The sequence below is a fragment of the Poecile atricapillus genome, chromosome 11 (assembly GCF_030490865.1).
Source record: "Poecile atricapillus isolate bPoeAtr1 chromosome 11, bPoeAtr1.hap1, whole genome shotgun sequence".
NCBI lineage: Eukaryota > Metazoa > Chordata > Aves > Passeriformes > Paridae > Poecile > Poecile atricapillus.
Window position 1 is genome coordinate 13,856,257 of NC_081259.1, and position 125,680 is coordinate 13,981,936.

The 125,680-nt window shown below is 40.0% G+C and overlaps 2 protein-coding genes across 4 annotated transcripts; one reads left to right on the plus strand and one right to left on the minus strand.

Annotated features, from left to right (window-relative positions):
- Nucleotides 1-31,974: 31,974 nt before the first annotated feature.
- Nucleotides 31,975-98,582, minus strand: ALDH1A2 (aldehyde dehydrogenase 1 family member A2). 2 transcript variants are annotated; one of them, XM_058846537.1, is made up of 15 exons: nt 97,668-98,582; nt 93,361-93,549; nt 92,105-92,143; nt 61,823-61,927; nt 61,463-61,603; nt 59,747-59,876; nt 54,633-54,694; nt 51,779-51,907; nt 51,529-51,642; nt 42,495-42,597; nt 39,812-39,996; nt 38,865-39,029; nt 38,269-38,426; nt 37,425-37,499; nt 31,975-32,938 (listed from the first exon to the last, which is right to left on the minus strand). In XM_058846537.1, exons 2-15 carry the CDS (start codon nt 93,388-93,390, stop codon nt 32,866-32,868), a joined length of 1,509 nt encoding a protein of 502 aa, XP_058702520.1. In that variant the 5' UTR covers nt 93,391-93,549; nt 97,668-98,582; the 3' UTR covers nt 31,975-32,865. The 2 variants fall into 2 exon arrangements, with proteins under 2 accessions (XP_058702520.1, XP_058702519.1); XM_058846536.1 differs by lacking the exons at nt 92,105-92,143; nt 93,361-93,549; nt 97,668-98,582 and adding an exon at nt 84,503-85,020.
- Nucleotides 95,830-121,037, plus strand: AQP9 (aquaporin 9). 2 transcript variants are annotated; one of them, XM_058846539.1, is made up of 6 exons: nt 95,830-96,158; nt 106,981-107,107; nt 110,704-110,841; nt 112,959-113,077; nt 114,731-114,948; nt 119,691-121,037. In XM_058846539.1, exons 1-6 carry the CDS (start codon nt 96,057-96,059, stop codon nt 119,848-119,850), a joined length of 864 nt encoding a protein of 287 aa, XP_058702522.1. In that variant the 5' UTR covers nt 95,830-96,056; the 3' UTR covers nt 119,851-121,037. The 2 variants fall into 2 exon arrangements, with proteins under 2 accessions (XP_058702522.1, XP_058702523.1); XM_058846540.1 differs by lacking the exon at nt 95,830-96,158 and adding an exon at nt 96,165-96,302.
- Nucleotides 121,038-125,680: the final 4,643 nt, after the last annotated feature.

Below are 125,680 nucleotides of genomic sequence, written 5' to 3' on the forward strand. Positions count from 1 at the left end.
CAAAGTGTTGCTTAGTGTGTCAGCCATACTTAGAATATTGAGCAATGTGGTAATGTGGTGCTATTTGACACTGTGACCTTTACTCAGCAATAAATGCACATGGCACAATGGGTATCAGCTTTTACATGCTACAATTAAGACTATTTAAATTGTTTCCCTAGGTTCTTCTATGTATAAAAACTTAATATATAAGTTATATAAGTTATATAACAGTAACTTAAATGTGGTTTCCCTCTCATTCCCTCATCTCCCAGCCACATATAATGCAGAACACAGTTTAAAAACTCCAGCTGTTTATATGGTGAAAAATGAACATCAGTCAGAAGACAGCAGGGATTTGGCATTTCCCTTTTATTAATATACCTTTTATAGGGAGGAACAGCAGCTGTAACTGGAAAAAGCCCATGTGAAAAATAAATGATAAGGAGAGGGATAGATGTCAACACTAAAGAGACAGAGGTGGAACAATTGGAGGAAGCACATGCATCCAAACACCATCCCTTTAGGTATTCTCCACTTTCACCAGGCTTTTTCTTAGTCTTCCCTACATTTCCCCAAGATTTCATCTGTATTGTTGGCATGAAGCTGACTAAGTGTTAAAAACCATCCCTATTCCCCCCAAAATAAAAGCAAATTCACAACAGGTGCAGTTACACAAAGGCACCATTCTTAATAGAAGTATCTTAAGCTTTGACTGTAAAATGTAAACATAACTGAAATAATTCTGGAATGCAATTGTGAAATGGGGTGATACTCAAGCTCATAAAATTCCTGCAAGATTCATATCCTTTAGATAATTTTTATCTATCTGGATAAGAAGAACAGAGTCAGTATGGATGTGTTCTGTTTTTAGTGCTTATTTTAGATAGGCAGTCAGTATCAATGCAGCAACAAAGATGAAAAATGCTGTAATAAATTAATTAATTAATGCTGTAAATATCTTGCATTGCAACAGAGGTCACATCTAGCCATGATGGAAACAAAACTCCAGTAAAAGGCTGTTTCATATGTATGATGTGATTATAACATCTAAAGTCTGACTGCCAGCATTCTTGGCTGGCTCATATTTTGCATTTTAACAATCATTCCAAGTCAAATCAAACTCATGTTGGAACTATTTATATCTTTATTAAGCTACTGTCAATTTCTGTCCAAAGATTTTCACATAATTCTACCTTCTTTGGCTACCTTATAGGTGAGAACACCAAAGCATGACCAGAGTTACTAGCTGTAGTCTTTCACACAGAGAGGACCTAGGTACTCTTACTACTGGAAACTGATTTTCCGCACTAGAATTTCTATGACTTTTCAAGTGTTGAAATCATCTGTAGTTAACAGAATCATTTGGGATTCAGCCATCCTTCATTTTTGTGATGCATCAGTGGCATTTAGGTTCTTGCAAATCAGTGCATTGCTGGTGCTGGTTCACTCCTGTCACAAATCTGCCTTCTACTACACAGAGGTGAGTCACATCTTTGGTATCCATTCTCTTTAGTGGCTTTATCATACCACACTACAAAGTTGTGGGTATGAAACTACTATGTTTACCTACAAAGATACATGCAGAATTTGTCCTTTTTCAGGGACTGATTCTTCTGGTAGGCTGAATTTCTTGATGCTTGGAACAGGTAAGACTCATTTCTTCTTCTCCCTTCCATCATAATAGTTTTGCACAGTTCTACCCATCCACAGATCTCAAAACAGAGCAATTTTTGCCTTTTCCTAGTTGTTTGTACCTTCTTGGATTGTCTCACTTTTCTGAGACACCAAACTCTTTTGAAATCTGACATTTTTCTTAACTCAAAAGTAGGAAAGAGGAGAAAACACCCAAGCCTTTACAGCTGTCAGTTTTGTCCCATAACAGAATTTAAACTTCCCTTCCAAACTTACACATTGGTATAGACCTTCCTCTTGTGAGCTGACTTCTGCTGGTTGTAGGGAAAAGTTAAAATCATAGTAATAGTTAACGACCAATACCTTTGGACTGTAATATTTATTCCTCTCAGTAAATTGAGGTATTATACATAAGAGCTTTCCATTAAATTATAAGAATAAAGAACATTCCATTAAATATGCTGTGTGCTTATGGTAGAGGTGAGTGCAGTGAAAAATGTAAATATGGTGATCTTTCAAACTTCAAAATTTAACAATATTTTTTGCTCATTCCTTGGATAACATGTAATGTCAGGATACATCCCCTTCACAGAATTACTTTGTCCAAACTGTTATGAGAGTTATTTCTATTTAAGTGTACAATCAGCCTATTTTGTGCAACAGGGTGTTTCAAAGACACACAGTATTCATCATTAGACCTTCTGATCTTCTTGTATGGTGTTGCTGTGCAGTAGCTCCACAATAACTGTGCTTCTGGTCCAGATGATTTCCTTAATCTCTGAATGGGACAAATCTTAATGTATGGCCCAGGTATGTAAGTCTTAAAGCAGCTAACTTTTGACCAGTGATTGGTACTCCTATTGGCCACCACTCCTATTGGATTGGTACTTAGATATGGCCACAGTGCACTGCAGCCACTGTAAAATATCCTGCAGCCATCAAGCTATTAGGTCCTATCAATGTCAAAACAATTACACACTGCAGACTGGAAGAATACTTGCTATCCTGTGATTGTCCCCTAAAGTTACTTGTTTGAAGGTTGCTTAAGGACATATTGTGCTGTCTCACTGCTAATGTTTTCAGCATATCATCATAAGGCTTCTTGTTCATACAGGGAATTATTATCACAATTTAGGTATGTTATATTTTTATCTCTTTGATCCAGACATATCATAGCCATGTTATTTTCCTTATATAGCAGCATTCTTACACCATGTATGTCTGCTGCTATTGGGATAACCACCTTGTATAAGAGAAAGAATGACTGTTACTAAATAAAGAAGAAGGTAGAAGAAATGGGACCAACAATAGAGCTGGTATAGGAATTGTTGCCATAGCAATCTCTTCAGATGAGCTAGAGAATGTTTAATTGCCCAGCCCATCATGGTATGGTTTATAACTTGATTACTCAACTCAGAGAGGGGAAGTAGTCATGGGGCATGCCTTAGAAATCTTATTCTCATCTGGGCTCCAAATGTGAATGGCCAGATTCAGCTTGATACGATTAGGAATAGCAGAGATGTTTTTGTCTAGACTGCAAACTCCGTGGGATAGGAACCAGGCTCTTTATTGTTTGTCTATAAACCACCTATTTTGGGTGGTGTCCCTGAGCATGGAGCATAAATAATGACATGGAGATAATGAAAACTAACCCAACATAAATCTGTGCATTGGTGATCAAGCAATTGAAGTTTATTGGGAGTGTTTTGCAGGCCAAGGACACTGCTGGCATACTGTCCTAACTTATTATGTGGTGGTTTCTTCCCTCTGTTTCTGTCACCCATAGTCTTGCACTGTTAGATCCACTCAGAGTGCTGCTGTGGGACTTCTTTCCTATCCTTCAGATAATCCAGGACATCCATCCATCTCAGATTTCATTTTCAAAGTCTGTTGCAGCCTAGCCTTTCTGTATCCAGAGGATTCTGTCTCTGATATCTAGATCCTGAATAGCATAACCTGTTGAATATACTCCAGTGCTGCCTTCTACACTTGGCAAGCCCATCATAACAATATATCCACAATAATGTCTCATTCCATCCTTTCTACACCCTCTCTAGTATTTTCCTTTGCTTATATGCCTACAGAGAACATGGCCATTGCAATCCTATCCAGATGATACTATGTTCTCATTTTCCAAGTGCATTTTGTCTCTTCATTTCCAGTGGATTGTCTTTCATTGTACATACTTTTGGGGCACAGATTATCCTTGTTTATACTGGTACAGATTGGTTTGACACTTAGCACAGAGAGGGCCTAAATGGTGCATGTATTTTGGGAACAGGTGTTATATAATGACAGAGAAGTGCAAATAGCATTCAGCCTTTATGTAAAATTTCAGAAAGTCTGTTCTACATGACAGTGAAGACTTAGATTTATTTAGATGCAGTCTGAAAAGTTGATTGGAATGAGGCTGGTTGGCCCAGCTTGCTGACAAAGTTGAATTAGTATTCCCATATCTTCCACAACAGAACAGTAAAGAAGAGCCTAATTCTCAAGTGTCAGGTGAATAATGTGTAGCCAAAACACGTTAATAGTGATTATCTATGTGGTGGTATGAGGCAGGAACAATCTCTGCAGCTGATGCACATTATCCACATCCCACAAAACATGAAGTACTACACCCTCCTGGGTTTCTGTATCTAAACATGCTCCATTGCTGGCCACTTTGGATTTTTGTTTCAGTTTTTAAAAAATCCCTGTTTGCTCTTCTTGTCAGATTTTCTTAAATCTCAACAATCATTGTGCACCACCAAAATGGAAACTATTTTTTATGTTTTTAATTCACTTTTTACATTACATTTCTATCTTCTGCACTCTTCTTTTGTTACGTCAGTGAGTGCAAAATTCACTGTAGCACTGGGAGCAAGTCCCACCTGTGCTAAGAGCACATCTGCTCCATACTGGTTTACTGCTTTCACCACCTGCATTCATGTTACAGCAGAACATCTGGATACTATTACAATTATAGAAGGTGCAGGTTTTATTCTTGGTGCAGGATTGGACTCTGATTTCACAACCTTCCTCGAATAGTGAAGCTCATGTAAATACATCCTGTCCCATTTATAATCAACATACAATTAACATCAGTAAAACATAATGGATCTTTATACTAATTATATCTTCATCATCATCAAACATAATTGAGGTAGTATTAATGATGTTAAAGAGTAAAGGCTGTGAATTTAGCCCTCATCATCTGGGAGAGAATTGTGCTTCTTACATCCTTTCCTCTTTTCAAGTAGCAAATTGGTTGTGGATTTCTTTATCTCACAGAGAGAGAAGAGATGGAAAGCATAAGGCTAACTGGTTCTTGCTGACTTGACATCTGTCACACAGACAGGAGCAGACACTATTTATAATCCTTCAGAATTGTTTATAGAATATATTCCTACTCTTCCCACCCAACAAACTGTAGGAAAATGCCACTGTCCTTGATTTGAATATGAGAGTGAGTGTTTGCATGTGCACCGTGGTATAAATCCGTTCCACAGCCATGGCCAGATAAGGAAACAGACCTCAAGATGAATAAGTGAAAGGGGACATGGAATGGAGAAGGGAAAATGCAAAAGTGATTTAACAAATTCCAACTGGGAAAGAATATGAAGCTGTACCTGATGCATGTGCTTCCTGCATCTTTATGGCAGTATTTTAGAAATGTGAGAGACCGTTACTTTGCCAGAATAGACAAGGAAGCATAAATGTAACCACAATGTGTAATCCTTGAGGCATTTTAGGTCGTTTACAAATGTGTTCACACCATTTTATCAGTCAGGCATTACTAAACAGGTGTGACCATTTCCTCCTGACACGTTTTGCCTGTTTCCTCCTTGTATGAGGAAACTCAGACTTTTTACTTCTGGCTATGGTTATTTTAACACATAGAGGAGACACAAGCAGTTTGTGCACTTGCTGAGTAATGGATTGCTAAACCCAGCATATTATGTGTAGGCAGAAGCTAGGTTTTATATTACTTCTTGAAAGACTGTATTTCCAAAATAGTTTATCACAGCAGATGATCAATTCAGCAATATTCTATCTGTGATGTTGTTTCACTGCAGAGGGAGAACATTTTTTGAAATAGCATTTTCTGGATATAAGGATCAAATCTTGAGCTTTCAGAGATGTTTGTACTCAGCTGGAAAAATACATTATAGTTTGGCACAGATCTTTTTATTATCTGTAATTTTCAATGAAAGATTTTGTTGGTTGGAAGATAATGGCAGTGTATATATTCTGCTTTCAAATATGTTCACCCCTCTGAACTGTTTCAGCTGTCCTTCTCCTTCCAAGGTTTTATGTACATTATCCAGACAGCTGTCTTCCCTTCTATTCTGTAAGTAATAGCAATGCTTTTTGCTAAGGTATGTACTTTTATGTAGTCTAGGCCTCTGTCTTTTCCACTATTTTCTCAGCTATCTTAACTTTAGTTATTGCAAAACATGGTTTGTATTGTATTTGTATGGAATGGGAAGAGGAAATTTTCTATTTGAAAGACTTTATTTTTAAACTACATCAATAAGGTCTACATCATTTCTATATAATAAAAGATGCTATCTTTGCATATGAACTGTGTCTTACATTATCATTGTTTTCATCCTTATCAGGTTCAACTGTAAATCTGGGCAGTGCCTTCACTAAATATCTTTTGGCTAATTCCTTTAGCTAAATATCTTGCAAAAGCAGGACAACTTCCTTCACATGACTCCATTATCATCTGCCTCCCTTCTCTGCTCAGATCTTTTGATTACTTCCCCTACCTTGAAATTCGGCCTTCTGCTTGAACACTGAATAATTCCTCCTCACCACATCAATCATACTTCTAAAGAACCAAACATGTATGGCAGGCTTTGGATTTGCTTTAGCCATAATCTTCTTTGTGGTGGGTTTTGTTTCTCCATCTTTCCTAAAGCAGTTTCTTTCTTTGTGGCATTGCATGATTTCCCTGCTCCAGGTTCTAGCTTATACAGAGCAGTGCTGTCTGCATTCTTTCATATGCAAGAGATCATAACCAAACAATCCACATCCTCAAACAACTCAAATGGTTCCCCAGTCAACTCACAGGCTGCTTCAAAAATAACATTGCTTGATTTTAAAATTGCTTGGGTTCATCTTTGTCTCCTTTCATCTCTTCAACTAATAGAGGCTCATTACCTGCTCTTACATACTTCCATATTTGCCTTTTCCTTACTTCATTTCTCTGGATCATGGATTTCCATCCATTTAAAAAAAGTCTTTCAGTGCTGATGCAAATAAAGTGGTATTAATTTGCACCATTTTTTTCCCCATCCTTGCCTCAGATTTTCTCTAGTGGTTTTACATTTCTGAAGCCTCAGTATTTTCACAGTAACACCTATTGTTGTGAAGCACCATCTGGGATACAACTCTAATGAAAAAGGAGATACAAAATAACTTGGGTTTGGAGATACGCTGGTGAGAAACATTTGTTTAACCATATGGAAATTGCATTTCTTTAGAGTGCAGACCTAAAGCTGAAACAGTAGGGATGTAAAGGCAACTCCCAAGAAAATTCTTAAGAACTCACAAAATCTCTTAAAGAGTCTGTCACTTTCCCTTTTTAATAAAGAAGTTCATTACCAAGTTAATGAGAAATGACACTTTAAACATGTTTTTCTGTGGCTTTTCTATGCTCCCATTTAAGGCCTTAGTAAACTGTCTAACTTTGAGAAGTGCAGTTGTTTTTGATAAGTCCACTTTATAAATCCAGGGTATTCATAATTAAATAACTGCTATTCTTTGTGAATTAGATGGATTATATAAATGGTGTGTATAAATGTTTCTGTGCTGGATCAAGATTTGTGAAATCCTAATCAGAGAAAGTTTGAATGAATTTTTATTAAAAAATAAAAAAGGCAGCTCTTTATTAGGTAGGATGTAGGAACGGAGTCCATTTGCTTTGATTGATTTTTGGGGTAGGAAGAGATGTGAGTTTTGTTTGTAAATAGAATTTAACCTCATGCACTGGAGGTAGAATTATGCAATTAAACTTTTAAAAAAGCCTCTGGCACAAAGATATTGTAGCACTGTAAAAAAGAGAAAGGACATTTCACACCCAGAAGTTATCCATATGGCCACTGACCACATGTTTGGTAGAGATGTGAACAATATGTCATTGGTATTTACAATTCCAGGTAGTTTTCTTGTATGCCATAAAAAGTAAATACTTAAGCAACAGTCTTTGCTGTGTAGATCTTTAATGGGTGTGGGAAATTCTCTTTATTTAGCAAGGAATGCCCATCATTTGCTGTCTTGGGAGATGTGTTGGCAACAGATGGGATCTCAAGAGCATTGTTTCACTGTTATTCTGATTGTTAAAATGCAGTTCATTTCATTCCTTTCTTTTTTTTTTTTTTCTTTCTTTCCTGCAGGGGTGAGAGGGACTGTGAAAAATAGAGGGGGAAAGTAAAGAAAGCAAGAGAGTAAAAGAGAAAAGAAAATGAAATTTGAAAGAAACAATGGGAGGAGAATCCCTGGAGAAGTGTTGAAAAGTATGGATGAATTGAGAGCACTAAGTTTGGGCGGAGAATCTTGGCAGATATTTAGCACATACAGGGCACAGCAATGGCAAAAATGGAAGAAATAAGAAAACCTTAATTGCTCTGAGTTCCAGGGTGCTTTCTCCTCCATTTTCTTCTTCTTTGAATAAAGTGCTAGGGTACAGTAGACATGCGATTGTGGGAAACATACTGTGGGACCATGTAAATGGGACAAAATGCAATAGTGCAATACATGGCACTGCCAGAAAATAGCAGCTGACTTGGCCTTCCTTGCAAATGGACAGATACAGCACCATGTGCAGCTTAGCAGAAGAAATTTTGGGTTAAAAAACTTCCATTTCATTCTTCTTTGGGAATTTTATTTAAGCATGTCCTGGGAGGATGCTTGGAGATTCTATTGTTGTTCAGAATATGGCATGCTGCCCACATCTGTGTGAGGTTTTTCAGCAGAACCTTAACACTTCCAAACAGATGTTTCAAAAAAAAAAAAACAACCCAAAAACTTTTCTGAAATGCAATATGCACAGGTCTGACTGTATTTTTGTTACAAAAGTCAAACAGATTGACATGTTGAACAAGGAAGATAATGTTTTGAACCTAACACAAGAGGTAATCAAGAGTATTAGTTTAAAATGTCAACCTCTTTTTCTTTTTTTGCCCATAAACCTTGTAGGGAGAGCCCTTACCCTCTCTTCTCTGCAGGAAAAATCATGTGTAATTTTGCATCAGACAACATGAGAAGAGATAGTACCTGAGGTAATGTGAAGGTAGCCTCAGTATTTGAAAATTGTGTCAGTTGCACAGAAAATTATGGCTGTGATTTCTCAATATGGGAAGTGATTTGAGGACATTCCCAAATGCATTCTGTCCTTCACAGCTGAATTAATTCTCTGTTTCTTAGACTCCAGATTACGATTCAAGACATGTTGATAGCTTCCCTTTTTCACTCTGCCAAACCCATTCTCTAACACAAATGTCTGACAACTGGGGCATTTGAATATGAGCATTACCAGAAGTCTGGTGATGTTCTGTCCACAGAAATGACTTCTATTCCAGATGACCAACTACAATGAAAAATGTGAAAAAACATTATGCTGAGCAAACATCCAGTCTATCTCCTTGCTCCAAGAAGTGACGCAGTCTATGTCAGTCATTCCAAATAAGGGTTTAACTATTCTTAAAGGGGTCCAGTGATGAAGACACCACAGCTTTTCTGATAATATAATCCAGTATAATATTTAACATTAAAAATGCTTTCCCTAATGCTTAATCTGAACTTTTACTGCCACAGTTTAAATTTATGGAGGTCAGACTCTTTTGTCCAGTCCTTTTTGTATAGCCTCTTACATGTTCAGAGATTGTTATTGTTCCAAACCTGCCCACACCCCATCACTTTCTAGAGTGTTTTCATGAGGTTGCATACCTCTAGGTCATTGAATCTTTCAGTGAAAATGCTGTCAGAATGCCTGGTCAGCCTCATTATTTTAACTTCACCATCTTCAACTTACAACTGTACTCTGTCTTCCCTCTTGTGCTTCTGTTTCTGTCCTCTTACATTTGCATTTTGTTGCAACAGCATGACATGGCTGACTCCTATTCAGTTTGTGAGCCATGAGAAACTGTAGATAATTTTCTGTAAGTTTTTACTTGTCTGCTGTGGCCACATCTGCTTAACTATGCCATATTTTGAACAACATATGAGGTAGCAGTTTGTCTGATATTTTCAACATTTTTTCAGAAGCTTAAAAAGCAATGATGAAGTATTTTTATAGTCAGACATATTTTAATTAATATCTGAATCCTTTTCTGACTTTCCCCCTCTATCTTTTGTGTTCTGAGACCACCAGTGCTTAATGATCACAAAGAAGTTAAAGTATTTGGAACTGAACCTCCTTATTAAGTACATTGAATCTGATCATTCTCTTTAAGGGATTTTATGCTGACATGCCTGAAGACTATTGAGAATAAAAAGGATTTCCTCTAAGTGCTTTGAATAGGCCACAGTGTTTAATCTACTCTGTGTTGTCCTAACTGTTTTCTCAGCTGATCACTGCTGAGTATTCTTGGGTTTGGATCTTTATATGCTGGTCCCAACAGTTTTGAAATAGGTCCTCAAGAATATGCCATCCTGAGAGAGGTGCACTTGATGGAAGTACCTCCCCTCACTGGTTTCTCTTAGGATTTCAGAAAACTCTCCTCATTCCCCATGTCAGCATTTTGTAATTTATAGTTTCACTTCATTTATAGTTGGCCATCTTAAACCATTCAACAGCTTTTGATAAATATGCTGCTTTGGTTTATACTTTGGAGACAGGAGTCAAATCAATGCCAGTCATTGCTGACCAGTTAATAGAATTTCAGAGGAAATCATGAGGACAAGGACTAATGTGTTCTCTGCCGTAGTCATGGGTCTTCTGCTTGGAGCTTGTGTGGTGCATGGAAGATGACTGGCACTGGAAGCTGGTCAGCTCAGGGGTTCTCTCCGATCCTGACAGGGAAAAGTGTTTTTAGTAGGCAAAGGTGTCCCTACAGATATTAGCTTGCTTACTCTTCTCTATTATTCAGAAGAGAATTCTTCTTTGATAGTAGTGACCCTTGCTGAAAGTGTTTTCAACACTTGTGAGTTTAGTGCACAGGCAACTCTCAAACATGGTACCACTGGGTCAACAGGACACAGTGAACAAACTTTATGGTTCATTATCATGAGTGTCTTGCACCATTAACAGCCACTCTGCATCCATCCTGAAGTCTTGGGAGTAGCTGCTGTTACAGGACCAGTCCTCGGTTCATTATGCATTTCTTAAAGTCAGAAGTTCTGAAAAAGATGAATGGTGGTGAGTGATAGGCAGTACTTCTTTCAAGAGCCCCATGCTGGTATGTCTGCAACTGACACACAGGGACATCTCTGCACTATCTCATGTTAGCAGGTTGTAGCAAAATGTTTCTGAAGATTTTGAAACCCTGGTTTTGAGCATTATGCTGTGCTGCTTCTATTTGGCACAATGCATTCTGGAGATGTGGCTTTCCTTTTATCAGCTACTAGCTTTAATATCTGGATTTCAGCTGGAGCTGAAATGCAGAAGGGAATGTTTTAGCAAACTCTTTGAAGTAGTATTTGGAGAATGTGAACTTGAAGCAGAGATGACCACAGAGTCCAAGGAGCTCTTTAGTCCTGCTTCAGGTCACCTGTTCTGTTAACAGCATACAATTCTGGCAGCTCCTGAAACTGTGAGAACTTAACTAAAGCCAGCGCTGAAACTGAAAGGAAGAAGGAAGAGAGCTGGACAAGACAAAGACGTTTTGTATTATCCTCGTTTCATCACCATGCACACAACCTGTAAATGGTAGTGAGTACTATGTATGTTTATCATGGGAAGATATTATGGTGGCCATGTGAAGGACCAACTGAGCAAACAGCAAACACAGTTAACTTTTATCTCCACATACAGAGGAGGCTTCCATCACTAAGGAAAGAAGACCCTGTGAATTCTTACATTTCTGAACAATAATCATAATAGTATACACAATATTCCGAATTTCTTTCTTTTCAACTCCTTGCAACTCTAAAAGATAGGATAGGGCTCTTAGACTGACCTGCTGTGACTCAGTCTGAGTAATTTCACTTCTCATTATCTCTGTTTTTCCTCAACTTGCTCATCTCATCCATTAAGCTTTAAGTTTTAAAACAGGAACTTTCTCTTCCTGTGCATATTTATCTTGTGTCTAAAGCAACAGCCTTGATCATGGTTGAGGCCTCTTGGTGATACCAGAATACAAATAACAATAGCAGGCGCAGCAGAAACAATAACAAAGCAGGTTGGTTAACCTTTGATAGTCCTTTCCTGAGACATCTCTTGGTATTAGAATACAGTCACTTATCTGCTTATTTATTTTTCTGTCTGTGGTGACTTTGAGTTGGCATATTGTCATATTCCAGTGACAAGTCACCACACTCCATGCACTGGCTAGCTTTTTCAGTCACTGATCATTTTTTATTCCATGTAATTGCCTTTTGTTCGCAGTTGTTATTTTAAAGGTGACCCCTGACCCTGCTCAGGGAAAGAAATAATGGGCAGATTGCGGTCTGAGACTTTCTTAGTGTTACTACTCAGAGCAAGTGAACATTAGCAAGGGCTGGTACTGCTGCTCATCTGCACCTGCATGAAAGAAAAACTTGAAGTCTAGGGTGTGGTGGTGGTGGGTGTATTTTTTTTCCTGCGTTTCCCTCCCACCCTACTCCAGCTGGTCCCTCATCTTGCTTCTTTCTTGTATTTCAGTTTCTCCTGTACTCATTTCTGTTGTGTGGAATTTGAGGTTTCTCAATACACATTCCCTGCCCCCAGCCTGCGCACTCCCCACGGACCCAGCTTCCTCTCGCACATTCCACACTGGAGCGTACCACTCCAGAGGCAAAGTGGGCTCAGGGAAGAGTCCATCTGAAGCCTCTCTGTCCCAGGCCCGGTCCGTCATCATCCTCATCATCTTCACCATGCTGAGAGCACTTTCACCAGTGAAAATGCAAAGATAACGGTTCTCATGGCACTGAGAATTACAAATTCCTGAAATATTTCCAACATCAGCCAGCAGAAAAGCAGGGTGATAGAAAACAAATGGTGACAGGAAGGCAACAGGGAAATAGGGAAGAGAAATTTAGGGTTGTACAGACTAAGACAAAAAAAAAGAGAGAGAGAGAGAGACAATAAAGCCAGGAGACAGGGGAAAAAAATGAAAGAGATGAAGAGCTGAGGAAATGTGAGGGCAAATCAAAGAATGAACAAATGAACCAGGCAGGCTGTAAAATGAAAGAGAATGAAATTAAGTGCATGGAACAAATATTCAGATAGTGATCAAGGATAGAGAGCAGATGCTGAATATGAGTGAGAGCCAAAACACAACAGGGATTAAAAAAATCTGTCAGAAGATTTGGGTAAATTCTCATTAAGTTTGTATTTGGTTTGATTTGAGTAACCCATCCCTCATCTTAATTTCAGCTTGTCTGCTAGGACTCTGGTATATCCACAGCAGATTATTTCAAGGGCTGTTGCTGGTGTTTCACTTTGTACTGGTTTTTTAACCAGTATTAATTTGGCCTGTCATCTGGCTAGGTCCTGCATGTAAGTGTTGTGACCTTTGTGGGAGAAGGTTTCTTCTATCACTTAATGTGTTTATGTTTGGAATACGTGCTCAAACACATGGCCATCCAAACCCGCCTGCATCTCAGAGCACTCTGTTTCGGGGAAGTCTCGTGTTGCTGCGTGTGGTACTGGCACTCCCTATATCCACCCTGGAGAGGGGAAGCCCACAGGAAGAAGGATCCGTGTGCTGATGTGGGGCTTCTGCACTAGGAACAGTTGTCATGCAGCAGTTCAGAGCAGCACAAAGAACTGCAAAAAGAATCAGGCAGAAGGGAACTGAGTCAAATATGAACATTTCTCCCGTATAAAATATTGAAGACTGGTACCATATAAAGCTTCATTTATGAGCTGCTCCCAGTTACAAACCATCTCCAGACTGGCAGCAGCACCTTTACCATACTGCTTTTAATAGAAGCTGTCTTCCTTTGGTACTGTACTTTTCCATACAAGCTTGAGGGGAAAGTAATTTAGCTTAATAGCAGCCACCCTCATTTTGAAGCAGGCCTTGATTTAAAGCCGGAAGTAATTAAATGTAATGAAGCCCTAGGCTTCTGCACCAGGATCAGAGCTGTGCTATTCACAGCCATACATACACGTCCTTGTTGCTAATGTGTCAATACTCTATTTTTTCAATGACTGTGGGCTGGGTTTTTAATTCCTGCTGGGCAGACTGTGGTACAGTATCTGTGAAGGTTAACAGCTTTACAGTAATGGTCTGAAAACAAAAGGAAAGCTCATCTCAGGTCTGGGGAGATTTCTGCTTTTCTTTATGAGATTTCTGCTTATGATCTAAATATGGCTTTTTGTGCTCTATTTCTTTTATTGCTTTATGCAGCAGTGGTTTGTCAATTCCTAACTAAAGAAAAGCCTTTAAGGCAATAATTCCCACATTTCCCTTTTGACAGCAAAATTTAAAGTAAAGCTTGCCTTTTAAAGACATTTGCATACTGCTGACTATTTTTTCTCCTTTCCCTTCTCAATAATTTGATCAGATTTCTCTGGATGTTCCCTGGATATTCTTGATCAGATTTCTCTGGATGTTCCCTGGATATTCTTAGGTGTCCCTTACTCAGCTTGGTATCTCTATGGCTCCTTCTGTTTGGCTTGTTATCACTTTGGGACAGGGAGTTTGGAAACTTCCTTAAGTCACTGGGAATTGTGCCATTGGCTCGAACAGGGGCAGACTTTTTAACCTTGTGTTAACTAACTGGTAACAGAAACCAAACAGACCTCTCAGTGTCCCTTTCAAGTTACCAAGATCCAAATATCAGATGTAATGTGTGACAGAATCCCAAAAAGAGGGTCATCAAAACAATCGAATCATACAGGAATGCTGTGGGATCCACCCGCCAGTGTAAATAACTCTGTGACCTCAGTTTCATTATTCTTACTTTCTGATGTCAATAACTTCCCACCATAAAAGCGTACCATGAAATGGAAGATATTTGAGAAGTCTGACTACCAGCATGGCTCTCATATTCAGAAGTTAAGGAAAAATATATCTTTCAGTAATATGCATGTATGCATGCGTCTGCATTTATATGCAGTGAGACTGCATAATGGTTTTTAAAACTGTTACATTTAATATGTTATATTAGTCTATTAAAAGCTGGATCATACAAAGGTTTTTAATGCAGAGGCTCAGGAGAGAAACCTCAGCTATCTCCCCCTTCTTTCACCCAACAGATTGTGAACTAGTCAGCCCTGGAAAAGGATTTTTTTTTTCCATATTGTAATCATTAATAAGGCTGAAATATAACAGTTCCACAAACTCTAATCTCATTGCTCCTCTAAATAAACTATGTTGATTAGTTTGCCTGTACCAGACTATCCTCTAAAAAGCCCTGTGATTTTCATCATGTAATTACTAGAAATATATGGTCCCAATATATTTAACAAGCAACTTCACTAAAATTACTCAACTAGATCATGGAACTGGTTTAACAACGTGTTATACTACTGGGGTGAACAGCATTTCGTGAGTGGTAAGTTTGTTATTTTGGTGTCCAAACTGGGTATTCTACAGTTAGGGGTGAAGGATGCAAGTAGATCAGAGCTAATGGCAGCAACTTTCTTCTGGCAAAGCAGCACTTCCCATTTCCTTTTGATTTCCAGATGGGCTGGCTGATGGGTGCTATGGCCATTCCTTGTGTGGTTGAACTCGGTGGAAGCTGGAAGCTGCTACTTGCCGTGGATATCTTTTTTCAGCTTTTGTAACCCCCAGCTCTCAGCTGCACACTAGGCCTCCTACAAGGTATTCATCCATATGCTGACTTTTCTTGGTGCCATGGATTACTGATCCCTGCTTTTCTTCAAGTAATTACTTTTGCATGCTAATGGGTGAACAGTGTTGTTCTAGTGTCCTTTTTGAAACAGTAAATTTTCAGAGCACTATTAATATGGGTTGACATTCATGTAGACCGTTTGTTATGCTCCAGGTTATTTTAGTAGTCTTCTTGCTACCATCCTATCTTATTCCTTTATCTAGACATCCAGCCTCTTTATTTGCCCTGCTAGAGCAAAGCTGATCAAATGGCACTTGTCTTTTTAGATGGTAAGGATAGCTAGGATCAGGCCTCTCACAGTGGCAAGGTCATAGAGTCAGTTGCAGATCAAAAAAGCTGTAATCATTGCACCGTGGGCTACACTTAAATGGGCTTTTCTCATTTACTTAGTGCACTTAGTTCCTGCTTGAGATTACAGTTCTCATATAATGTAGGACTGAAAAATAACTGCAAGGCATACATTGCTCATATTTTTATTTTTTTTGCCCCACTCTCTCTCCTGTTTTTTTTTTTTTTTTTCTTGCAGAGGCCATACACTTTAGAGTGTAAAATTTCTTTAGAAAATGTATGAAAGTGTATACAGTTAATAAGGCATTAATGAAGTAAGAGCATTCTTGATTTCCAGGTTTGGAATGATCCTTGAAAGACCTTGTTTATTTCCCAGCAGACTTATATATCTTTAGCATGTATGCAGAACAATTATGTTTCAAGGGAAGTGCTGTGTTATGGCCTTGTTACTTAACAGATCTGATTGTTTCTTCCACCTTATGCAGAGATGCCTTTCCAATTCAGTAGGTCTTGAAAGATCATTCGGAGGAATAACATCAAAGCATACCTTGCATAGCAGTGGAGACCCTTGTCTTTGAGACATAGTTTGCATCTCCTAAGTGTCAGCTCTGCTCTCCACAAGAACACAGGTAATTTCTTATCTCTAAGACCTCCTGTAAACAACACGTCACCCCAACAGGCCCTTTCTGCCCTCTCGAAATGCAGGAAGGCCCTGCCAGCCAGGCCACAGCAATGGTCCCTGGGCAGATCTGGCTGCTTGGAGCCGTGTTCTCAGCAAGGCACAGCAGGCAGCTGCATGTTCACTACACACCTGGCAGTGTTTGTGGCCTGGAAGCTCCTCCATCTTTCTGATTTCACAGTTGAGCAGTGCTGTCACTTTGTGAACAGTGTGAATGGGAATTATTACAGCAACAACTAATAGTGTCTCAGCTGCAGGGTTTAGGAACCTGCCCGAGCTATCAGGGAAAGCTCTGGTCTCTGGCCCACCTTAGCAGCCCTCAGATGGGCAGCAGCCCAGCCCCAGCCTGACGTGCAGCCTGCACACCAGAGGCATATGCCTTCACAGCTTTTAGGTTTGGGGGTAGTGTTGAGCTTTTAACACAGTGTGCAAGCTTTCACTGCTTTTATTAATTACTTCTTCTCAAGTTTCCACATTTTATTTTATTATGTTAAAATTTCTGTAAGATAGTATATTTTTTAAGCCCTTGTGGATTTTTACATATTTAAACCCCTGTGGATTACATACAATACAGCATTCATCAAGGAATAGGTCCAGTAGTATGTTCCTAAAATCTGCCCTAAGAACCATATGTTTTCATGAAGAATATATGGGTAAACATAACAGCATCATATATTGTCTCACCTGATTAAAAAAAGCCCAATGTTAATAAAAAATGGTGTTTATTCCAAAGTGATGCAAATTTTCTTGAAACTGCTTTATGCTTTTCATGAGATTAAGCCGCAATATGCACTAAGTTTCACAGCAATATCTGTGACATTATGAACTAGTTGTTATACTCATGACATTATTAGCTGCAATTTATTAAACAAAGCACTAACAAATTGCAGTTACAGTTTAGTTGGATTAAATTAACCTTACCATATATAAAACCAGTTCTTAAAAATGCATGTAGTGTCATATTTCACAGTTACCATGACCAACTCTCTACTCCTCCAAACTGGAAGGCAGACGTGCAATCCAAACTAAGTAAGGGAAGATAAAACCTGTTCTCAAAGTAGCAACACAAAACACCTAAAAATACTGTTCCATATGAGCATATTTTCTCAGTTTGGAAAAAAATCATCTTCCTCTCTTCTCATAACACATGCAGAGGTCTCTGCACTTCTCGCTTACTGCACAGCTTTCCACCGGCTGCTATAAACCGAGGGAGGTAGTTTTGGCTGCTTTATCTCAAAAAAGCAATGGATTTTGTTGAAGTCTTTCCCACAAGGGTGCCGTTCAGTGCTTGGGCAGAGCTGCTGCACAGGCCGTGAGAGGAGGGCAGGGCTGCACCGGGGGTTTGTGCTGCCAGGGTGAGGGCACAAAGATGGCTGAGGGCTCGTGCTGAGACTGATGGTGAGGCTGTGAGTGGGGAGGCTGTGAGGGGTGAGGCTGTGAGTGGGGAGACTGATGGTGAGGCTGTGAGTGGTGAGGCTGTGAGGGGTGAGGCTGTGAGGGGTGAGGCTGTGAGTGGTGAGGCTGTGAGTGGTGAGGCTGTGAGGGGGGAGGCTGTGAGTGGTGAGGCTGTGAGGGGTGAGGCTGTGAGTGGTGAGGCTGTGAGTGGTGAGGCTGTGAGTGGTGAGGCTGTGAGGGGTGAGGCTGTGAGTGGCGAGACTGATGGTGAGGCTGTGAGTGGTGAGGCTGTGAGGGGTGAGACTGTGAGTGGCGAGACTGATGGTGAGGCTGTGAGTGGTGAGGCTGTGAGTGGTGAGGCTGTGAGTGGTGAGGCTGTGAGGGGTGAGGCTGTGAGTGGTGAGGCTGTGAGGGGTGAGGCTGTGAGTGGCGAGACTGATGGTGAGGCTGTGAGTGGTGAGGCTGTGAGGGGTGAGACTGTGAGTGGCGAGACTGATGGTGAGGCTGTGAGTGGTGAGGCTGTGAGTGGTGAGGCTGTGAGGGGTGAGGCTGTGAGTGGTGAGACTGAGTGGGGAGACTGATGGTGAGGCTGTGAGTGGGGAGGCTGTGAGGGGTGAGCCTGCGGCCCACTGCGTACCCCTGTGGGCCTGGGGACAAGAGGCGGTGCCCGGCAGCATCCCAGCGTTGTGGCTGGGCCATCAGCCAGCCAGCTTGGCTTTGCAGCGCTTCTCTTCATGGGCTGTGTCCAGAGCTGGCCCAGGTGAACCTGCCTGTGACCTGTCCTGTGTCCTGCCTGTGCTGAGCATCATCCCTGCCCAGAATGCCTGCTGCGTGGGGCTCACACATGAGGTCTGACCCAGTGCTGTGGGGGCAGGAGGTGTGATGGGCAGGAGCGCAGTGAGGGCTCAGCACACCCTTTGCAGTCAGTCCCAAATGAAACAACCACTTTGCAACTCTCCAGGCCCATTAAGTGGCCTTGGGGGTGGCTGCTGTGACAGAGATTCTGCCAGGCTGGGTGCAGGTGGCTGATCTTTGTCCAGCAGCACCTGGGAAGGGTGTGGGCTGGCTACAGAGAGGAAGCTTAAACTGGAATCTGCCTTTAGGTCAGTTTGTCTTCTCCCAAAATAAGTGTGTGGGCTACAACCAGAGTGGTTTTATAGCAGGTGAGAACAGCACATGTTTGGTAACACGTTTTAGAGTGCAAGAAAAGTGGGGTGTGTATAGAGTAACAGGAGAGCAGGACAGGTTGTGTTTGCTTCAGCTGGGGAATTCTTGATTTGGAAGTGCCATGGCTGCAGCAGCATCCCAGGGCTGAGCAGGTGACCTGAGCGCTCACAGGGGCTCCAGGAGGCATACGGTGACAGCAGTGGTGATCGTTCCAGCATGTTCACACAAACCCAGTAGAACATGTGTTCTCTGACTGCATACAATTTCCGAAAGCATGAGAAATTGTCTTATACCTGGGTCTGCTTTAGCTTTTTACAGGGATGTACTGAGTGGTTAAATGCCTTAAGGGCAACTATGTGCAACCTGACAGCTGATATTTTCATGATGATACAAAGCTGTTAGACCTATTAAAAAGTCCAATAATCTAATCCCCTTAATAAGTTATATTAAAATCATGTAAGTACATAATGCAAACATTGTAGTTGTTTTCCCCCTTTATAGCAATCTTACAGCTGTTGCTTTGCTGGGATTAATTTGTCTCTAAGGGGTTTCAACACTATCCTCCCCTGTGCATTATGAGAGCCTGTAATGTCATGTAATCGGGGCCATATTATTTTTGTCGAAATCTCTGAGAGTGATGTAAGAGGAAAAAGGAAACTAGCTAACTCCCAACCATTTGACCAAAGGTTAAATTAGTCTTGGCCTTCTCCCAGCCGAACCTGAAGCTTCTCAGTCAAACATTTGTTCTACCCTGCTCAGAAAAATGTGATGTCTTTTCTTGCCTTTTCTCGTCTTTTCTCCCTCCCATGTTTGTTTTGTTTTGCTTTGTTTTTCTTTACCGATGTCACATGTTATCTTTAGTGTTATCCACATATTTGTTGAGGAACACATCACTGGGACAACAGATGTTACCTACTGGAAGGTCAAACCTTCGGTTCATGATTCTTTTAGATGCTATGGAATTCTATGGGCATGAAGACTACATTTTAGTTATCATATTTAATAATCATTACCCTGTGCAAGGAGCTTCTATTTATTGTGTATAGTATATGCACAATTTCAGTCCAATCCAGTCCAAAGTGGCCCAAGCATGGCCTTTTGTAACACTCCAGAAGCTGTTTATCTGCCTGAAAGAAGCTAGAAAATCTCACAGCAGCAGTGTTTGGTAGGTGGTATGAGATTCTCTCTGCAGACTGTTCCCCCCATGCACAGTCTGAGAACCTCCTGGTAGTACAGAGTAACAAGCATCTGTTGTGTGTTCTCCTGTCCATTCCCATGTGCAGTGACAATTTAGATTTTTTTGCTTGTTAGATATATGTGTACACATTTGAAGCAAAAGATGGTAAGTTTTTTGAGGTTCTTTCACTTGTGAGGTAAGAATATTGATTGAATTGCAAAGGGCTGATGTTGAAGTGTTCTGTTCTATGTTATGGGCTAGTAATGTCTGAAATGATTGAAAAAATACTGGTCTGGCCTTTAAGAAGTCTGGTTGCTTATCACCATTCTTTGGTGTGGAGAATGGGTTGGGCAGCCACAAGAAGAGATTTCTAATCAGAGTCAGCTGAATTGAGACTGTCATGACAAGAAAAAATTGTCTGGTGCACTGAACCATGAGAAATATTCTGAATGGGAATGAAGCAGGGGAATGAACAGGGCAACAGGGGTACTTGGGTATTAAGCCTTAGTGAGAGTTCAGAGATGTTCAACATTTTGCAAAAGTCCAAGTATTTCTTAATGCATCTGAATTTATGTCTTCTTTTATATGTTTTTCTGGTCATGTCTAGTTATATATTTGAAAAACTGCCAGAAGTCCAAATGTCAGTAGGGGCCAATTCAGAGATACATATTTTGCCTTCTTAAAGAATAAAATCATAATAAAAATGCTATTTATATTCATCAGAATAACAAATGCAGATTTTAAGTGATCAAACAGTGGTCATATAAAGAAGCCTAATTAATAACTAAAGAATTGTTATAGTACTAATCCATCAATTCCTTTGTTGCACTAAATAATATATTTTAGTGTTATCTGTTTCCACAGTGCTTTAAACAGCAAACAGTATGAAGATGCAGTCTATTTAGATTGTGTTGTTTTTCTTTTAGTTAAAACATTTCTGAAAGATAGATTTGTATGGAAATCACCAACAACTGTTATAGAAACATAAAGACCATAATTGAGGATTGTGCATTTGGAATTTATACCAGGCTTAGATGTTTCCATCTCATCTGAGCTTCTGAATAAAGTCACAGGAATTTGTTATTAGTCATGGGCCCTTCCAGGTTATTTAGGAGAATCTTTCGATCCTTGCAAGTGAAACTGCAATCAATTAGTGTTATGTATTGCTGTTTGCTAGTTCATCTACACTGTATATGAGCAAGGATAGTTCAGAGGTTAATTTTCTTTTCCCATAGCTCTGCTGGGTGGACTGTGGCCACCCCATGGGAAGGAAGGGTTCAAAAGTGACCTTGCAAATTATTCTCTTTGGGAAGAAACAAGTTGAGAGTTTGGTTGGGGAGTGCTCTCCACCCTTGGGAAGAACACAGCTTGCATTGCATCACTTGTTTGCACTGGCTTGAGCATATCATTGTAGTTGTGAAGGCAGCTGAATTGTTTGTAGTACTTGGTAGCTTCTAGAAGGGTATTGCACTGTAATTGCACTGTAAGAAGAAAATACCAGGAGCTTAGAGCAAGGAGCTACTGTGACTATATGCTGTTTGTTCAGTATCAGAAAGCAAAAAAGAGTACTGAGACTAGTAATAAAAGAGTAGAGGAAAATAACGTACAGGTCTGTATAAATAACACTATATGAATGCTTAGGTGCAAAAGGAACAAAAACAATTAAGTGGAAAGAGTTTAAGAAAAAGCATATCAATATGAATTATCCAATCAGTTTACAAAATCATGAACATTTAGAATGGTGATTGTCAAGAATTCAGAATGAACTTCTACTAGTTTCTGTTTATGTGGTTTTTCTCTATGTATGTTTTTCTAAAATTATAGGGTTTTTTACTTAAAAACATGCACTTTCTTTTTATTTTATTTTTTTTTATACATTCTCAAGGCATTAATGTGCCTGTGTTACAGAGGAGTTTTTTATTATCCCTTGATGTTTTCATTCCTCAGAATTTCACAAGAGTTTGTAAGAGGCTTTAATCTGGATTCCCTGAATGTGCTGATAACCCAGCACATTTCATACATAGTTATATAGTTCTGCTATCAGTCATCAATAGCTGTGAGTTTAAAACACACAGCATTGAATATGATTTGAATTAATCAGGGTAAGATTTAAATAAGATTCCCAAATTAGGAACCTGGACAAAATGAATCTTGCTCTAAATTGGTATGTCTGTGCTGGAGGTGCTGACACCTGCTCTGTGTGTCTGATCCCCCACTGCTGTCTCAAAGGATCCAGTCACCAGGGTCACCTCAGGGTAGAGCTCTCCCCTGAAAGCCACTGCCTGTGCTGGCTGGACCTCAGTTAGGAATGTCAAGTAGGGTTCCATCTCTAGACTCAGCTTTTCAGAGATTTTTAGTCAGGCTACAGTTAATTGGTGTTAAACACAACCAGCCCTAACTGATCTCTAATTACTTCCTTGAGTTAATACCTCACAGATACCCAAATACTTGTATATTCTAGGTTTTTATAGGTGCTGAACACTGTCAGTTCCCAGTGAACTCATCAGGGATGAACAATGCTTAGGTCCTCTGCAAAGTCACCTGTTGTGGTTAGCAACTGTAGGAATGGGGAAAAAAAAGGAATGCTGGGGATTGGATCGTGTCCATCCAAACAAAAAATCTGCAGCCTGAACACATGTACGTGTAAAAATAAACAAACAAACAAACAAATAAATCACAGGTGCATCCAAGATGGAACTTGCCACTTGGCTGTGGAGAAACAGGAACACACCAGAACTGCAGGAGACTGATACAAGTGCTGAAGAGCTCATTTGTCTCTGGTCAAGCTGTGGTGAAAGCTGATGGTACTATTCATTAGCTGAGAGATCCTGCTCTGAGTCTAAATCTGTAGAAGCAAGTGGCAGGTGTGGCTATGTGTCACAAGGAAAATCACACCCCGCTACATAAGGCCTTGGAAGATCATTAGGTCCAAAGAATTTCAAGAGCTTTCCTCAACTCACTTAGTCAGAAGTATAAATTCTACTTCCACAGATCTTTAGACAAACTGAATTCCTCTGCAAGAACCTCATCTGTATATGTGTTTGCATGTATTAATTTTTTCTTTGCAATGATATAAGTAACAAGCCAGTACCAAGTAGGTCATATTGTCCTAGGGGCCAGGAGATCCATGCTTAGTCCTAGCCTTTGCAGCAGATTGTCCTCTGTAATCTTGGGATGGGTTACTCCATTTTTTTCTCTATCACCTTCTTGTCTGTAAAATTATAATAATAATAATTTTCTTCATAGATTTAAATTTTATTTTTAAAACTTTCAAGGCCTGTACCATCTAGGATGTTTAGGACATGTGAGGACAGTGAGGCCATGGTTCTGATCAAGTGCATACAAATAATCAGGTGATTAATTAGCAACTTCTTTTTTTGTGCCATGAAGGAGGATTGACAAAGATGTTGCAAAAGAAAGCAAATATTGTTGTCCCTGCAGGCCATTGCAGCTGAAATAACTTGATTTTATTAGAACAGTTTCAAAATGGATGCTTACCTTGTAACTGGAACTCCCACAGTTCTTGTAACTTTGGTTTGTAGATCATCCAAAGCCTATTTGTGTTGTAAATGTATTCCATAGGAAGTGATGATATCTACAGTCTCATGAAGAGAGGACAAGTTTCTTTCCAGGTCTGAACTTCTTGAAAATCCCTGACATAAATAAGCAGCTGAAGCAAATGCATGGGTTTGGATTTTATATGGATTCTGGAAATTCTGAATATTGTATGAGGTTTATGTAACTAGATGTCTTATATGCAGAGGAACCTTTTTATTTGAATTTCTAAAATAATACCACTTAAAGGACAGTTGTAGAGGAGGAGCTGTGCAGAAGATGTGATCAAGTGCGTGACTGGGAGCGGGGCATGAGGCTGTACGAGGTGTGCTAAGGACTGTGGGGAAAAGAGGAAGTGAAAACCCGTTTAAGCCTCCCACTCCCCATTCCCATCTGTAAATTTTGTCCTGGTTTATCAATTTTTCTCTCTGCTCAGCAGCATCTACAGTTACTCAGATCCTAATTAGCCTGTGGTTGTAACAGTTTGCAACTCAAGCTAAAGGAATCAAGCATGTCTTCCAGAGCTTTAATAACATTCAAAGCAGGGAAAGATTTAAAACCTAGCAAGTTTACTTTTATCTTAGAGGTTATAAAACATGTTTGAACAATGAGTTCTGAACATAGACTATGTTTACTGCTGCTTAGTTGCCCAGTAAAAGTAGATTACAAAATTATTTGCTGTAAAGCTTGATAACTATAATTGTGTTGGAATGGAGAGGATGGTTAAGATAGGCTTGTGCAGATGTGACGGAGGACTTACCAAACACTGGCTGCTGTGCCTGAGCCAGCAAACTCAGAGATGTTTGCTGCCTTTGTTCTGCAGTCTGAATCACCCAGGAACACAGTCAAGTGAGAAGCTACTGCCTGGCCTTCCCAGTGTGTAAATGCACAGCTGGAAAATACCAGCAGAGACTACATGCACATTCTGGGCTTTGCCTCAGCCCAAACCTTTAGAGAGGCACCATTTACTCCAAGAGGAAAAGGAATTATGAAGGGAGAAAGAAGTCCAATAGGAAGAATAATAAAGATGAAAGGTTGCTTTTCCTGAAACTTTATGTGAAACGAAGACAAATTAGAAGAAGCCCATCAGTTTGATTTCCTTTCTCAGGCAGAATCTGCTGGTGGCTCAACACAATGCTCTGTGCAACATGGTTCTTGCTGCTGAACACAACTTCCACAATTAATGCATGAAATCTACCTTTGTTCTTCTGTGCTTTGTCAGCAAAACAGCTGAGAACAGCATTTCCAGTGGCTCTGGTTTGGTGACTGTATTACTACCCCAAAGAGACAAATAGTAAAACTGAGGAAAGCGTGGGATTTTTTCCACTCAGTTTTTTATTCTAAAATTTTTTATTCTATCAGCAAAATTCTAAAAGCATCATGAAATCTCTTGGCCAGCCCATAATCCTAGAGCTTTTAGAAACTTTCAGTAAAATGCCCTTACCCAGAGAGATTCTGCAGTTTGTATTATGAATTTTTCCTGAAAAGGAATGGGGCCCCACTCTTTTTATGTTTGAAACTGCATGCTAGAAGGTTAGATGGTAATTAGTCTTCCCAGAGAGGACATTGTAAAAACAAATCATCAAGTCATTTGTTGCTGTTCTACCTAAGAACACAGCTAGTTAAAAGAGCCTCTTTGGAAAAACCCTGAGAAAGAGCTTGGGATGCTCTATGTGTTTTTACAATAGAAAGCAACCAGCAATCCTGTCTTTTAGCAGAGCATTGCATCAGCCCTTCTATAATACACATGCAGTTCACTACAGGGAAGAAAATGGGCTTGGTATTTTCATAGGAAAGAGCTACAAGGTGATTTTGAACACTGAGAAACAGTTTCTGCAGTGAGTTGTGTCATAGTTGTTTTTATGTCTCTACAATGGAATATGAAATATGGGCATCTTTCTGTGTCTTTTTGAAAGGCATTAGCAGCTGGAGCCTACTATCATTTTTCCACTAGAGTGATCTCAAATAGTGTCATCAGAAAGGTTCACAAAAGGGAATCTAATGGGACTTGTGGAGTGTCAGATGTTCCCTAAGGAAACTCCTGTAAGAGTCTATTTTACCAGTGGTATTTCCTGGGCATTCTTCCCCAGAAATGCATCCTTGGGAGGAAAATGCTGCAAGGAGAAGACTGCTGGAGCTGTTGAGCTGCAGCAAAGACAGAGTAGGAATTGTTCTGGGTTTTGCTGCAGTCTCATTATGGGAGTAGGTGGTTCTGTATATATTGGCGTGTTCAGAGACCTGGCCAACTTAGCAGTTCCCAGGAGCGGTGTAGCAATGGCTTCCTGTGGCTTAAGGTGTGTAGTGTGCACTGTGGAGAAACATGGGAGAGATTTTCAGGAAAGGGTCTTGATCCAGTTTAGTTTCAGGCCAGGATAGAAGTGGCATGGTGCTCTCAGTAACCTCCTCCCTCACACCAGACATGGCAACCCTGGGGCAATGCAGCATCGTGATGTGGGAGCTTTCCTGGTACTGCTCAGGACTTCCAGGCTACTCAGGAACAACAGACTGGTAACTGTCTGTCAGTGCCCATTTCTTTAGCAACAGTATGTTTTTCTCCTTGATTTCACAGCCAGGTTGTATTTTAAATAAGATATGTATGCATGTGATGCTGGAGGAATAAGGCTGAAGAGTATTTGGTGACTTTTCTGGACTCCTTGGAATACTTGGTTTGAGTAAAGGCTGCCTACTTAGTCCCCATAGCTGTTCAGCCTGGGAAAGGGCATCCCACCAGCCAGCTCTGAGCGAGAGCCACAATCTTCTCTGGTGAATAAACAAGCTGTGAGTTCTGACCTAGTAGTGTCAGATGCCACTAGGCATCCCCTAGTGGGGAGTGCTTTAGCCAAAATCCCTTATCTGCAGTTTCTTGGTGGGAGCAAAGAGTGCCTTTCCATTCAGCATCCTTCCCAGAAACCTGAGTGTTTGTGATGTTCAAAATCAAAAAGTAAAAGGAGGCCTCTCTTGCCAGGCACTGACTTGTGCTTTGAGATTAGATGTCAAGTGCCAAAGACTGCAGGAGAGATTTTGGACCAATAGAAAGCAGGGAACAGCTGAAACTTCTCAGGAGATCCTGCTCTGTGTCCCATCTTGTGGTATGGTGGGAGTATGGAGAGAGAGAGAAAAGCGATGGACCATGAACTGAAGCCCTTTTGCAAGGGCAAGCAGTAGAAACACATTTTCTTTTTTGTTTGGTAGCAACAGTGAGGTGCACACAAAATCTTGCTAATTATGCTGCTCTAGGAAATGGGAACTCAGCCAGGCATACATAGAACAGGGAAAACTCCCAGAATTAAGCGAGTTAATATGAGCACCAGCCTCACCATGCAGAACCATAAGGGAGAAGGAGAGAGGCTAAGAATGGTCACAAAAAATGATGAAATTCTGTGAGAGTGCATATACACAAGAGTATGAAGACTTCGACAAAAGCTAGTGGAGGATTGTTGAGAGGCCAATGCAGTTAAGTTCCTGCTTTGCTACATAGATAAATTGCCAAAGGAAACATTATCCAAACAGTTCTACTTCAAAGGCAAAACGACAAGCTTTGGGGAACTTGTGGTACTTTCAATCTGGCCAATAACCAAGTGTAAAGTGTAAAATATACATGTTTAGGAAGTAGGACACATGCCGTTCAAGACAGGCCTTTCCCATGCTCTCAGAGCAGTGCAGCTTCATTTGATGTGCAAATGCATGATGTGTGATCTGTCCTGGCAATGTGCTGCCTGCCAGCAGCACAAACATTTCACAAGCACCCTTTTGGGTTACTCCAGCCTGCTGTAGTCACAACCTCTTTGGCAACCCCTGCAGCTGGAGCTTTTCTTACAGTCTATTGCTGTGGTGGTTGCACAATCCAGGTTTATGTAGTGTGTCTCATCAAGAGACTCCAGGCCGTTAAAAACACCTTGAAAGCATCCTGGAATTGCAGGATTTGATGTTAGATACTAGGATTAAATGACAATACAAGGAATGGTTACAATAATGTACTGGAGAACATATCAGTAATGTAGACTCAGTTGATCCTTAAGGCAGATTGTCCCAGTCAATACCCTTTGTGGTATTGGTGATTTCAGGGTATTACAGATGATGGAGACAAAGGCACTCCATAATGTATTTATAAATTTCACATGAAATCAGGTGAAAAAAGTGTTCCCTGGCATGCTTTCTGGCACTGCAGACACACTCAAAAATACATGTGCTGTGCACAGTACAAGCCAGCCTCTGTTATTTGATAAAACTCATCCTAATAACCCATGAAAAGTAACAGTGCAAATGCTCACCATAAAGAAGCCATGGATTGTAGGTGCAGTCTCTCTTCAATACTGGCTTGAGTAGATTTAAATTTATATCAGAAAAAAATAGTTGTGGTCTTTGTGATGCAACTAAGCTCTAGAATACCTGTGCTAGTGGGCTTTTAGTGAGGGCTCAGGATGTAAACTCAGCTGTTTCAGAATCAACCATTCTTAGGCACCAGGACGTGCAGATGTGCTTTTTCTCCCTCTCTAACAGTAAGCTAAGGGACTTAGGTAGGGACATTATGCAGCAGCTGTGGTGACCTACCCCAGTTGTATGAAGAGGCAAATCAGCCTTGTGCCTCTCCTTACTGTCTGTGGGACAGATTGTCAGTCCTGTGTGTACGTGCAGCCTCTAGGCCTAAGGCACAGATAAGGAGGCACTTGGTGCTGGGCACTACCCAGTGCAGCAGCTGTGACTACACAGAAAACTTAACCTGCTCTGCACCACTGAAACGCCTGAACTTGTGCTGCAGCCATCTGTAATCATCTGTTTCTTGTGTTAACCTTGGATTCCAGCATGTCAGTTCTGGTCCTCTGAGAAAAAATAGGAAAGTGCATATTGAAACCAGCATCCCAGCGCTCTACACTGTGCTGGGTGGAAGAGGGAAGTGGGACCTCAAGCCTTAGTAGTAGCATATTCTAGCCACACTTCAGTGATGTGAGATTATACCACTATTCTCACTTTAGACTAATCTATCCTTGTAAATGGCCTGACTTCATGCTCTGTGTGCTAAGCTGAAAGTCCTGCACTTGCTTCAAAAGTTCCTGAGATTTCTGGGTGAGCCACACACAGTTCCCTGATACCTGTGCACTGTCAGTGGACACAGAAGATATGGTGAAGATACAGAAAGAATTATGGACTGAGTGTTTCATGAGGACAAGGGAGGAAGATGTGTTTTATGCAGCTGTAGTCTAATGGGCTTAGAGAAATCTGTTTGAATGGGTTGGGAATGCTGATGGCATCTAATAGCCACAGAGGCTTTTCCTGCTTCCTGATAGATATAGCACTGTGAATATCAGTCATTGTGGTAAGAAGTTGTTATGAGAAAAATAACTTCCTGTGTTGATGGACTTAGCATGCAGTAAATGGAGATGTATGGATGCAAATGTAAGGTGGTAAATGTAGCTCTCCAGAGCTCTACGTGTAGCCATGCAAAGTCATAAGTAAAAAGTACAGTGTATTGCTTGTCTTTGACTTCCTCTCTAGCTCAGCTGCTGCCCTGAATTCAGTGTTATTATGGATCTCTTTTTCCAGGACAGAACTGAGAAATAACAGGGTACTGTGACACACAGTGCCACTGCATATGCAAGGTAAGATTTTTCATCCTGGCCTCTGTTGGAAGAAAGAGCATTCTCTAACAGGGCACCAATAAATGTGTGAATGATATCCAAGTAGTATCAATATCCACTGCTTTGTCTGTAGACCACAGAATTGAAACTTTCTGTCTTTCTTCATATCCTTCTCTAGAAGAAATGCACAATTATTCCAAATTCTCCCTTTACTACGCCTGTACACTTCTATTGATATATTCACTTTCTCTAGCTCCACAGAGTGCTTATTTACTGTGGATTAAACTTTGCTCATTTCACTAGAAAACACTTCTTGTTTTCAGTGGTTCCAGAACAACCTTCCTTCCTTTCTTTTGCTTTCAGAAAAGGTCTCTATTGCTTGTGCCTGTATGACTGCTTGGAGTGCTGAGACAGGTGGCAAGTGGGTCAGAGAGATGGGGAATATGGAAAGTGCTAATTGTCCACCCAAAGTCCCAGAACAGGGCTGTCCGTACCACTAACTAAATAGAAATGATACTCTGCTTAATATGCACCTGATAGTCCAGACTTCAAGGAGCAGTACTCCTCTCTAAGAATGCAATTTCCTTCCTATTATTGAGTCTTATTCTCTTTTATCCCATCTATTCTAGTCAAGTTACTTCATCGTGATTGCCTCTCAAGTGCTGACTGAACCAACAGTATTATTCTGTGACACTGAGGTACGACCATTGCTTGCCATACAATGAAGTAGCTTGGCTGTATTAACTGAGCACTTATTTTACCTAAATAGGCACCATTTCTAAAAGGAATGCAGTCCCTGGCAATGAAAGTAACCTGGAATAAAGGCATTGCTTGAGGCTGAGTTGTATAGTACCTGGTTATGTGAATTCAGTCCGTCCTTGTCCCATTTTAGCATTTTGATATCAAAGTAGACTATCTCTCCATAAAAGGTCTGAGTGTTAATTTAATAATCTCTCTGAAATGTCTACTAGAGGAAGAAAAGGCATCATTATTTTTTAAAACATTATCCAAAAATCAAGCTGTGATGCAGCAGTTTGCAAGGGCACCCCACTGGTTTTGATGATTTCAGACCTGCCCCAATAGCTAAACTTTATGACCATAAGGGTGAGGATGGACTTTGACTATGACCTAGATCTGCAATTCACAAGTGTTTTCATACAGCTGCAATAATATTCCATAAAATGTAATTGGCCTTTTACATCATTCACTTTTGCAAATGAAAATAAAGCTACTGTGAGAGCAGATCTTTTGCTAAGAAAATATTTTTTTTAATATTTTTATAGCTCTGTCAATAATAAAGGAGTCTCACAGTCTAAAGTCTTTCTCTAAACCTTTTTAATGGAAAAAACTTCATAGAAAATATCCTTTTACTTTTTTAATAACATATAACTATATACATGATTAAAAACTGTAACAAAAAGCTGCAGGGACTGGAAAAATGTTTTGTTGGATCCATGCAGATGGTACATCTAAAAAAGGATTTCACAAATCCATGTACATCAAATGGAGCTGCAGTGACAGGGTTGAAAAAAATGGCAACTCTATATTATTTACCTGAATGTATTGGGAATAAAGCACAGACATACAAAATACACAAAAAGAATACAAAAGAGTACATGGCGTAAATGCTGTAAGCACAGGAAGTTTCTTTTTTAAGTAAATAGGAGAAAAGAAGTAAAATCTCCTTTTTCACATCTTACATTGCAGTTTAAAAGATAACTAATCTCTTACTTGCTGTATTTTGTTTTTCTTCACTCTGATATACACTACAGTAGAAGTATATGGCATTTGAATTTAACAACTCAGGAATACTTTGATTTATCTCCATGTCTGTGAATGTACTATCAGTTCTGAATAACCATAATGTATGTAAAGTATTGCTTAAAAACACATACACAGTTTGACATGAGTAACAAAATATTGAGGGCCACCACACTACAAAGTGCTGGAGACTCTTGTCCTGAGCCAGCAGTATGTTGAAGGACAAATACAACTTCAAATCTAAGAGGAATTCCTCAGAGACTAGAGGAAGTTAGGAACATGCAAAATTAAGTTTCTGATCAGGGCTGGACTTTTCAACAGTTCATAGTATAGACTGTAGCTAGAAAAACTTACACCTGAGGCTGTAATTCTGTCCTTACACCCCAGATCGTGTAGCTACACTGTGTGGATGATTTACTGTACTTCTAAAATAGATTTTCTTAATTCTAAGTTAAAACATAAAATGCCTCTTTAAAAAAAAAACAACTGGGGAATTGATAAGCTCTGAAAAAAGAGAGAGATAGTGTTTAGTTTGTACTAATAGATTTGAAGAGTCTCTGTAGGCAGCAGGTAATAATGTGACAGGCTTTAAACACCTCACTTCTGAAAGGGCTTGCTCATATTTTTGTCCTGGACCAAAAGAAACCAAATAATTGAAAGCTCAGTACCAGCCACTAACGTCACCTGAGGTGCACAAGCATGGTGAGGATGGCAAGACATCATTTAGTAAAAGCTGTAACAAGTTCTTAATGATTCCCAGTGTAATCACAGACACTTTAATAGCAGACAAATAAATGGAGCCTGTGCGTGCATATATTTGTTTTTAAAAAAAAAAAACAACAAGGTGAAAGCAACAACAGTAACAACAACATCAACAACAACAAAACTAGACAAGCAGTGAAAGCTAAAGTATTCTGTGAAGCCTTGGAATCTGTTCCTGTTCTCGTTAACACCCACCCACCCTGTCTGGCCTTGCTCTTTTGGCAGGCAGGTAAATCCCTTCAAGTTCCTGGAAATGAAGGAGGACTTTTTGCTTATAGCAAGACATAAAGTAATTATGAAAATAAGCTTTGAAATCCGAATTGTTGTGAGCCCTGAAAGCCAAATCTCGCTGATAAGTATTTGGCTTTCATTGGCCATGCAGCAGATTGATTCCCTCCCCAGTCTGACCTCTTTCTGTGGGCGTGCTAATTGGAAAGTTGCCACTATGCCAGGTTTGGGGCCATTACCATTCAGAATCTTTTATTTTTTAAGAACATCAATGACACTTGTTTGTGTTGTTCACTGCTAGTGTTTTGGGTGAAATCTGGCTTGTAGAGCCCTGATTGAAACTACAATGTCAGTACAAGGCAGGTCTGTTTGAGAAGGCAGCCTGAAAGCAGTAAGACTTACTTTGTTTATTTAAGGAAGAGATAAATGTGTGTGTGCATGCATTTGCATTTAACAGTTTTATAGCTGGAACCGTTATTAAATGATGCCCAGTAGCAATTTTATCTCATTATAATTTGTTTTAAAAAGATGTAACGATTCTCAGGAGAGTTTCATGAAAACATGCAGAGTTGGTTTGCATTACGTATGCAGTTATGTGCCCAGTATATATGTTGCAACTTAATTTCTTAAATATTGTGTAACACTTTTTATTCCTGAGTGCTGGTCTCCATAAGGAATAGAGAAGGTGGCATCATGTGCTCTTCTGCACAACACGGTCCTTTGTCGTTTTAGGAGTTCTTCTGAGGGATCTTTATTGTCACAGTTTTAACTTCAGAATATTCTCTCAATCCACATTCACCCCTAAAGAACAAATTGCATCATCAGCTTATACCAGGTATTGTTTATCAAGCAAAAATCTGCAAAGAGATTTCTTGATAAAGTTAAGATATAACCCAAAATTGCAGTTCAGTTTAGGTCAGAAGAACAATGGATGGCTTCAGAATTTGATAAGGAGACACAGAACATTAAACACAGAAATACTCACTGTCTGTTGATGGAGCTTTTGGGAATGAATTGATATCCTCTGTCTTTTCTAGACCTTGAAAATGTCCAAACACCAAGACCTACTCCACTGGCCAGTGAAATTACTGTTTATATTGCGCTTGAGAAAGGGAAGATCCACACTAAGCACAATGAAAATGAACTACTCACAACTGTGGGTAAAGATTAACTTCATTTCTGATGTGCTGATCTTTTCTCCCTAGCAAAACTCCCTAGAAATCACCATTTGCACATAATGTGGAAGAGGGTTCAGCTTGCTCAGATTCCCTTCTTTGATTCCCTGTAGAATTCCTTGTTTTGTCCTGGCCCTGCACCTCCATACTGCTAGAGACCAGGCACCCACTAGGTCCCAGTCATCTGACACATGGCTCTGAGGGGGACACATTCTGCTTTGCATAGATTATGTTTAAAAAGTGGGTGTTTCTGAATGCTGTTAACATTTTGTTTTAGTCAGCTTCAGCCTGGCTCATCTCTTTGGCCCCTCTGCTGAGGTTTAGAGTGGATGTTGGCATGGCTTCATGGGACTTGCACTGGTCTTCTCTGAAGGACAGCTATTTCCATTTTCCTGTGCCTATTTTGAGTAATGGAGAAGTCTCTTTATGTCATTAGTAAAGTTATGTCTTCCAGATGCTGTGTAGGTAAAGCAAACACTGTCCCCACCTCAAAACAGGTACAGTCCAAGTCTGGAAGTAGAATACCTTTTCCTTATTAACTCAATGAGGATTTTTTGCAGGAGGTCTTATAGACATTTGTTTATTGGTTGAATTTTTATCCCCACCCCTAAGATGCACACAGTATTGCTCTATTACTTATATTAAAATGTAGAACATGCTGGCATATATATGATGTTAGAATGTTTATTTGACACTGCCTCCTCTCTGGATTCTCCTGTGCAGAACTAAATGCCAACTGAACCATAAAGAATATTTCAGAAGAATTCCTCAGAACCACCTTCTAATGAGGGTTTCAGAATGGAGTGAGAGGCCACTGTTTAAGGCAATTAAACCCTTCTGTAGGCCCCCACTGTTGCATAACTCATTTTGTATTCTACACTGCAGATTTTACACAAAATACAACACTGGGGTGAAACTCCTGTAACCTTCCTTGGAAAGTTCAATTGTGCAGAAGTATCAGTATTTACCAGCCCATGTCACTTCATCTGCAGTTTTGAATGCAGATGTGCCTGCTGGCTTGGTAAGCCTTATATGTGATACAATGGTCAGTATTTAATGGATACAGCAGACTGATTATTCTGTAGGCAGTTTTAAGATTTACCAGAGTCTATGTACCTGCAAGCAAATGTTAGTGAAGACTTTTGTGCATGTGAAAGGCTCCCATTGATCTGGACCACACCACCCCCAGCTTTCAGTTGAAAGTGGTGGATTTGTCTCCAAAGAATGACCAAAAACTTTAGCTCTTTATCAGAAGTATTCCCTTAGGGCTCAGTGGAAGCTGTCACCAGGAGCTGCCTGAAGCCCAATAACTAATGCTAGTATGTGTCTGTGTGGAAGTTTCTGGATTCAGCAGGGCTGCTTTGTAGCTCCAGACACCCATTAGACACATTTTTGCAAGCCAATAGACAACCCAGCTGACAGCAGCGAGTGATTTTATGTACATTCCAAATGCCACTTGATCTTTCATCTTGGACTGCCAAACAAAATTAGAGACATTTATTGTTTGTTTCTTCAGCTCACAGCTTCAGGGCCTTACACATTTGTTTTCTGGTCAATAGTTTGAAAAAGGACAATTGTGATGAATTCTAAGGCAAATATTTTTCAAAAGTTAAAAAGCTGCACTTGCTAAATAGGAAGATGGGTTGTGCCAGATATTCAGAGCAGAAGAGTCAGTGTGTGTTCAGTTCAAGGGCTCGATTGTCCCCACAGACTAGTACAAAATTATCCTATTCTATGGCCACTCTGGGTCTTCTGGGACGGCAGTTTGGTATCAGAGTGAGAATAAAGGTTGTGTCTGTGAAGAGGAAGGAGTCCATGTGTCAAATTTGCATGGTGATGTCCCTTGGTTGTGTAGGTATGAGGGAAGGGGAACAAAATGCTTTTTAAGAAGAAATATTATATATTCTCTTCCCTCCCTCAGTCCAGGAGGAAAAAAAATATGGGAATTACAACTCCAAGCCATTCTCCTGCTTCCACTTGTTTTTTGGAATACAGGTGTGCATTGCTGTATCTCAGAGCTATCCAGATAATAATAATTCCTATGACATTAAAGGAGAATTCTGAAGTAAAATGGCACTTCCTTCCCTTGAAGACATTTGGACAGAGGCCAGAATTTTGGGGAGCTCTAATATAAAATGGCCACGTGTGGCTATCTGGGGTGAGCCACCAAATTTTTAGTTACATGAGTTAAATTTTACATCTCCCACATAGTGATAAGAAGCTTTAAAGAAACATGAATGAAAAAAAACAAAACAAAACCATGACTTCTAGACCTCTTCAAGGACAGAAGAATATTTTAAGTAATCTTAATGTAATCAGAAATCACCTGTATTGTGTACATGAGTTCTGGTTCTCTACTGGGATGCACATATTCTGCTACATTTTGTGGGAGTGTAAAATGAGTATAACAGTTCTGAACTTTGGGTTGATTTTTGCCCATGTGTGATGAAAACCTGTGAATTTAAATGCAGGACCAAAACAAGTCCCAGATAATGCAGTGCTGGCAGAGGAAGCACAGTGGCCCAGTTATGGTCTGTCTGTAACACAGTGTCACCTTAGTAATGACACAGTAATGTATAAACAGCTTTTATTTTTTTAACTGCCCAACTCAACATTTATCCCTTAAAAACAAGAATCTAGGAAAGTGGCATTTTAATAAAAAGTATGCAGGTATTAATGCAGGGTGGAGGAGGTGAATTAGAAGGTGGTATCTGATCAAAGAGGATCTGAAGGAGTAGAATAATTATTCATAGGTAGGTTTTCAGGCATCTTTGTGAGATGGAGATTATTGCCATTCCAAACATTTATTGTTTATGATGAATACTTTCAAAGCTGTAGTGGGAATCAAGTGTGCAATTACCACAGATTTTTCCATGAGAGCTGGGGTGCTGCCTGGGTTTCCCCCCTTTTAAGAACTCTGCAGCATTGATACGTGAATATTTTGCTTGCACAGTTGAACCTCCCTGGAGTCAGTGGGGTCACCCCTGGGTGTCAAGTTACTCATGTGCTCTATCGAGCTTAGTAGTTTCAGAATATTTTCACAATGATAAGAGTTAGATGACCTGACATATTTATGCCAGTGTGAGATCACCTCATAACTCATGAATGTGAATAGCATGAATGTGTTATTCAAATACTCCCTAACAAGGGAAAATACTTCAGTCTACATAGAGCTTATTTTATAGATCAAGCTGTATACTTCAACATATTTAAAGTTTTAAAGAGTTTGACCTTACTTTATTTTTACTGCTGAGTTTACCATTAGCCATAAGCTATTTTGAAAACTTAGGTGAGACATATCTGGTACACATACCTCCTGCACAGAAATTAATTGAATCCTTGGTATGTAACCAATCTGGGACTGATGCAATTGCCAAACTTCCTTGTGATTGTAATGAGACTGAGAAACTGGTAAGACTTTAAATCTGGTACATGGGACAATATTTGAGTGTGGAGCTCCATTTCAAAATATTTGACACTTAGCGCTAAATGGAATAAGAAAGACAGAAATCTTTATAATGGCAAGTGGTTTTTTTCAAAGGGATGTTAACACATTTGTTTCCTTCTCTTTGCCTGATTTCATTGTTTAAAAATCTGCTAGCTGATAAATTTTTTGTAAAATTCTAATGTATCTGTATTAATATATACAGTGAAAACTGAAGAAAGGAAAGGAAAAACTACAAAGAGAGGCACAATACATAGCAGAACAACTCTGAAACAAGTACACCAAACCAGCCAGCAAGCACTCAGCAGCACCAAAGAGAATCTTTCTGAAAAGTCATGCTTAATATGGCTAAAAAACCTTCAAGAAAACACAGATTACAAGTTCAGAAAAATACACAGAAATTTTCAGTTCCTTTCAGAAGAAGAAAATTCTGATAAGTTAATTTGCAACATTAAAAAAAAAAACCCAAAAATAAAAACATGGTCTTACCATGCAAATCAATTGCATTTAGAACTGGCAATGATGATTAAATGTCACCTTATTTCACTTTATATTATGCCCTGATTCTCAGGTTGGAATATTTCTGGATCTTAATTTGCATGGAAACATTCTCTAATGTTTATTAAGTTGTGGAGTTGAAAACCATTTAGAAAACAGCAGTACTTACATCTCTCTCCCATTGCCAGACATTTTGAATCCTCCAAAAGGACTTTGGGCATTTAAGGCATTGTAGCAATTTATCCTGTAACAGGAAGAGGCATTAAATCCAGCTGCACTGCCAGAGAGACCTTTGGATAACTCAGAGAGAGACTGAAACTTGTGGAGCTAAGGACACTCTATACCCCTTAGTAATAACAGACTTGTTTCATGTTGAAAAGAAATGAGGGATTTATGCTACAAAAACAACAGTCTGCTTCTTACTCCTAAGGAGAATTGGATTTGACCTGTGGGGGCCAGAGGAGACCACCATACCCTTGGACACATCTTCAGTAATGAGCTGTTAATCTGCTGCCAAACCTCAGTGCCAGTTTATAACATAGAGCTGTTAGATTTGAGTTTGCCCTTTTTCTCCCTAATTTCATGCAGCTCTTTACTTTAGTCAGGTTTGACATACTAAATTGCAAGCTACTAAACTCTAGAGCTGGCATTCCCTATCCCTAAAGACTGGAGAGGAGGTGTCCTCTCAGTTCCCTAGTGTTGTAGAAAGTGCACAATCCTCTGTGCCTTTAGTGAAAGCTCCCGGGATCCCTGTGCTCCCCAGAACGGATGGTTTATCCTGTTTGTTTTCAGTAAAGCCGCTCAGTGGCTGCAGTGCTCCAGGGAAGCCAGGTGCTTTCCAGCTCCAGCAGTGAGCAGCACCTCCCCACTGCTGTTCCATGGCTTGGCCAGTGATCCACCACTAGCATGGGCTGCATAAATATTCTTAACAAAGGGTGCAAAATTGAAGTGGAATGATAATAGTGAGTCAAACTCTTTATCTTCAAGAGTGGGAGTGGGATAATTCTACTTACCAGACCGTCCCAGCCTGCATTGCTGAGGAGACTGTCAGGGCCTTGTTTATGTCATTTGTAAAGACAGCAGCTACCAGCCCAAAATCAGAATTGTTGGCTCTCTCTATAACTTCATCCATGGTTTTAAATCTCAGTATTTCTTGAACAGGCCCAAAAATCTGCAACAAAGAATAATAATTAATAAACTATCCCCCTCATAGACATTTTATTCTTGTTTTGTTCTGCTTTCTTAATTATCTTCTCTCTCCTAGTATACTGTTTAAAATTTCCCACAGCAAAATTTAGTGATAACTAGTGATAATATCTGTCTGTAAAACTGCATGAATTTCACAAAGCAGGTGTCTCAGGGGAATTTGTCCATGCTACCCATATCTCCTCCTTGATATCTGACACCTTACAGTCAAGTGACAAAAATTGAGCTTCCTTACCCAGCTGATGTAACTTGCTATGTGCATAAGGAGTTCTGAATTTTATTTTATTTTTTTAAATATAATTAAACAATTTTCCCTCTGAAGCTTTTGTCTTAGGAATTAAACAAAATTTAAAAAAAGTAATATTTAGGACATTTTAAAAGGATTTTGCCCACACATGACTACCTCCTCCTTGGCAATCCGCATGTCATCTGTTACATTGGAAAACACCGTAGGTTCAATGAAGAATCCCTTTCTTCCCAGCCCCTTTCCCCCACATTCAAGTTTTGCTCCTTCAGTGATGCCACTTTGAATCAGTTCCAAGATCTTGTTGTATTGTTTTTTATCAATCTGAAAGAGAGAAAAAGCTGTTTGGTGTGCAGACCATGTACTTGACAACTGAGTCCAAATAGGTGTTTTTAGACAAGTCATGTTCCAGTGAGTCAGTTCCTGCTTCCATCACTGCTCTTTGAGCTGCAGATGCTGAAGATCTACAAGCAGGTGCTGCCTGTAACTTTGGGCTCAGACTTCTTAAGATGTGTCACCTTATGTTTGTGGTTTAGCCCACACTCTTGCTAAACAATCTAGTTTACAAGCAGAAAAAAAGCAGATCATTAGTTTTTGTACCAGACAAAATTCCTGAAAATGTTATAAGCCCAGCTGGTTATTAGTGACAGGAACATTTTTTAAAGATTTATTTCTGATTATGCCTGTCTTCTGCTTAGAATTCTTGGATCTCCAAGCATAGGTATGGTTGAAGACAGTTCTTGATGCTGAAGTGCTCATAGAGGCTTTTAAGAGCTTCTCACAATTTACAGCTCTATTTTGGGGGCTGAAGATCCAAATCTTGGTCTTAAAACTGGGAGGCAAACATCGATATTTAAATTGAGATTTTTTTATTTAACAAGAAATGCCTCAGAGCTGCACAGCTTATCTACTCTTTTAGAACTTTAATCTTGAAAGCATGTACTGTGCATATATGTATATATGTATATGTATATATATATACTATATTGGTAGTATCAGCTACCCTGGACCTTGAATGAGTGTGCACTGACTGACCTCTGCCTTAGTGGAGTTTAAATACTTCCAGGCACCTCCTGGGCTGTAGAGCCAAAGCCCTGCTCCTTTACCTGTGGACCTTGTTCTGTAGTTGGGTCAAAAGGACTCCCCACAACTCTCCTCTTTGCACGTTCTACACTCCTTCTGACAAACTCTTCATAGATTGATTCTTCCACGTAAATCCGTGAGCCTGCAGTGCAGCACTGACCTTGATTGAAGAAGACTCCTTGGTGAGCTTGTTCCACAGCATAGTCCACTGAAAAGCAAGACAGCACATGTTGCACTGCAACACTGTGGGCAAATCTGCCTTTGCATCAGTGCTGTGTGTATTACATAGTGCCACATTCCCCAAACTTCAGCAGTAGGATTTGGTTAAATAAAATTAAATCAAGACATCCCATAGTTGAGTCAGGTCAGAAATGAGGATGATTCCCACTGGGAAAGCTAAGACAGTGATTTAGCAGTCAATAGGAGTAAGGTATGCAAGAACAACTTCACCGCTGTCTTATATCCAGCAACATGTCATTTACCAAGCAAAACCCTTAAGGGAACCTCAGAAGTGGGATGTCCTCACATAAATACATCTGACTGGGTCACTGTAGGAAAATTTGGAGAGGAAAATTTGTCTGTGATCCCAAGTTGGCACTGGGTTTAATACTTCATATGTGAGAATTACAGCAAACCAAATACATGGGAAAATTTGACTTTGATAATGGCAAGACCCGTCCTTCCCAAAAAGCCAGATTCCTTTTCTGCAACATAGAAATTTCCTCTTGGCCCATGCAGATGACTGGGTAAGGCATTAAAATTGTAAGTCTGTTATAGAACAATCAACCCTTGATTTCTACTCTAACTTCCCTGGAGGTACAACTAACACATTCTGTCCAAGCAGGAGAGAGGATCCAATCATATTTAAACATTCAAGGCCACATTCTTACTTTGGGTGTAGTAACTGACTAGACAAGAATAATGAATTTATCCCTAAACAGTGATGCCCTACAGCACTGTAATACCTCTGTTACCAGTTGTAGCACTTTGGAACATTGCTTTAAGTATAATCTTTCATGGACTAAACAAAGCAACAGTGCTTTATTTTCAGCACATTCTAGACAACTCTGCCTAACAGAAATGTCTTTTTATGCCCTCAGTGTGGTCTTCAGAAAAATTACATGGGTTGTTCCCTGGACCCCATTCAAATTTTCCCTGGCAGCTCCATGGAGATTGAAAGCACTGGTGGATAGCTGTGATTAACTAATGTTTCTTCCTCTATTGTTAACAGTTTTTCACCATGAGGAGCTCTAACCATTCTCCTCTGGTTTTTTGGTGCACTAAACCTTCAACAGTTTTATCATGCTTTCTGCTAACTTCTGGCACACAGTGTTCCTCAAGCAGAACAAACAACTCCTTTGGAACGGTGAGCCAATTGCTGGTTTTAAATAATCAGAGCTTTGAAGTTTAAATCTTAGGCCAAGTGCTGGAGGTTGTAATTGTGGGAAGACCAGAGAGCAGTTGTCCTTCCCCCGTGGAAGGTCATAACACAGGCCTGGCACAAGTCACTCTACTAAGAAATGTTTAGGTGCTGAAGTCTGAGTTAGCAGGTGAGGGACATTTGAGGTATGGTGATATCTGGTGGGAGGTGGAGATGAGTAACTGGGTAGAAGGCTGGAATATCTGTGTCTGGCTCCAGCTGACAAGAGCTTTTTTAGCTTACCAGGATGTCTGTGGCTGAAATTTCAATCCTCGACTTCGTAAAGCATTTCTACATAAGAAATGCTGCTGGAAGTTGACAAGCTTTCCATAGTTTTTCAGGTATTAGTAAGTTTTGAAAATGGATACAGGATTGTAACCATCTCTTGTAATTCATGCTATTCAAAATTATTCTATTCACTTACCCCTTTTAAATGAGAAGACCAAATCCTTATGTATCTATTTATTGGGGTTGCAAAGTTCTCAGAAAGGGCATTGAGTACAGGGTGCCTGCACCCAGCCTGAAACAAGAGCTCAGAGCGAGGTGTGAACCATCTCATTCATCTTAACGGGGTGTTAACCTCAAAACCTTCTGCTGTCAATTTAGATATCAGCATTGTAACTATTTCGTTGCTGATCATTTAAGCAGAAACTTTTAGTTTGTGTTTACATCCTATCCTAAACAGCTGTCCTGTGCCTTCTCAGGTGCCAGAAATCTCAGCTGCACAACATCATACATCTGCCAAAATTTTCAGCTCCCTGCTGACAGTGGTAGTGAGGATATTTCAATACACAATTCTTCAGTTGTGAAAATTTTAAAAATGGAATAATCTCCCTTTACAGCTACTTAACAAAGGAAGACTGCACTGACTAGATTAGCAAGTCAAGTATACAAAAAAGTCCTCCCTTTTTATAATTGCTTTGAACCAAAAAAATCACAGAATTTCCAGTTTTAAAGCACTAAATCACCTTGCTGCAGAGCATAGGATGGCAAATGTGTGTGGGACTAACTGTGAAAAACACCATATCTATATGCTTGGTTATAACGTTTCTTCTGCTCTCTTGTTGACTATGAATTTTGTAGGTTCAAAAGTTGTATTTTATAAAAGATAGCACACCTTAGGTTGCTTCTGTAAGATTGAAAAGTATCATTAGATACAGCTGTATTGCTTCACTTCACCTTATATGAAAGATGTGCCCTAATATTAGTTTATAAAACAAAAAAAAAAAAAGAAAAAGACATCATGCAGATATGTTTTTAGCAAAAATATGGAAGTGCTGACTTACAATCAGCATCTGCGAAAATAATGTTTGGGCTTTTCCCACCCAGCTCCAGTGTAACTCTCTTCAAATTACTCCTTCCAGCTGCTTCTTGGATCAGCTTCCCAACCTGAAAGGAAATGGAGACACATTTTACAGGGAATGTAGTCATACAGTTCATTTTAACAGCCAGGGTTGGCTATCAGTAGAGCAGAGCTTTAAATAATCCAGCAGGTTCTTCGTTCCAAACATATTCTCATCAGTAGTGGACAACTTCCCTTTTTTAAATTTTTTTTTTTCCCCCTGGAAATTGAGAGGGGATAAGGCACAGCACTAAGTTTGTGTAGCATTCACCCCTATGCAGCTATGCTAAAATGGATTGGGGCTTTCTTTTCGGGCATTTTAGGAGGGCTGAATTAGAAATTTGAAATGGATGTAACTACAATTACTTCCATCCAAACCACTGACATGTTCACAAGGCTTAATACATCAAATACTGATGAAGTCATCCTCCTCCTCTGCAGGATTAACAGCACAGAGCAGAATACCAAGTAGGCAAGAAGTTACAAAAGCACCATCCCAGTCCTGACCCACAGCTGCACCACAGATAATCTTGATATGGGTTGAGGAGGTCAAAATCACCTCTAAAATGTCTTTGTAGATTGTGGGGTCAGCTGCAGCAGCCACAAATTGCAGATTCACCAATGAACATGAGAGTAGATTAAATGGAGTAGCAATCTGACAGCTACAGATCTGATGTGCTTCCACATCAGTACAGTTGGAGGGGCAGCTGTGCTCCCAGGAAATTCCTCTCCCTGGATCAACAAATCTAAAATAGATCAGCTTTTGTACAGTTGCAGTGTAACTGTGACCGCTTTGCAGCTAAGGAAGTAATCATGGGTAGATTTAGTCTCCTACTTGGTAAAACACAGGATTAAAAGTACCTATAGAATATTGAGAAGCTTAAGAAACTTGGTTAGTGCTTTATTTTAACTGGGATATGTTTTAATGTCACACAGAAAGAGATGAAGTGAAATGGGAGTGAATCCAGAGCTGGGCTTTTTTCCCCATGTAGTACTCTGGTCTCTCTATCTGTTTTCTATTTCTAAGGTTATGTGAGTGAGATTCCCTGCAGCAAGGGGTTAATGGATGAGAAGCTGAACCTCTTAGAGAATTAAAGGCAGTCTGCTAGAGAAAGTTAAGTCAGCACTGGAGTAATCAGAAAGCAAATGAAACAGAAACCAGGGCCCCCAAAGAAAAAAAAACAAAGGAAAAACTCCACAGGATAATGAAGGAATTGTGAACCACTTCATGTACCTTTGTGATTAACTGTTTATCTGGTGATACCACAGTGGAGTGTGACTGAGGTTTTTTCTTTAAAAAAAAAAAAAAGAAAAAGCTTTTTTTCTTTACCCCTGTATTGATGGAATGGAGTGTTGACATTATCATGAAATTCCTTGCATATCCCCTTAATTGGAGCTGATTTTATTGCTATGTTTGACTGACAGCCAGAAGTGAACCTGAAAAAAAGGGATCCTTTTTGCCTTCCACCCCCACCACATACATCGAGCACGTCATCTGGAAATTCCAGCCTCTCAAACTGTGCTGAAAATGTACACTGGAAACCAGAGTTCTGTGTTTATAGCCCGTGCCAGCCAATGCCATTCACACCCTCACTGCCTTAAACCTCCCTCTCTCAAAGAACAAAAACCAGCTATTTCCCCTCAAAAATTCTCAAAGAGCAGGACAGACCAAGAAAGCCAGAGCAACGTGTCCAGCCCTCATCTCTCTGCCTTCCATTCTACTTTAATGTCAAAACATTCTTGTACATGTAAGTAAAGATTTCGAAAGGATTCCACGCAAACAAGTGATTGACAAGTATGCAAGTCCAAGTATAGTGTATATGGCAAATATTCAAATCCAAAGGGCTTTAAGACAGTGGTGTAAATTTGGAAAAGTGTAGTCTGAGGTATTTTTAATACAGGAAAGTTGTTGTCGTCAAGTTTCCAAGTGAAAACTTATTAGAAGGTTTCACTGTGTCTTTCCTGTTAGAGATCAGTGTAGACCTCAGGATGGTGGGGCTCATGCTGCTCAGCATTTTTGTTCACTGTGCTCCCGTTGTGCCCTGTGCACTTACAAGTTGAGCAAAGTCTTAGGGAAGGCACCAGCACCGTGGTTATTTAGTGACAAAGGCGGCCTTTTGTGACTGACCCTCTCTTTATGGAGAAAGACAGCATGAAAGGGATAAGTGATGGTGCAATCTGCACGGCCTTTCAGGACACGCTTCCCGCGGTGTCTCTCAGCTCTATCCCTGAGCTCCCAACAGGCAGCACAGCCCGGAGAGGCAGCGCTGGAAGAGAGGACTCCCCCACAGATAATGGAGCTGTGTGATTATTCAGCAGGAATGTTGGCAGAGAAAGCCCTGACTCCCCATCCTTGTTTTGAATAGGCTTCAAGATTGATATCAGGAGTATCCCCGGATAGCTTGTGAAGTACCAGAACCTCGTAAGCTGCACGGAGGGTGAGGCAGATGTAATTTGGTCCATCTCAAAGAAAACAATTTGTTATGCAGACCAACAACAACAAAGATTTAAAAAGTAGTTTGAGGCACCCCTGTGCAACAAAGCTATTTGAATGATCGTCCTGGAAGGGTCTGTTTCTGGACTGTCAGTGGTGTGACATTGGGCAGTGAGAATGTATCATGATCTAAAACATTTGATTGTTGTTTATTTATGATTTCTCTATATGGAAGTTTAATGTCTCTTTCAAGAGGAGACTTAAGCAGTTGCATTTTCAGCTTAGTGCAGAAATTAAAAAACATTCGTTGCCTTTCTTGTTCTCTTAATTTTCAGTTTTCAGACAGAACTCTGTATTTCTGAAGGGTACAGGTGGGTTTGCCTGTTACTGTTAAAGCGCTCAAAGTCTCATGAATCAAAAGCAAACCTTCAAGGTTTGTGGTACTTCCTCTTCAGCTCTGTCATTCAGAATGCCTGAGTTCTCTTTTGCTCTGAACTTCCTTTGCTCACAGATAAACAGTAAATCATTCCCTGAATACAGGGGAACTGCAGTCTAGCTGAACAGCTGGTCATTTTCTTGACACTGTCACAGACAAGACAGTGAAGGGAAGAACTGCACAGGGAGATGTATGGATTACAAGATTCCATGAACAGTGCAGTATTTGACAGAGGAGATACACATCATCAGTTAGTTAGGCATTTTAACTAATACCCTCTATACCTTTCTTGGGATATTGAGAGAATATCTGAAGAACAGTAAGTGGTTTAAGTTACAAGAGATTGATTAAGTTTTGTGGAGATGGTGTGGCTAGGCAGAAATTTACAGTGTTTTCTGAAGTACAGTTCTCTCTCTCCAGCTATTGAGACACTGGATGTCATTGTTTTGGCAAAACCCTCAAACCCATGCTACTGCTCACTCCATCTGCCTTATTTTTTACGAATTCCAGATTATATGCAAAATCTTTCCAACAAACATTTTAGAGCCTCCTGGCATGTTCAGGTTGTGTCCCATAAGGACAACCAAATATGATATAGTGGCACAAAGAGGAGCAGCTTTATTTGACTATGTGAGGAGCAGCCCTGGAAAGAGCATACTGAATAGTGCAGCACAAGTGAAAAGGCAATCCCAAACACAAATTCCTGGAGACACTCCTAAGCTATAAATGGCTCATTTGTTCCATAGGTTAAATCTTGGCCCCATGGAAGTCTGTGGCTAAACTCCTGCTAAAGTTGATAGGACTGATACACCATCTTATTTGTACTGGGTTTAAGAAGGTGATTCCTTTTGAAGTGCATCTTTTGTAGGCAGAGGCAAAACAGTTACCCAGGGACAGCTTCCTAAATGCTACCAAAGACACAAAGGAAGGAAAAGGAAAACAACTTCTTCTCATTCAGGAGGCACAAGCTGTCCTAGATGGGATCCAAAAGATTCCGCAGGAGCAGGAATGAATGCTAATGTAGCCTCCCTAAATCCTTACACAGGGCACGTGTGTGGCACCATAAGCTCACAGACTTTGCAGAATATGTCAATCACCTTTAGGATTCTTATTGCTAAAGTAGAAAATGCCAGGTTGCAATTCTTCATGAAGCCTAAAATCAGCAAGAGATTGTGTGATCCAGGAGAGCTCACACAACTCATTGCCTGTGCAGTAGGAAGACATTCTGTCTACATCATGCTTTGGGACATTCATCTCACTTTGGAAATGAAAGGAGAATCCTGCTGAGTAAATTAGAATCAGTGGTAATACAGCTGTTAGCTACAAACATTTGTTTGGCATGAATCAATCTCAACTCTCCCGTAGTTTGCTTTGATGATCTCTGTAGTATCTTGTTGACTAATGATGAGATCATGGTTTGTTAATCTAAGTGCATAAAGAAAACATTCTGCCAAGCAAAATGCAGACTCTTTTGCTGGGGTTTATTGCAGTTGTTTATAGACCTTTTGTTTACACAGGCATCCAAACCAATTTGTTGGATATTTATTTGGGTTACTCTACAGAACTGCCTGAACACAGACCTGAATCCTATCTTAAATCTGTCTGCATTTTAATGGGTCGTAGTTTGAACAAAGTGGAAACCAGCCACTTAGGATACATTTCTTGTTGGCCAGAACTTCAAATGTTTTGTGTGCTATCTATAATTCTCATCTTGAGAGCATTTAACAACTGGAGAGAGTTGTAAGCCAGTCTGATTTGGAGGTTACACATTTGGTTTTAAACAGAAGTTATTAGAACTCATTAAACTTCTGCAACAATAAAAATACAATTTTTATCCCAGGCAGGGCTTTAAATCTGCATTTTAAAAAATTTTTAACTTCTTACTCTTCATAATCATCTCTAATTTTAAACATACTGCCTTCAACCACTGCCTGTGTACCAGGAGCTTATGGGTACACCATCCCCACACCAGTTCCAGTTCAGATGGAGCACGAGCGACTTGGGCAGACAGCTCACAGCAGGAAAATGGCTGTATTTGCAAAGCTTTATCTGAGCTCACAGATTTGAATGGAAATAAAGGCAAATGAAGAGTAAACCTGCTTCTGATGGCTGCTGTTCTCTGATATTTGAAGGCCTCTCACCTTTTTTAACCGACCAAAAGTTCTTTCAGAGAATAAGAAAGTAATATGAAGAAACTCTTTGCACTTGCAGTATGCGTAGAAATTGTCCCCTCACCAGCACTTGTCTTGGAAATACATAAAGCCCACTGTTATTTCACTGGGGGAGAGACTTGTAGAACATCTCCTGTACTTCTGAGCACTGCAGCCCAACAGCAGAAATATGGGAATCTCAGACATCCTGAGTTTGGACCTGTTCTTAAACTCAGGAATCATAAAGTACTGGTTGCAATTAAATCATTGCTAATAATTTTTTAAAAGGAACTCAGACAAGAATATGTGGAACAGTGAAGAAGCTGAGGCACAGAGGGGCAGTGTAAAAGGAAAAGGCATGTGCAGTAAGCATTGGGGGTAACGGGACACAGCTGAGCTTTACCTCTCCCATGCTCCCAGGGAGTGGGAGTTTCACCCTGCAGCTCGGGACCAGAAGGGAAAAGGAGAAATTCAGTAAGATGTAATGAGATATGTAAGTTGATTATGGATTTTCAAGAAAAGGTAGGAAAAGGATAGGAGCAACTGTTAACATGGTCATGTTGGCTGGAAGAAAGTTTGGTTATGGCAGTTTAAATTTCATCTGATCATGGAAGATGAGGAAAAAATGTGTCAGTGAAGCCTGAGAGGAGATTGATGTAATTAGGGAGGATCATGGATTAGCCCTGGTTCACTAAAACCAATACAGTAAAAATAAACATTTTGGTTAAAATGCCTGTACCAAACAGGCTGCTCAAGAGTGAGCTGAAGCAGGCAGAGAAGCCAAGAAAGCTACTGGAATCTAAGGAGGCACAGTATTTTAGATGGCCTTTCATACTCAGTATGATTTTATCTCTTTCAGCATGACAGATGTCAGAGTGAAATCCATAGCCTGCCAGGAGTTTGCAGAACCCTTCCCCTTCCAAGTGAGCTGTGGAGGGAAGAGTTTTGAGATACATTTACTAGGGGATTGGGAGAGGAAGATGATCCATGGGAGGGTGTTTCATAAGCAGATAGGCTGAGGCATGAAAGAGTTGGCAGACTATTCTTTTAATGTGTGCAAGCTAACCCATAAAAGGAGGGGCAACAGGAAAGATGGGAGAGAAGTGAAATCAAACAGTAATGGCGCCAGAGAAAAAGAGCTCTTTATGCTTTTTCACACATTATTTTGTAGGGGGTGTGTGAAAAGTAAACAGCAGTACTTAAGAAAAATTCAGAGCGCCCGAGAATCTAAAATCCAGAGAAGAGAGTGCACACTGGATAGCTGTAAATTAGAAATCAGAAGCAGAAGTTGAAAGTTATTTCTGTGTTGTCATTGCATGGGCACAGGCTTGAGGCCTCTCAGTCATCAGGAGTGTCAAGAGCTGGACCAATGGATGGGTGACAAGGCCACTGGCACATGGGATACAAGTGTCCACGTGCACCTCCGGGCTCAGGAAGTGTGTAAGTCATTGATTGTCAGAAGCTGTGAGGCTGCAGCAAGGAAAGGATCACTCTACATATGCTCTCTTCTTCTGTGAGCGTCTGGTACTGGTCCTGCTGCAAGATAAAGTGCGAGGCTGGAGGGCTCTGTGGTGTGGCTGTGTCAGGTTTTATTGAGTTAAGGTTGTGAACTTGGCCTTTTTGCTCATATTTCTATGGATTGGGTTCTATAAATATTGGAACACATTAGCATCATTCAATTTTTTTTTTTTTTTTGTAGGAGGAGCAGCCTGTTTTTAAGAATACTGCAGGAAAAATATAATAATAGCCCATTTTTGTGATTTTTACAGGCAAATGGGGAGTTTTCATTAGCTATAAGTATACTCCAAAGGTAAAGAATTTCTATAAAAGGACCTCATGGTGAAAGCTTGACAAAAACTGTGCTTCAGAATCTCAATTTGAAGATATTTGCATTTGTACTGATGGGTTTTATCATTAACTTGCCCATCATGAACTGCCTTAGCTAGTACATGGATGGAATGGAGTTAATACGTGGTGTTTATACACCTAATGGCTATTAGAAATCCCCATCACTGGAGTGTACAGTTGACATGCTTCAGACAAGTACCACAGAGAAAAAATGCTTCCATTACTATTTCTCTAGAAATTGAAATCTGCTTTGGAGGAGTCAGAGACTGTAGTCCAGCTCATATCAGAACATGGTGTTTAAAATGTTACAATGTTGACTTGCTGTTACAAGAATTCAGTGTTACAGGAAATCAGAAACAATATGGAATAGTTTACACTAACTCTGCATTAAAACGATCCATCTGTTCTTGCTTTAGGTTCTTAGAGAATTGCTTTTTCATCTCTGTAATGCTTTTCACTTCCTATTAGTAAGGCTTTTAAAGGTAGGCACTGAGTTAGTATAAAACCCACAGCTTTTGAGTTTAAACGCCTATTAAAACTAAAGCTGTCTGGAACTACAATAAAATTTATTTTGGCTACAAGAGACAACTTTGAAACCTAACCCATCTGTATTTTTCTTCTTCCAAACAGTGCAACATCCTGTATAATAGAATATTTATCTTAAACAGAGACCACATATCTTTATGAAAACAATTGTTTCAACTTAATTTATGGGGGGTAATCAACTCATATTAAAATTTTCAGTATTCCAGGATGCTAATCTTAATTGGATACAGGAGACATAATGACTAGAGTAATTCCATAGAATAATCTGAAATCTAATATAGCTATTGACTTAGAATGTAACCGGTGTATGTTAGAATCTGAAGCTGTCATTAAAAAATCATGTGCAGGCGTATAATAATTGCAAAACACCTGTGTGTGCAAATTAGGCATACGACTGCAGCTACATTTTACTGGTAATTTAGGTTTGTGTGTGACTTGCAAACTCAATTACAGAATAATTCCACCAGAATAATTTATTTGAAATAACTGAGCTGGTCTCTGCAATCCTTGGGCCCACCAGGGAGATACCCACACGTATCTAGCAGGGTTGCATGGTCAGTGAACTTATCAACACAAATCAAAAAACAAATTGCCTCACTGTGAAGAGCAGTATCCCCAGGATGCATAAAGCCTTCCACTGCCACGAGTGGGAGTCAAACATATCAAAGAGAGACTGGATCCCTGGGGTTTAGCTCCCTCCATACAATAGTTTGTCAGATTTTGAATTGAAAAGGGCTGGGTTTAGCACTCTCTAAATATAACCAGCCCTGAAACTCCCACAGAGATTCCTTTCTGTCTGCCTTCAGACGATGAGATAAGGCCCCTTCTCCTGTGACTTCAGTCTGGAGTACCTCTGTCATCCCCACCCCAACCCTGATAACAGCCAGCTTGGCACATATTTGAGAGCAAGATGTGATGAGAGTTTTGGGGGTTAGTCTTGCTGTAGATTGCAGCCTGCATCTTCAGAGTGAGCCTCCTCTCAAACAACTGCAGCATAGACTCATAGCAAGACATCTTGGCATCCAGGAGACAACTGACTCCTTTTATCCTCTGGCCAGCTTCTTTCCATCATTTTGGGAACTGACACCTTGGACAATCTCCTTCTCTCCCTGCATTCCTTCCTTTTTAGGTCTCCTCCTCATCCTCAATATACTTGAATGCAGCATCAAATTTGGAGTGTGTTTGCACAACTTGCTCCCTTCCTCTCCCTTTTCCCCAAGTACAGCAGGATACACAAATTATGGATGTTAAAGCAGCACTTATGTGTGCTATGATATACACGGGATGTTCTGCCTACTTGCATGTGATTCACATCCTCATAAGCCCACAGGAAATCCCAGTAATATTTTTCCAGGCATATCTCCTGTGCTGAGGTGCCGAGCACAGCAGGGGCTGGAGGAAAGGAGCCGTTTGTGCTTGGGAAGTCCTGTGGTACATGAGTTTAGCTGGGAAGCACAGACTGCTGCTATTTAGATGTAGCTCTTTTACTCAGTGACAGTGAGAAAAGTAGCACGAGGACTGAAGTATTTATTCATGTTTTACAGTAGTGTGTGAATGCTCTTACCTCAGTGGATCCAGTAAAAGCAATTTTATCAATGCCAACATGAGAGGCTATGGCTGCACCAACAATTGGACCAAATCCTGGCAAAATATTGACAACTCCTGGTGGAAAGCCAGCCTGTCAAAATAGGAATGAATGAATGAAGGTAAGCATGACTTACGAGAACTGTTAGAGAATGTGCTGCAGCAGGGATGTGCTGGTAGTTCCCTCTCCATGAGGAGAGACAGACATCACTCCCCTCAGTTCCTCTTACCTCCTTGATGAGGGCACCCATGTAGAGAGCACTGAGTGGTGTTTGTTCTGCTGGTTTAATAACTACTGTATTGCCACAGCACAGAGCAGGAGCAATCTTCCATGCAAACATCAGCAGGGGGAAGTTCCACTGTAGGAAAAAAAAAAAGTTGATAGATGGAAAAATATTGCCCTGGTGTTTTGTTTTCAAGATGTCAAGCTGATACCTCACTTATTTCTCAGGCTGATCCTCAACATAAATCTTTCCCAGCACAAAGCAAGGATTTTTTTTTTTTTTTAAATTACTGCCATTAAGAAAGCAACAACAGCGACTTCTTAGTTCTTTCTCTCCTGTTCCAAGAAATACAACCTTTACCTGCAATCTCCATTACAAAAAATTATGTTATCTGTTAATTTTTTAAGTCACAACTTTTTATTTCATTTACTGTTTTACTATTGGCACTTTTAATAGTTCCATAAAAATTGGTCTTGCTTCTGATACATTTGGAAAGAACTGTTCGTTCATGTTGAAGCAGTTTTGGATGTAAATTTCATATCCCTGAATACATCTTAAGATATAAAATTTATACTCAAAATAATATGATCCTTAATTGATGGAATTACAATAAAAAGTCCATAAATGTCAGTGTTCAATCAAAACTTTTCATTTTCTTGAAGATTTCTTACTGAGAAATCTATGTGGGAGATGTTAAAAGGACAGTAAAAAACAATTTGAGAAACTCTTCACTGCTATAAAATGTTGTATTGTCATCCATTATAACTTCATTGAACTGCAGCAGATGATGTAGTGAATTATATTAGTCTGATGAGCAAATGTGCCTTGGATAAAAGTAACGAGCCTTTTGCACCAAGGCCTGATCCTAGCAGGTTAAGCGGATAGTCCTGCTGATTTTAGTGAAAATGTCAGAGTAATAAAATAACTGTGCTTGCACAATCACTCTTACAAATGCATACAACAGTCTCTTTTAGAAGGAGAATAGAAAGTATCAGCCACAGAGTCAGCCACTGGCCAGAACTTGTTGCTGCCTGATGCATATCAGCTGCCACTCTCAGACATCTCTCTAGCCCCTGGCTAGCTTGAAAAAATACACAACTGTCTTTCCTTCACCGAACACCCAATTTTTTACTCCCTCTGTTGTTTATAAACTCCGGAGACAAAGTGATGTTTTAATTCCATCTCCAGTACATAAACCTGGGAGGGGAGCTGTCGGGCCAGCAGTGTGCTAACAGCCTGCACTTCTAATGGCATTGCAAGGAGAGCTCGCAGCAGTTTTATAGGGCACTATATAGCCCTGTTTATGCTACAGAACTGCCAAAGAGCACATGTTTTGATGGAAGCTGGGATGTGAAAGAGGATGAGGAGTTCAGTGTTAGACTTGCTGTTTAATTTTATTTTTGAATAATGTATTTGCTCAGGCAATGGCAAAGCACATGCAGCGGCCTGGGCTGTCCTCTGGGACTGGTAGCGTGGAGGAAACACAGAACAGATCAGCAGTGGTGTTAGAATAGATGGATATGACAGGCATCTTCAGGCTTTGGAGGACAAAACTGAGGGAAGAACTAATGTGTGGTAGGTGACTGGGTACCCCAAACAAAGGTTTACACATCTTAACTAAATAAATCCTGCTTTTGGCACAATCCTCAGCCTGTGGCCAAGTTTCTTCAGCAGTTTCTGTCAGTTATGCTCAGTGAAACAAGCACAAGAGATGTCCAGCAGTGCTGGGGTTAGATGTTGGGGTCGTTGTTTAGGAAATGCTTATGTATGTGCCTGGCTGAGGAAAGGGGACAGAGCTATGGAATCTTTCATTCATAAGGACCAAGTTAGGAGAGTGTGTAGGTGTTTGCAGGATGGCTGTAGCCACAGATTCTCTGAGTCATTGCATATTTCTCTGGGTTTCTGCCAAGTGCCAAACACAAAAGCTACCCCTTAACAAAGACATTAAATAATAACAAATATAAATAGGGGAAAGGGGCTTAACATTGTTAAAGTAATCTTTTCTGGCTGCTTCTCTTGTTATAGAATTGCTTTGTGTTTCTGTTTAGTTGCTTTGTGGTAATGTGAACAAAATAAAAAATCAACATCAACAAAAATTTCAGAGAATGATCTGATTAGTCCTCCAGTGTTTTGTCAAGCCAGAAAGCTTCCTTGCAATATTTTCATAGCTATATGTGAGCCTCCCATTGAAATTTCTGCCAAAGCTGGCTAACTGGCTCTTCTGAAAAAGTTACCCTCTCAGTGCAATTCCCATACAGTATTCAACAAGATTTTATTATGAGGGTGTCTGCTGGGGTGTAGGAGGAGTATGGGATTTGATGAAATGATGTGTTTCTCTCTCACAACAAATAAAACAAACATTTCATGTCTTCTATTAGCTACGCAATGTTAATTGTAATGATATGTCTCCTGGAGTTTCCTTTTCTCTTCCAGCCTTGTAAAAGAAATAGAAGGAAAGAATGGAATTAAAATACATCACATTCTCCCAGGAACTGAGGAGCCTGTTAAATCACAGTAAAAACTAAATAAATAAAGAGACTACCACAGCAAAGCATCAATTTTCCATAAGTTGTGTGAACATCCATAACCACTGACAGCATATTAACACTGTGTTTTGCTTTGCTTGTTTTAATCATGTGAATTCTATGACTTGAGAACTTAACTCCTAATAACAGAGCCTAAACCCTATTAGCATGTTCAAATAAGCATTTGCAGGGAGGCTGTTAAAGATATGTCAACAATATGAGCTCAGCTTTTTTCGTAATGGAAAACACACATAGCTGAAGACCATGTTTTATGTGTCTTTAAAGAGAACTGGTTCAAATGAAAATAAATAGAAAGCACTAGTAGAGATACTCACAGGGATGATCTGTCCACACACTCCGATGGGTTCATGTCTTGTAAACGTAAAATAATCTCCATCTGAAACAGATGAGCATGCTTACTCTCAAGTGCAGTTTGACTTGGCAGAACAAAAAAAAAATTAAAATAGAGGGAGGGAAAAAACTCTAAGGATCAGCCTTTGATGGCAGTTAAAGAAATAAAGAAGTCATGGAAGTGTTTTTTTGTGAGCCAGCATGGGAAACCTAGGTTCAGGAGCAACCTAATTGTTCTTTCTGTAGAACAAAGGAAGCAGGCTTCCCATCAGAAAGTAACCTGCTTTGTTCCTTGGCAAAGAGCTGTTCTGCACATAAAATTGCAGTAGCATGGAAGCACTTACTGGCCTCAGCTGGTTTAAGGGTGAGAGAACTGAAGAGTCACAACACAAAGACAATTTCCTGAAAGGCATGAGTGGAACACAACAGTATTAAGGGGTATCTACAACCCAGTGTGGGGTAATAGAGTAACACTGAGCTGACTCATCTGCCACTGGGGACACAGGCAGTGGGAAGTGATGGAATGATGGACCACAATCTCTAGATGTGGAATGAAGAGGGAAAGTTGTGACTTGTGACTGAGCATCATTTACTTCCTGAGGTCTGGGAGCATGTGCTGAGGTTATATATGCAGGTTTCTTCACAGTTAACAAAGAGCCAGAAAGGGACCTGCTGTGTGGGGACCAGTTAAAGGATCAGTTAAGGTACTGTCTAACCAGTAGCTTTGTTAGTGTGCTCAGCCTGCATCTGTGCAAAGTAGATTTACTGCACCTTTGTACCTCAGTTGAGTCTCGTATCTGTATAAACTAGCCCAGAGTCAAACCACCTCTGAATTTAGGTCAGATATTTTTCAGTGTGGCTACAGCTGAGGAAAAGGCTATGCTAAAGGCATGAGTTGAATGTGCCCCTTGGCCTGTAGTGCTTGGTCATCTAGAAAAACTCAAATCTCTTAACTTGGGAAAATAATTTCAGCTAAGTATGTGAAAATGATGAGGTTACCTCGGCTTAATGGCAGGAGATGATTTACCAGGATAAGAAAAGGTTACACAGCGGAAGGGAGTAAGAGGAGGAGGAGGAGAGATTACAGGGCTTTTGCTCCCATTGTTCTGTCTCACACAGGGTATGTGCTTTCCCTCCCAGGCTGGGCTGGGAAGTGGCTGCCCCAGCCTCTCCCCTCGTTCAGTCCAAAGCTGCAGCCACTCTTATATCAATAGTGAAGATACTGTGCAATACTGGGGAAGGGCCTGACTTCACAATGGAGAGTGTGTTTTGGGAACCTGCTGCAATGTCCTCTAAGATTTATCTGGTAACAATAAACAGGTTAATCCTTAAAATTTCTTGGGTTTAAGAAGACTTCAACTTGAATTTGATTAGAAATAACTTATTGTCAGGTCTGCTTATTTCTATCCATCTGCTTTACAGGATTTGCTCAGTAGAAACCTGAGCTAGAGTAGCTAAATGTCAGCTGGGGGCCAGATACAGAATAATTATGAGAAAGGTAACAATAGTCTGCAACCAAGACAAGGGACAGAGCAGAGAAAATAAAGGAGGGAGGGAAAGAGAGAAAAGAGATTCAGGGAAAGGCAGAAGAAAATAGTTTATCAGTTGGTTTGCACTGCATTGACAAAACACTGTTGTAATATTTTGATCTCCAGATGTTTGACAACTCCCCAGTGGAGGTGAGACTATTTGTGTCACAGACTGAGATGATCAGTTTGGTTTTCCAAGTTATCTTTCACAGATGCTAGCAGTGGTTCACAGACTATAGGAAGATTCATCAGATCCGACAGAAGCAAAGTAGAAATCAAAATACAGAGAAGTACATACAAGCAAAACTGTCTAAGTGCTCAAGAGGAACACAGAGGAGTCAGCTAAAAATACCGGCTTGTACTCGGTAGTACTGTGAGAGGTGGGTTCTAAGCCAGAAGGATGGTGGCAACATAACAGTAACACAGTTACATTAGCACTGTCTGACTTTAGATTGTCACTGCATAATCACTGCCACATGTCTGCGTGCTTCATCACAGAGTTATAGATAACCTGAACCTCTTACCAAGGCAGACAAATGGTGGTTAATTCTGCCCAGCGTAGGCAGAACGTTCTTTCCGCAGAGCGGTGCCTCCCATGCAGAGCTGCTCTCCCTGCTGTCTCCCACTAGACTCTAGACAGCTGCCCTTTTTGACACCTACTTCCAAAGTTCATCATCCACAGATTTTCTGTCAAGATGGGATTTTTGAGGTTGCTTTCTAACAATATCTTTGGGAACATATGTGACTTGAAGTTCTTCAGAAGCCTTGGATGTCTCTGGACAGGCCAAAGGTGGATCTAAGAGACACCCTGTCCATAATGCAGAACAAGCTGTTACCATGACAAAATAGCTTAAGAATTAAATGAGCTTAATTTCATTATTCTAAACAGTAAGCAAGTTCCTTGTGCTTAGAAATTATACAGGAGACTTTTTAAATGTTTGAGTGTTTTAAGTCATGCTAATAACCCTTATTCTAAGATGCTGTGGCTGATGATTGTTATCTTATCCTTTACTAGCTGGCCGCCAGAGGGACCTGACACTGATCCCACATCCAATCTAAAATTTTGTGTTAAAGGGTTTTATTAAATATACTCAGCTGAAGTAAACTGACATTCTTCAGTCCTCACTGATATTAATAGAACAAGATCAATTTGCAGCTGCTTAGCACCTGGCCCAAAGACTTTCATTTTTTAATCAGAAAGCAAGTCCCATTTATCCAGGGATCTCACTTTGGGACAGCAATATCTTCCACAGATGTGTTTGCTCAGATTTCCATCAGGAGTCTCCAGCATGGATATTTTATTTGCATAACAACCATAATACAGTCCCATGTCTCATATAGCAGGACACAGCAAACAAGTGGGTGAGGAGAGCTCAATTGGCTCTTTAAACTATATCATAGCATATATTGCTTTAAAGATACATTTCTGCTTGCATTCAGTTTATTAGTTTAACAGTTTCTGGCCTAGCCTCATTCTGTTTTAATTTAAATCATCAAGGCTTTACGCATGGGAGCAAGCAAAGGGCAGTCTGAAGGCTTTGTAGCTTTGGGACCAAAAGGAATGTGACTGTAAAACACACTTCTTCTTCTACTACTTGTCTATCAATTGCCTATTTTTATTTTACAGGAAAACTTCAACAAAAACAGCAACAACAGAAGATTGGGAGGTTTCAGATTTATTAGCACACTGAGTAGAAAGACAAGATTTAATAGTAGGGGTTTTTTTTGATTTTGTTGTCTTATCTTTGGTGAGCTGATGGTAAATGAACGTAAAGAGCACCACTGTTTAACAGCGGCTTTGCCCTAAAATAGCTTCATGAGAATGACAAATCTATGGTGTGAAAGTAGAGGAATAAAGAGAAGTGTTAAACGAAGAAGAACTAATTGATACCCTGAAGATTTGTGAATGGACTTATGATTTTACACTACTGAAAACTGTGTTAGCACAAAGTTTGCACTGAGGAAGGCATGCTGAAATGTGCCTTCCTTTCACCCACCATAGCCCACCTTACCGAAAAAAAATCAGGTTTTCTCCTATAAGGTACTTGAAACCAAGAATAAGCAGAGAATATTTATTCTCCTTAATCTGGCAGTGCCTTTTGGTGGCTGACCTAATTTCTGTGTACCTGTGGGGCTAAGGACTGAGAAAGAAGCATTCACTGACCAGGGAGAAAGAGATTAGGGAACAGGAAATTTGCTGAATACATGAATTTATGGTGTGGTCTGCACTTTTGTGTGATTAAATGTGAAGTGCAAGCAGCAAAACTGGGATTTATGAATCTCAGTCTAAATGACTGTGGAAAACTTTGAGTCCTTGCAGGAATGTCTACACCTGAAATATTATTATTGTCATTTCTTTGGTAAAAATAAGATAGTGAAGATAAACACCAGTCAGTGCACACTGCAATTTTAATAAGGTGAAACACTAAGATGAGTAGCACTGCAAGAAGAGTTACAGGTTGTTTCCCTTCTGAAAATTTTGGGAGGCACATTTTCAGTTTATCTGCTTGCTTCACTTGGGTAGTTTGGTGCTTTGCTGTAGAGAGGCAAGTGAGAGTACTGCAGATACTGTGGCACACAGTGAAACACCAGGGAAATAGCTGGGCAACAGCAATGGGCCTTTATCCCTGAGGGTGCCCTCATGTGCAATGAACATGTGCACCATGAAGCCAAAAAGAATCCATGTAATGAATGTTCATTGTCCTTAATGCTTTTCCAGAGATTTGTTTTATGCAGATGAAAGATGAGTACACTTATCTTAATGACTGCACCTACATAAAATCATCTTTTGCTTTTTTGCCATGTTGTGTAATTATAGCACTTGGTACATCTAGTCCGGACTGCAAATGAATATGTTTGCATCAGACAATGCAGCCTGTATTTGTAAAACAACTGGGAGGGAGGGGCAGGAGGAAGAGAGTTGTTAAAGAAAAAATAATGGTAAGGATTTTTTTGCATCTCTTTAGGAAAAGAATAAGAACATAAAAATTTTATCACACACATGAAGGTTTATCTCATATATACAATATAAAACTCATCCCACTGAATAATTTGAAGAAGTATCTATAACAAAATATATCTCATATGTATGTAGTTCCCTATAGTAACATTAAGAATGCTCTCAAAATATAACTTAAGTTAGATCCAGTGTTAGTCCAAGGTAAAATTATTTGCATAAGCAGTAAGGAGACATATACAAACCAGATTGATACATAATGATACTGTTTCTTAAACAGGCACCCAACACTATTTTCATTAGTTCCAAGTTATTTTCTAGGCTTCTACCTCATCTATTTTTACACATGTGCCAATAATTAAATGTAGGTATTGAGCTATCTTCTTCTCAGATGGATGCATGCAAACCAAGCCCTCATCACATGTGCATGTGGGGCAGAACAAGAGCAGGGCACCCAGTCCTCCCCTTGCTGACTTTCCAACATCAGCAACACTCTACACACTGGAGGAGCAACCCGGGCTTCTCCTCTGCCTTCCATGAAGCTGTGAGCTACCAAGCTTTAGTCTGGCCATGAGAAGGTTTAGGTGCACAGCTGTGCTTTAATTCCCCTTACCTACAGGAATGGTCATTCCATGGATTTTGTCTGCCCAACCGGCATAATACCTCAGGGTTTTTATGACTCCCTGGAGATCTACATAGAAAGCTTGCAAGAATGGTTTGCCACTGTTCAGTGATTCCATGGTCTGCAGGACAAGAAAAAGTTAAGAGATGTAAGTATAGTAATATTTTTGGACTATTGTTCCTAAGTATTCACCATCTCAACAGCTCTTGAACCCTGACAAAGATTTTAATGAAGACCAAGCACCTTGATGTAATTTTAACCCAGAAGGTTCTAAACAATTATCTGATCCTCTGTGTTTCTCCTTTTTGTAAACGTGAACAGAATGTCTTTTCCTTGAAAAGCCCAAACTGGTTTCTTCTGGAGTATTCTGGAATGGCTATGATTTAAAAAACATATGTGTGTGTTTATGTGTGTTTGTCTGCCCGTCTGTCTTGTGGGTTTATGTGTGTATCCACATGCATGTACATGTGCCTTTGTGTACTTTGAACCTAATAGCCCCTGTGTTTGGTCCAGATCTATAAATGCTGAATCGCTTTAATCAGGAGCCAAGATAAAAATGCCTGTCAAACTGGGTTCTGTTATGTTAATGATAACAGCTGAGAAGGGGCTCCTTGTAACCCTGTATTAATGATCTGAATCCATAAAGAGAAGAATGGACACATCCCTCTTTATATAATTGATGTGAATATAAAAACTTCTCTATATGGTTGCCAAGACTCCTGCTGAGGTCTGAGATATCTATACTGTACAGCCAGTTTATTTATTGCCATCAAATAAACAAACTTTCCTCTAGGGAAGCTCATAAATTAACAAGCTAATGTATTTATTTTTTAGTTAATATTGCTATTTTTAAAAGTATCTTCTAAGCTATCCTCTTAGGGGTTCCTAAGATCATTTAGCAAAAAAAATCCAATAAAATATCCTAAGATGTTGAGTAGCTTAACTCATTCTCAATAGCTGTCTAATAGTAATCATTAAGAATGGGCAAAGGACGCCCATGTGTAACACACCAACCATCAAATGAGTTTCTATAGAGAAGAATGGAGGCCTAATTCTGCACTGACTTACATCCCCAAGAGCAATTAATGGCACTGCCTGCAGCGCAACTCAGTAAAGAACTTGGCTTCAGAAATAAAAATTAAATGACAGGCAGAGTAAACTTGATTTGCTGTGCACTTCCTTCTCCCCATGGCGATTTTACAGTATCTGCTGGCGGTAAGATGATTTAAGTGTTGACAAAGCTGGAATTAAGATGTTCACGGGCTTAGTTCAAAGCACTTGACATGCGGAAAACAACATTAACAATGCCACCGTTCCGATGGCTCCATCCGAGAGCGAAACGGAGCCGCGCCCGGATTTTGTGTCACCAGCTGAGTGTCCCTAAACACCTCACCTGCCCTCCCTTCCCACTGCACAAATCATCCCAAGCTGCCATTTCTTACTCTAGAAGAGTTACAGGTGTGCATGGCAGGCACGCCCGTGTGCACACCCCCGCTTTTGCGCGATGTCCAATTTAAAGCTGATCCGAGCCCACTGGAAGCCTCTCGTTGGCTTTTATGGGTTTTGCATCCCGTTGTAAGAGCCATTTCAGCCAGGAAGCTGCATGTGGTTTTCACACAATTCATATCAACCCATTCATGTAGGAATTTGCTCTCAGCATGTAAAACTATCAACTGATTTGACTAATGATTTTTATGTGCCACTTACAGCAAGAATTGCCCTGTCCCTTTCGACCAAGTCTGCTAATTTATCCAAAAGATGGCCTCTTTCCGAGGCATCCATTCTCCTCCAAACAGACCCCAGGGAAAAAGCCAGCCGAGCTGCCCTCACTGCCTTGTCTGTATCAACCTGGGAAGAAGGAAGAAGAAAATTGAAGACACAGGTAAGTAACACAAGCAGGCTTATGGAATTTGCTGTCATATGATGGGTTTTGGAATTATGATTAATAAAGAACTGTCCAAACAGTGCTATTCTGGACTGGTTGCTTTGATCTATTTATACATTTCTCTTATTTGTTATACATTTAATTTATACATTAAACATATAGTCATTCATGGGATACATTACTTTGTCAGCTTCCTGAATGTCACAGATTTGTTCTCCTGTTGCTGGATTATATACTGGGAATATTCTTCCACTTTCAGAATTCTGCCACTCATTATTGATGAAAATCTAGAAAAAGAAGAAAAGTCATCAGGTCTCCTGCATGAACAAATAGTAATGTATCTAACAACAAATTTATGAGAAAAGCTGCAGATTCTAATACAAAAGAACTGAAACTTTTTTGTGTGTGTGAAAATTACAGTTTTCAAGAGTTCAGGCTGAGGTCAGTGCCTGATGTCTTTCTGTATTCTATAGCAGTGTCATTATAGAAGCAACATCAAAGTCTAAGCATTGGTTGATGTTCAAATATGGTTCAAAAACGGTAACAAATAAACTAAAAAAAGAAATACCTGTATCAGAGAAAAAGCCTTGAAACTGCTGGAGACAAGACAAGGTTTTGGAGTAATCACTCAGTTCAGTAAGTAAACATTTAGTCACTGATATATCCCAGTCAAGGCTGAATAATCTCAAACATCACAGTTCTTCAATACACAGTCAGTTAATTATGGCTACAGTGACGGCTTGCAGCACAAAATTAACTTGCTTATCTGCTAGGAACAATGGAAATTGTTACATTCTCTCAGTGTTGATATCATTTTAATTGTCAGGGGCAAAACAAATTTAAATGGTAATGGTGTTGACAACAACTGTGTTGAGAAAGGTAATGACAAATGAGTTTATTTAAAGTAGATTTTTACTGGTAGCTGCATGCATGTCACTTTCTGCTGAATTAAGAACAGCAATTATTTATTAGCAGGTATTAAAGAAGTCACTACATGAAAATGACTGAGAGAAAAGTTTTCCAGGTATTCAGACTATTTCTGTCTTTTAAATCTTTCTAAGAATGAAAGTGTTCCAAAAGTCCAGGCACCAATTGGTTTCCTCGGAGTCCAGATATCAATGGATTTTATTGGATTCCATGAAATACAACTTTAAATGTGTAAGAGGATGTCCTGGTTTCATTGAAATACAGAGTTTTACCCCTGATTCCACTGAAAGCAGTTCACACACGGAGAGAAGGAGTGTTCACCACCCAGTTTGGGTTTTTTTGCACACATGGCTGTGTTTATAAAGACAGGGATCCTTTGAAAGCTTGAGGAGTCTCAGTTCCAATCAGAGATACACAGGTGAGAGAAACTGGCCCATCTTTATACACAGAAAAGCAAAAATACATCTGTAGAGTTTTCAGTTACCAGACATGAGCTTGCTCAAACCTATTCTCCAAGCCAAATGGAAGTCCTGTAGCTGTGTTCCTCTCAGCAGGATTTATTAGCACAGGCTCGGTGCCACAGTGACTGCAGTGTCACAGCTCCTGCTCCAGAGCTCACTCGTGTCCGGCTCACTGCGGCCATGTGTGTGTGGGAGGAACTTGTGCCTGCCTGGAAAACTACACAAAAACCAACAATTCCATGTGCTTTTGCTATTACCAATGTGTTTCTGTTGTGTTTCCTCATCTTCCCTATGCCTCAAAGTTCAGCTTTTGCTGTGTGTCCCTCCATCCATTCCAGAGCATGTCCTTTCTTTATTCCCCCTTGCTCCTTCTCTTTAGGTTTTCAGAGCTTGCTGAACTCAGGACCTACCACACCACTACCATTGCTTTCCTTGCATATCCTGTTTATCCTGAACCTGTTTGTGTCCTTGGACTGTGAGCTCCTCAAACTGTGCTGGTGTCTTCCTGCTCAGTGATGAAACTCTTCACCAAACACAAGTACTGGTCCCTGTTAGGGCGTTCTGGAGCTAACCCAAAATGAGATAAAGAATCACCAGTACGATCTCTAGTGACCAACACCATAAGCCAAAATCTTCTGGGGTATCATTGTCACTTTTAAACTATAAGTGAAGCAAAGAGACACAGATCTGTGACCTGTGTGGAAGAAGGAATTTACTTCATGCTTTCCACTGAGTATTCTCCGAGTTAACTCTGCACCCAGTGAGTGTGTTGGGGGGTGCTGAGGAGGGAGGGGAAGGGAGAAAAGCTTCCAGCTTCAAGAGCAGATGGCCAGAGAAGATGTAAGCATGTTTGTTTAAGGTGACAGGATGTACATAAACACATGGGCTTCTCATGTGAGCTGCATTGAAAGAATAAAGCAGTTTGGTTGAGTACAAGAACCTGAGAAATTGCGGCAGCCACAATTCAGTACATTTCCCTTAGAAAAGTGGTCTGTTCTTTTTTAAAATAGATTAAAAAATGTTAATTCCATTCTACTGTGATTAACACCTATCATCAGGTTTGCTAGTACAGAGGACATACATTTGTTCTTGAAATACATTTCACCATAGGAATGAGAAATAGTGCCTTGGAATTACAAAAGAGGGCTGCAATTCAAGCTGACTGGAAGGAAAAGCTGCATGATTTTATTGAATGCTCTATTTATCCCACTGACTTAGAAAAAGAACAGTAATAGTAAATATTTCAGATAGGACATGGGAAGGATCTATTTGACATAAAGTTAGAGCTGAAAGCAAGAGAAATTGCTACTGTTAATGGTTAATGTAAGTTTCTTCCTGTTCCACTTTCTATAAACAAGGTATTGCCTATACAAGCTCATTACTGTAAACTGAGCACATTTAAATTGGCAGTAAAATCAGAGTATTTACTCTAGTGCACAAATAAAGTACCTAGTCCCATGTTTTGGACCAGTTTCAAGTCTTGAAATCCAGCAGCTGGCGGCTTTACAAGCAAAGCCTTACACTTAAATAATTCACTTTTGAAAGTTTTAGGTGTTCTGTGTCAGGTAGTACCATTCAGCAGATATTCCTACCACTGAGACGCAGATTCTTTTGCAATAAATTTGCATTCACAGGGGCTTTTATAACTCTTCCAGCACTACTGACTCCAATGGCTGTTGATTAAATGTATATATCCTGTACATTTAATCTGACTTTCATTATGGCCACTTCGTAAAAATGCCATGAAATGGAGAAGCGATGACACATTGCAAGAAAAAGGAATCCCTGCAAAGCCTCAAATTGGGTTTTTTTCTCCCTTATTTATAGTGACCATGGTAAAGGCTAACTCTAAATCAGGGAGAATATTTGACAGCAAATGTTCCTATCTATGGATTATATATAGCCCATCCTAAACACCAGATAAAAAAAGGGGTAACCCTAGAAAAAGAAGGGCTTGCTTCCATGTAAATCATGCTACAAATTGGACAACACCCAGTGAGTTCATTGTTCAATCTCAATTGTGAAGGCTATTCACATTTACTATTCCCCTGGAATCAATGTTAATTAAGGCTGACTGGGGCTATAAATCAGCCTTTGGTTTTTACAACTTAATTCAGCATTAAGCATATATATGTAAATAAAAGGTAACTGATTAACCACTTGAGTTTTCCAGGAGTTACTGAGGTAATTTGTTTTTGTTTGAGTCCTAGTGCTACCTTTTGTGATATGCAGTAGGGAGAAGAAAAAGTCTATAGTGTGTCATGCATTTGCTATGTGGTATTGTGGTAGTTAAATATCTGTCAGGTTGGGTGCTATCAACAGCATTGTGCCAAAAGGCAAAGGGAAGAAGGGAGCACTTGAAAAATCTTGGAATACACATTTTGTTTGCCATTTACTCTCAGTAGAGGCTGTGATGGCAGTAATGTCAAAGCAGGAAGATAAAAGGTCAACTTTGCTGCTGTGCTGAGGTGTCCCTGTCAGTGCAGTGATTTAGCCAAGACAAAACCCAAGTGGCAAACCAACCCCCTGTAAGTGAGGAGTGTGGTTGTGGTTGGTGGAAGGAGGAAACCAATGACATTTGTATCCCAGTGATGCCAAAGGTGCCAGCAGGGCAGGGCAGCAGGGGAGCTGGGGGTGCAGGTGCTGGGGTATGTGAGATGGAGGTGGGAGGGGCTGTTCCAAACAGTGCAGTGTGACAGGCCTGGGTGGAAACTCCCAGTTGTCCCTGTGAATACGATGCCCCTTGGAGTGTCATCGTTCTCAGGAGAACTCACCACACAGGTCTCTGGGCAATTTATGTTCCTTTCCAAATGAAAGATGGAGAGGGTATGGATTTTCCTAAAGAGAACAGTCACATCCCTCCTGGTACTGGCAATAGCCTCTTGCTCATACACACATGTTCTCATAGATCTTTTGCTGGAACTTTGCAAGAGAATGCTCCCACCATGTCATCGTAGGCTCAGATCCTGCCTGTGGGTAATTTCATATGGCCTCTGTTGACAGAGTTCCACAGGGCTGATCAAGAAAACAATCTGACTCATCCTACAGGTCAAGTGACTCTTCAGAGCCTCGGTGATACCTCATCATACCGAAAAGTATACAAAGGAAAAGTAAACTCCAGAGTTACCAGTAAAAATTCCAAATTACTTTGAAACTGCTGACATGTAGTTGGAATAAAATCATACATTGCATTTTGCACAGGACCTGCATTTCACAAGCATTACACACTGAGTTCAATAGCATTTTGGATGCTCATCAGTTTTGAAATCAAGCCAAGAGTTAATGTTTTTAACATAACACAAAGCAAATTTAGCTTTGCAAATAAACAGCTACAACCTCTTGTTTCAGTATCCATCCATCCCAGCTGGCTTGGTAATGATTAGCAACTTAATGTTCATTTTAAACCATGCAGGTAATTGGAGCGATAAGTATTCAAAGAGGAAGGGATGTGTACGAACCCAGGTAGGATATTCTGTTCTACAGTGCAGCAATAGCAAAATTTAGACCAGGGAGAAAATGTATTTTGTGTTTTCGTCGCTATTTACCAGCAAGGAAGTACTAAACAACTATCTTTATGAGTGTGTGTATAAATATAATTAATTAAAATAAACAAAGAGCTAATACCTCCTTTGCAGCTCTTGGTTGAAGGAGCTTTAGTTTCATGGCATTTCAAATTCCCTCTGCTGTTGAACCAGGGGCTAGCCCCAGATTTGGGAAATGCAACTGATTTTCACATTCACTGGGGATTCCTGCATGTTCACTGCCTCTCTTTTTTTGTATTGTCTTTCCTTAAAACATACAAGGGAAAAAAATATTTTGGGCTCTCTTAATTCATGAGAGTAATCAGCACAGGTGGGAACAATGTAACTTTTCATTTCCTTTCTTGAAAATGTTCTCAAATGATGTGTGAGTGAAATGATGATCTACATTCTTAATTCGATATTGCTCAGTGATGATGTCATGAGACATTTTCTTCAGGCTCCCCAGCTGCTTAACTAAGAACTTCAGGCAGTGGACAGACAGTGGCCCAGCATTCAGCTCTTTGGAGGTGGAATTATTTTCCCATGGATTTAATAAACAAGGTTTTTGTGCTGTTGCAGCTCCAGAAATGTTCTTTGGTACAGGAAGAGGATTTTAACATCTAAATAATAATGGCTTCCCACAGGAGATTTGGTTCTGGATGAATGGAGGAAGGAATGGGAATTTCCTAACTCAATTGATTTAGTAGCTGGTTATAGTTTCATTCCATCAAAGATCTTTTTTTCATATGTGGCTTTTTCCTTAGAGAGCTTTTGACACTAAATCTGCTGGGATGGGGGAGGGGGCATCAGATGCCAAAGTACTTTATAAGAGAATCACAGCTGCTTGGCCCTCAGCATCTTCTCAGAGCTGGAGGCATTAGGAAGTACATAACGGCACTTCTTTTTTTGAGGGGGGACTGACAACAATTTTAGAGGCATGCAAAAAATCCAGCAGTAGCATTTCCCTTGGTAAATACTGCATAACATCCCAGATACCGGGCACCTGTGCCTCAGTCTGCTCAGGAAATTTCATATCCTTTCCCATCTCAGCAACTTCATTTCCTCTCCTTGGGAAACATTTCAAGAGTCCTAATGATTAGTACAATTGTAGGGGAATGAACTAGGTGGGATTGCCAATCAGAGGTGAAGCTTGTTTATTTTCACAGGCCTTGTTTTCCTTCACTTTTATGGCTGTCTTGATACAGCAAATCTCTCACATTCTAGAGTGTGTTGTGAGACACTCCTGGGAATGACTGGGAACCAACAGCTGGCTATGGAATCAGTGAAAAGCTGGTTTATAAGAAGGCACTAGGAAAGCAAAAGCCAAGGCCAGCAGTCCCCTGGCTGAATGACCTGTGATGGGTCAGCAGTGCCATTTAATTTTATTTTTAAGAGGATTGTTCAGGTAACCAGCAAGAGTCACAGCTTCTCACTGGCAGCTCACAAAAGGTGAGCAATGGGCTTCAAGACCAAGCTCCCCCAGTGCAGAATCCTGCTTCTGAGCCATGAATGAGCCTCTCTGGCCAGTGCCAGTGGCTGTGCTGCCTTCAGGGGACACCCCTGCAGAGCCAGGGCAGCCTGGCTGGCCCAGCACTCCAGCACAGGTTGTTCTCATATCATTCATTTCCCCAGAGCAGAACCATCCTCAGCAGCCACCCAGATCTGGGTTCTTTGGTGAGATGCCTTTCAGCTGTGGAGGAACTGCAATTGTATGAGAGTAACAGTGAACTGTACAGGAACAACATTGTACCAAATTTAATTTGGGCAAGCAAGCTCCTGTGGGCATAGCTGGTTTTCAGCTACAAGAGGTCCAAGAGGTCCAGAGTAGAACAAAAGGAAAAATCCAGCTGGTTTCAGTGGGAGCTGAATCAGGCCCCAGTTGAGGAAAAGGAATCAGTGGCAACAGCCTCCAGAGGGATGTTTGTACTGGGAAACAAAGCTGTTTCACTGGAAACTTGACACATGCTCTAGAGCCTGTGAGGTCTGAAAGGCCAAACAAAACCAGAATATGTTGATTTTTCTTTTTCCTTTTTGGCTGCTGGGTTGTCCTTCTCTCTCCTTACTCACACCCCCCACATCGTAAAAATAAAAAAAAAGAAAGAAAAAAATTTAAAAGGAAAAAGATCTCTGGTCTAAAGCTCTATGTGCTGTGGGGTGCTTGTTCTTTTTTAAACTCTCATTTGGACCTCAGAGCCTGATGGATAATGTCATGGCTTTTGGACATAATATACCATAAATGGGGCTTTCCTTCATAAAATCAAGCTTGTAATTGCACTGAAGAAATCTAGAGTGCAAATTTGTGAGTGTACTGAGAAGGCTGGAGAATTTTAAACCTTTACAAATATAGTACAGCAGGAGGATCAAAAAAGTGGAATTAGAAATAAAATGCCCAAGAAGTGAGTGGAGCTGCTCTGGTTTCACTGTCAGTGCAGCAGTGCAGCCAGCTCTGGTACAATTTTGTTTGTGCAAACCCAGTCCTGTGCCAAGGGTAGGTGTCTGATGAGAAGACCAGAGGATTCCCATGTTCGAGCTCTAATGGTGGCAGGAGCTGGGTCTCTTTTCAGTCCCAGAGAGGTGGGAGGAGAGGGCAAAGCAGGACCTGTCTGCCTTGTTCCGCTCACCTGGATGTTGTTCAGGTGCTTAAAGGCAGATAGGGCAAGTCCCCCACTGAGCTGACTCACTGATAGAAGAGGTTTGGGGAATGGTATGCTAGGAAAGGGGTGTGATGGGAGGAGAAACGGGAGGAATCCAGGGTCTCTGAGCAGCAAATGGAATCAGAGAAAGGACTTGAAGCCTCTCGTCAGTCTGCTGTGAAAGTGGAATGTAACATGATTTTTTCTCCCCTATGTCCTACATCCCTCACACCAAATGTTTGACCTGCCTGTCTTCCTGTCTTAATTAGTCTTCTGTCTTTCTGGGAGTTGGGTCTGTTCTTCTGCAAATGGCAGGACATCAGACAGGGGAAACCTGTCATGTTTGTTTTCTAAGCTGTAGGGGGTACCCATTTGAAAAAACTCCCGGCTTATCTAAACATTTTTGTTTGTATGATTTTGAATTAGGAAGTGTGAGTAATTAGTTAAGAAGATTAAATAAGTCTTAACAACATGCAGTAGCGTGCTTACTTTCCTCCTCCCCCCCAAGTATTTCCTGCACAAAACCCAGGCTGCCAAACTGTGATGATACCCTTTTTTATTTTAGTTTCTCACTGTGCCACATGCTGATACAGCATCCGTTATTTCAATTCAGTCTCATTAAAGGGATTATTTTGCGCCTGGTTGTTCAAGAAAATTAATCTAAAGAGAAGAAACTTCAGATTGTATTGTCTGTTGAACTATACCCACCACAAACATTTTACTCCTTTTGGCTGCCTTATTAAACCTGTGGGAAGAAACTTTCATTGCAGCACATAAAGGCTTTCCGCAAAGAAATTTTTACTTTTTTCAGTTAACGAAGAATTTGTCTGCTGTTAGAAGAACAATACAGGAGCAATAACATAGCTTAGGTAATATTTCATGTATTCCTAAGAAACTAAGCTCCCAAGCTTTACTTATCCTTTCATCAGTGGGACTCTTTCATTGCTGGAGAAGAACGTTTATTCTCTTTAACTGCATCAGAAAACATTGCTTGTGAAACCAGGGTGACTAAAAAATTAACTGTGCTTTCAATTTTCACCAGTTACAAAGACAAGCTGTCACTGGATGAGCTGGGTAAGGATGGCAATGGTTTTTATGGAGGATGATTCTTGATGTCACTTACTGCACCTTAAAAAGTGAAATAATGAAAGATTTTTAAAAATCCACTAAATCGAGAGTGGAGAGGAGGAGTATTTGTTTACATAATCAATTATTGGGCTGTCACTGTGCTTTAATGAAATTGTGGCTATTAAGAACTTGATCCTGGAAACCCTTCCACAAGCACTCATTTGAAATGGTGGGAATGAGGAGGGGTTTGTACAAACATGACTCATATTACTCTGTGTAGTTCTCCTGTGTTTTGCATTATTTGTGCATTGCAAGTCTTGTGTGCTCCTTATGTGTGACAGAAAACAGTCTGAGCTATTTATCTGTACATGGGAAACATGCTCTGCCATTTGGAAGAATTTAATCTCCCTTGTAGGTAACTGCCATTTTAAATGTTCATCACCAGGAACAAGTTCTTACTTAGAAATTAGCTGTGCTGCATAAATAAATATTCCTCCTAGGATTTCAGACATTATAGACAACACAGAAAAATACAATGAGCAAATTTATTTTGACTTAAAAGCTCTGCCTGAGAAAATTGCCTTATAACTACACATGAGAAATTGCTGGAATGTCAGCTTCATTTGCAGTGGCCCCTTATGGCCTGATCACCCTCCCTGGCACGATAAATCACTGGCAAGATCCTTACCTTAACACGTTTGATCTCAGCTCAGCAAGACTTGGTTTTGATGTGAAGAACTCCAGATCTGTTAGGTCAGAGACAAATAGCAGAGCCACTGACCTGCAAAGTGCTAAGTCTATATTAGACCCAAGTGAGCAGCCTTAAGCTCCTGAAAAGTTTGCCTTCGCTTCTACTTTGCATCCTGAAGCTTTTCAAATATTACTGTTAGCATGTTTTGTTAATGATGCCAGAGACATTTCCTTTTGTGCTGTTCTGCATGTACAGAATCCACAAAAAACATGTGGTGTGAGAAGCATTATCTTGGATAAACTGTTAGAATTATCTGCACTTTAGAGAGACATAAAATAAAACACATTATTTATCAGTTTCTTTACTTAATTTACACAAATGGCTTGCACTGGCCTTCTTCTTACTAGACCATGCCTACTGATATCATAAATAATGATATTCACCAGTACACCCATTAAGATGATGCAAAGTGCCTGTATGTACATGTCTGTACATACAGAAATTCAAACTACTCCTAGAAAGAAAAAACTCGGCTTGTGACATTTACATTCAAAGTCTGAACTTTCCCAAAGAACAGTTTTGTGGCCACTCAGTTTTGCAGCCTTGGTTTGAAAGTGTTCATTATTGTCCTGGTTAAACAGTCACTTATCTCTACGATAGTAAGCAGGAGTGTTAGTCTACCAGAAAATTGGATGTTCTTAATGGGCTTTGGGGGAGAATAGCTTTGCATCATCAGCATTAAGTTAAATCACATTAAGCAGCCACTTACAACATAGGGATTACCACTTATGACATCTTTGGTGAAAGCCTTTAAAACAAATTGTTGTGTTTGTTAGAAGAAGCTGTGAGATAACAATTCCCAGAAGTCTGATTTATAAATTTTTTTTGCTCTTCAAGAAGATGCAAAGGAACCCAACACCTCTCATTCAATTCTGTAATGAAATCTCTCAGGCTGGAAATTATTTTCAGTAAAATGTCTTGGAAAATACTAATTTATTTACTTTAGAATATTCATCTGGAGAGAAGAAACTGTTAAATTCCCTGTCCTCAGAGTTCAGTTCTGATTTCTCCTTCAGTTCTTTGTTTTTCACAATGTCTTTCACAATGCAAAGTCATTGCCTTTACATATACAAAACTAGAATAGGCCATTCTGCTTTTTATTATTCATAAGGCTGATTGGGGAGAACTCGGTTTAAACTGTCAAAGTAACCTGCTGTGCTTGGATACCTGACAGATTTACATCTCAAAGTACACTGTGGTGCTAAGGCTAAAATTGGATGTGGAGTGTTCTTGCAAGATCCAATTACAGTCTCAGTCAAATAGAACACCTGAGGATATACCAAAATAATGCCAATTTTGATAGAATTTAACATTTTTGTATATGACCGGCAAGCTATTCTGTATAGAGATGAAGGCCTTCATGAAAAATGAGCTCTTCTATTTAACTTTAAATAGAAACAGACTAATGACTTTGAGAATGTAAATGAAAAACATGGCCCTAAACTTTTGCCAAACATGCAGTATTAAGAAAGCAGATTAGGGCAAACCCAAAACCTGGTTACACTGAGCTTTCCTTAAACGAGCAAAGCATGCTATAAGTCTTGTCAATAAAGAGGCTTCCTTAAAAACTTGAATACTCATGTATGCAGTCCTGAGATCCCCTCTCCCTATTTCTTTTAAAATTCATGTTTCTTTTCCCCTTTTTAACCAAACTCCATTTTTCTCTGCTTGAACCCCTTGTAATGATGCCAGAATATGGGGAAACCTCATTAGTTTCCCTGCTGTCTACAAGACAGGATTTATCCTTGTAGTGAACACAATGAGACATGATCACTAAATGGCTAAAATCGCTATCAAGACTTTAATCTGAGAAATTTTTCACCCAGATATTGTGAGTACAATTGGTATGTAAAGGTATGGAGCCCAGTATTAATTACAGCAAACATGTCACCCAGTGCCCCACTTGTGCAAGGAGCACACCAGTGACAGCTGTTTGTGAAGGTTGATGGCACAGCCTTTGGCAGGTACCTGGTATAAGGTGTGTTCCCAATCCCATCCAGTGAGTAATAACTAAATTCCCATGGGACCTGGCTGAAGTCAGATGTTGCTATTCCTGGTTCACTGCTTTTAGTCTCTCTAAAGACCATTTAGGCAAACAGCTGGAAGAGCTGACTACAAAGGTTCCCAGTCACAGGGAACCACTCTGGGAAAGCAGGTAAAGGCTTCTAATCAGGAAACAAGTTATCAAAGGATTTGTCCTGTTGCTCCCTCAAGGAAAGAAATTAACTGAGACAGAGAGCAAGACCATAAACATATTTGTGTTACAAGCAGAATCCAGACATTAAAAGCAGTTGTCTTGGCTGATGGGAGGAAGAGCTGTGCCGCACCACTCAGTGGGCATGTTCTGCACTGGGCATCTAAATAGGAGGGCCTTCCTTCTCCCTCCATGCTAGAAACAAAACCTTTGAGATGTGAATAGAAGCAATACCAGCACTGGAGTTCCAGTACTGTCACCACTTTGCACTGATGGAATATTCCTTCTCCTGAAGAGAAGTACAGAGGGGAACAACATCACCAGCTCCAGCTTCATCTGAACTCATTATGCAGATCTTGCAGCAAGGAGGGCACTGCCTCCCTGACAACACTCAGAGGAACAACAACAGACAACTCCTGATGAAGTGACACAGAAAGAGAGCAAAGGGCACAAAGAAAGGGGTCTTTCCATCTATACCATGTTGCGTGTGCAGTGAGGACACAGAGAAGTGTGCAATTAATAACATACAGAAATGCAGACATGCATCCACAGGTAAACACCGGCTCCAAAATTCATCTCTATTGCCATTTCCCAGAATACCATGTACAAAAATAGAGGCTTGATCTTCTTGTAGTCTGGCTGGTTTAGCAAGAGATCCTGCCTCTGACACTGACCTACTGTCTGAGTTAGTCATGGTTACACTCCCACAAATTTAAACTCCCCCATCTGTGAAGGAAACCTTGTCACAGTTTTACAGTGAGGCTGAATCAATTAATGCCTTCTGAAAGATGTGATGGAGTAGAATATTAACACTTGCAGTTGAGTGATGCCAGCTAAAAACATCTTTGGTAATGTAACAAATGGATTTAAAAATCACTATCAAAGGGTTGGACCACCAAGACTCCTAAGCCAACATCAGCATAGCTACAGCACATTTAGTGTTAGTCTTATATCACTATTTCAAACGAATAGTGAAAAAAGCAGAGCTTGATTTTTCACCTTGCAGGAAAACAGCATCTAATAAACATCACGAAAGAGAAGAGGCTGTTGAGTAGGTGTGGTAAAGAAAGCATGATAAGAACAAAAAGAGGAAGACCAACAAAATGTCAGGCACTGATGGAAAAGGGGGTAAAGGCTTAGCCAGATGTCCTGAAAAACAACTGTGCTTGTTTCTCAAGGTCCATGCAGAGCATTCTGGTACAGGACTGCTGCAACAGTGTGTCACAACTGAAGCAACTGGAAAAAATAAAAAAGTCTATTGATTTGGAAGGTAGGTGGTAATTTCTTGCTAGTTTTGAACAACTCAATAATAAACTATTTCTGTTACAGCTGAAAAAAAACATAAGCAAATGTAAAATGTAGATGTTATAGTAAGCTTTGAAAATATCCAGTGGAATCAGGACAGTGCTTTTATGTCTGGTGCAAAGAAAGTTTAAAATATACTCCAAAAATGTTTCAGACAACAAAATGAAGTGGTTCCTTAAAAAAAAAAGAAATCTGTGTATCCACCTGTCAGTTATATAAATGCCTTCTCAAATCAATTTGACAATATAAAGAAGTATTAAACCCAGTTTAAAATTTAACTCTATTTTAAGGACATTTTACACTAGCAGAGTGGTAAATAAAAGTGAGATGCAGTGTCATGGGAAGTGCTTTTGTGATTGAGCTGGAAAGACTTTACAGGGATTTTCAACAAACTAGATCACAGTTTTCATCTAGGTCATCTTATAGCTGGGAAATAAAAGCACAAGTGCCTATAAACCAGCCTAAGAAAGCTGAGTGTGAAAATGGGTGATCTGGACTCTATCACAGAGAGGAAGAAACCAGCGTTTTTTGAGCATAAGGGGATGAGAATTATCAGAGGCATACCACACTTTTTACGTGTAAGCTGTGTAGGGAGGACAAGTCGGGCTGCAGAGGGGGGAGCAGTTCTGTGTGCAGTGCTTTGCGTGGGCACTGCTTGGAGGAGAGAAATAACACAAAATGCGGACCCACTGATATAGAAGCAGTGTAGATCGTGAAGGATAATAGCAGGAGTGAGGTACTGGCTTCTAAATAAGAGCAACTGAAGTGACATTGAAGTGGTACTGAAGAGGAAAAAGAGTAAGAAGGCAGTAAGGCTGGCGCCAAAATAACTCCGTATTAGTTCAGTGAAAGCTGCACTGAAATAGTGTGTAGAGAACAGAGTTTTCTGTATCCTAATGTAAACAACATTTGACATAGTCCTGTCAAGGACTAAAAATTGTGTCTGAACCCCTGAGAAATGGTTACCCTGTAAATAATTCCAGCTTCCTTGCAGGAGAGAAACACATGAAGAAGCCATACTCTCTGGGATACTAAACTTCAAGAAGCAGATTTTTTTTTAAAGAGGAAGTAACTTAGAAACTCCCTGCTTGAAGCTCGGAAATTAAAATCCATGGAATCAGCATGGAGGCTTAAGAATGTGAAAGAGTCAAAGAAGATTTGCATTCCCAAGGCTAAAAAAGGAAAGCACAAGCAAGAAAATAAATGGGGTGGCAAAGAAGGAATATATGAGAGGAAACACAAAGGCTGCAAACACAAAATAAAAATTGCTACTAAACATACAAAATATTCTGAAGAAAATTACTGGAAAGGTAACACAAAACAGCCAAGAGAAGCCTAAATTAAATAAATAAGCAGATAAAGGCTGTGTGAGTGTCACTGGATTCTGAAGACAAACTGGCTATGGAAGGGAGACTGAAGATTCTTCCAGAAGTGGCTGCTCATTTGGGGGAGATCTTTATTTGGCTACCCCAAAGTAGATTATATTTACATTCAAAAAAATCAGAAAAGCAGAGCCACTAGTTGGAAGAGTAGAAAATGACAAGAAAATACTTGTTCTGGGGAATCATCTTTATTAAATTCTAATGCCAGCAGTATACAAAAAACCTTAAAGGACCATGTCCAGGACAGTCCCAGTGCTTCACTCCCAATTGTGCTATAAGGAGTTGAAATTAAATTCCTGAAATGAAAAGAAATCCTGAATGCTAATCTGTCCTGAAATCTACTGCATCAGTCCTTCCAGTTTTCAAAAGGCATCAGGAATTGCATAAAAGCCACTGAGGGTGTACCAGGGTGATGGTGGGAGTGATGATGACGATGATGATGATGATGATGATGATGATGATGATGATACATAAAGTGGTGCTTTTCCCACTGAAGCATGAGAAAACAATGACACAGCACAGATCTGGAAGGATCTTCCAATTGGATTTATTTCAGATGAAATGTACACCTGACATTCTAACCTGCTCTAGTCACTTGGGGCCAAATTTAAGGTGTGCTGACCTATTCACAAGAGGGTAAGATCAGCCTTTATAAGACAGTCTAAAAATACTGACATTCACCCAAAATGGTAAATAGCTCTGCTTTGGAAAGAAATCAGTCTCACTTTAGAGATAAGCCCTTACCTGTGTAAATACATGTGTTTGGAATTTCTGTCTGGACTTTCTGACAGTTTCTGAGTAAAACCCAAGGGATTTAGTGTGATCGTTGCCACAGGACCAAATCATGGTAAGAGAACAGTGTCCCCCTGGCATCCTCTTTCCAAGTTCAGCAAAGGAGCTGCAGCCTGTTTTACCATGCAATGCTTCCGGTATTTTTGTGACTTTCCAAATGGATTTTTTTGTAACTCACTTATTTTAAATCAGGGCATACTATAAATCCACATGGAAATTAGCAAACATATCCTTTCTGTAACCACACCACCTGCTGTAGGCCCCTCACAGCTGTCCCACAGCATCCCCTTAGATTTTGAGTTCAATTCAGAATCTTCATTACCTCTGAATCCCTCACAGATCAAGGTCTATGTACTCTAGTGGTCAATGTGGTCCCCATGTTTTAGCCTCCAGCTGAGGCAAATTGAGATTGAGCTGACCTTAAACATTTTCACTTGGGTCACAGAATGTGATGTACATGGTTCCCTGCACTATTTTCCCACTTCAGTACAACAAAGCTGGAATGCATTATGTTTCAAGTCATCTACAAAAATATAGTTCACTAGTAAGGCACTGACTCCAAGTAATCACGGATTGGGTTCTTTCTGTCTTTTGTCATTTGGGAGACTATTGCATCAACACTTTGATGTGGCTTCATGTATCACACTTTTAGCAATGAAGTGCTCCTAAAGCTTAGTTCACCATGTGATTTAGCATCGATGTGTTGCATTCATGTCACAAAGGTAGATCGCTATTTACAGAAAAAAGTGATGAATAGAAAGATGGTTTTGGACAAATTCTGAAATTAGGAACTTGTGTTTTGGAGAAAACCAGATAGGAATATGCAGTTTGAACAGGAATTCATTTGCTAAACACAACAGTAATGAATGATTGAGCCCTTGGATGGCAATCAATGTTTAGAGTTCGTCATTCTCTGCATAATACTTGGTAGTAAATCTTCACACAGCTATTCATGCACTTACTGGGCTTTAAGCAGGGGTGCCAGCCCTTGTCTGAGGATTCCTCACTAGAGAACTGCATAGAACTGCAGCTTTCTGAAGATTTTTTAAACCTCTACACATCTGTGCTTATATTACATTTACATAGCTTCCTTATGATCTTGTCTTTGTTTAATTGCATTTCTTGTCTGTCATTTCTTTCAGCTGAACTAGATTTGATGTATTGGTTACTTGTTACAGGGAATGGGTTCTACTCCTAAAAAAACCTCCAAACAAAAAACTGTTGGGTTTTTTAGAACTGGGGAGAATGAAAGAATTTTGAAAAAATAAATAGAGAAATGTTACAGTCCAGCCTCACAAAAGATAGCTGCAAAACTGTAAAAGAAATAATATGACTTTATGCAAGACCTGACAAAGAATTTATGATATGGACCACTGAACTCATCTTCTGTCATTTATCTCTGTAAATGTGTGAGATTTCTTGGAAGATAGTTAGTCAAATGAGGAGCCGAGATGAAACAGTGGATACAATTTATTTAGACTTTAAAAAGGCTTTTGATGATAAAGTCCTTAGCAAGAGGCTATTAAGGAAAGTTAGTAACCATATGGTGAAAGATAAAGTCCTGCTATGGATTAAAAAGTGGTTAAGAGATAAGATAAAAAGACTGGAAATAAACGGATAATTCTCCCTGGAAAAAGGTTAATAGCAAGGTGCCCCTTCATTACTGTGACTGGCAATCAATATCTTGGCTCACCTGCCTTTGCAGATCATTAATAGTAAGGTACAGAGTTTGTAGATAAAAATGTTCAGGCTAATCAGAGTATTGTAGAAAATATTACTGGGGCTGAAGTTAAATGACATTTGGGCAACTCAAGGGAGATGAAATTTGCCAAAGGCAGGAAATACAAAGCCAAGCCTCTTGGAAGGAAGGGTTCAGACAACTTCTGGATGTTGATCTGTGCCCACTGATTTGCAAGGTCCATGAACAGCTCAGTGAGGGGATCTGTTCATGTGCCTTGTAAAGAAAGGAGGACAATAGGATCCAGTAGTTCCAAGTTGAGGTCCTCCCAGGCACTTTATGGCAGTGAATAACTTCAACCTGGCAGAGCCCATTGAGGTCTGCCGGGAACAATTTTGCATGGACGGGGAGACGGACAAGCTGCATCAAGAATTCTTGGACAGTGGGATTTATCAGAAAATGCAGATCTACAAGACAAAAATGTAATAGGGAAGTGCACCAGAATTGGCCAACTTTTATGGGAAACGTTTCTGAAGGACAAAATGAAACAGAATTAATGAGGGATTTTTTTTTTTTTTTTTTTGTCAGAATGAAAGAGTGTGAGATCATGTGTGTTATTCCTTGCCCTGTTCAACATCATAATTATTCTTGAAGCAAAGACCTGAATCCTATTTTTCCTTCAATAGTGTCCTGCCTACTGGGCTATCAAGCTGATGCCTGAGACCTCATAAATACTTAGAAGTAAATTATCCAATGGCAGATAACATTAAATTCTTTCCAAAGACAGCCAAAATTTTGACCTATTCCCCATCAGAAATTAGGGATCCATATTCAGGTTCTGCTCTATTTGCTTCAGAGCAGGGGTATGAATTTGTCTGCCTTTCAACTCAGGCAAGTACTCTGATTATTACTGGCCTTCTAGTTTTGATATGCAAATAAATACATGGATCTTCTGCATTTGAATACTTGAAGAGTTAAACTTTTTTTTGCTATGAGAAAAGCAATGAGTAAGTCTTTCAGCGCATCATTTGACCCTCCCAACTGGACAGAGCCAGAAATGTATTATTGTACAGCTTGATGCATTAAACCAGGGTGCATTTTCCCTAAAGATCCAGCCTCTCCCTGCAGATTTGGCACAGTAAGAGGTCGCTGCTGCCATAGTTACCCCTCAGTAACACAGCAGTCTGCCAGTTCTCTAGCTGGGGCCAGTTCAGCCCCATGCTTTCTGTGTTTTTAAGGCTCGTGGCTGTTCTGGCTGTACTGGAGTAAGCAAAGGCAGGGACCGGATACATGTAAGGCTACACTTGTTTCTTGTTCCCTCATGGAAAACTTCGGTAAATTTGGTTTGTGCAGAAGACCGTAAAGATTTGGGAGAAAAGAATAATCCCATATTTGGGCTACTAATTTGAAGGGAGTGCATAAATATTTTCCAATCACTATCTGAGTTGATGGATTGTAATACTAAACACAAAGTATGAATACACTGGAGGAGAATTCAAACTGCAGATTTAAACAACAGTAAAACTGCATACAGTATGTACACTGAAATACCATACAGAGCAACATCCCTAGTGTCAGCATCAGATACTGAGGTGTTCCACAGAGGGGTAAAGTAGCTGTTCTATTTGTCTACTCTTCATGCAAACATCTCTCATTTTCTGTGCCCCATCTTTTGTAAAAGAACTGTGCTCACCTAGGTGACCCAAAAGCCAAGCTGTCTTTTTCAGGCATTGCTTAGTGAATCTGACTTCAAAAGGCACTAAAGTAGCTCATTTAGGGAAAGACAGATGGGAAAGTGCATGTATTCCTCACTTACCTGAGTTTTGCCAAAGCTTGTCTTCTGTTCAAAAAATAACAAATATTCTGCATATTACTCTAAATAAAACAGATTTCCTGCCTCCTATTGTAATGTCAGTCTAGCATTTTATCTGAAAAACACGCGCTGGAAATTTTAATAGAAAGGGTCATGCCAAGGAAGCCCAATGGGAATGAATATACTGAAACCTAGCAATAAAATAATTCAAACCCAAATGCTTATCATATGACAATTTGAGATGCATGTGTTAGCTTTTGTCTACCCAGAAGCAGTTTGCCTACTCTTTATACAAAGTCCTTTATACAGTTCTCTGTTGCAGTGCTGGGTAGTTTACCTGGCCTGTGTGTAGAAACTGGATAGATTTTAGCCTGTGGTATAGGCAAAAGGGTAGAAGCAAACCCTCTTGTACAAGACAAAGAAGATATGGTTGTCAGCTAAATCATAGGCTGTTAATAGAGAAATGTTTCATGTACCTCCTCACTGCCACTGTGCTGTAACTTCATCCCTTTAGGGCACCTCTCTCTAAAAAGCTCTCAAAACCACAATTCTTCAGCTTTTCCTTATGCTAAAGTTGTTCAGCTTTTACTCAGATTTAAATCAATTGGCAAGCAATAAACAAAACTTCAAACATCCATCTGGATTAGTGTGTTCAACATGATGTAAACTGAGAACATTTATTCACTCAGCTACCTGATGTAGTGACACAGCTGTGACAGGACAGAGCCATGGAGCCCTCAGCCCCAGGCTGTCCTTAAAAGAGACAACATGACCACGAAGAAAATATTTCCTAAAGCAGATGTGATTATGCCACAACAAAGGAAGGACAGACACATCCTGCAGAAACACCTTTAGCTCCTCAAATGGAGACAGCAGGAGGGAAATGCTGCAAAGGGCTCAATCCACAGGGATGATTCCATACTTACTGACAGATACTTGGGAGACAGACTTGGGAGGAAAAATGGAGTTTCATAAAAGCTTAGGAGAGGCATCAGTGTAGCAGTGCAAACCCTCTGACCACCCTCAGAAGCTGTCAGGTTCTCTGGGCTGTGCTCCCTATACTAAACATGCTAATGACATGTCCTTAGCGGACATCATGCTACTGCTTCTCTCACACATCTGATATTTCTGGAACAGCCCATTCTGGGAGAGTTTCTGACACAAAGTTGACTTTTGTAGAAGCGTGACTTATTCCCAGGGGGAGAGCTGGATCCCCTTCCTACCTACGTGCCCCCTTACATATGGAGCACAGCACGCTCCTGACAAGCCTGAGGAGGGCTCACTGTGCCGCAGGGCTGTGGAACAACCTAATTCCATGCCAAGATGCCCTTTTCTGTAGATGCAAACCCTCCCCAAATGCTAATGTTAAAAAGTAAAGAGTTAAGGAGTCTGCACAGTGAAAAGAGAGATAATCCTGACTATAGCAGTTCAAGTACTTGCCAGCCACACAAAACTTAACCCTGTGTGCTTGAACACTCACCTGCATGTCTGGTTCACATCCTGCTCACCAGTTCTTATTACACACATCGGCAACACTTTATTTTTCACAGACCGTGCCAAGGTATTAAAAAACTGGGAAAAATATTTCTAATGACTGTTTTTTTAAAGCAGCAAAGGCTGACTTCCAGTACTGAAGTCCCAATAGCTACTGCTGCACATCTTACATAAAACGATGGCATCGGGTAATTTTCATCACTAAATCATACTTTTTCTGACCTATCCAAACCTGCATTGCCTCTGAGTGCTCTGTCAGGTGTACAGGTCAGAAGGACTTCACATACAGTTTTCTGCTTATTTCAATTAACTTACCAGAGTAATATTTCACAAGTTTCAATAATTCTGCTAAATAATCAAATAAATGAGAATTACACAGGTGATATTTGTTTCATCTATGTAGTTGGAAGGACCTTTCATAGCAACCTCAAGGGTACTGCAGTTATTAAAAGATTAATGAATAATTTTCTTTTTCCCAGTACATATTACAAATCTTTAACAAAACTCACTTAAGTAATCCTGGAATTTTAACATGTTATACCCTAAGGAGCTGGTCTGTTTACCAACTTTAGAATTACAGAAATAGAATTTGATTGGCAAAATATATTTAAATTTTTCTCACTAAGTTTAAGTGTTCATAGATACTTCTATTCTTCATAAAGAATTAACTCCCAAATGGTTAAGTTTCTACATTTATAGACACCTGTAATAAAGAGTTCAAGAATTCTGTGTCCTGGTTGTGTATTTAAAATTCCCAGCTAACAAGCAGGAGAGAGATTGTTAGGAATGCTCACAGATGTCTGATTTTACAAGGTCTGGGGTTGTTGTTTTCTTTTTTTCCTTGCCAAAGTGCTTTAGTCTAATGTTATTTATTGTTTATGGAAGTTGTTTGTCATTTAGGACATGAAGTGACCACTACCCCAAAAGAAAGAATCAAGTTACAATCCATTATTTCATTTTTGATTGTTTTTCTTTGTAATAGGTGGGAAAGTGGATCCTGGATAAAAGTCCTGCCCAAGACAAAACTCCAAGCTGAAGACTCCAATTATCTATAAATCACTTGAATTTCCTGCAGAGAAAGAGAAAAAGGAGGAAAGAGCGAGACAGACAGAAAAACAGAGACAGAGGATATGCCAAGTGAAACATTTGATACCTGTCCTAAACCAAAATTTTCTGAAAAGCAACCAGGAGTTACCTGATATCTCAAACCCAAGCTTAGAAGAAACACATTGCCATTGTTTTTGGCTTAATATTGAAAGGAAATAACTTTCTTTTAATTGTTCCATTAGTATAAAATGTGTAACACTGTAGATCTGAGATGATGGCACTATGTATTAATCTATTAAAGGTCACTGTATATTCTCACAGAAAGAACGCTATGATTGCTGATGACTGCTGTATTTTTCAAAGATTTCTAGAAACAATTCTCCAGTTTTAGAACAGAGAAATGCAAGTACATTTATGATGCAAACTGGCTGTGATACTACTCTCAAGTATTTCCACCAAACCCTCCTGGAGAATAGTTTACACTGAAACCAGCAATGAACAAAATTCATGCCAAATACTCTGCACAGTATGATTACTCCCGAGGTGTAGCACTACACAGCATCCAATAACTGAATTCCTCACTTATTTAACTATTTAAAAATAAATTATGAGCAAGAAACCAGACGCATTTTTAGATTTGCATACTCCAGTTTGTATTAAAATGTAATGAAATTTAAAGTCGTTGACTTTTCTCTGAAACATTCTTCTAGAAAAAGGAATTACTGTAACAAATTAGAAGACAAATTAGTTTTGGCACCCACTAAAAAAAAAAAAGATGAAAAGCTTTAAAGTGATGATATGGAGGAAAAAAATTACGCTACATCAGCCAAAATCAGTCTCCTATCAGCATTAAAGCTCCTGAAGTTGTATTTCCAGTAGATAAAAATGTTATCACCTTTTTCCAGTGCTGATGTGCTTATTTTCTTATTAAGTTACTTGGTAATTAAAGCAAAGTCTGACACATTGTAATCTGTTTATACAGTAGATCTGAAACCTCTCCAACAGAAATGAAAACATTCTTTAAAGGTACTGAAGATTCAAAGATTAAAAATATATAAACGAATTTTAAAATGCAAAATGCATTTACAAACAAATGACTGTTCTTAAAGCCCATTTTAATCAACAGAATCAATTTAGTCTCACAAGACACCACAGAAACCCAGCAGATTTTTCTACATTGACCCAGTGGGTTTGTTCTTAACCCTCTCTTTATGAAAATCGCTTTTAAAGGTTTGTAGGAAAAACATGCCCTCTCGCAATATTATTCAAGGGTGTATTCAGGAATCACGGAAGTTTGTAGAGACCTGTTCCAGTGCTGTAACAACCTGGCAGTATTAAGAGTCCTCCAGGAAATGTAAAAGAGTCCCTTGGGCACTCAGTGTAATTCAAGTAAGAAAACGTTTTTATTTTCTGATTGAGATACACAGGTATGTATAGTAATGTCCTCTGAAGTACATCAAAAGCAACCAAAAGATACCCGAGAACTACTGATTTTGCACTGAAAATAAACCCCAACAGCTCTGTAGAAAACAGTACATTTAAAGAGAAGTGGCAAAGCCAGTCCCAGCAGATCCAATTTGCTTTCTATTATCCTGTGGTTTTTCAGACGATTACAAAAATCCTTTACTTTTATTGCAGATTCAAGGCAGTCTTTTAGCAGTTGTTTTTGGTTTTTTGGTTTTTTTTATCTCTACACTCATGTTGGGTAGGGCATAATGAAACTGAATTTAAGCAAAATCCCTCCTTTGGAGAGAAAACCATGAATTTCTCTGCCAGAACAAACGAACACAACTTACCTTGGTGTATTTGATTTCAAGGTTGAGAGTGGGAGAAGGGAGCAGATGCAGAGATGCCATCAGAGCTGCAGGATCTGCCTTCACCTCCCCTGGCATCTCAATTTTACTGGAAGTCATAGTCTTGGGAGGGGGGGGTGGTTTATAATACCACCGAACCCCCCGCTCTGCCCTGATGCTGTGTTGTGTTTTGGGTTGGTCCCCCCCCTCCAAAGCCCAGCGCTGAAGATGTTGCTCTCCTCCTCTGTATATAGGCAGGTGTCAAGCCGGGTCTCTTCTTATTGGACATGGGGGCAGAGGCAGGGGGGCAGGTCCATCCTACCTAGGGCGAGAGCGGCACAGCCCCGCTCACTGAGGCGCAGCCTCCCCGGGCCCCCCGGCCCCGCGCCCGTCCCGTCCCGTCCCGGGGATTCCCGGCACCCCGTGGGAGCACGGAGCTCCCGGGGGCGGCTCGCTGCCCGCCGCCCGAGGAGCGGCACCGGGGAACGGCCGCGGGGAGCGGGCTCACCGGGACCATCGTGCTCCCCCTCGGCTCTCCGGGCGGGGAGGCGCCGCGGCCGGGAGAGGCCAGTCCCGGCTCCGGCCCCGCCCGGGGCATCCCGCGGGGAGCCCGGGCAGCCCCAGCTCGACACAGCCTGTGGCCGCGGCTGGGGTAGCGGCGTAAGGGGAGAGACCGGGCTGCACTGGGGAAGCTCTGTCGGGCCGGGGTGACCGGGGCACGGTGCCCCGCCGGCGGCGCCGCCTCGCAGCGCGGCCGCGACGGGACAGGGCGGGCGGCCCCTCGCGGGAACCGGACCGAGGCGCGGATAGGACACGGACAGGGCGCAGCCTGAGCGGCAGCGTGTCAGTGCCCGCTCCCCGTCCCGCCACCGCCGCCCGCCGCTGTCCCGGGCTGCCCGCCCTGCCGGCCGGGGGCTCCGCGCCTCACCTGGCGGCCGCGCGCCCGCCCTGTCCCGCTCCCGCCCCCGGGCGCTCCCCGAGCGTCCTCGCCAGCCGCGCCCGCAGCGCGGCCGCTGCTCCCCGGGCCGCCCCTCTCTTCCTTTGGCGGCGGTGCCGCCGGAGCGACCGCGCCCCGGCCCTCGGCGCTGCTGGCCCGCAGAGCCCCGGTGCCGAGCGGCCCCGCGCGGGCCCCACCTGCCCCGCCACAGCGCCATCGCCGGCCGCCTGCTGCCCCCTGCCGGCCGCGCCGCCGCCTCAGAGCGCGCGGCCAGCGGCGCCTCACGGCCCGAGCGGCGCCTCACGGCCCGGGCGGCCCCGCCGCAGCCGCGCTTTCCCTCAAAGTTCTCTGCAAAAGGAAGCGGCTTAAAGGGCAGGATAAGTTGTTCAATCAACAGCCACCTGATGCCGGCTATTATTTTTGGGGGGGCTCTCTTAGTGGGAGGCCACGTCGTGCAAGAGAAGAGGCCGGGCAATGCCGCACGGCAGGTTACTGGGAAGGCAGCGGCCGCACGGAGCCAGATCCACGGGCTGACAGGCATCAGAAATTTATTGTCAAAGCCCTACACTCTCCCTGCTCAAACCTAGGCAGAAAACATAGAAAGCCCAGGCCGTTTTCATTACTTTAGGCAAAATCAGTGAAGTTCTGCTTACCGATGCAAACACTCCCAATGTTTTGAGCCCGATCAGATGTCATGTTTTGAAGTTACCACATACCAGATAGATGAACAAAGAAAGGACACCAAAGTTACCGCTGTCTAAAGTTGGCAAAACAAAGCAACAAGAAATACATCACATGACCTTTTCATTGACATAGTCGAGAATAAACAATGAGATCTGGCCATGTTTTGATTTTGTTATAGTATTTGTTTGTTGATGCCCCTTATGTTCCTCACTCCATGTTTGACATGTTCACAGACAATTGAAAGGATTGTCCCAGAATCCTCTTAGTGTTTGTACAGGAGCATGGTACAAAGATTGCTTGGGCACAGACAGGCAGCACAAGGCACAGAGTACCAATTAAGTCATTTCGGGGTTAACATGCCTGTTTCTGTGAATTTCCGTCTCACTAATGAAGAAGACTGCAGATTTTGCATTCTCTCATTTTCAGTCTTTTTTTTTTTTTTTTTTTTTGACCTGACAGAGGAAATGGATTCATAATATTCTGCTGTAATGTGACATGCAGAGCTGTCAAACTGTGACACTTGGGATGAGTGAGACATTTAAACGTCAGAAATTCAATTTTTAATGGCACACTGGCAACACAGACCTAACACTTCATCACAAGGATGACACCTTCTAAAAGCCATTTTAAAATAAATCAGAGAGAGGATGTGCTCCTTCGAAAAAAGAATGCATTTAAACAAGTTTCAGGAATGAGGAAACTGTATGACAGTTTCATTATTAGATCAATAAAATTCAGGAGATTTTGGTGAGAAGGGATGTGTGTGTGGAGATGCAGCTCAAACCCACATAATCTGGAACTGCTTAAGACCTTCATCAACTTCTTGCTGTACAAACCACATTCCTCTTACATCTAAAAGCAATTCCGTTTGCAAAAGCCCTTGGAGACCTTTAGACCAAGGGCTTGTTGGCATTCCCAGATGGAGATTGGGACTGCATTTGCCATTCCACAGGCTCCTGGCATGCAGCCACCCTCGGAGGGTTCCCCAGAAGACGTGGCACACATGGCCTGTTGCTCTTCTGGACAGCAAGGGACTCACTGGAGTTCCTCTTCCATCACCTGGGAAGCCACCGATGCCTCAGCCCTTGGTGCCCAGGCCAAGGTGGGCTCTCACCAAGGACTAGAGCAGCTCTGCCAAGCAGAGTGAGGAATGAAGAGATTCTGGGGACAATGATGGACCCAGCCTGGGGAGCTGCTTCCAGGCTCCAGCACCACACTGGCTACTTTATGACAGCAGATCGAGTCGTGGCTTCAAATCATGCAAGTGAATGTTTAATGTATAATTTACTGTGGAAGGGATTGCCTTGGACATTAGGATAATAACTCAGTAAAAACAATGAATACGGAAGGAAATTAATTAATTTGTTAAAGAAAAAGTCAATCCAAAAAAAGAAAATAAACAGAAACAATACTCAGGGTTCAGTCCAATGGTCCCTAAACACCCCCATACAACAGCAGACCACTTACTGCAGTGCTGTAGTTTCTGGTTTGTTTTTTGTTTTGTTTTGGTTTTTTGGGCTTTTTTTTTTTGCAAATTTGCAAAACTTAATCAACTGTCATTTAAGTTAGACTGGCTATTTTCTCTCACATGAATGCATTTTAATTATATTTTTACTTAAACAGCAAATCAGGAAACAAATATGTTCTGTTTCAGATTGCAATGACAAAGTCTTCACACTTTGTGATGAAATGGTTGTTAATAAAATGAAGAAGAACCAAGTGATTGTTTCTTGCTTCAGTGTTAGGATTTAGGCTAGTATACAGCCAACATCAAACTCATTCCTGGAGAGTTTTGTTTTTTATATTTGAAGCAATCTGAATGTATAATTGGAAGATATACCTTTGTTACATTTAGAAGCCTCAATTTCTCTACCCACCTCCAGCACTGGTGTTATTTATACATAAGGATATAGTCCTGGTTTATACAAACCCCATCTGATGGGAGCAGGACCTGCACTAGCGAGACAGGGTGCAAAAGACAAAGTTGCAATGCTGAAGACAATACAGATGTAATTAAGGTATTTCTGGATTTCTCAGAGTACCGGTATTTTGCTGCTCTATGCTACTGTGTACCTGTTGTCTAAAGGAATTCATAAAAATAGAGGATAAGGTGAATCTCTTTGTATCTCAAAACATCTTTTGGGCAGATCACCTGTGCCAAAGCACATATGGATACACCACTGAAATGGGCAATGGATGCAGCAACTCCAACAAACCTCCAAGCAAGAGCTCTTCGTTCTCGCTACTTCTAATCTGTGAACATTTCTTATGCTCCTGCGTGAGCTCCAGAAAGCACTGTCACACACAGGAAGGAACTGAGTCACATCACTCTATCAGACACTTCCAATGATTCCTTTCAACTGCAAAATCTACCCCAAAATTATTTCAATATGACCCATAAGTTCTTTTATATATAACTTTTTCTCTCAGCTGTTCCACTACCATTTAGCAAGGATATTCCTGGTTCCTCATACAAATTCAGTATTGATTGAGAGATCCCACTCCTCTGTACCCTCTGCCTCCTGCTTCAGTAAATGTCTCTTCCTATTTCTTGTGTGCTTTATAAATTACTTTTGGAAGAAAAGTAGAGATCGAATAAAAACTTCCCCTAAGTTATTTTTCAGCTCAGACTTCCACTTAGGAAATCTGAACTTCATTTTCTGATATATACATTAAAGCTTCAACCTCAGGTGTTCTATTTTAATTGCCTGCTATTTTCATTACCAACCATGAGGGCAGCAAATGCTCTTCAGGAGATACTTGTATTTTAATTTATCTGCAAACATAAATCACACATTATAGCACTTTTTTCCTCTAGGTTAATTGAATCAATTCTCTAAATGTCTCTATGCCTGACCATTGCAAAAGGCTCACTGGTAGAAATCTCCTTAAGAATTATGGCCCTTGAGCTGTGTGCAGGAAGAGAGCAGTCCTTGCTCCAGACAAAGCTATATTATACATAGAAACTAAAAAGGCATTGTTATACACCTACCTAAGCAACATGATCTGTGAAGCAACACCCACAATACTGTGAGGATCCTCTAAAATATTATTTCAGAATTTTTTCATGTTTCTCAGTGAATCAGTTGTTTTAATGTTACAAATCTTAATAATAATTGAGTCTGGATATATCTTAAGTTATAAATAAACAAAATAAAATCTCCTTTTACTTTCCTTATTTCTACATTACCTTTAACACCAGAAAAAAATGCTGATTTAAAGAACAACTATTTTATTACTGAATATTCACAAATGTCTAATGAAGAAAACTTGATTTAACCCCTTTTTTACTAAAAATTAGTTAAATGGATAATTTTTAGTAAAATGAGTCAAACAGATCAGCTTTCTTACCTGTGATATTGACCATTTTATACGCAGTAGGACTCTTAAATGCTGGCAAATTAAAACTTGTTAAATTTACAAAATTTGCAAAAAGAAGAGGCCTAAAGGGCAGAATACTTTGTTCAGGCAACAGGGATACAGCTGGTAAATTTACCAGCTGCTGGTAAATTTATGGTAAATTTAGTCCAAAACTGAAATGCAAATGTAGGGATTTAAGCAAGCTTCAAATAATTCAGTGAGAGTGATAAAGCAGAAAATGCTTAAAAAAGGTCAATGTTTGACTCACTTTATAACTGGGTCAGTTTCAAAAATTAGCATTTTAGTTTAAGCCAGCAGTTTACCTGTCCCTCACTGGCTGGAGTGACCTCAGCAGTGCTGAAAAGAGCATGTGTTGGTAACTGTGAACTTATAGGGAATGTAGTCTTGCATGTAGGGATTTTATTCTGAATTTAAATGTATTTTAAAAAACTTTCTGTTTTGAATTTCTCTTCAATTTACCTGTTGAAATTTATTATTTGTAAAACACATCTAGCCTCAAATGGATTGACCTTCTGCTAATGTGTATCACCTAATGAATGGATGCAATTAACTAATTCATATTGGAATATTGCACTTTCCAGCTCACATTCATCATCACTAAATGTGTGATCTAGTTTGCAAGTTTAAATTTTTTATTATTACCCTTTAAACTAAAGAAATAAGTCTTGCATTTAATTACTTGAACTTACATATTCAATTAATAGCTTCATTACCTTAATGAACATAGATACCATGCAGAAGTAACAAAAAATTGCTGATGGGTCTGCTCCCAAGTACACCCTATGAAGGGTCAGCTATGAACCTCAGAACACCTTTTTTTTATTAAAATGTCTTGATTGTGGAGTTTCAAAGGAATTGGGCCTGGCAATCTATATAATCTAATATTCTTATACAGGGGCCTGAGATACAGATACCATCTTTGTTCTAGATGTTTAATACATAGAAGGAATCCCAGAAGCAAAACTTGTATCTGGAAAGACAGAGGATTTAAACCATCAAATGATTCTGAATGAAAGTGAATTAAAAGAATGAAAACCAGGCAGACTAACAACTCACCTGCTAAAGGATGAGGGATGAGTGGAACCCAGAGGCAAAACAAAGAAATGCTCTCGTGGGAGAGAGGGGACAAAGCACTGGGAGCAGCAACTCTTACAGAATATCCTGCTCCAACAGAGGGTCAGATTGTGGCTGGGTGGCTTCCTTGGAGGGCCAAGTAGAGTGGGAGACAGGTGAAAGTGGTAGATTGGTGAGTCAGGTACAGGAAACAGTGACATTTTCCCAATGGAAATTAGGTTTTAGAACCACAAATCAACCGCCCCAGTTAGCTCCATCTATTTGCCAAACACATAACTTTGCTTTTGTGTGTCAGTAGAGTCAAATTTGTCATTATCTTTGGCTTTCATGTTGCTTTCCTTTTATCAGTTAGGTAGGCTCAGATGTCCTCCTTTTCACAACCTACAAGTAGCCTTAATAAGTCTCAGGGCTGCTATAGGGAACCTGTGGCCTGTAGAATGATGAGAGGTGTTGATAATGGATCCCATTCAGGTTAAGAAAACACAGGATTTAGATCCCACTAGATATACCTAGAGGTTTTCTTCATGCTGCATTAATATATTTAGCAAGATGTCTTTTATTTTTAATAGCAAAGCTATTTGAGAAAAGGGAATATGCAGGAAAAAAGAGCAGGGAATTAAAAAAAAAAAAACAACAAAGCATTTGTCTGTACTAAATTGATTGTACTAATTGATCTAGGCCTTAAAAGCAAAATTCTTATACTGAAACAGTCTTTCTCTGGATGCATTGAGAAAGACTTGTCCATAGCATAACCTACCAGCTAAGCTCCTCCCAGAGCTAGGAAGCCAGCACAGCCCAGTGCAGCTGATATCAGGGGTGCACGTAAGCATCTGTCCAGCATTGCCCTGACACCTCCATGTGGTGCCAGCACTGACAGCCCTGTCACGGGGCCCTCTCTGTGGAATGTTATCTGTGCCCCTCTGTGCCAGCACGGCTGTTGAGAGATTAAACTGGCTCAGAAACTCTCAGGCAGGGCCTGTGTTACACATACAACAAGCTGTGAAATTCACTATCATCACTTATATAACTATATATAACATATGGGTGTAGTAACATCAGTTATGTGCTGAGGCCTTCATGGTGCGCCCAGCCAGTCAAGAACAAAGCAAAATCCTGGGTTCTGCTTTAGAAAAGTCCAGTTTAGTTCTCCCTGAAATCAGTGTCAGCAACAGCAGACATATATATGTCAGGCTTTAAAGATTATGAGCAAAAAGCCTGAAGTACAAACATGTAGTGAGGGTTTGATCTCATATTCATGATGAGGATAGAAATGTTTTATCTGGACACTGAGATCACAGAGAAGAAACAACCATTTCTCAAGGGGTCCCCTTGTGTGCCCTGCCCCTCCTCCAAGGAGGGCTTAAACCTGTGCTGCACATTGCAGATATTTCTCACCTTGAGCACTTTTTCACCAGGGACTACAGCAGAGACAGAGGGGTGATCAGAAAATACAAGAACTAAAGAAATAGAGGGTTTATGTACTAAAACACTTAGAATGCTGAATTACAGTGTGTTCAGATCCTCCTCACCTGAATTTTTTCTTTGACTTCCTCAGCAGGAGAACCAATCTGTAAAACAGAGAATGCCCCTTATGTACCATGCAGCCATTTCTATACAAAAATTGAGATATAAATTACGCAAAGGCAATTGACCAGGGACCTGAATTAGAGGTACACATTCAGAGTTAGTCTAATTCAACTAAAATCAGCAGACTTTAAAATGATTTGGCCCATATTATTACAGTACAAAAAATATATGGTGTATTTACAACCTTGGTCTCTCCAGCTGCGTTGGTTTAGGTTTTATTACATCAGTAATAACCATTTATGTGATACTCTGAATAATGTGCTATTAAAAATTCAGTACACTATATATTGTTACCCGTGGGATTTAAACTGTGGGAGCTATGTGCATTATTCTCAACTTTGCTATTTCTATAGGAGTGAAGATTACTATAAAAATGGTTAGGTTATATATATTATGTGAATTCCTGCTCTGCTTGAATCCAGGTGAAGAGAAGAAATAGTTCAGTCCAGGCTGCCTTGGGGGTAAGGGTCCCAAGAATCTTAATCTTGCAATCTAAGGTTACACTGATCCCACATTCAGGCATGAAAATAATATCAATTTGCTTTTTGATGTCTTTAGAGGATGCCAGTAGATTCGTGAGGCATAACCTCCCTTAACAGAATCCATTTGATGCTCTTACAGAGCATCAGCTTCATCTGTGTGTCTATTGATTTTACTTTTTACAGCAATTTATCTAGTTTTCCTGGCACAGGAGTGGCACTGACAGTTTTGTAGTTCCTATGATCACCTTTGAAGGACTCTGTTGAAGCACCAGCAGATCACTGGTATATTTCCTATATTCTGTTTTGCTGACATTGGGATCAGGATCAGCAAAAAACCAACCCACTGGCACTAGCACTTAAGAGGCTGAGCATTTTAATCCCTTGGTGGAAATATTGCACGTCTTCAGCAATTAGTTACTGGTTAATTTATCAATTTCTCTTGAAGTGTTTCCTGATGACAATTTATTTGAGAACAGTTGCTCACAATCAGCCCACCAAATCTAGCAAGGCAGATAATTGTTTTAGCTGTGGATATAACCATGTTGAAAGCTTCTTCTGTGCTTCCATCCTCCATAGCTTACAGTCTCACAGGACTCCTCTGGTTATGGAATTTGAAAACATTTAGACTGTTCCTTTCACATGCTTGGCAAAACCTTAAAATCTTTTTGCTGAGCTTTCTTGTGGTTCTACATTTAATATGTATGCTCCTTACTTACATAACTTCCATTTTTGGAAGATGTCTTCATTTTCTTCCCTCAGATGACGCAGTTTCAATATTTATGGGTGGCACTGCCATCGTTATCATTCTGACTCTGGGAGCAGGGCTCAGGTGAGGGAGCAGTAGAAAACAGTAACAACACTGCATTTTCTTTCCCTTTTTCAACCAGGTGTTCCACTGCATACAACTAAAAGGCAGCAAAACAGACGATTAATCAAATAGATAGCAATTAAAGTCAAAGCCTTCCTGGTGTTTATCTTTACGCTTGACTTGTCTCTGTTAAAATGCAATATATATATTTGTTAGATTTGGTAAATGTCTTAGAATCTCTTTCTAAATATAGAAAAGGAGAAACTAAATACAAATGTTCTGAGCTGCCTCCTTTTCTCTTTGAAATATGTGGCAATGCCTTTAAATTGACACATGTCAAAAGCTGGAAGGATTTACTAAGGGAGCAGCCATCCCCTGTGTACTCTGTTCTTCAGTACTTTCTTAGAGCACCTGCTTGAATCTCATTATGGAGCTGAGGAGAGCCTTTGGTCTAACTTAGCATCACAGTTCTTATTAATGGAGTTAAATCGTATGATTTTTATGAAGTATTGAAGAAAATCTGATAAAAGCAAACGTGAAATAGATGTATTTGTGCCAGTTCTCCATCCTGCAAAGACAGAAATTTCATATAAGGAACTCAACGTGATCTGAACAAATAAGTACAGATTTCTATCTCTGACATATTATTACCCCAACATTAGCTGAAAAATAGCATTAATGTCTTCATACCTGCTATGAGACCAAACTAAGAGATACATATTACTTCATGAGCACGACTTGCATCTGCATAAGAGAAAGAATCACTATGGACAAACAACTAAAAATTGCTTTCATAAAAATATTTCTTTAGCATTTTTCTGAAAGAGAGGAAGTGTTTTATCTCATTCCTGCTGTAATCAATGTCCTCCAAAGCACTCTCCCTCAGTTCTAATGTATACATTACTCAGAAAGACTTTTCTCACAAACATAACAAACATACACTCTAGCACGCTATGATAATTAAGGTCCTGAATATGTGTTTGTTTCTCAGTGGTGTGGGGTAAAGGTTTTCAAGCTGCCATGCACAGGTTATTTTCAGGGGCTCCCCAGAGGCAAGCCCAGCTGTCTGTGGCACGGGCAGGACCTGTAGAGCAGGACCTGGAGCTGTCCTGCAGCAGTGTCACCGCCTCTCTGCACAGATGCTGCCGTCTGCTGCTCCATCAGCTCCCTGGTGCTCCACAGAGCAGCGCTTTCACAACCACCTAAGGGCACAGTGGTGTTTGGATGCACAGGCAGAGAAAGGTGAGTAAAAGGACACAGAAAAGCAGTTAAGGTTTAAAACTGAGGGGGGGGGGGGGTGGAACTGGGTGGTTAAGGGATGAAGCTGGGGGTGTAAGGTGACTACTGCTGCAGGGAACACACATCAGGTTCTAGCTGGAGGCTAGGCAGAACACTGATGGGATAACAGAAGTGGCATGTTTCCCTAACCCTGTGAGGCTCTGCCCTGCTTAGGACAGATACGAGCCTCAGCTGCACTGAGCAGCTACAATACACACCAAAATAATCTACCAGAACTGGGGTGAGGTTCCGGTGTTAAGTCAACAGGCAGAAAATACTTGTAAATCAATCAGATAGTGTTAAGTCCATATCACATCTGATAAAACTGTTCAAAATGCTGAACAAATAAAAGTGTAATGTTTCTCTAGGAGGCGCAGTTCTCTGAGATTTTTGGCAACTTCAAGCCTTGAGACAATGGAAAATAATATTATAATGCTCCATATTATAGCACCCATGCACTTTTAAGCTAAACATATACTAAAGATATAATATAAAATACCTATATATATAAATATATAGTGACTCAGTGCTTCACTTCCCTGTTCTGCCTTGTAGGGAGCCACTGGACTGAAGCTGATTTCATTAAAAGTTCCTAATTTATTCTGCCTCACTGCTCTCTTGTAAACAGGGAACTTCACTAGAGAGCAAGGCATTTAGTCCAAAAAGAGTATTGTGAGTGAATATGCAAATTCAACACACACCACCAAGGTAAGATTCATCATTAGCCACTGAAATGTCTCAGAAGTTAAGGGCTTTTGTGTGCAGGGTACAGCACAGCGTTCTCCCAAGCATTCACTCTCTTTACAACCTCCCCTTGAAAAATTCTTTGACAGCCAATAGTAGCATGGTTTAAATCCCAATCTAGGTCAGAGAGAAATTTGCAACTATATTTTGATTCCTTACTTTGTGGTTTATCTTTTTGCCTTTCTTTTTGAGTAGGATGATAGAAACAACATTTTATTCATTCTTACCAGGATTAAACAAAAAACAAATAAAACCAAAAATAACATAGGAAAGGTAATGATTAACTATTCTGTAAGAAAAAAGAAGAAATCTGATTGTGAACTTACGGGTATTATCTAACCAGTATAAATAGAATGCACTCAGAGAAGGGATAGAATGACAAACCCATGATGAATTGTTAGGGCATGTTGAGTTGGTTCTGTCAAAGCCTGCAGTCAGATGATTTCACTGGCTGTGCAAGATGAAATCTCATATTTCAATGTTTAAGTAAAAGTGTCAAAGTTCAGCTGAAGCAGGGACAAATACAGAACAAATTTTGTGTCTATTTGTAACTAGGGCACCAGAGCAATAGAGGAAGCCAAAATGAGCCAGAAAAGCAAAAGAAGTTTAAAGGAGAAATTTTCCTTGAAGAACAGCCTGGTTAAAGAAGCCCTCTCAGAGTTCCTGGGAACTTTTATACTGATAGTAAGTGTCAGCTGCTTTCCTTTCTTCCTACTAATCTAATGTTGGACAGTGCTTGTAAGGGGACATGTACATTTTTCTTGTACTGTGCCAGCAGCGAGGTTACAGCCTGACCATGCACGGCATGAATGAATTGCTCCTGTGACGGTAAGTTTATAACTCCTTTCTTCACCCCATGTAATTATCACTGCCTATAAAAAACAGATAGTTTTACGTATTACAATTGTCTGATTGGCATTAGACTTCAGGAGTGGAATTTCAGTGAAGGAGCATGTTCTGAACAATCCAGATATGAACAGTGAATGTTGTTAATACTCTCCTGTTTCTTAAAAACTCATTTAAGGAGTTCATTTTATGCACAAATTCTGTTTACATTAACAAACATATTGTACTGCATGTTTAGAATATTTTAGTTGAGTTGTTTTCCTATGCAATATTTAGCTTTGTGATTTGTATTGAATTTATTTGGAGTTGCATTGACAAACCTTCAGAGATTTTGTAAGTGAACAATTTTTTGTTTCATTTTTAACTGTACTACATAAATTATACATATATTGCTTGGTCCTATAGTACTGCTACAACTTAGGTAAATACCTAAAGTTCCCATTTTTATACCCCCCCCCCAACTTTTTTTTTTTTTTTTAACCTAATTTCTTGCTCAGTTTTTCTGGGCATTGTGCACTGGGACTGACTCACCAGGGAGAGAGCAGGCTGTGTAGCAGAGCTAGAAATCAAGCAGCTAGACTATTTATTTCAAACTCCTTCTTTATTTCTTCTTTTAGTCTGGACAACTCAGTCTTGCTTATTATTAAATATTACATCATAATGAAAAAGGTAAAATAAAAAGAGCAGACACAGTACTGACATAGGTTTTATAACTGTAACTGTATTAGCTAAATTTCAAGTAAGTCATCTAAAAATTCCAGTAGCTCATAAAATACTGGAAATTACAGTCTTTACTACACTTCAGCCAAGTGAAGTATGCCGGCACTAAAATAACATTATTCTCAAATTTAATACCATCCATAAGACATTATTACAGTAAGAAGCACATTTTGAAGCAAGGAGCACAGAGCACTTTACAAACATTAATGAATTAAGTGTCACAACACCCTGGTAAGGAGGGGAAATGTCATTATCTTCATTTTGTATATTAGCAAACCTGATTACGGCAGCCTGCACAGGAAGCCTGTGGCAGAACTCTGAATATAACCCACATCACCTGACTTCCAGTACTCTGTCCTCGCCACAAGATCCTCCTCCTCTTTCCATTAATAAAATTAAGCAAGAGAAGAAAACATATTAAAGTGCAGATTAGACTGCAAATGCTATTATTTAATGCCCTGCTGTACAAGGCTAGAAAGGAAATGCAAACCCAGATCCCATTTTCTAGTATATTCACCATAGGAGTGTAGTAGAAAATGAAGTTACAAAATTGTTGTTGACAATTTGTTTATCATTTCTCTTACCCTTCCTAATTTCAGCCTTGGTTTAAAACAGAAAGAGCCTCACCTGGATTAAACTGCAGCTTTCTCAATGCTTGGATACCTCAACTTGTGTTTAGACTGCACAAGTTAGCAGCAGTACCAAGAGTTTATTGTGAAGAAACTGCCTTTTCTGCTGTTATCTTAAGCTGTGCAGGGGAAGTTTAGATTACACATCAGGAAAGAAATTCTTCACTGAAAGAGTGATTGGGCACTGGAATCACCTGCCCAAGGAGGTGGTGGAATCACTGTCCCTGGAGATGTTTAAAAAGAGATTGGATATGGCACTCAGTGCCATGGTTTAGTTGCTGAGGTGCTGTTAGGTAATAGGTTGGACTTGATGATTTCAAAGGTCTTTTTCAATCTAGTATCTGCCATTCTATTTATTGCTGTTGCTTTTAAGCTTTGTCAGCTACTAAGCACTTAAAGTACAGATAAATATTAAACCCTTAATTTAAATTGGAGCTAATGAAAGGGGCAACCTGGTAAGTCAGAGGACAGAAATCCTTGAAAAACAGCGTGTATGCAAAAGAAGTTATAGTAATAGGACAGTGTAAGAACTGTGTGGCAAAGCTGTTACAAATTGAGAGGAGAGTTCACAGCCTACAGCACAGTTGATTCATGTCTTTGCTGAAAGCCATTTTGGGTTGCTGGGATGGGGTTTAGAGACTGTGGAGAGCACCTGTGCCAGGAAGCCAGGCTGAGACAGCATTTCTGTTACCCACAGGCTCTGTCTGGTAGCCAATGCTAACTGACCACGCCTAAATCTGGGACCCACCCCTGGGAGTTAGCGCGGTGAAACTCTGTCCCTCCAAATCTCCCTATTTCTAATTTTTCTGGAGAATAACATCACAAGCTACACAGTAATAGGAGCCTAAACTACCATCTTTAGTAACTCTCAGCCTTGCAATATTGTTTTCCAAAGAGGAAGTCTAGAAAGTTGAATCACTCATCAGACAAAAACCCAGCCTTCACCTCAGTGCGTGAAGGGTGTGGCTTGCAATGTCAGATTTGACCCAACAAGTCTTGAGAAAGGCACTGGGCACACAATTTGGATAATATCTGCTGGTCAGCCCTGCTTAACATGCTGCAGTTTGCCTTGCAGCATGGAGTCAGAACACGTAGACAAAATTCTTTCCAGGTGAAAATAAAGTAGAAGGTGAGCTCCAGAATCACAGGAAATGTACTGACCATTAATGTATGCTCAGTCCAGTGGATCTGACTGGAGATGCTCCAAGTGAGCAATCCCTCCTGAAAGATACACAGTCATGTTCTCAGGTGCTTACATTATACAACCTGATAATACAGGCACAGCCCATGTGAGCCACGCTCTCTGCTTAGCAAAGCACACAAATTTCAGTAAGAAACACGAAACTCCAGGAGCCTTGAAGCATCCTGAGGTGGGAGAATTCCTGCCTGTTTGCACCATGGTGGCTGAGAGCCAGTGCACACACACTCAGATAGTCTCAGCCTTCTGCTGAGGACCTTCCCCCAAGGTCTAGGACCTTCCCCCAAGGTCTCCCTTGAGGAAGAGCTCTCTAGGAAGCTTTTTGTTCTCCATCATGTTTCCTGGTTCAGTACATTTCCTCTTGGGAATTCTGTGAGTTAATCTGGGAATCAGTAACTGTGTGCCAACACATAAGAGTCAGGAAGCCACGCTGCATCAGATAGATGGTTTATGTGGCTTTTTAGTGAGTCTGGCTGCAGCTCACCTATCCAACAGCCTCTCTGCTTTGAATCATGCTTCTCTCCATTTTTCCATTTTGGAACTTGACTGCTTTGCTCAAAATGGGATTTACTCTGACTTGCACCATTAAGTATATCTGAATTGAAACAGTTCCAAAAAGATATGCCAAATAGGCCATGTGGCTTCCTTCAACAGCTACTGCTCACCTAACACATTTGTATTTCATTTTCACTCTCAAGAGCGTCTTACTGAACAGAGTTTCCCAGAAAGGAGCTGCACAGGAGCCAGGATCTCCTGAGGCCAGAGCAGCATACATTTCCCTGCTGAGACAAAACACAGGCTTCCATTTAGCATATAAATACAAGTCGGGAATAAATGTGCTCCTAATATATACAGATACAGATACATATATATATATATATATATTCCTATAAGCCTGGTCTCCAGCTGGAGGTGGGGATCCTCTTGCAACTCCCATTGAAGCAAATGTTTGTGTGTGCTTAGAGGATGCAGGGCACAAGCATGAACTGAATACACCAGAACCCTGAAACAGTCCAGCTAATGAGGAAACCTATTTATCACCAAAATACTTTAGTCTTGTTTTCATATTTTAAGCTTGTTCTCATATTCTGACCACTTCATTTTGCAAATTATCACTCCTGTTCTGTTGCAGTTGAGCCTCATCAGAAAAATCTTTAAGATTGGCATTATATGGATCTGCTAAACCTATAAGATTAAAATCTATACAACCTTTCTATATCTACTTTTTGTGGTCTTGCATTCCAGTGCACGTTAATTACAACACTGTAGGGTAACATATATCCCTTATTTTAAACATGCATTAGAATTTTTATTACATGATGTTATTACATGAAAGCAAACAGCTTTTGCTCCTTTGCTCCTTAAATAAGTGTTTAACGTTTAACACACAACCACTACTTAGAAATTTTAAACAAAGATAAATTCCAAGTTCTAAATTTTTGTGAAAGGGATACTTTTTTGTATTGGGTAAAATTACAGCAAGTTTTGTCTAAGGTTAAAAATTAAACATCAGCACCTTCTAACAGCTGCCTTGTTTGCCATCAGCAAAGAATTTCCTGGAGTACAGAATCTTGTATAATTAGCTTTTAGTGAACTGAAGTTTGTCAATGCTAGATAAGAGGGTATTAAAACTTATTTATAATTGCTATTTTGATCTGTCACTCAGCTTTTAAGATATTACATAATGCTACAAATACCATGAGACTTAGCCATGTTTACACTTTGAAAAACAGCTCTGGTGTCTGAGATCCATACATTTGGGTCTCTAGCAGGAATAATATAGTACAACCAATAAACAATAGATGCCACTCATTAATCTAATGAAATATACTTGCATATATTTTGATGGCATTACATTTTGCTAATGATTCTGGTGAAGATATACAAACTCTTCTTATTTTTGAAACTGTGTTAAATCAGCATTGCAAACAAAAGAAAAAGGGGTAACAAAGACCGTTAGTTGTACCAAGGTTAAGGAAGTGTTCTTGCATACTGGTGTTATTTTTATAATCTTATTATTATCAGAATCAGGTTTTATTCTAGACAGCCCTTCAGTTTTAGAAGCCATTCTTTAATTCTACTAAATATTTAGCAGTGTGAAAAATTTGAAGGGAAGGGTAGCTAATTGTTCTTTTACCCCAAAATACTTATGGCAGCAAATAATTCTGAAAAATCATGGGAAATTTTGTTTTCCATCCAAACTTAGGTTTCCCAGTACATGACATTTCAAACTCTTAAGTGACTCAGATGTTGTGTTACATGAAAGGTTTGAAGAAAATTACCTTCATTTCTGCAAGGTCAGCCCCAGCACATAACTCAGCACTCATTGTTTAATTAAGAGGTTTCAGTAAGCTGAACCTAATTTCCCAAAACCTTTTTCTGTGGATACCCTTTTTCCCAGAAAGTTTACATCTATAGGACTGATGTGTGAGCACCTCTGCCTGAGACTTACAGAACACTCGCATCTTTCCAACATTCAACTGTGAGTGCAACATTTTAATTTATGTTTTACAGACACAAGTTTACAAGGTGTTTTTTCAAAAGTTTCACCAAATAAAAGAAAGGTAATAAAAGCAATATTTTTTTTTAAGCTGTCATAAACAGTTGGAGAACAGAATAAAAGACAATAAATGTAGTTTGTGCTATGCAGTGAGTTTATATCTTTGCAATCTCAACAGCTCAATGAACCATTCTGGTTGAAAGTGAAATCTAGGAAGCTCTCCCATCCATAGTCCTGTTCAAAGGCAAACGTGACTCAGTTCCTCTCACCAATTCTTCACACATTTCTTTACTATTAAAAACATTCAGCTTTTTTTTTTTTTTGTCAACAGCAAACAGATTAGGCTTTAATTACTCATAACCCATGCACAGCAAAGATGCAGCCCCTCTGTTTCACACCCAAAGGAGTAAGAGAAAAGGTACATGTACCCTTGTACTCCAAGGAGAGGACAGAAAACCTCCTTTCTCAGCCTGCAATGCTCACTCTTGCACGCTTTCTCAATGCTACAATTCCCTGAGAGTTGGTGCAGAGACTGAACATATTTTAGGAGTTTAGAAAGATTTAAAGCTTTTCAGCTGGGGTAGGAAGCAAAGTATTATAGCTCAAGAACAAATGGATAGGGTGGGAGGGAAGCAGCACCTGAATAGGTTCTTTTTCTCTTCAAGGTAAGATTTTGTTCCTTTGCCTGGCCTTTTCTTTCTAGCCCTGATACAACAGGCAATGTTTAACTCCTGAAAGTTTGTGTCTGAATATCTCATTACATTTCCCTTCCTGAATTTCTAAAAATTAATAAGAAAATAAAAACAGTCTTCACTGAAGAAAATAACTCAAACCAGTTGCCCTCTATAATTCAGGAAAGAAAAGCATTTAACATTTCAGGATGAAGAGTGCAACATTAATCATAATAAAATATGAGAAAATGCAGACTTTTGCATTCTCTCTAGGTGATTTCAAACTTTTATTTGTCTCCTATTGCATATGCAAAAGCAATAATAACATTTAAAAGCATCAGTTTATATAACACAGCATAGTCTGTCCCTCAATAATTTCACTTCTTTTTCCCCCACAAAGAAATTTGAACCTGATATTAATATGTTTTAAAAGCTCTATATATAGAAATGATCCAAAGTTTTATTAAATTTACAATCATGTCTCCAAGTAGTAATGCTTTCTTTCACTAGAAAATGGTTTCACAATGGCAATAATTTTAATACTTATGTCTATACTATTTAATTAACTAAATGATAAGGATTTGGGGTTTTTTCACCCCTTATATCAATGAAAAAAAATTTAAATCCAGCTGAACCCAAGAGAATATTGTTTGTTTCCCAGAAGATAATCATGAGAAAGATATAGTGACTTTTTATTGCTAAGCTTGATTAAATAATAACAGAAATCCTCCCCACCCACCAAAACATTTCATTAATGATAAGAGCTGTGTGATTTTAAAGTATTTAGAAATTACTTGACTGGTAAGCTGTATTTTTATCTCACCTTTAAAAGCTTAAATACTCTCTTATTTAACAAAATATAGCAAATATTAAACATTAAATTGGAAGAGGACTGGTCCTTCCTGAAAGGGTTTTCCTGTAACTTAAATTCTTGCAGAGCTAGTGCCCTCAATTTTAGAAGATCTAACATGTCTCTGTTTTTGTTGCTTTTAGAATTACTGTCCCTGTTGAAAGAATGCTTAGGAACCCTATCTGAATTAAGATCCTATGTAATACACAGCAAAAATACATCTCTGTATTAGGAAAGAGTTTCTAATATTATAAATAAAAATATATTATAAATATATAAAATTATAAATATTATAAAACATCTTATTGTGAAATTCAATAGGTAAATTCTTAAGCAGACTTGCAGACTTGCTCTGTAAATGAAGGGGGTGGAAATGAAAGCAAGTTCTAAAACACACTCCCTTAGGAAGACACTGCCTATTTAGCATGCCTCAAACTGAAAAGCTTATTTACTACTTTTATAAGTCACTAATCCTATTTGGAAATATTAATGTTGGGTAGGAGAACTGCACAAGACTACAGTACATCATGAGGAATGCTGTAAAGTTTTCATGGGCACAGGTCCCTACCTGCAAGGAAGGGCAAATGCAGCCACTATTTTTCTAGCATTTCATGACTGAAAGTGAGCAGTTTATGATTAAATACTAATTTTTTTTTTTTTTTTTTTTTTTTTTTTGCATCTGCTGACTGTATTCCTTATAACACATTGAATTCCTGTACTCAGCATCATCAGCTGTGCAGCCATTGAGGCCACACTGCCTACAGGGATATCTGTGGAACACTGCAGGTGTGTGTCACCACAGCTGGACCTGGGAATGTCCAGCATGGCACTGCTCATTGTCTCCACATTGCTAAAAAGCTTATTTACCTCTTTAATCTGACAGTCAGAGGGTCTGGCTATAAATGCACACCACTTCTAGGACTGTGTGATAAGAAGGGGGATTTTTTATATAAGCATTCTTTAAGATGTCTAAAACTTTATTGGCCATGTAGGTCCCCTAAAATTGCGGTTTCAGATCTTGCAGAAATCCTGTTTACACTGAAAAAATGTTATTACAAGCATTTGGAAAAATCCTGAAAATAGTAAAATGGAGGCAGAGTAATTTTTCGTCTCTCTGATGAGTGGGATACAGAAAGTCCTGCAAGCTTCCAGTCAGTGACAGGACCTTACACTCATTGAAGGTCAATTGTTTTCCTTTCCTAACCTTAGCCTTGCTATCCAAGACAAAGAGAAGGATCTAATGGGTTATGAAGTAAGTTCTTTTGGCAGAGAAGGTTCAGACAGCTATTCCACACCCAAGCATGTTCTTCAGGACAGTAATCTAATGACTTTATGAACAAAAAAAAGTCAGTGCTGAAAGTACTCCAGTAATTTTAAGCAGGCTATTAGACAACTGCTAAGAGGAAAACCTGGTAACATAAGATAGACAAGATAAAGAGATCTGGTTATATTCTACTGTAAATTAAACTCCCATTAATTCCATGTGCTTCAATCAATGAGTTTTGTGAGTGCAACTGATGGCTGAGCTTGCCCTAAAATCTTACAATATTTAATTACAGTTCAATGATCTAGTTAGTTTTAACTCAGTCAAGCAAAGACTTACAAGGTATTAAATTGCTGTTTGTGTAATTACATGATTAGGTGATAGTTTCCAGTTGCACCAACCTAATTACACTAGGTATGAGGCAACTTTTTCTCTCCTTCTTCAAAGGTCAGCAAATGGAGAGAGTATTACAGTGAGACATGCTCAATCTGCAGGCTCAGTTCCCAGTTTTCCCCTCCCTGGATGGGCACACACTGACTGTGCCTGCAGCAGCATTTAGTCATTGTACATGAGCAGGTCCCACTGGGTGCAGCTGTGTTCCAGCTGGCTCAAACATCTTCTCTGTAGAAGGAGAGAGACTGGTTAGCACAGAAATGGAGCATCTGTAGTTGCATATTTCCCTAACACCTGCAGAGCAGGAGCCACAATGAAAGTGGACTACACAGCTATTTCTGTATGACTCTCCTCAGTTCTGGTAATAAAGGAAGGGAGGCCACAGCCTCCCTCCCTTATTTCCTTCCCTTCTCTTGTGAATTTGTAGTTAATATACACAGATGTTGCTATCCCCTATCCTCTTCTATGAGCATCTCCTCTACCCCTGTTTTCTTTTGTCATCATTCTTACAGAAAGAGGTAATGTTTTTAAAAGGATGGCCTTTTCTTTGAATCTGCAAAGCTTTGCCTATGCCATTTCACAACACTAGTGCACACTACACTTGTAGTTTGAGCTGGTTGCCTGAATTCAGCCTGCACCCCAGTGTGTGCAGGGGCCCAGAGCAGCCTACTGAGCTTGCTCCTCATCTGAGCCATATCTTTCACAAAATCTTGCTTGGTGCAGTTTCCTGGAATACTCCCTTTGAGAAATCTGGAAAGTGATGACTAGAGTATACTAATTGTACCTCCTCTAGATTCTTGGGAATTCCAGCATAGCCGTTTTTTCCATATTAAACATATAAACGCATTACGAATTGTCTCATATGAAGAAACAATGTAATTTCAGCTGTGAACAGCTCCAGTGTGATGTATTTTGGTTTGCAATCTGGATGTGCATTTGTGCTAACCAGTGCATTGCTAGGTGAGAGCATGGCTCACACAAGTGTGTGTTGTCCATTGCACAGAAGTTGACTGCAGCTTGCACTGTATTCTGGAGCTTTTAATTATACAGTCCAATAAACTGTGGCTATCTAACACCACCCCACCCTTACGTAAGCTGAGTTGCAACACTCTGGCACCAGTCAGAGCTGTTTGCTTACATGATTATGACCTCAAGGCAAGAGCTGCACCTGGGTATGACACAGTCTCAGGGCACTTAGAAACACCGTCTGCATTAAAAAGCTGGTTAAGAGTGTAATTTTATTGTGAACTTTTCTGTCACATTTTGGTATTAGCTAAAACCCTTGGGGAAATAATAGAAACAAAAGTATGATTTTGCCTGTTTAAATTGCATCTATTCTAGCAGGACTTGCTTGTTAAACCTTGATCACCGAATCATTTAGTACAGTCTATTCCTACGGCAAGAGAGATTTTCCCATTACTTTGCAGTTTCTGAATTCAAATGACTTCCAATTGAAAATAAGCAATTAAGGTTTCTCAAGATAAATCTAGTCACATCCCAGAAATGGTATGTTTCACACCACTTACAGCTGCAGAGAAGCAACTTTTCAGACTATAGAAATTATTTGAGAGCTTCCACAGAGTATTGGCTCCTTGTTCAGCAGAGCACATAGGCATATATTTAAAAAGCAGATTTTCAAAGACACAGAAATGGATCAGCTAGTCTATCTCAAACTAAAAGTTTTTTGTCCCTCTGAATATCTTTCCTATCACCTTTAATAGGATCTAAACATATGCTTGAAGGTAAGCAGAGGCTTTAGAACTGAACAAACATCATCTTAAGCAAATATTTAAACATGTTACTGAACTTTATTCTGAGATGAACCAACAAAAATCTGAAACTAGTTTAAATCCACATAGAATTCTTCAATGTGAATTATTAAGATCTCTCCACATCGGTTAATTGGTGAAGCTCCAGAGCCGGTGAAATATTTTGCAAGAGCAATATGTGATATAAAGTCAGCATAACAATAACACACAGTGTAAATGCCAGAAAGTTGTCTCAATCCAGAGTTCCAGCACTAACATTAAAAGTTTTTTGAACCATCTTTCATAACTTTCACAGTAAATTTTTCATTGCTTTTAACATCAGTCTGGAACTGAAAACTTACCACACAGAATTAATTTCACTTTCAGATGCAGAGTTTTGCTGTAGAGACTGTGAGATCTTGTTCTGTCTCCAAGTTCTGATCTGTGTACCATCATTGTGCCTTAGAACTGTTTTCTGTGTGGAGAGAGGTCATCATTAGCAGACATTCTTCCTTGTGACAGAGACGAGGAAAACAAAAAGCAAGTGCTCATTGCAGCAAAGGCAACAATGGCACATGACAGATTCTAGCAGAGTTTCAGTATTCAACAGCATTTGCAGCTATAGCAGGACACCCAGCAGTGTTTGGCAGATGCACTCACGGTTTTACACTTCTCTCTCCAACGCAGGCCCTTGGCTGTGGGTGCGTGGGGCAGGCTGTGCTCAGCCGGGGACAGCATGGAGGGCCCATGACGATATCGGTGGGATTTGCCATGGCAGTCACCATAGCAGTCTACGTGTCTGGGGGCGTTTCTGGTAAGTGACCTTTTATCTTATATAGCATTTATTGCTACAGTGTTAGGGGTCCCCTGTTAAAGGGCTTCCACTTCATGGTATAAACAATTGTGAATTTAGCAATGGTAAGCACCATTACAGCACAGTTTGCACCAGAATTTTGCTAGTAAATCTTGTGTGTTCTTATCTCCTTCTATTCTTTGTGTTTGACAAAATGTCCCACCAAATTCTGATCTCAACCACAGTGTGAAAATCTTGGCAGACCTCTGGCTTTTATGGAAAGTGTTCTGTGCAAACCAGAAGTCTGCCTGGTGTTGCTTTGAAGATCCTGTCACTAGAGATGATCCTGGGAGAACAGGCACTGTGTTTAAAGAAAGAACCATGAAGAGCAGCAGTCACCAGATAAAATGGTGGCCAGCTACACAGAAAGCAGAATGACCTACTAATGGATATAATGAACCAGATTCACCTTACAGAGTAAAATTTATTTCTTCATGTCCTATGACAGGCAATAGCAAGTCTGCTCCTGTCTGATTATTCACAGAAGCAGCAGATCAGAGCAGAAACAGCAGGAAACAGCAGAAAGATTCAGTACCAGGATACATTGTACACTGTCGGTGTACTGTCCTTTCCCCTTTATTTCTACTGTAACACTTCCTCAACAGGTATTGGTCAGGAATCTCTCTTTAGTCCTGGGGCTAAGTTAGCAGGGCTAACTAACCAGTGTGCACAAGTGCCATATTGGATGCTGCCTTTTCTCCCGGTTCCACCATTCAATTTGGCCAAACTAAGATCAGAAACATGAGGATAACTGCTTTTAACATTTAAAGTCTTCCTTTAAGATAGAAAATGACGGGTTGTAACAGCATTGTGAGAATGCTCTGAATGAAAATACACAATACTTTGTGCAGTATGCAGAGTTTATATTTGCCTTTAAAGCAAATGGTGCCCTTGTACTCCAGGTCTCATAGAGGCATTTCTTACCCTTCATAAGATGCCTTTAGTTGGTCTGGACAAATTTCTTTAGGTATAATTAGGGCATTAGAAATAGCTGCTGTAGCAGAAATTACTGTGGCCATTTCTCTTCTCTTTACAAATTCTTTTACAGAGGCACCATGCAGAAGGTTTCCATTAGAAAGTTTCACATTAGAAAGTGCTCCAGGTTCTACAAAACAGGCAGTCTTGTCACTGTCATTGACACAGACCAGAACTGCTCCTTAATATCACACAAAATTAATTCAGCAGCACATTCCTATTATCTGAACAACTTTAAACTACAGCTCTTGGCTTACATGTAGGCAGCTAAACTCTTCTAATGCAGTATCATGAAAACAAACCTGTGAAGACCTTTCCTACATTTGCACCTTTAAGGGATATATTCATCTCCATCATTATGTAGAAAATTAGAGTTCAATCCCAGCAGGGCAGAGCAGTTGCAGCTGCTGCAGTATTGTGCTTCCTGTGTTTTTCCCATGACAAAGGATTCTGCATGCAGTACATTTTCTCTGTGAAAAAATAGGAACAGATATTTCAACAGGCTGTTATTATCCAACACATTATTACTAGTGGACACTTCAGAATACAAGTTCCTATGTAGAATTTGTTAGCAATTTCTGTGGCTCATGGGCCAAAGTCTCATGTTTAAGTACTGCTAAAATATTTTTCATCAGTTCTTTATGTAATTCTAAATTGATGGTAACAAAATATATAGTCTGCATGCTTGGTGAATTTGAGCTATTTTTATTTAGGAAAATTCCCCTTTTTAATTTCCTTCCATCCAGTTTTCTTCAGTATCAAGATAATTTCCCACTATTTTATCCAACTTAGCATTTCAAATCCATGACTGTGATCACTGCAACTACAAAAGAACAAGGAACACACTGTCCAAAGTGAACTTTTTTTTTTAACCAGTGGCAAAAGAACCAAGAATCTTGTAACTCCCTTATGTCAGCATGAGAGCCTTCAATTAGACTTTTCCTTTCCATATTTAATGTTAATCAGTCCTCTGTAATATTATTATGACTTGTTCTGGCCATCATAGTCACCCTGTATTATATACAGGAGGGGATCAAAATCAGGTGTTGAAAGAAAGGAAAATTATTAATTCTCTCCAGAGTAAGGAACAAAAGACAAGACAATTAATCAAAATTCATATGAAGGGCTGTTAAATTGGATGCCATCTATCTACTTTCTCTGTGCTGAAGAATTTGAAACACAGTGAGGAATTCTACTTCTAATTCAAGACTGGTGCTACTAGGTCAACATTTTGGAAATGATACAAAGAAAGTTTTATCCAGCTTGTTATCTGTGTTTGTCAGTTCATTATGTATCAAAGGTGCCTGGATTTCGTAAGATAATGACTCACTGACCTGAAGTGCAAACAAACACAGAAACTACATAGAGGCCCTTTCTCCATCACTAACCTTTGAGAGATAAAGAACATGCTCTTTCAGTTATTTTACCAGAGACAAATGCTATTTTTTTCTGACATTCACAGAAACTGAAATGAGACCTTATCTGGAAGATAAGCAAAGGATCCTATGTCCTTGCAAAATTTGGGGGATTTATTATTCAGTATTTATTACAAAGAAGTACCTGCTCATTTATTTGGCAATTTGTATTTCTTAAGTCAAAACCATGTATCTATAAACAATGAAATTTTCCAAGAGCATACAAACAAACATTTTTGTTGACAAAGATGTTGAGGAAAGAGACCTTGTGACACAATAAATGTATTTTAGAAACTAAAACTGTCACAAAGGATTCCAATGTTATTGAAATCTTTTTCAGGCGTAAGTTCAGGTGTAGCTACTCCTGCATAAAAAGGAAGTTACACAGGAAACTGAACTTTGTTTCAGCGAACAAATTATGACTTGCTTTATTATTATTTGTTTGTATTGTTACTATTGTTAACTATTTTATTAGTTTCCTTATCATGGACCTTTCCAGAAAGCACAAGAACTAGATAAAAATATGGTGAAGGACTATGCACTCCTGCCCCCAGATCCCATCTAGGCATAGCTCACCAGCAGCCAACATGAAAATGGACAGCCCTAGCATTATTTGATTATGTTTCCATGAAAACTGAGTTCCTGAGAAACCCCAGGATGAAGACAGGGACACAAACACAAATCCAGGGTACTCCAGAACTGTCTCAAGACATATGCTCAAGCCAGTAACAGTCCTTAATCATAATATATGCTTGGGAGACTAAAGGAATGTTCTTCTGCCCCAGTCATCCCCAAAAATAAAAAGCCAAAGGCCTTGAGGAGAGAGAATAGGTGCAGAAAAGAGGACCCTCCCATCACAACCAATGGGGCAGATTTATTATTTTTCTAGAAAAGTTGTCTATTAGTTACTCCAGGACAGCATTCTGATAAAGTACACGGTCCACAGGCACCTAGAGTAAAGATGGATCTTAGTGGCTTTCGCTCTCCCTCATCTGATTCCATCCAACTTTTTTCAGTTTAATTGCAGTCAGCATTTAACTGCAAAATAACATCTAGAAAAGCATGTGCTGTTCTGGTGTTCAAAAGTGCCCACATTTTTACAAATCCTTCACCTATTCTTATGTATCTGAGTCATCCACACGACTTAATTTGTGATTTATTTTTCAGGTGGTCACTTAAACCCAGCTGTTTCATTAGCCATGTGCGTGACTGGAAGATTAAAATGGACCAAATTACCAATTTACATATTAGCACAACTCCTGGGAGCATTTGTTGGAGCAGCGGCTGTCTTTGGGATTTATTACAGTGAGTACACCTTAGACATGTTCACAGGACAAACTAGAGGTCAGGCAGTCTCTAAGGCCCCAATTTTTCAATGAATGTCAGGCAGGCAGAGGACTCTTGTTCACACAGGGCTAATGGCACAAATGAAGTTAAAGCTAAAAAAGAAGAAAGGAAGGAACATATAGAGTTTGAAGTGAAAAACAATGGCCTGAACATTCCAGGTACCCTACAAATTTACTGAAACAATACTCCAGGAAATGTTCTGATATTTAGAAAAATTATTCATGGGAAATCAGATACTCTGAGATCATGTATTTCTCAGTAAGGATTTTAAATTACTTAATAGCCAGGATATAGGGCTATCCATCTTCCAAGCAAATTAGAAACATTAAAGACCTGCTACAAGTGCCTGTAGGCAAGAATCACCAGCATCGTTCATTGAGGGTACAGGATATGAGATCAAGTCCCTCCTGACCAAACCTCAGACCACCCTTGAGAGGTGACTCTCCAAGGCAATGAACTCCAGGTACGGTGATAAAGAGGTCACACATTTGACAGGGAAAAAGGAAAAAATTACCCCTATCCTTGAGACACAGGGGCTTTACACAGTGTGCCACAGAAGGAAAAAACAGTAACTGACTGACTGCACTCAGCTGGGTCAGTTGCTTCAAACCCCCTACTCCAAAACTCTGCTTCCACGGGCCCAGCCCATCTCCTCCAACATCTCTTTCCTGTGGGCATTATGTCTGCAGATCGAGCTGGGTCCATGTACAGCAGAGGAAGAACAAAAATGGAAATACCCCTGTACATCAGCTCAGTGCTCAGTACCCACAGTAATCCTGAAGAGGAAAATCTTTAGGAACCATGATAACTGTTTTGGGCTTGGTGTGTTTTTTGTGTTTCTTTGTTTGGGGGGGGGGAGAGTTGTTTACTTTTTTAAGGTTAGTGTTCAAATTTGGAAACTGGAATCCTGGAACAGGATTTCTATCTGAATTTAAGTCCTCCTCAAGTCTGACAGCAAGAATTAGGGCTGTGGCCAGGACGTAGCAGTGTGTTAACATGTACATGGGGTTGACAGGGGAGTTACTATATTCTGCCACAAGGGCAGCAGTAGGGTAGGGAGCCAAAGCAGGAAGCCTAGGTCCAGGTTAGGCACATCTTCCTCATATTCAGGAGTGCAGGATTTTCTCATATCCCTATCTCTGCTAAAGTCCTCCTCTTGCTCTAATTAATTTCCAAACCTCTTCAGTAGTCTTTACTTACTGCAACTTGCAGGACTGCCATGTACTCTTTGAGGTCCACTGAAAAGTCACTGGTAGAAAAACAGACATAGGAGATCATCCCTTTTTTTTTCTCCCCTGTAATTGTTAAATGCCACAGAATTATCTGACACTTTAAATGAGAGCCTGATCAATGTAAACAACTACAATTCTCTGCACTCATGTTGTGGCTCTGAGCAAAGCTAGAAAAAACAGAAACAAGGAGAAATAGATTTGTCTGCCAGCTTCAGGAGGCACTTATCACCCTCACCATGACTTCCATGGGATATGGGGAGCTATTTCTTTATTCACAAGTGTCATCTCATCACCAGATCCACTAATAAAATGATGGATTAGAGTTTGTTACATGTGTGTCTATGATGATTTGAGTACCCCATCTTAACATCTTCCTACTTCTAAAACTGCATAATTGCCAAATGGAATAGCAGTAACTCCTGGTGCCTGGGAATCCACAACTGCACAATCAGGATGCTGTGCATTTCTTGGGTCATCATGACAAATGTAGCACCTCTCGTAGAATAACACATCTGTATTCAGAATCAGAAAATGCTCCTTGGCACTGAGTTTGGAGCTATGAGCAGGGGAAAGCCAGCCCCATTTGGAAAGCTGTATGAGTACACCAAGGCACAGGAGGAGAGATGAGACAGGAGGGTAGGAGCACATCACATCAAATCCAACAATGGTGCTCCCAGAAAAAAACCATCAGAGAATCACCAAATGGTTTGGGTTGGAAGGGACCTTAGAGATCAGTTCCAGTTGAGAATGTGAAGTGCACAGATTTATCACATGTATTCTAGTCCTAGAAAACCTAGAAAAGTTTATGGAGAAGTGCAAGCAGTTACTGGTTTTTTTCTATAGATGCCTTTATGGAGTATAGTGATGGAAAACTTGAAGTCACAGGACCTAATGCAACAGCACAAATCTTTGCAACATATCCAGCTCCCTATCTGACCCTCGTAAATGGATTTGCAGATCAGGTAAGTGCACTTGCTGTCTTAATTCTACAAATTAAACATAAAAAAACCTGTAAAGCCAAGCAGTAAAAACCACATAGACCTAAAAAGTGTGCCAAATCTCACCATTTCAGCCAGATGTCTCCCTGTACAATACAATGAGAATGCAATGCTGTTTGCAGGGGGTTACATTTTAGCAATATTTTACAAGCAAAATAATTTCAAGTTGTTCTTTTCTCATACATCATCTTAATTGTTGCACTCAAAATGTCTTTAAAGCAATATATGTAAGAGGTTTTGCTCAGCATAAATCAATGTTTCTCCATAAATCTCATCAGAGTTATGTCCATTTGCATCAAAATCCAGCCCATTTTGTGGGCCTATTATTCCTTAAATAATGCTTAAGCAGACAGTTTAACATACCCTGAACATTTGAGTTTTCTTCTTCCACAAGCCTTCTCTCTAACCTTCTTTTTGCAGATAGATTTGTAGTATTTATTTTTCAAATGACTGAATCTGAAAAATACTCAACTTCATTTCTAAGCTGTGTCTTTTAATTCCACTTACGCAACAGCAAAAAAATGAAGTTTCATTCAAGAAAGTCAGAAGCACATTATCATATACTTCTAATCAACTTACCCATCTTCTTCAGGAATACATAAAATAAAAACTGCATAAGTAAGGTATGAAAAGGAAGGGATGGCCTCAACACAGAAATTCATTACGTAAAAGATTGTGCAATCTGGCTTCAAAAAAACCTAAACATTATTTTGAAGTTTTGTAAGAAAGACAGTTCTGATCTTTGGATCAGACAACAGATTTTTCCCCAAGATATTTTTTACCCATGCATGTTTCAAAACAAACTTAAAAGCAGACAAAAAACAAATAATTTTTAAACCCCTCAAACATAAGCTACAAATCAGTATAGAAATGGAATAGTTTGACATCGCTGAAGCTTTTGTCTGTTTTCCCATCAAGTTAATTATTAGCAAAATCAACACTGACAAAACATCGACAGAGCTGTACTTGCACTGAAGTAATTCCAAGAGAATTTCCTTCTCAGATCAATTAGCATATGCAATACAGAGTTCATGGTACAGTGATACATGCAACATTAACTTGGGTACTTCCTAATTTTAGCTGCTCAGTTTTGACTTTGCATATTTCACTTTTTCTTCTGATGTTATGCAATACCTTGCTAAAGAGATGCATATCTAATTTAATTTATCAGCATAAACTACAGTCACACAAAACACTTCTATATCAATGGAACTGATTGCATTGCTATAGCAGCAGAGCCACCAAAAATTAAGTTAATAAAAGTGTAAAATTGACAGGAAAAAAAATGTAGAACAAAGCATTAGACCTCACACAAGAAATGTCTTTTAAATCCTCTGTTCTTTCCCCATCTGGTTGTAGATTTATTTTTTTTTCAAATGCCCTCAGCACGTTTCTTGTCTTTGTCTTTCAGCACACTTTTCAAAACTTCTCATTACTGTGAAGTAGAAAGGCACCGAGTTCCAAGTTTTGCTTGGAAGAAGTAATTCTGTATAGTGGGATAAAACTGAATACCAGCTCTAAGCCACTTCAATCCACAGAGCTGCCATAGCCCCTCTTTTCATTATTGGAAAGAATCTACACATATTTATTCAATATTCTTTTCTTTGCCTTGGCCAGGTGATGTCAACAGCTGTTCTTCTTCTGGCTATATTTGCTTTTTTTGACACCAAAAATAACAGCGTACCCAAGGGCCTGGAGCCAATTGCAGTAGGACTTCTTATAATTGTTCTTACTTGCTCCTTGGGAATGAACAGTGGCTGTGCCATGAACCCAGCCAGGGATCTTGGCCCAAGGCTCTTCACAGCTGTTGCAGGATGGGGGATGGAAGTATTCACGTAAGTATGCCTGGAGATGAAGTCAAATGCTCCTGGCTAAAACTGTTTCTAGGAAAGTAAGATCCTGATTCAACATGGTACCAAGTCATACTTTATATACATACAGGTAATTCTTTGCATGCCAGAAGCAGCTATTCATGCACTTTAAGCCAGATATCCTCTAGGAACTGGGCTTTAAAAAGGATTTCCTGCTCCTAGGGCAAATCAAACATGCATAATCTCTAATATCAATCATTGTTTCAACAAGACCTTTCCCAAAATATTAGAGCTTCTTAGAGGTCACTGAAAATATGAGTGCTTTTTTCTTGTGTTCTGCAGCTTTCAGGGAAAAAAAAAAATCAGGAGAGAATTAGGTGGAATTATTTATTGGGTGCTGTAAAAAACAGAGACATATCAGATTGATTTAGCCTATGATTACTTCTGAGTTACTGCAGAAATATACAACAATCTAAAAGCCTGACTTCCTGGCTGGGAGCGAAGGAGTGAATGAAAAACTCCCTTCGTTTTCCCACATTTTGGAGCCCTCTCAAATCCCCATGTGCGCATGCACACGCTCTTGGCTGGTCCACTGCACAGCTAATTAGTTGCACATCAAGTCCACATCTTACATGTATCCAGGGTAAGAGGCACTCTGGGGTATCTAAGCAAGAGTAATCTGTCATCAGGAAGCGGAGTTTTTGGTTTATTTTTGTATTGTTTGTGTTCCCAGTTATTTACAAGTAGGAATCCCCAGTAGTACTGTAGGCCACTGGAGAGCTCTGGTTAGTAGAGATTTTATTTTAGCAAGAAATTAAAGAAGTCCAAATAATCTCTATTTATTCAGTATGATTTCTATTTACACAAATCATGTACCTTATTTGAGGAAAGCAGTAGTAAAGCTTTTCTCATAAAAACAAAGCCAGGCATGGCATAGCTGAAACAAGCACACAGCACGAGGCTGGGTGTAGCTCTGGTGAACTGCTGGGGGGGATCAGCTCATTGGCCTGGTTACCTCCAAACTTTTCCTCCCCAGTAGCTCTTATCACTCCACCATGGGACTGCACTTTTTTACAGAAACAAGGAAACACGGGGTGACATCCCTCACTCAGGATTCTCCTCTCTCATACCTGTGTAATTACAGCTAGCTGTTGACTGTGGTATTAGCCATGGTGTCATTCTATAACCGGTAAAGTATTATGAAGTTGGATATTACATTACTGAAAATTTGGAAGCCCAATTGTACTGTGATCTAGTCACAGAATGCCTGTGAGCTCCCCTTCTCTCTAAAAGTATGGTTGTACTCATTTACATTAAAAAAATGACAAGAAAACTTTACATCTATACCAATATGCACTCTTTCCTAGTTTAAGGTTTTATATAAGAGAGGGAATGCACTCCCAATGTAAAGACTTTAATAAATTTTAAAATGTGAACATGAAAAATAAGATACAAGATCTCTGATACTGGCCAGAATAAATTTACAACAATATGAGGGATGTGAAAAATGGAGAAAGAAGGCTTCCTTCCTGCCTTCACTTAAAAAGCTACAGCTATAACCAAGTCCAAGCGAATGATACAACAGGAATATGTTCTGATTTATTTATTGCACTGATCCAGGTGAGATTTAGGAAGAGCCTGAGCCTTGTTGGATAGCTAGAAGAGCCACAGGAAAAGCCTGAATGACTGTAGTTAGGATCCTAAATTGCCTGATGCTTTGCTGTGCCTGAGCAACTTAAAGTGGTGCAGCAACAGTTGACAAATAAACCTTGGATATCTCCATTTAAATGGAATTTACAACCTTGGTGCTTAAGCTCTCTAACAAAGGCATGTCCAGGAACTGGGACCTGAGCATGAAACCTCCACAGAGACATGGAGACATACAGCTTGCTGTAGAAACTGAGCAGTAGGAAATACTCAAGAGACACTGAAAGTTCTTTGGGGGAGAGGATGGAAGCATCTCCCAAGGCAATTGAGTCCATGTCAGTGAAGGAAGCGTTGTCTAAAGAGCATCAGGAGGCCACAGGGAAAGCCTTTCAAATAGATCAGATACATAATAGCAAGACTTTCCACAGTGTTCCCAAGACTCTCTACACTTTTCCCAAGTGAATGCTGTAAAGGTTCAGACAATTAGCCCAGCGGGGAAGTCCCCTCTACCCTTCTTTGTGCGTGCAGGTATAGTAAATGCTGGTTTTATCATGTTCTCAGGCAGGAAACTAGTCTGGAGGGGAGCCCTTCTGCTGGACCATGGAATTGTCCACATGATAGGAATGCATTTGAGCAGGGGTTTTTAAAATGTTGCTGTTACTGCCTTTTGCACAAAGACACCTGAAGGAGCATTTATCCCAAAACCAAGCCAGAAGATGCAAGCTACGGTGTGGTTTCCCTAGCCCATGCAAATGGCTTGTTTTGGTTACAGGCTCCCATCGGAGTCTTTCTTAAACCCACGCTTAATCTGATAAACCTAAGTAAAGTTTGGGAGCAAAGTATTGTCTGTAGTGAGAAAACAACCAGAGCAGTGAATCCAAATATGAGACTGGATTTTGAGAAGCAAAACCGAGTCTGAAGCAGCGATAAGAGCGAGCGGTGGGGCTCTCCAGAGCAGCGTTTGTGCAGAGTTAGAGGCAGCCGCGGATGGCTCAGCCCGGCTCGGCGCGGTAACGCTGACACCTCGTGGCCGCCGGCTCCGGGGCACCGAACCGCGCCTCGGGAAAGGGCAGGAGCTCCTGTCTGCACAGGCATGTCATGGCAGAGCGGCCTCGGAAGTGTTTAGCATTCTTCCCGGAGTGCAGCCCCGCAGGCCGGACTGCCTCACGAACAGCGGTCGCTCCTTTTCCCGCAGCAGCTGGCTAGCGAAAGGTGTATCTGCAAGTTGAAATGGGCCAGAGTTCCCAGTCCCCGTAGCTCGGACACTGCAGTTCCCCGGGAATTCGGGCAGCCGAGCGCAGCTCTGCCGGCCAGGCCGGCCCAGGGCAGCTGGCGGCGGCAGAGGCTGGGCCCTGCCCGCCGGAGCGAGGCCGGCCCGGGGGATCCCCCGGGGCCCTTGGGGATCTGCGTGTGGCACAGACGGCTCTTGCTCCTGCGCCAGTGACAGGGCACTGAGTGTCATGGAAACTCCTGCTTGGCTAGGTCCTGATCCCATCGCAGTTTGGCAGCGCCCTCTACAAAGGCTTTACACCCAGCAGCTCAGCACAGGGTGTCCGGTGCGCGGCTGACAGCAAATACAGGCCACGATTTGGAGAGGGGCACGCAGGAGCTGACAGGGCCAGGCCATGGAACAAGCTGAGAGAAACCTGCCAAGACACACCTTCATTACACACCCGTGTATAAACACATCACACAGAAGAAGACGTGCAAGTACTTGATATAGTTTTTTTTTTCTGCTAATTAATTCAATAAAAACCTTAGTCCGTGCTTGTTCCAGAAATTCAAGTGTTCAACAACCATCCATGATTAAAAAATAAACAGACTTATAAACTCAGTAAAATAACATCAGAAGTTATTTTCTATCCTCAGGGCAAAACAGAAATAATTCCAAAACTAAAACATACACATCCAAGGCATTTCTGAACAAGCAGTAATAGTTAACAGGGCACTGATATTCTCCCAGTTCTATTCTTGCATTGACAAACACAAGTTCACTTCTGCATTAATCTGTACAACTGAACACTGAATAATTATCCTGACAGTTTAAAGTATCCCCTGCAGCTTCCTGTATAGTTCCTCTCATAGATTAATTTGTCCCTTTGTATTTCTGTGAGAAAAAAAGTTCTCCATTTTTAGTATGCATGAAACTGAGGTAGTTGGATTTTCACTGGAAACTCACATATTCAATTAATACAGCATGTTATCAAAACGCCTCAATGCATCAGTACAGTTAAGAGACTCCATGCTCTGAAATGGATACTCAGTTATTTACTGTCTGAGACCTCTAGGTAAAGGACAGCAATTCTACCAGCCCAATATTTCTGCATGAAGAGATTGTTATTTATTGTTATTTATTGTTTCAGTGGTGGACTTCTAACTTTAATTATGTCTGTAAATCTACATATTTCAAATTAAATCCTAGTAATTGTGCAAATGTAAACATTTCAGCGGAAACAGCATGCTGGAATTAGTGAATACAAAAATTCTAAGATTAAGTTTTAGGTGTATAAAAAACTTCTAAGCCTTTATTTGCCTCCTGCTGAAAGATGCCACATTCTAAACAGAGATAAGATACCACATAATGAAATTTGAATCTTGACCACTCTAGTCAAGGATAATCAATGTTACAGTCACTGTGTCTTATTACCTTGCTTAAGGTAAATATACTCAAAATTTAGTTTAATTTATTACATTTGTCAAGAGGAAGATGGTATATACTATTGCAGGTGTGAACTTGCAAGTTCCCATGCAGATGAAATAAGCCACTTTTGTAACATCCTGAAATTTTATTCACAAGCATCTGGGGACAGCACAAGTCAAGACACAAGGGAGAAATCAATCTCTGTTCCCAAACAGACAAGTAGTGAAAAGGCTGTATTTTATAAAAGGCAAGTACAGCACACAGACCAACATGTCTGGTGCTTGTTATTTAGCATTTCAATCAGAACCAGCTGGATAGGGCAGACAGGGGTGTCAGCCACTTACAGAAGTGTGAGACAAAATAGAAAGGTCTGCACTACAGCAAGTGGCACACCACTGGATCTGTTCAGTGACTAATACACAGAAAGGTGTTCACTAGAGTCACAAAAACACTAATTCTTCTTCTTTTTGTCTTACAGGGCTGGTAATAATTGGTGGTGGGTTCCTATAGTTGCACCTCTGCTGGGAGGTGTACTTGGAGCACTGATCTATGTCATTTTTATTGAACTTCATCATGCAGATCCTCAGCCAGAAGAAAATGACACGCATGCTAAATATGAATTGACCAATATGGCATAAGAAGTGAAGAATTTTCTGTGTCATTTTGTTGTGCAGCTTTTATGCAAATGGTTGTTTGGACCACTGTATGAAACCCATATGCCTCAATTAGAAATTCACCTTTCAAAGCACAAATTCTGTATAGAAGTTCAAAATTGCAGCCTTTCCATGAAACATTGGGCTGACTACATTCAAAATTGTATCTTCACTATGGGAAGGCTAAACTGTCCTTTTTATATAGCTTTTAGAACAAGTTATCTCCTAGATGCAATTGTAGTGAGATGATGCACTGACCTGTTAATTCAACTCATATGATCTTAATCATGTTGTTTAATTAATGAAAATAGTTTCGATATTGATGCAAAACTGCATGCATAGCTATTTAATGGGTCCAGTGCTGAATTAATGTGCAAGAGCATCACTCACTTCTTAAGAATGGCTTGCCTAAACATTTAAAAACTATACCCAAATTGGCTAAATGCCAATTAAAACAGTTTAAAATAACTTTACTAAATTTTATGGAGCCACTATTGATCAGCAAGAAATCAGCTCCTCAGTGAGTGTGTTTAGTAACTCACAATATGATCACAAAAGGTAAAAACTGTTGTAAGATCAGCACTAAAGAGACAAAGGGTAACTTCTGCACAGGGTCTTCACAGCATTAATGCTTAGTTATTTTTAGACTATTTACTTGACCTTTATGCTACCCAATATTAAAAGCCTTATGTAGAATACTAATCTGGATCTCTTCCGCTGTGCTTTCTGGATACAATTCATTCCTGTGGAGATGGCCCAGCAAGAGGCTGATGCTGTGCAGAGGTCAGCACAAAGCCTATGTCTGTATAAACTTTAAAGAGTCCTGCTGCTACTGATTTACATAGGTGGATTTCATCTCCATTGTGGGAACAATTTTTAATGTGGGACCAGTAATTAAAATTAGAAACTGGTCTCAGAGCTAGTCCTAGGTCTGATTCCCCAAGGAAGGCCAGATCTACATCAGTGTTCTGATGTGTGGGTTCTCTCCCACTAAAGAGAAATGGTTGGATATATACCCCATCCTAAATATCCAGCCTTGAAAATGAAATTATTTCTGCTTAGTCATTGTGAATTGAATGTATTCAGTTAAATCAAAGTTTATTTCTATTATGTATACATCTATCCATGGTTGGTGGTGGTGATCATGAATAAAAAAACATCCAATTCAGCAATGCTCCTGAGATACTTTCATGGCTAAACTTCAGAGCACCAGATCAATTCACTCATTTCAGGGTGCTCTTCCCTTTGGATTCCTATAACTCTGCTCTCAAATTCCATGCTACATTCCTGATTTCACTCCTGAAATGAGGAGCCCTTTGTGTTGCCACTAATATCCTGTGCACTTCCGTGCAGTATCTGCAGAAGATGTTTACAAAATACCGTGGTCAGAACCTGCCTCAGCATTTGGGCCAATCAGGCCTTTGTCACTGCTTGTCTTGATCACACTCCCTGGGATGCCATGCCAAATTCATGGCAGCAAAGGGACAGAAATAGCAGGTCATGCAAAGCTCTGCTTGCTGCAGCTCCAAGTCAGATATTGCAGTATATTTGGGGGAGTATAATTCCAATTTTAATTATGTTTTTAAGAAAACTTACATAACTGTAATGAACTCAGGCTGCCCAGAGACACTTCAGCCCTTTACAAAATGCTCCTTTCATTCAGTATGTCTCTGCTGTGGGTTAAAGTCTGCTATATCCATGCATCCTTGTATCACTGGCTGGAGAGTCTCAGGAACAAGAAGGGAGAGCTTATAGAAACAGTTTGCATTCTGAGCAGAGAAGAATCAAAAGTAAAATGTGAAAATTAGTCCTAATTTTAGACTTTTTGTTGGCAGCAGTGACAAGCTAGTTCCTCTGTCCTATGTATTGATAAACTGCACTACATAAAGCAAGATGGGGTGTAAGTTGCAGACTGATCCTTTGTTTTACCCCTTGCAGTGAGTGCTGTCTCTCATCTCTTGGTGATCCCTGGGGCAGGAGTACTCCCAAGTGGCTGCCAACCTTCTGTATCTGGAGAGGGATTACAGAGGTACAAACAGCCTCAAGAGCTGCCCTCAGCTCTGAAAAGCACTTACTCTTCCACTGACACAGACATCCAATACGAAATATCTGTGCATAAAATAAAAATAAACAGCTAATTAACCAGAAATAACCAATTTTATTCAAAATGGTAGAGGCAGGTTTTCACTTGTGTTAGAATTTTGCATACTCAGTAGGCTCCATATGCATCATTATATTGTTTCTTCAATCCACCATGGAAAACATGAGAAGAAGGAGAACACAGGTCAGGAATGAGAAAGGGACAGTTTATTTATACGCCTACTCAAGGACTAGCCCACACTCGCTGTATGCCTGTGCATTGGCCAAGGTACATAAAGCTGTTCATTTTCTCAGAATCCTTCTGATCACATGTTCTGTCTATAAAACATAAAACCTTGTTTCTCCTACTCATGCTATTCCTATGCACATAATTTCTGTATGAGTGACATTTAGTTGTCTGAAGTTATTAACATGCAAATCTTTAGCAGTGACACACTAGAGTGATAGCATAACAATGTCTTAAATATACTCTCAAATTGTTGTCAATTCTGTGTTTTCTTAAAGGATTTAAATTTTAATTAATCATTCAATATTTTCTGAATTCTTTGGGGACACATGGTATTAACATCACAATTCATCCTGGATTCACAAAAGCCAGAATTTCATTCAGTAACAAGGTGTTATAGACCTGTCTCTGACTGACAATTTAAACTTCAAGGAATGAATTCCTGTTTTGGAACAAACCTCAGCTGAATCTTTACTACAAAACCATGACCAGTATCCCATAATATAATGGGAACAATAACAATCACCTCATTCCATAAACTTATACAGACATTAGCTGCCTTATAATAAACAGAAAAGCATTTTGACTTTGCATAAACTATGCAATTTCCTAATATCAACTGATATTCAGTGGTCACACTTATGTTAAATTAATAATAATAACAGTTGGCAACAAGTTTTTCTAGCTGAAAGATGTTTTGATTTATGAGTTAATAGTAATCAGTCTTAATTTTAATGTTGAAATAAATTAATTTTGGGGCATTGCTAAACTTTCATTTTGGGTTTGTTCTTTTTGGGAGCAATGGACTTGTTCTTTAGAGCTAAACTTAGTACTGGAGTAATTTAGAAAGCTGCAAATAGTACTGAGTTAAAAGTTGGCTACTGCATGTGGTTTTATTGAAGTCAGTGCAACTATTCACAATGGGTGGTTATACAGGCAAGGAGAAGTGATCAGAGAATCGAGCTCAGAGTATGGCAGACATTGTACTTTCTTGGAGTTTTGTCTGTGGATTTGGATGGTCAAATACTGCACTTCAAAATAAATACAGTCAATTTCTAATAAATGCATTCCAGTGCTATTTTTATATGTATAAAGGAAATCTCCCCTCTGGCACCTAAGGACTTAAGGAATAAATAGCTGCCTGTTATGACCTACAATGTTTTACAGCCTCATGCTGGAAGAACAGATGGTCTAACAAGCTGGATTCCCAGAGCACAGCCCCTGTGGCAGATTCTGTGGCTCAGCAGCAGCTCCAGAGCAGAGCAGTGGGCAGTGCCAGGCCAAGAGGCACCCACACAACCAGGGCCTCCTGCCCTGGCCCTTCTCCCCTTCCTGCCTGCAGCCTGCCCAGGAGAGCTTTCTGCCACAGCTTTCCCTCTATTCTAACAGCCAGAGACCAGGTGGGATATTCTGCTGAAGTCTCTCTTCATAGATTGTTTTTTTCATACATGTATCACATCAGATTTAGCCTGCAGGGCTTACAAAATGCCCCTGGCTAATCTACCCATCTTCTCCTCCACAGATTTGTAACAGGGACATGTTTTGCTTGTTTCATTCTAAAAGCACAGCAAAACCTGTGCTGTGGGAGCAAGGAAAAGGATAGGTGCTTCAAATTTACTCTGAGAACCACAAAAGAAAAAACAAACAAAACCAAAACAACCCCCCAACAAGAGTATATGAAGTGGCAGCAGGCATTTTATCCTCTATCCATCCTGATGAGTCTTATCCTCCTATCAGTCTTTGCAACTTTCTGTTCTCCTTTCCTTCTTCTGCTAGCTCTGTGCTGTGCTCTGTGTCTATACAGCACAATACATCTCCAGAGATTTAAATGTGGCATGCTTTCCTAAGTTACTTATGGATCTTAGAAAGTTCTCATGAGAGCAAATTCAAGCTTCACCTCACATGTTTGGTTTTTTGGCAGTTGCTTGCATTTTTTCCCCACTGTTCCCACCAAATAACCTTGTGCTGGAAAACACAACAATTAACTGCAACTTCCAGTAACAGCTGCTCTTTTTCTGCTTAGTATAATTATTATTGCATAAGAGAATGCTTCTTTAAAACAGGCACAGTTTTAAAAGCCTTCTGTTTCAAACCGCTATTAAAAATAGCACAGGTTATCCAGGGGAAAAAATGCAGTGCCCATCAGTTAGATAGATTTTTGTCTTCTACTTTGCACTTACAACTTGTTAAACAAATATTTTTAACTATTACTCTGTGAGTGTTAGTGCCTTTGCATGTTTGCACAGTCTAATAACACAGTCTCAGAGGAGAAAGCAGTAGGTAAATATTTTTACCATGGAGTTTCTTTGTATATTTGAATCAAATTTTAGAGAAATTCATATAGTACTAAGCTTGACATGACACATTTATATAATTTTTCTATTTGCTGACCAGAACTTCCTTCCAAAGGTATCTCCAAGACAGGGAATATGAATAAGCAGCAGCTTATATCAGGAATGATTTTTGATCACCTATCAGACACACATGTATGTTTTGGGTGCAAATTCTGACATTCTCAGTACCATCAAGAGGAGCAGTTTGGGCATATTAATACTATTATTTCTTCAGCATTAGGCACATAACAGTCTAATAGGTGAAGAATACATTCCACACCCTCAGAAATAACTACTTTGTTTCACTGCACAACTCTTCTCAGGAAACCTTGCCTGCCTTCCCGTTATAAACATGGCTGTGAATGAAAAAGCAGCAAAGTAAACAATATGTTGAGACTTGAAAAGTCAGCATCTGAATAGAAGGAAATGAACAATCTCAGCCAGAACTGAACAGATGCAACACTTTCTGTAGCATGACCGAGGCATCAGATAACAAACATGAAGCCCAAGCACCAGCACATGCTTGGCAACAAGCACTGCTAAATTAAAGAGGCAGGTGTTTTGTTAATGCCTTTTAAATAGACTTACAAATTTAATTTATTTTAGAATAAAAGGACTAAATTGTGATGGTGGAGTTTGTCATAGCAGAGGAACAAAATTTGATAATTTGAACATCTTTAAATTATTAAAACAAGGGGAGAAAATCAAGGGTGGGGCATGTGGGGAAGAATGTAAATCTCAGTGAAGGAAAGGGAAAGCACTGTAGTAACTTAATCAATTTCCAGTCCTCTGAAACCTGCTGCAACTACTCAGAGGCAGTATGGACCTTTCCATTAAAAATGCACAATATAAAACCAAAACCTTCTTCATTTTCATTTCCATCTCAGATGTTCAAGACATTAGCAACTGATGGCTACACACTGCAGGAGACTTCTGCTACACAACCATTCTGCCACCTAAGGCAGGAAGCCTGTTTGGCTTCAGTGCAGAGAGAATTTAATCTCATACATGTGTATTCCCCTGGGGGTTCATGTTTTTCAGGGTATGGAATCAACATGTTTCTGAAGATGCTTGCACTGTAGAACAGTAGAAACACAAAAAGAGACTTGAACCCAACTGCCAGATTTCCATGGAATCTCAGGGGATAAAGCAAGTG

What these genes read in the sequence shown, in the direction of transcription:
- AQP9 (XM_058846539.1), top strand. Translation starts at nt 96,057, where the DNA reads ATGAGCCAGAAAAGCAAAAGAAGTTTAAAGGAGAAATTTTCCTTGAAG. An exon ending in TGGGAACTTTTATACTGATA is followed by an intron (nt 96,159 to 106,980) that starts GTAAGTGTCAGC and finishes TCTCCAACGCAG; the next exon opens with GCCCTTGGCTGTGGGTGCGT. An exon ending in CGTGTCTGGGGGCGTTTCTG is followed by an intron (nt 107,108 to 110,703) that starts GTAAGTGACCTT and finishes TTTATTTTTCAG; the next exon opens with GTGGTCACTTAAACCCAGCT.
- ALDH1A2 (XM_058846536.1), bottom strand. Translation starts at nt 84,619, where the DNA reads ATGACTTCCAGTAAAATTGAGATGCCAGGGGAGGTGAAGGCAGATCCT. An exon ending in TTGAAATCAAATACACCAAG is followed by an intron (nt 61,928 to 84,502) that starts GTAAGTTGTGTT and finishes TTCTTTTTCTAG; the next exon opens with ATTTTCATCAATAATGAGTG. An exon ending in TGGAATGACCATTCCTGTAG is followed by an intron (nt 54,695 to 59,746) that starts GTAAGGGGAATT and finishes CATCTGTTTCAG; the next exon opens with ATGGAGATTATTTTACGTTT.